Here is a 144,179-nt window from a genome sequence, read left to right on the forward strand (position 1 = left end):
GTGGTAGTGATGGAATGTAGAATAATGCTTTAATGGTTCTTTGTTTCTTTGTCACCATTTATTGTAAAATCTGCGATGTGCGTATTTTCAGAGGTGTTGTACAGCTATTCAATGCCGTCAAGACTCACCAAAAGGAAGTCGACGAGAAGCTCCGTGCCGCCGGTCAGTCTGAGACCAAGCGAGACAAAGTGTTGAAGTCTTTCAGCAAGGGCGCATTTCTGGATATGCTCAAGGATAAGAAGGTACTGCAAAAGCTTTTTTTCAGCATTCGTCACAATTGGCAGAGCATTTTTTTTCCCGTTGAGAAAACCCTGTTATTGTACCCTCAACTGTGACAAAACATGGGATGCTAGTGAATTCATGGAAAGGCTGTAAAATCTGCGATGTCATACAGCAATGTTGCTAGTATTGGTGTTTGTGGCACGAGGGGACGTTAAAGAAGTACAGCGTTTATCCGTGATTTTCATCATAAATTGCCTGTTTCCATCGAACACATGGGCACATATTCAAGAGGGTCATCTTGACCAGTCTGTTCTAGTGTGCTATACATGCACACTTCACATAATGCCGTGATCACCTTGTTGTCATGAGGTTAAAATGCTTGTTGCATGTGTCGTTTTTGCAAAAATTACCAGAAAGAACATGGTGTTGTGATCTTTCAGCTAGCATGTGAGCAATGGTTAGTACATAGATTTATCTAACCTTCATGCTTATGGCTTCTAAAGTACTTGGGATATTTTTTTATTGCACTCTGTCTTTCTAAACAGCAAAGCGCACATAGCTTTTTAAATATAGAATTGTTGCGTTTATAATACAGAGTTTTGTTCAAAGTGATGAGTTTGCATGCCCACGATGCCATTGTAAAGCAGAACAAGAGCTTTTGCCACATTCGTTTATTTGCAGGAAAAATCATCTGACAAGCAGCAGTCATGGGGAGTGCTTCGAGATGACTTCATGCTTGGTGCTGAGATGAAGGACTGGGATAAAGAAGAGGAAGAAGTCTCCTAGCTGTTGATTTCGTGAAACGGCATTTGTGACAAGTAGCAAAGGAGGCAACCGCGCACATAACACTCTGTATAAAGTCAATTCCACTTTCATGGAGTTTGTGGCATAGTTGTTTTTTCTTTTCTGTTGGAATGCTGTTCTGAAAATCTGCCAAGACTGTTTTTGACTTTTCATTTCAGCATGTCTGACTAGCAGAAACATTCAAACTCTCTTGTGCATTTCACAGTTACCCGTCTTTATCTACGTAAGTAGTTACATTTGTTTTCAAGGCATTCTTAGTGTAATGACTTGGGCCAGCGTGTGATCAATTAGAAAAGTCACTCAGTGTAACAGCACCCACAGGAAAGTTACCAGCAGCACTAAAACTAATTTGTTATACTTGCACTGAAGGACTGAAGGAACCAATGTATGCATATCGATGTTCACAGACATAAGTAATTTGTCATACTTGCACAGAAGCACTGAGGGAAAGAAATTATGGATGTCAGAGGCAACAGACATCTTAACTGTCTCACCTTCTATTATCAGTAATTGCAAATGAGCTGAAAATTTTCTATTGACGTCTGGCGTTTATGATCTGACACATATACAAGGTAGCTTGATGTTTGATTACACATATTCTGGGACAGATGACTATAAATGTGCGGTTTGTGAAAGCAAATGAGTATAATCTCTTGTTTTTGCTTGTTCAGTTGTAAAATTAAACCTACATACAAGGCAATACTTGAGAGCAGAAGAAATTCATGCACTTAGAACTGGGTGTTTTTTTGAAAGCTTACGTGTGAATCAATTATTCAACTTCTTTTCTGTAGGTACACCTCTAGTGCTTCACTTCGTGATTGGACCCGCCACAGTGGTCTAGTGGTTATGGTACTCGACTGCTGACCCGAAGGTCGCGGTATCGAATCCCGGCCTCGGCGTCAGCAATTTCGATGGAGGCAAAATTGCTTGAGGCCCGTGTACTTAGATTAGAACCCCGGGTGGTCAAAATTTCCGGATCCCTCCACTACAGCGTCCCTCATAATTATATCGTGGTTTTGAGATGTTAAAACCCAAGAATTAATTAAAATAAATTATTTCATAACTCTAATTTATATTAGGCATTTTACTGCTTTATGAGATGTGTATGATCTCATTGCATTGTTAGAAAAATGCATGCGGAATCTTCCTTGGGAGTCTTGTTAAAACATCTTCCTTGGGAGTTGTCCAAGAAATGTATAAGGATAGAGTTTCATTGCATGTTGCAGCCTTTCCTAGAACAATGTCAGGTGGCATCGGTGCGGTATCCTTCATCTTCTTTCTAGCGTTCGTCGGCATCTGAAGCGGCCCCATGGAAGACACATCCCATGACCACCTAAACACGTTTGTCATCAAATGTTCGGCAGAAATTTTGGTTGGTTGTAATAGAGAGATAATGAAATCTGTTACCATCCCTGTGCTTTTAACAAAATTTTTAGAAATTTTGCATCTGTAGTTGTATAATAGTAGACTGCACTATGAAAAATTACATGAAGCAATGTCTCTTTTATTGTAATAACAATTTTACGGTTTGATTATGAAACTAGCCTTGAGTAGCATGAGTGGTAATGCATTCTCATCTAGCTTGTGGAAATATGAAGGCATGTTGTGTGTGTGTAAAGTCATGATTCATGTTGGATGTCGGCAAGTATATTTACTAAAGTGAAACTATTAAGAAGTTAAACTGCCAAACTATTCTATGGGGGCTTTATTGTCCTGCAGAAGCTCTGGTTGCTTGGTGTTTATGGCGTACGACAGCTTTTAGTAGCGTGACGGCAGACACTACCAACCTCAGAATGGATCCAGTTAGAGAGAGTAACTAATATAATAATGTAGACAATTGGGGAGAAAATTGAGCAGCCTGAGCCCTTCAGTCGATGGTCTCACGGGTCTTATTCTGCAGATGCATTTCACAACAGTGCCTGTCTCATGCATTATGGAGTCGGTGTAACACAGTTTAAATTTACTTTCCCTCCGTTGCGCGCGGGGAAAAAAAACTGAAATCGGGTATTACGGTCGAGTAGTAGTGCCTCTCCTTTAGCGTGTGAATGAACTTACACGGACCCACCGTGCACGGACGTCACCTTTGCCTTTTTGTAAGAAATGGTCAAAATAGTGTCGTAGACCAGACACTGCCGGCGTCAGCTGCTAGGCATATACACCTTGCGCCACGAACGCGCGCTGGCTAACAGCTGTTAAGAAAAATTAAAGTGTTACAAGTAGCCGTAGGCACTACAAGTTTGAATAAGCCGCGTCTTTGAGAGGACTCGTTAGACGCCTATGCGAAGGCTTGACTCGACCTTGAGTGATTCTCTTTTGTGCTGTTGCTCTAAACCAAGTATTTTAATTAAAGAAAATAACTAAAACATCTTTGCTGAAAAACAAAAATTGAAGAAAATGTTTGGATTTTTTTGTTTCAATTCTAAGGCGCCCCTTCGCTGCAATTTGTTTTATGGTTAGTATTATACTTAGCACCGCAAATTGGACTGGAGTATCGTATGAAACGGCATTTATATTTGTACACTGTTTGTTCAGTTGTAACGCAAAAGCTTATGATATAACATACTTAAAAGATCTGTTATGTTCCATAACACAGTAGTGACTAGAGTCCCGTCTCACGTACTACAGATAAAAAGTTGTCGCTTCCCTTCCTTAACAGTGTTTTAGAAACCTGTATGGCCTGTATGTTTCGGAATTGAGGAAAAGTATTAAGCGCTGCGTTTATTCTTTTTGCTTTCTTTTTCGCAGCATTGACCACCGTCGAAGCGGAGATAATTGAACTCTTTCCCCATGCTGTTCGCGGCGTGTGACACTAGTTGAACGGGACGCAAAAGCTCGACGACCGTCCGCTTGTCATGTCGTCCCAAGATGAGAACTCCGATTCTGTGCTCGAATACATGCCTTCGTTCCCGTCGGGACCGCTGGACAGTTACCGGAAGTTGGCCTCCTTCGATTGGCGAAAGTTGAAAGTGGCCCTGGAGGGCGAAGACATTATACGTTTCAAGGTACGAAGACGCGAGATAGCGGAGAAAGCACGCGCATTTTCGCGCGACATGTGACGCGCAGCTAGTGTCGAGGTGCTACTAAGTTGTCGCAGTTGTCGCGCCTGACTGACTCGTTTGGTAAACTGTTTACTTCTTACTAGCAGTACACGTAACGCGCATAGCAAACAAGGAAAGTTGTCGCTCTGCGACGCATATTCAACGCTGCTAAAAGTGTTGCCTGTCAGTTTCCTCTTGGTTGTTGCTCGGTTGCATGTTGTTATTACGTCAGCGAGTCGCGAATGAAAGTGGCTGTCGCCTGTCGCGTCGCGAATTTAAGCGCAAAGCACCGTAATCCAGGAACATAGGTGTGTGGTTACTGGAAAGAGTACAAACCTACTTCCGACTTGGCCGCGTATTGCTCCGCATTCACGCGGTGAACTTGCGTAAAGTAAATGATCGAAGAAGAACAAGAATTGACAGCGACAGGCCGCTTCTTATCATGCCGCCATTTTTATGATTTGAGAAAAACAGTCATTAAAAAATGACTTTCGCGAAATTGGCCTTGACGTGACTATTCCTGTTCCCCGTTCCTTTAGAGCTTCAGCCTTCGGGTGCAACCATAGATGTTTATGCCGCCGTCCAGGAAATTATTATGTATTCAAAGTGATTGCACGGCCAGATTTGCTTCCTGTATCGTGACTATTCTTCGTGCACTTCAGTTTAAATTCATTCATTCATTTCCTCACGCCTGCCACGTCACATTTACCAGATTTCCAAAACATGCATGTGGAACGTAATCCATATATTCTTACTGGAAGACTTCCTTCGGCATCGTTAACCCAAGCCTTGGCAAATCCCCCAGTGTGGGTATAAGGAAAATGAACAAACAACGGAACTGTCTTATCTTGCTAGACCTCGGCAAGTGCCAACAAGCACGAAACGTGAGGCATCGGAAGCAGTGACGTCCCAGGGACCTAAGTGATTGCGCAGCCAAATTTCCTTCCCATTTCATAATTTTTCTTTGCGCATTTCTATTTAAATATAATTCATTAATTTTCTTACACCTACCACATTACATTTAACAGATTTCGAAGACATACAGGCAAAATATCATTATCTCAGTAATAAATTAGTGTCCCTTCAAATACTGCTAGAATTTTGGCCATCCCCTTCTATGGGTATCCCCGGAATATCGCGGAATCCCCTGCTATGGGTATCTTCCGCAAGAAAGAAAGAACGAAAACAAAAAACTAAACGACCTGTCTGTACTTGATTTGGGTTTTAAGAAATGGGAGATGCAATGGTATCATAACTCAGCAAGTCCTCATTCAAGGTAAGACGGGTCAACAAAGCGACGCTCACAGCGATGCGGAACGTAACACCTGTTCCGCGTTGTAGCATGTGAGCCGCTCAGCATACAACGCCATCACAGCCCATCTGCTTGCCTTCCGCTTAGACATTGTTTCACACATTGAGATGATGTGACTAACCCAACCTTGTTTTGACTTGTCAAAGTACAGCTTTGCTGGTAACATTGTGCAAGTGATTATCACATTCTTAACTTCGGACATTCTTAATTTCCGTAGGCAGTATTGTCTATGGAAATGATGATATCAATTGTGTAGATAATGCAGGATGAATATTTATGCCTATAAATGTTGCTTCATAATGAGCACATGTGTTTACACAAATTTGTACCTAGAACAACTTGGTTACGTATTAGTTAGAAAAGCGTGTGTTGAAAAACGTTAACACTTGAAAGGGCATCTGCATATTTCTTCATTTATTTATTTTATTTATTTATTTACAGTACCTACAGCGCCCGCGTGGGGCATTAGTGTAGGGGGGAGATAACAATTTCGAAATGCAGAAGGGCGACAATCCATTAACACTAAGGTGTACGTAAAAGAAATACAGATACATAATGAAGCATCCAAGGGTGACACGTAATAAACACTGACGTGTGTGGAGATACAGTAGCAAGGAAAACATATTATATATAATAAATACATACGCGCACATACACATATACATATATCCATACATATATGTACACATATACATACATATATACAAACATGTATACACACAGACAGATAAAAGCAGGCGGAGAGGGAGCAAAGCAACACTGTGTATTGAATAGTAATGCTGCGTAGCTTTTATATTGCATTAGAAATATTTTCTATTATATATGCTTGAATTTGTCGCCCACATGTTGCGTGTTTCTCCCCTGGTAATGTACATGGTACATTTCGTCATTACATAATATTTAAAAGCAAGTGTTAAGCATAATATCATAAAACGTTCCTTGGTTTAAATACTCGCTTGGTTTTTTGTTAAGAAAGTTTACTGTAAGAAACTCAAATCTGTCTAAAACCAAACCTTTGTTCAAATGCAGGCTCAGTGGTTTCCTTGAACTTTTGTTACTTTTGATTTGCTTACTTTTATGAGAGATTAACTGAAAAATTGCAATCACTTTGTTTTTCAGTTTTGTCTGAAATGAAACTAATGCAACGTGCCCTTTGCTTTCAGCGAGACTTAGAATCTGATCTTTTTTATATAGCAATAATGTTATGCACATTTATTGCACACGATGACTTACTTGCTTCAGTGAGCAGCCAATTAAGCCAGCTCAGCCACTTATCATGATGACTCATCACAACCATTAATTGCATTACAACATAGCTTATTTCATCACAGGTTGCCCATACTTTATGTGAGGCCTGAAGAAACGTTTCCTTGTTGGAATGTTGGCCTTGCAATGAAGCTTTCCTTGTGCGTGCCCTTCTCATCAATTCAAGGCTCTGCCTTCTGAAGACCCTTCATCATATTTTGACATATTTAATCTATTTCGTTATTTCTCTTCATGTTAGATGCATCTAGAGGCATTTATAGACTGATTTTTTTTTTCATCGAGAGCTGTAAAAAGGAAGAGAGGTTAATTCTATTTTGGCCAGTTTCGCTACCCTAAATGGGGGTGGAGGGTAGTGAAAGAGGGTTCCCAATGAACAACACATGCTACGCAAGGTGCCAAGTATCAACACCTGGCCACTTTCATGTATTGTAGAAGAGCTTGTGTCTTTCTTGGCTGATCAGCTGTAAGGCCAGTCTTAGAGAACCTTTGCTTGGGTAGAAAACAGATCAGTTAGTCTGCTCAAGGAATGCTGGAGAGTCTAACGTCATTTATCAAAGCTGAAACACAGGAAAATAAAGGTTATGGCTAAGTGCAAATTTGAATAAAAAAGTGCAAAAGGTTGTTTATTAGAGAAAGGCCCTTGACAGAGAGATAAGATGGAATAGTGTGCACATGCTTGATTCTAATTTGTGGGGGTCCATAACTACTGCAGTTAAACTTTGCGACTCGCGTCTTTGCACTCAGGCCAAGGTGTTCAAGACTCTGGAGAATGACCCGCTGTTTTCGCGCCAGCCTTTTGATGACATCACCTTGGAAGAGCACCGTCACCTGTGCTTCCGGCGGATGAAGCGCATCTTTGAGTACCAATTCTACTCTCAGGAGGAGTTCTTCCAGAATCCGTTCCTTTCATCTGCGTGCAATAACTGCATCGGTGCCTACGACTGGTCGCTCTCCATCAAGAAAGTCCTCTGCTTTGATGTAAGCGTGCATCTTTTTTTCTTTTCTGTTCTGTGTTTCGCATTCGATGCTTATAGTTCATGATATGAAATTAGCTTAAGGTCTGTTTTTCTATTCAGTGCCATCGGAAAGTTGTATTTTTATATCTCATGACTGATATTTTCACATGAACTCCATGAAGGGACACTAAAGAGAAAAACTATTGTTCTCGTATTAGTAAATTACTCCTTCATGATACCAAAAACACCGTGCTTGCCGCGGGAACACGCTGGGTAAGCCAGAAAATGCACAAAAATAAAATGTGGGTGGCGCCGCCATACTGAAGTTCTTGCACCAGTTGCCGTGACGTCATCAATTTTGATGGCGTCTACTAGGGCCTATGTAGTTTCTATTTGGTAAAAATGAAGTACACTGTCTTTTGAGGGAGCTAAAGACTTGACATACCAAGTTTCATGAAACTTTATTGAGCCAATGTAGCTAAAATAGAAAAAAAGACACTTTGAAATCCCTGACATCACCAATCGGAGGTTTCATCGGGAAATTTAAAAGTGATACTTTTCACATAGATTTCCTCCTGTATTAATAAACCTATGGTGGTGACATAACACCAGAGCTTCCAGAGTGTGATTTTACAGTCCAAGCTAATGTATTGTTTCACTTTAGTGTTCCTTTAAAGGGCCCCCAAACCACCTAGGGGTCGAAATTTAGTTGTGGTGTTGCAGTTGTGCGCAAGTCTACAACGAACATGTAGGCGTGAGAATTTTTTGAAATGGTGCTGTAATAGTGGAGTCACACGCATTTGATGATACAAAAAAGGTCCTCGCAGATTTCACTCTTTCTTTCGCTATGCTTCATTTGTTGGTTCGTCTCTCCTCCTGTCCGAGTGCTCCAACTCACCGTGCGAGGAAGAATAGTGGCGATTCACACATACCTGCGAGTGGACAAACCTGTATTGTAGATGACGAGCAGATGAAAATGTTGACGTCATGGCGAACACTGACGGGCTGAACACTGCCGAAAGGCCCGGAGAGGAGGAGGGATTATTTCTTGGAATTTGTGGGGCGCCTGCAGCTTGTAGCGCTGCCGTGTTTGGCATTGTTGATTATAACGGCATTCTGAACTTGATGAGCGCATTTACTTGAAATGTTAAAAAAATTAGTGGAAGTGGTTTAAGGGCCCTATAAGGGCTTTTGTACATGCGTGAATCGTGAGCTTTTGAAAAAAGAAATGACTGCAGCTACTTTGCTATAAGATGGGTTATGATTCTGCAAGGTCATTCCAGTCTCGTGTTTACTTTTTCTTTTCTTTTGCTAGATGTTCATTGGAGCTGTGAGGGGACTAGGAACAAAGAGGCACATGCGGATATTTGACGAAATATTGAAGTTCGAGGTAAGCCCTTGGAACTACTTATTGGCCCCGTTGGTTCGAGTTTAGTTCTTGTAACACTTTTGTATGGTCTTTTACCTGCTAGGCAGCTGGATGTTTTGCACTGACTGAGCTCAGCCATGGGACAAATACAAGAGCCATGCGGACAGAAGCAGTGTACGACCCAAGTACTCAGGCAAGTGACAACACCTCACGTTTTCTTTCGTTTTGGAGGCAATAAGCAGTACAGTCAAACCGTGCTCAAATGGAGGTGTATTTAAGCAAAGGCGTGTTCATTACATTTATGTGATATTCATTATAAGCATAGACATACTGCAGAGGATGAGTAACATTTCAGATTTTGTTTTTTTGTATCCACGTTTTCTACATCAAGGTGCAAGGTAATAATTACCCCGCTGATGACACTACTTTGTTGTGTTCCGTTGTTCTACAGTTGTCTTGGTCATTTTGTATAGTTCTGGCCTTTCATTCAGGATTCTGTGTTTATCTGTGACCTTGCAGTATAGTTTATAAGGGCCGAATGTTCCATACAATTGAACACTTAAAGCTTTAGTCGTCTCAAAGCATAGCTTTGGGAAGCAAAGCTTTTCATTGATTCTTTTGCTGAGTGTTCCTTTCAGCGTGTAATTCACTGTCAACATTATCTATCAACAAACATTTCATTGGGCTCATCAAGCAATGTTCTGTATATTGATGAGCTTGTAGTAGAAGGCCACAGGAAAGCCAGATGCTTTGGTTGGAGGAGCGAGCACATAGTGTATTAATGACCTGTTGAGTTGCCCGACATATAGAGAGACTCAGAGAAATAGATAAAGGCCTGAAGCCTTTGACTGACAGCATTCTCATCGAGGATGCTGACAAGGCATCCTAAAACAATAAAGGCAAATGCTGTCGCACGGTATTGTGGCATCCTATTCCTCAGACTGTTGGCATTTGTTTCATGAAAAAGTTGAGACTTTAGGATGAAATGTGCGATTGACAACCTTGCTCTCTTTTCTTGATTCTCCCCTCACTGATTTCGTTGGTAGAAAGATGCTACACTGATTGCATTGTTGTGTTGCATTGACATGCATGTGGTAACTTAATGTGGTCGGGTTCCTTTTTTCCACTTTTCTAAGTGTGCGGAAAATTACCAACTTGTGTTTTAAGAAACCTATATTGGAATGCAGTGGAATTTTTTGATGAACACTTAACAACCTTCGCACTGTTGCTACAGTCGCTGAAATTTTAGGAGCGCTGTGTGGGTAATTAAAAAATTGCATTGTGATCTCCCTCACAATCACATCTTTTATCAGAGTTCATGCACCAGGACATGCCAGAAGTACAACAAAAGATGGAGGTGAGAATGTTTGAGGTCCGTGTTAGGGTTAGGTGCGCGTTAAAGAACCCCAGGTAGTTGAAATTTCCGGAGCCCTCCACTCCATGATAATCCATCATGGTTTCATGATAATCATATCAAAACCATGATAATCATATCATGGTTCTGGGACTTTAAACCACAGATATTATTATAAGTATGACAAAGGTTTCCTAGCATTCCAAACCTTAACCTTTAGTAAAGCGATGCATGTAGTGCTTCAGAAGTGCTCTAGTCACCCACCTGGTCTTTACTACAGTGTTGCGCTGTTCTGCAATTTTTGTTCTGTACATTCGGTATGAAGTCTTAAAGGGACACTAAAGGCAAATAACAATTTACGTCGTAGTGAAATCTCAGTGTATGACATCGTCTAAAACGTCAATATTATCAACAGCAGTGCCCTACTTACCGAGAAATTAAGCTAAATCTATCACACAATGAGCGCCACGAGCGGCACATTTTGGAATTGATCCCGATGACGTGAGAGAGTTCGACTACAATTAATCACTCGTAATCAAACTAGCTGCAATAAAAAAGAACATTCCGTGCATCAAGAGACGTGATAAAATGCTGCTTGTTCGTTTCTGTTTGATTCATAGGAAAAAGAACCTCTTTGGCGTTGCCATGGGGAATGGCGCCCGTGGTTCAAAGGTTCTGTTTTCGTCGAACTGCGCTTCGCCCGGCACCCTGCTTCGCTCACGCGGTCGCATCTCAGTGGTAGTTTCGGTATCGCGTACTGCGGCATGTGTTTTGCGCGCTCGTGAAAGTCGCTCTGACAGAAAGTTCGACAAAATGCCGCATGCATGTGATGTTGCCGGATGCCCGAATGGCGCACGCCGCGCAGTAAAGGCGGGCAACGTTGAGCACGGCAGCAGTGACGTGAGAAACACCGCTTTCAGGCAGGTGATTTGGATTGCGCTAACACGATGCGGACCACTGAAACATGATTTTATTTCAAAATAAGCGCTTCCGTGGCACAAAAGTAGCACTACGAGGTTTCTGAACCGTTATTTCAACAATCAACGTCGACTTAATATTTGCCTTTAGTGTCCCTTTAACATTCAACAGACCTGCTTGGCTGCTGTTTTTTAAATAAAATAGGTATATTTGTAGCTGGCACATCATTTCTGTATGAAGTGGCGAAAAATCCTTGGAACAGGGGCTGTTGCTGGAGCCGACATTTCGACAAGCAGACTTGTCTTTGTCAAAGCAGTAAGGACACATCTGCTTGTCGAAATGTTGGCCCCAGCAACACCCCCTGTTCAAGGATTTTTTATCTCCTATCTACAGTCTTCATCTTCAAGCTGCCATCTTCCCATAAACATCTTCCTGATTTGTCTTTTCTGTATGCGGCATAAGGCATCTTCAAATAGCTCGAGATACTATTGCAATTAAAAAAAAGAAAGCCTGGACTTCTGAGTTTCATGTCTGGCCTCTTTTCTTCACGCAGGAGTTTGTCCTGAACACTCCCGACATTGAAGCCATCAAGGTCTGGTCCGGAAACATGGGCCAGACGGCTACGGATGCCATAGTATTCGCTCAGTTGCTGACAGCTGATAGGAAGAACCGGGGCCTCCACGCCTTCATTGTTCCCATCAGAAACCGCAAGACACTGCTTCCGTTCCCCGGTGTCCTCGTGGGTGACATGGGTCCCAAGCTGGGCCTCAATGGCATCGACAATGGGTGAGCGGCATTCTTTGCTAAGAGCCACGCTTTCCACAAAGTGATCCACTTCTCTGTTGCAAAGAAAACATGTCGTGTGGGAACTAGTTTCTCAAGATATTGACAGCGCGAAAAAATAAATGAGGGGACACACACATAGTGTTTGTGCCCTCGCTTCATCCATTTATTTTTTCACGCTGTCCATATCTTGTGCAGTGGAGTACCAACTAATCCAAACCTTCACGTTAACAGATTTCTGTCTTTGTCAGGAGACAAGTGACGTCAACGTGCTCCCCTTTTCCTCCCCTTGGGTGTAGGGGACGTTCTGATCTTGAGGGAGCTCCCCGGTGTTCCAGTTGTCTGTTAGATTCATTTCGACAGGTGTCCCAGGTAGCATGCAAAAAGCTTTAGAAAAAGCTGAAGCTTTCTGTTCAGAAGACAAAACAAGCTGTATGTTGTTGGCCACTTTCTCAAGTATACTTTTGTACACATTAAGTAGTCTGTAGTGACTAGCCAAACTACCTTAACATGTTAGCGATGAGTTTTATAGCCAAACTGATTCTAGTCACAAAAATCTTAATTACTGATAAAGAGCAACACGAAACGGCACATTTTGGATGTGCATAAGCATTATCGTTGACTTAGCTCAGCTGTTGTACAGCTGGCAAATGAACATGCCAGTTCCCCATTATCGCACAGATTGCACACTTTCATAAACGGTGAATAAAGTATGAATAACTTAGCACTGTTTGTGGGTCGTGTGTTGCCATGGCAATCCACCAAGGGGCCATCAATATTGATATCGAACATGGGCATCAGCAGAATATTGTTTTGGGGTTTGCAAACCCATGTTTCATTAAGGCGCTGCAGTGGGTGCAAGTTTCGCTTTTTCACCACCTTGCCGACTCCCACTATAGCAAACCCATTGATTGTGCACTAAAATGATTACATTTGCATATATATATATTTCACATAGACTGTATTGCAATTTTCCTGCATCTTTTGAATATTGACAGGCTTGCTCATCTAGGTATGTTCATGTAGGATACAGTCTCTTTGTCACAAGGTTAGCTGCATATGCTGGAGCTCATGCCTGTGATGCAATGGCACAATGTTAAGCCTCTCTAGCAGTAATCAAAGGAACTATTTGTGGCGGTAACTGAAGCAAGTATAATTTATGTCTGTGTAGGTTTCTGTCTTTTCACGACTATCGGATACCTCGAGAAAACCTGCTGAACAGGACTGCGGACGTGACACCCGAGGGGGAATACGTCACACCACTGAAGGTAGGAAGCTTGAAAGTCTGCTGCCATAAATTTTTGTTTTTGCTTAACACTATTCTCAGTGCTGAAGGGCTATCAATTATGTCTGCATGAAAAGTCTTGTGGTGTACCAAGCAGCAAATCATTAGTTTGAACTAGCAAGTAAGGTATTCAGTGTGTACAGCTTAAAACTGACAATACCAAAACAACTATACTTCGACCTTGGCGTAATCATGTGATAATAATGGTTATGTTTTGCATGGATGCACTATAGGCACTCTAAGGGAAAGAGCTTATTAACTTATAGTTGGATACATAAGTCCGGAGATGGCCTGCCCAGATGACCGGAGCACGGCAGCCAATCGCCTCCACGACAAAAGAAATAGTCCTGCTCATGACGTCAGCCTGGAGTTCGCGCTCACTGGCTTGTGTGCATCCGCCTTTGAGGAGAAAATGCCGCAGACTTCTAAAGTTATATTTGACTATAGTATTCATGTTTTATTCTCATAAATATGGTTTTAAAAAAATAACATTTCAAGGAGTGCATATATATGCAGAAAGTCTGATAGCCAGGTGATTGATTGAGAAATGTCCTCTTAATGTGTGCATTATACAAATACGAATGTACAGTATGGCATTAACACGGCATGACAGCTTTCATGTCACATGCCATTTCATATTGATGATCTTACCACCTCACAAGCATATCATCATTGAAAAGTTTACGATGTACTAGAACAGAAATTGCCACTTTTGTTTATTTTGTTATTTATTTAACTTTGGAAATCTTCCTTAACCCTTTCCGGTCTGTTGTCAGGCCCTGCAACGCAACACAGCTGCAAAGGTCTGCGGTCAGGCACTGCTGGACAGGATCTTTCGCGGTTGATTCACTTGCATGTTTTCTCACTAGTACATTATGTGCCATTTATAAAAGAGTAAGTAAACCTCTTTTACTTGAGTGTTCAGTCTTTTAGTTTCAGACCCGAACGGACGGAAGGTGGGAAAAATTGTTGGACCACAAAGGGTCAAGTCATAATCGACGCTTCTCTGAACAGTTTAGACTAGTGTGGTAATGGTATATTGAAGCACTGAGTATTTCCATCTTGCAAGATTTGGAAGCCACATAGCACGTATTCAGTTTTCCTTTTCTGACGGGTACTATTTATTCCATTGCTCGGCACCCTTGTTTTGCGATATTATGAGCAATACATGCCATTCATCTTCCATACTGATTACATGCATATGTACTGATTTTGCATGGTCAGGATCCAAAAAAGAGGTTTGGAATGACCCTGGGCTCCCTGTCTATGGGACGTGTCGCCATCGTGGGCATCTGCACCACAAACCTTATCAAGAGCATCGTTATCTCCACCCGGTACTCGGCAGTACGTCGCCAGTTTGGTCCCGAAAACCAGGAAGAGTGGCCTGTCATCGAGTACCAGCTGCAGGTACGTTCTGGTGTCGCATAGAAAATTATCAGGATCGTGAAAGCGCTCAGTTTAGCTCCCAACTGCACACATGTGCAGATGAGGAACAGAACACACAGTGTTATGTAAGGCTTTGTTTGTACACTGCTTTGTATGCCAGTGGATCCTTTAAGGGGTCATGAACTGCCCCTCGGGCCTGGTGAGAAAACAAATCCTGTGGATAGCAGACACTGCTATGACCATCTCAGCCAAATCTTGCAGTCGTGCAGCAAAGAGAGCTTACAAATGGAGCGCGAAGTTATTTTCTCAAGCGCCCTCTTTTCATACAGAGGCCTGTGCTCGCTCTCTTTGGATCCGCCGGGGCCTGCTGTTTGACATTGAGCAGCAGATGCTGTTGCCCTATACTGGACATAAATCAAGTGTGGCATTTGTATCAAATGCGCTTCTTGCCACAGGGGGCTGCCATGTGCCGGCGCAGTGCTTCATAGCCTGCTAACATTACGCAGTGAGCCACACTTGCCCACAAAAATAACAGGAGAAAGCAGTTGCGCTTCCTCACACGTGCTCAAGGTCATGACGTGCACAGATTTCACTTCTTTCCCCCATTCCTCCCTGCTTAGCTTCCAGCGCGCTTGTTGCAACAAGAAAAGAGAGAAAGCACTTAAAGTGTGCAACCAACCCATGTAGCATTGCTCGTTCTTGACGGATTCAAGAAATTTTTGCGGCAATCGATTCGTGAGGCAATAAACTTCGATACTGAGGTCATTTGATGATCACTTGAAAAAGTGGCTCAGAACCCCTTTAACCTTTTCACTGCCGGGTTTTTTTGACACCACTGCACTCTCCATGCTGGGTTTCTTTTTTTTCTGCTTGTTATGCGGAAACTTCCTGTTAGCAGTACAGTAGGATGCTGTCAAGGACATGTCAATATTTTTATAGGTGATTATCTCATAAAAATAACAGTAGCACTCTTTACAAGCAATAAATTAACAATATAATTAATTTTCAGAGATAATAAATTTTAAATAATTACCCAATATTCAATCACTGAGACGCTAGTTATCCATTTTATTTAGAATCTGAATTGATCAAGAGATCCTAAATTTCTTCTTCTGTCAGATAGCGTGCAGACGTGGCATGCTCACTCGCCATGGCTGCGCTGCTGAGACGCTGGCAAAGAGACGCGAGCCTATGCTGATTACTAGGAGGTATATTTGTTTATATGTTTTCTCCATAGAAGGCAGGACACACCCGTATTATCTCTTTTTACAAGAGGTGTCTCACAAGTGGCAGGAAGTGATTTGAAAAGGCAAAACTAGCATTCTCGGGATTGGCAGTGAAAGGGTTAAGGAGGTGTTGTGTAGGCTTACTTACCAGTTGTGCTCACTTGTTTTCTATTTCTCTCTCTCTTTCAGCAATGGCGGCTGATCCCGTTCCTCGCAGCGGCTCACGTGATGAATTACTACTCAGCCGCCCTGTATCGAGAGTTTGTTAGCTTCCACATAGCGGTCCTTTTTGGAGACAAGTCTCCCGAAGTGGTAAGTTTGGTGAACATTCGTTTTCCTTTTGTGGTAGTACAAAACTGGGCCGGTAGTAGTAGCCAGCTTGTGAATAACGTAAGGAACAATGTCTACTTAGGCTTATCTAACAACTCCATGTTGTTACGTTCTGTAGCATTTGCAGTAAGGTCACCAGTTGGTAGTCGGTGCATCTGTATCCTCTTGCCCATCTGGTCACTCATGCTGTTTGAATCGCTTCTGTGTACTCGCTATGGTGGCTTTGATGTTCTGTTGCTGAGCAAAGCTTTGCAAAATTGTATGGGGTTGTATTACAATGTATTTAGAATTAAAGGATGATTATTCCCCATTAACAGCCATTCGTTGGTTTATTTTTGACCCTGTGGCATCATTGTGAAGAGATGGAGGAAGTGCTGCTGTGGTCTGCCATGTCATCTGCAGTGTCTTACGGAATGACATTCCAGGAACTAGTTCCTTTTTGGAGGAACGGAGGAACGCCACCGTTCCGTTAAGGATTGGAGGAACTGTAACAGTAGCTCGTTATATTTTTGAAGAAACGGCAGAGGGAATGGCGTCCCTTCTGTAAACATTCCAAGGTATTGAACAGACGCACGCACGCAGAACATCATGCAGAGCAGGGCGGATGGCGCGATAAACTACCTCTCACTCGTCACCTGAGTATGCCGCATCCTGGTTTCACCGCAAGGGTGCCCGCCGGGGGCACAGCAGAGCTGCTCTAGGGCTGGGCCGGATGACAGATGAGTGCTGAGGGTTGTCACATTCCAGTTCCCAGATACACCCATAGATGGCGTAACTGCCTTGGTCGCGGACGAAGTGTTAACCGCACAGTGAAAACAAGGAAATGCGGCTCGAGCAAACAGAAACATGTGGTCTGTGTGTGGTAGACTCAAACAAAAGAGCTTGTGCTGATTGTGTTGTAAGAGTAGTAATGCGACGGGGATTGTGGTGGTAGACACTCGCCCGAGATCACGAAACATCACAGAAAATCAAAGAAAAGGACAAGAGAAACACATATTAACCGCAGCTTTGCTGCTTCTGCAGATTTCACACTGGTCGGAACTGAGGTAATCTTTTTTTCTTTTTTTCATTTTGTCTGAACCAGTCTAGACAGCAAACAAGGGCCGTTTTTGAGTCTGGACACGCCGTGCTGAATGTTTACTTGAAATTTTGAACCTCATTGTAAGCCAGATGCCAGGAAAGGTGACGCTTTTTTTTAATTTGATTTGCGACAGTTTGTTCGGCCAACTCACGAGTTGCGTTCTCCTTTTTAATGGGGGGGGGGGAGGAGGAGGAGGAGGAGGAGCTCTGTATCTGGACGGTTCTGCTACGTGTCCGCATGACCTCGTTGTTGGCATCAGGCAGGGCTCTCAAACAGGCGCCCGCGGGCTGCATGCGGCTTGCAATTAGTAATGCTTTGTTTGGGTAAGCTACTGAGACAGGACTGGTCTCAAATGTTTTTTCCTTCGTGAGGCATCCAATTTGGTCACCATGCGTGTTTAAGCATAACCGCAGAACAAAATATATATATTTCACAATAGGCGTCCAGATTGAGTCATTCTGGAAATCAGTATCGATATGGTTCTCGTATTCTCACAGCAGATCGTTTTCGGAAATTATCCATATATGGATATATGTATCTGAGTGTAATGGGAACGAGTTCTTTTCGCATTAAAGGAACTTGTAACGGGAACTCGTTTCAAATTTGGGAAGGAACGAGGAATGAGCTTCCATTCCTGTTTTAGAGGAACGTGTACAACACTGGTCATCTGCTCATTAATAATGGCATTGTGGAAATGGGATGTTTAGGTAATGTTACATGTTAATTGAATTGCTAAATTTTGCTAAACAAACAAAGTATTCATTGGTGTCTGTGTTTATACTGACTCTATTAGTAGCGAAATTTGCAGCAGGCAAACTAATCACATATGTGGTATAGAGGTTGAAATATGAAAAAAAGGAGTAGTATGCAAAAAGGCAAATAGTATGAACATGAAGACATTCACAACTTTTAAATTCTGTCATGCATCCATGTGCCATTATCACCTCGGAAGGCCTTAACGCCACTTGAAGGGAAGCATGAAAGCGACAAGCCGATAGCATTAGCGTTTTGTTGTGCACTGAGTTTGAAGCACTATTGAGTGTTCTGGTTACCACCGCGCTTATTCTGTGACTGTACTTTTCTGCATGTGAACTTGTGGTTGTGTATTCGACTCCCAAACACAGCGGCAGCATTTCAGTAAAAACTGATTGTGAGAACATTCATGGGATCATATTTATGCAAAAAAAAAATCTCACTAGTTGCCATGAATTGGAGTTGCCCATTACAGCATCTCTCATAGCTGCAAAGCTCCTTAGGGACATTGATCCCTTTCATGCCTTGCTGTTAGTGCTGAATTCCAACCAAAAATGGCCAAATTTGTTTATTGTGGACTGTTCTCACTAACTTCTTTTGATTACTTTGTACAAAAAAAACTCACTCCTCTCTTCACTGCCTACCAGAGTGTGTACTGCAATCTACTAGAGCATAGCAGAACATTGAGATCAAGCCAGCTCATTGGTGGCAATGCGAGAAAAGGTAAAGTCCTGCCAACGTGCTGGGCTTGTCCTTGGTTGTCTTTTAGCAGGAACACTTGGAAGGGGTCAAACGCTAAGAATCCGTGAATCAGTCAGTAAATCAAGCGACATTTTAATTGTTTCTTTTTTGCTTTCCGGTGCCACGCAGTCCGAACAAGGCGTGGAGTTGCACATCTTGTCATGTGCTGCCAAGTGTAAAGCCGGCTGGCTGGCCAGGGACGCAATACAGGAGAGCCGCGAGGCCTGTGGTGGCCATGGCTACCTCAAAGGTACTGTCTTATCTGCTTTGTCAATACAATTCATGCAGACATTTGGTGCCGTATTTGGCAATAGCCTCAGAATTTAATATGAACTCTACACATGAAACCGTACTTGGTACAGTCAAACCTCGTTAATACGTACCCGCTTTAAACGTACTAACGGTTAAAACGTAGTTGTGACGAATCCCCGACCGAGTCCCATAGAGCTCAATGCATTCGCTGACCGCATAAGCCGTAGTGGTTCGCCCTGTGCCTACCGGTTAGTGCGTACCCTGCGTACCGCAACAACTTTTTGTGCCATAAAATTTTACTGCGCCGCTCAACTTCCCGACGCCAGAATGTGCCGCCAAAGGTCTTCCGCCTTTTTGAGAAGTGCGCAGACCAGTCGATCCCCGATTCCGACTTCCGCGCGATTGCGTCGACGCCTTTGCGGGTAAGCATCGGGAAAGAACGAAGGCGAGGTGGCGGCCACCGACGAACGCGCCGACATGACTTATCGCCGACAACCTTATCACAATAAGTATCTTCAGCTATCTGCTTGGGCACGCGTGCGGCGCAGCGCTACTTTTTAAGCCTACTGCACGCTTTTATTAGGCGACAACCTGAACGCGCTGGGCCGCCGATCGCTGACGCTTCGTTGTGCGCGGCCATCTTCAAGGCTGAAGTTGAATTGATGGCGCAAATGCTCGGGCAGGATCGAAGAACTTCAGCCATGTACCAACTAGCCCGACAGCAAACGCTACTAAGCCGTCATCAGGCGCGCACCGCTTTGTAGAAGCGAAAGCAGATCGCTGTTGCGTAGTTAGCGTTGCGGGTCGCGGGCGCCGAGAAACCTCGCTGCATTAACGCTATCACACTAAACGCACGTGTACGATACAGCAAGCGTAGCGCGGTTGTAACCATACTGCACGCTTTTATTAGGCGACCACCCAACGCACCTCCGTCCGCTGCCAGGACCGCTAGAGCATCGCGGAGTGCGCATCGCTTGCATGAAGCTCGTCATCGCTGCGTTAACCGAACAAGCTACTCGCCGCATCTGTGCACGATCTGGAGCGAAGTGGGTACGAACAACATTCCCACGATAAATGCGCGCGTGCGGCACAGCAAGTGGCCCAGTAGTGACGGCGTGAGCCGAGTAGGCGACGCGCTGCACGCAACTAGTCGGGAGACGATCGGCTCCACGCAGCCGTACCGCGTTTCACTGGAACTGTGTCAGTTTTCGTTTAGTAGCAAATCGCGGTTAGACGCACACACATATACCGCGGAAATCAGACACTGTCCGTTCTGTCGCTATGTCGGTCACTGCGTTGACCGCGTATCCCGGACCCTGCAATAGTTTCGAAATGCTCTTCGGCGTCGCCACTACGCGTTATTGGGCGGTCGTGCGAGTGTGCCAGGATCTTTTCTTCACTTTGGCAAAAAGAAAGAAAAGGCTTTGCGGTGGGTACTTTAGGCAATATTTGCTGTGGCACTCTATTTGCTGGCGGCGATGGCGTACGCTAGGAGATGCAAATTTGTACTTGGTGTTTAATGCGTACTACCGTTTAGTGCGTAGTTATGCCGCGTTCCCGGCAGGTACGTATTAACGAGGTTTCACTGTACAGTGTAGACCACTTATAACGTAACCGCATATAGTGCAGGACCGGTTATAATGCGGTCTTTTTCGACTCCCGTTCACCCTCCCATAGAACCGCATGTATACGCATACCGCTTATTGTGCAGTCCCCCAAGATGAAATACCGTTTATAATGCGGTTGCGGGAAAATATTTCTGACAAACGTGGTAGCGAGTGCGGTTCTCAAAGGAGGTACGCCGCTGGGGAGGGAGCGACGAGGTCGTTACGAAGGGCGAGGGCACGCACAGTGAACGAACGAGGGGCGGAGGGAGGAAAAAGACCGCGGCAGCGCTGTGCGGGCTCGCCGAGTGGGGAAGGATGGTGGTTGCCTAGGCGACGGAGTAGCCTTTGCACCGGCGGCGGCAATGCTCCGCGGCCGCTTGCCGGCAGCGCGTTACGCGTGGAACGTACGATCGCGTCCTCATCAAGTGCGCTTTAAAGTAAGTTTCCTGTCGGGAAAAGCGTCGCCGTTATCACACTTGCTACAGATATCGCGTTTGCGACCTCGTCCGCAAATTGAAAAGTTTTGCGGCTTCATGACGCGAGCTTTCGCCTTTTCTGCCAGTGCGCGGACTTGAAACGAGCTTGGCGGGCTTTTGTCGCCGTTGATCTCCTGGCCGCGAACACAAACTTCGTATCACGCGCGCTGTTCTTAAGTTAGTGCTTGAGTGCGATCTTTTCGACGTCCAATCTTCATGTTGTCTTGGTCAAACTTCCCACGACAACATGCTGAACGGCACACTAGGCCTAATCAGCGTTGGTTGCTTTTCGGTAGCGGTCGCGGGCGATAAAAGTTGCGGTTTGGTGCGGAATCAACGAAACTTTTTGCGATGGCTGCACTTGAAGGGAAGAGAATCATATAGTTAATGAAAACGAGGGCATGGTTGGCACATGCAACTCTCGAATTGTGGTTCCGGATTCGATTGCAATGTCATGGACATCGCGTGCGCGCCCGTGAAATCGAACGATCGGTACCGCTCAGCACGTGAAATTTCGGTCGCGATTCGACATGGTTTTGTGTAATGCGCATACCTCGAGGTGGCCTGAAACGTAGTCGGCGAATTTCCGCGATGGCACTTTGTTTTGTTTGCTTTTTTCCCCCGTGTTCATTTCGTTGGCAATGCGGGTCTTTGGCGGTTAATTTTTGAACATTCGAAGATTTAAGTGGTTGTAAGCGCCCAAAATCGCATATGTCGATTATCGGACACGCGAGGCTACATGCTCAACACGTTTTGCGCAAGTGCAGCCTTTGAAGAAGGTTGTTTTGGTTATAGTGCGGTACCGCTTATAGTGCGGATATTCGCGACTCCGGCGACTTACGTTATAAGCGGTCTATACTGTACTTTGTGCTTTCGTGCATAAAGGGCCCTTAAACCACCCATAGGTTGAAATGTAGTTGTGGTGTTGCACTTGTGCATGAGTCTACAACGAACACGTAGGCGTGAGAATTTTTCTAGACAGTGCCGTAATTGCGGAGTTATATCCAGCACCAACATACATGCCTTGTTCCATATGATATTGATGAAGCAGTGCACAAAAGATACAATTGCACACACATAAAAATGATGCAAACACAAGTGCTGGTGTTTGCATCATTTTAATGTGTGCGTGATCGTGTCGTTCGTGTGCTGCTTCATCAGTATCATGGCTCGCCAACTAGCTCATCACTACATATTACTGTTCCCTTTGATTCCTTTCGAAATTCAGTGTCGGGTCTTGGCGAGCTGCGCAACGACAATGATGCCAACTGCACCTACGAGGGTGACAACAACGTGCTTCTGCAGCAGACGAGCAACGTGCTGCTGTCACTGGTGCAAGGACGCAAGTCGGGCCAGCCCCTGCCGGCGTCCATGGCCACCATCCAGTTTCTTAACGACATGGAGGCCATTCTGCAGGGCACCCTGGCAGCGACAACCGTTCGCGAGATGACCGACGTCAACGGTCAGTCATGATAGGCATGCACAGGGTCTTCCATTAGGAGGGGGGGGGGGCGAGTTTCACGGTCCCCCCTACCTCCCCCTTTGGTCAAGTCCGAAAGAAAAAAATGAGTTCTGCAATAGATGCAAAAATAAGAATGAAACGATGACACACTTCTCACAAAGGCCTGCAATTGATCTCCAACTTTCTGGGGTAAAGGTGCGTAGTAAACAGTTCTTTGAATGCAACATCAGGGGCCCTCAGTTGCCATTATCGTCAAAAAACATGCATAGCCATAACGCTGCGCATTAAAAAAATGCTGTGAAAGGTATGGGGCAGAATTGGCACCATTAAGAGTGGAACATGGTGTCATTAAGAGTGAAACATAATATGGACTAAAAGCCAAACAGAGTCTTTGCCTTCCTTGTACAATTCGAAAACATGCCACTGTTGCAAAAGATAATGTGGTCAACAAGTTATAAACAGAAACATCGCACACATGTTGTGTACGATGTTACATGGAAGCATCTAACAAGTAGAAGTTATTGCGGCCAGCACAGTGTGGTACTTCAGGAAACTGAACTTTGGAGCAGTTTTTATCTTGCTTGCTTTTCTCTGTTACAGTAAAATTTTGTTTCAAGAGACATGGTTACGAGGGACGCTCGGTTATAAGAGACGCTTAGAAATGAGGTGCCTTGTTAACAATAGTGTGTACTAGAGACATGGTTACAAGAGACACTCCTTTACTAATGACAACTTTTTTAGGTTCTAGAGTAAGTTCTTCACTATTCACATTCAGAAGAGATACAGCCCAGACACACTCTTGTAACTCATACGACATCATACTAACCAGTATGCTCTGGAATAGCTTTTAATTAAGGTTTTAATTTGGTGCAACAAAAGAAAGCTTGGAAACCTCATGTACATTTTTTTTTTTTGAACTTCCATTCAGATACTGTTTCAGTGTGTTGTCTGGTATTGTGACATCTTGGGCCCTTTTTCGGGACTGCTCGGTCTCGTACGCAGTGATATTGGCAGCGTACAAGTGGCTGGTGTGCTACCTGCTGAGGGTGAGTGACGAGAAATACACGACGCTGCTGTCTCAGGGAGAAGACCAGTTTTCGGCCAAGAACAACACACAAGCATTCTGCCTCCGTGAACTGGCCTTGGCGTACATTGAGGTACCACAGCACATCTCGCTGTTTGTCCACATAAGTGACTGTTACTTGGTAAAAGTAGCTTGTGTATTGGTGAGAGTAGGTTGTGTTGTTGCACCTGGATGGCCATTCTGGCATCTCTGGAGCTATACGAGTCTATCGAGCAGAGAATTCTCAAAGCCACCTGAAGTGTTGTAATTAGCGGCAATGGCATTTAGCTGTGAAGCGTGAGTGTGCATGTTCGATTCCTGGCCGCACTCACTGCATTTCGATGGGGACCTCATAATGTGATGCTTGAAATAATTCTCATGTTTGAACTACTTCTTTCGGCGCAGCGCCTCCAAAACCGCTTGAATCTCTACCAAGTCAAGCGCTTTTTTGTAATCTATGAATGCCATATAGGGGGGTTTTATGTAGAGCTGTGCGAATAGCAAAATTTTGAGTGCCAAGTGAATTCGAATATTAAAATGTGAGTGTGATTTGAATCGAATATTTTTCGAATAGTTGTCAAATATTTGTTGATTATTTTTTTAATACTTCGAAGTGAAAGTACAGAAAAAACGTTGCAGAGGATCCCTAAGCATATTCTTATGAGATAGCAACATGGCAGCATTTCTTTTTGCTAGGTTGGTGAAGCACTGGAGGGGTGGTGTTCTCTAGGTAGTTGTCTTATCAAGAATGAGGCAATGCAGAGGCTGAATTGTATTTAGTTACATGATTTGATGCAACCAATGTGATGTCAAGAACACATTTCATGCGAAAGGAAAAAACGCTATTTCCTCATCCTCTCCTCATTCAACTTCTGTGAAGGCCCAACTGATGTGTCCGACAAGGGCGCGCTCCCTTCATATCCGGAGTTCCTAACCTGCCCCGTAGACGTCAATGTATAAGAACATCTGAAATTTCGGATGCAGAAACTCTTTGGGTGTCTGATTCTTCGGACTTTTTGCACAAATTTAAGGTCTGAAACGGCATTAATTGTAGCCTCCACCTCTGCCGCGTTTATCATCTCGAAGGTTCGAACCAACGCTATCGTGAGTCAATCTGTTTGTGGCCATAGCAGAGTTTGAAAAGCAGCTTTGCCGCAAGAGTGTGATTGGGTGAAGCATATAGAAAATCTGAAGGGGCTGAATGTCTTTGAACTGAAGCTGGAAATCTGAATGTCTTTACCGATAAGCATTGCAAATGCATGGAGGTGTGATGGTGGCAGGCGGCAAACGCGCCCAACCCTTATGATAAGCATCTCAGTAGTGCATGTTGCCTAGTGCAGTGGTATGCGTATAACACGAACGCGCCGTGCCGCCGTTCATGCTGCCTCTTTGTCGAGACTACTAAATGTGCCGCACAGACGCGTTGCCTTCACAAACAAAAGCAGCTCGCCAGTGCTGCGCCCGTGTGCGATCGAGAACAGAGTGGCCATATCCTAAGTAGGTGTATCAGAACGAACGCTATCACGACAAACGCATGCGTACGGTAGAGCAAGTGCCCCGACAGTGATGACGTTAGCTTGCTTGGCGATGTGTGGCACACAACTAGGAACGATCGGCTTCACACGGCTGCAAATGCTACGTATCGGGGGAGATTCGGTGATACATGTGCACATCGTTTACGTGCGCACATGCATCGGGGAAAGCCAGACAAGTCGTCCGCTCTTCCGCCACAGTCTTTGTGTTCCACATCGTCATTTCCAAACGCTCCATGAGAGAGAGCCGTGATCTACTCCGCGGTGGTATCACCGGCACTCATCACAGGACACAAATTTGGAATTGGCAGTTGACACGTAGTTAAGTGGGATTCGTGGCAGGTACCGAATGTATTCACAAGAGCCTGGGCGTGCGCCAACATGCCTGATAAGTATTTCGGATGTGGCTGTGGCGATGTGACCGCTTGATTAGAATAAAAAAAGCATGAATTCATTTTGTCGGACTGCCCAATTTTTCGGATGGTTTTGTGGTTCCTAGAGAGTCCGAAAAAACGGACATTGATTTTATTTATGTTCCAGAAGTTGGAATACTTTAAATAGTCAAATCCTGGTGCGAATCGAATTGAATAGCAAACACTATTCGAAAAACATTTGAAATTTCGAATATTCGCGCAGCCCTAGTTTTATGTATTAGGCAGTTTTCTCAACTATTTGATCAGTATTCGCATGAAGGTGATCTATGGTCGAAACCCTTACCTGAATCCAACTTGTTCTCAAGGTTGTTTGAAGTCTAGCGTAGATGTTATCTTATTCAATGTTATCTTCATGAATATTGGAAGACGAAAGACGACCGGACCCGGCAACGCCAGCAAACCCGTTTATTCTCCAGGTACTGACCAGGCTCAACCACGAAGAGGATATGATAATATCTGGGGTTTTACGTACCAGAAGCACAATATGATAAGGAGGCATGCTGTAATGCAAGAACACTTGGGTACACTGAAGCTGCATTAATACATACGAACTTTAGACATACCAACCATTAAAACACAATTGCGACGATTCCTCAACGAAGTTTCCATGGAGCCTAATGTATTCGCTAACCGCTTACTGGCTCATCATATGCCTACTGTATAATGCGCACTTCAATTTTTGACGCACGAATGTTGATTGGGCTCTTTTAGAAAGTCATGGTGTGGCCAATTCCAAGCTGTGGCGAACCTTGAGGTTTTACATCACTTTCATTTAGGTGCATGTTGAAGAGCCAAAAGTGGTCAAAATTAATCCAGCATCCTCCACTTCGGTGTGCCTCGCAGTCGTATACTTGGGGTTTTGTCATGCTAAACTCCAGAATTGAGTTTCTTAATTTTTGCGGCTGGAGCTTCGTCTCCCACCATGGAGGCCTCCCACTACTAGGGTATCGTTTGTAGCACTAATGTAACTGCCATGCTACTTTTCACTGTAGGCTGCTAATCTGGACTAGCATACTACAGTAAAATCCTGAGCAAGTGCCCCCCTCCCTTATTCTGGAAATTTGAAATATCAGCCATTTACCAAGTGAGCGCCCCTTGCCCTCCTGCCATTTTCACTGCTTCATTCACTTGACGAGGACTAATAACGTCAGTAAATGCATGCCTATTCAATAACGCATTTCACTGGAAGCACGCGCGGCTCTTCCGCCGCCGTCTTGAATTTTGATCCGCGACCGAGCAAGGACCTCCCCCCAGATCTTGTCGAATTATCTTTCACCGTAGGGGGGGGGGGGCTCTTGCTCAGGATTTTATGTTTTATGGTACTCGAAGCATGGCCTGCCAAATATTTCCAGTACCCATTAAAGCATATATCTTTTTCTAACCGTTAGTGGTCAATAAACATGTGTAACAGCACAGTGTGTGTTGTTTCACAACACTTTTGCCAGTGACAGTAGCAAGGATTGTGTCAGCATTTTCTATCAGCGCATGCATTTTGTTTAACATATATGTTCGTTTCACTTGAACAATAACGTAGACTAGTAAAAAATTGCAGGTGAAAGCTGTGACCTGAAGATTGAATTGTTATGAAGTAATGCTTTCTGCCTTCATGAGACTGCTTTCATTTTGTTTCTTTCTGCAGCACACCATTGTGGAAAAGTTCCAGAATTTCATTGGCGACCTGAAAGACCCTCAGCTGTGTATTGTGCTGCAGCGAATTAATTCCCTCTTTGCCCTTTGGAGCCTGGAGAAACGCATAGGGGACCTGTATGGCGGTGAGCTCGAGTTTCCTGCACTGTTGCGTCGTTTTACTACAGTTGACATTCAATCATTTGACTTTTGATAGGTCCGATGGAATTGATCAGGTCATGGACCATGTTAAATTAATAGCAGTGACAAAAATCTTATCCAAATACATCGCTGTTTTTATTTTTTGCTGTACTTATGCAGTTGTAAAACATGCTCCCCAATGTAACATATCCTACTGAGTTCTTTGGGTGCTAAGTTTGCTGAAAAAAAGAGGCACCGAAATCTGTTGTGCATCTCGTTTATAATGAAAAGACTGTTGGATGCTTTCAAGTTTAGCAAAAACCAGTAAATAAATGAAGTGTTGAGTTCATCTGCACAGAATGCAAGTTTGTTATCATCTACACAAAATCAAATTCATCATCTTTCTCTGGATTATCTCTCTTCATTATCTACTTCATTATGTCTCTGATGGAGGGGGTGCCACATGCTTTTCCAAAAGGCAAGTTCATTATCATCTACACAAAACAAAATAAAAAGATTGGCAATCAGTGCAGCGACGCAAATTAAGTATTACCTCACAATTTCTTCCCTCGTAGAGAAAGAACAGATGCCTCGACAGAGTTCATGCTTTTCCTTCGTGTGTCAAGATGCCCAACTAGTATTTTTTTCTTTCTTCTCTTTTTTTATTCGTTGCACCTTTCTTTATTCTCAGGTAGTTCTTGTATCCTGTTTCACCCCATGTAACTTCTCTACTTCAGGTGGATATTGTGCAGGTGAAGCTGCCAAGAATTTGATGCGGGAAGGCATTCTGCAGCTATGCCGGGAGCTGAAAGATGACGCTGTCACGCTGGCGGATGTTATCGCTCCACCCGATGTTGCGCTCAATTCTGTTCTCGGCTGCTCGGATGGACAGGTCAGCTTCAGATAGCCATTTATTTATTTATTACAATGCCCTCAAGGCCCATTGGGCATTATAGAGGGGATGGGTAGTAGTACATACATAAAGGCACACTAGTAGCAACAAAGCATTAACACGAAAAAAATTCCTAAAAGTTGTTACCGACAGTGTGCAGCAGGCGCACTCAAAGAAAGGAAATGAAAAATAGCAAACACCAAACTTGGCATTAGTGAAGATATTGTTATTTAACTAGTGTGAACTATGTTGTCACTAATGGCACTAATGGAACATGCACTCCTGTTCAAGCTTAAAGGGGTCATGAAGCACCCCTTGGGCTGATTGAAAAAACACATCCTGCGGAAAGCTGACACGGCTATGAACTGCTCTGCCAAATATTACAGTCGTGTGCGCCGCGTAATGGCCACAAGCGGAGCGCGAAGTTGCCGTTTCCCCAGGCACCCTCTTTTCAAACAGAGGCCGGTTCTCACTCTCGTCGGTGGGCGGGGCGTCTGTCCGCTGTACGTCGCAAGAGACATAGCATGCTTATTGGCCGATAGCCGACGTAAATCGAGAGCGGCGTTCGGATCAGATGCGCTTCTTGCCGCGGGGTGCCGCCACTTGCCGGCGCCGCGCTACTCAGTACACGGTAGCCGCACTCGCGCAAGCGAATCACAGCAGGAGAGCGATCGCGTTTCATGACGCGCGCTGGCGTAACTTCTTTCCCCCATGCCATCCCTCCCTGTCTAGCTTCCAGTGCGCTCGTCGGCACGAGAAAAGAGAGAAAGCGCTGGGAGCGTGCGCCAAACCCCCGTAACTCCGCTGATTCTTGACGGATTCGAGAAATTTTTGCGGCAATCGATTCGGGAGGCAGTACACTCCGATACTGAGGCCATTAGATCATTACTTGGAAAAGTGGTTCATGACCCCTTTAATGTCTCATTTTTCTCTTGGGCCCATTGTTGGTTGGTTGGACTTGCATTTTGGAAGGAATTGCTGCCTGACATTGGTCTTCATTTTATGGTGAAGTTCTGGGGCATTAGCCAAATAGGTGATGTGATGTGGTCATTTCAGTTCTAGCCGTTTTGCTGTCCTCCATATTTAACAAAAAACTTTTTAAATGCGAAGCATTTCTTAGCGAACCTCTCGCACTTTGAGCGTTTCTATCTACGTATCTATCTATCTATCTATCTATCTATCTATCTAGCCGCCTACGTCTAGGTGCTCTCATGATCGCCTCCTTAACTTTGTGTAGACCAAAATTTGCATGGGAGGGTAAGAGGTTTTGACGAATATGATTGCCGGGTCATGACATGAATAACGTTAAAATCATGTCGCGTACGTCGTCAAACCCTTTCCACTAGACACGTGTGGCACATACCCGTTTACCATGGGCCATGGTGCACGGGTATGCGCCACAGGTGATTGGCAGTTTATATCTACCCAGGAACGGCGAGAACAGACATTGGTAACTTATATGCTAGAGCGTTAACGAAAACCAACATACGGAGCGTTGACTCAACGAATTGAAAGAATGAAAATTAGGATCCCAGCAGGAATCGAACCCAAGTATTCTGCGTGGCAATGAGGAATTCTACCACTGAGCCACGCCAGGTCTATAAACTGGTTTGGAAAAACAGCCTACGCAGGCGTAATGTCGGTGCAACGTCAACTGTGGTTGTGGTGCTGGCTATCTAATTTTACAAGAAAGCAATAAACACTACATGATACTCCTACGATGTGTACTCCTACGATACAGGCGTCATATCAGATTAACGTCTGTAGTTCCAGTGTTGGCTCCGCTTTTATAGTAGTCTAATAAACATTACGTTTTATTCCTACGATTCAGCAAGGTATATTGAAGCATTGCTCGACCCCGGAGGAATACATTAAAGTTACAAATGATATCCACATCACCGCACCGTAAAGTGCACTTCGTCCACCAGAACGACGCAGTGTCCTCTTCATTTCTTACGAGGCTGGGCGATGGCCTCATGCTGACCGAGGATGATGACAGATTGATTGACAGCCGCTTTGTAGACTAGGCTACGTAGGTCACATACGCCGAGGTAGTCTAGGAATAGGACAAATACCATCTGCTGATGTTGGTCCACGTAGCACTATCCAGGCCTACCAGCCTCGACGGCCTATACCTCACCAACGCGAAGAGTGGCTTCAGGTTCCGACATGTCGCCGGCTCTATCGACAGACAATTTTTTGACGAAATGACCGAGGCATCCACAAATTCCAACAGCTCTACTATACTACATACTTCACTAGACATGGACCCCTCGTCACCACGATCACGACCGGATCCCATAACAAGACATTTCCAGCTGCTGGTGCTCACTGATCACGGTGATGATGCCCTTGTTCAAGAACGGTCGAGAACTTCTTGCAAACACGCACACGGGATCGTGAAACGTGCGTGCGTTCTCGGGACACGTATAAGCACTACATATCAGCTTTCCGCTTCTGGTGTTGGTAATACCGACCTTGCCATTGGCAGCGTTACCCAACCGTGAACAACTGGTTATATAACACATATGCGTCTCTTCAACATATATATGTGTGCGTATAAAATGTATACAAATCTTTAGCGTCATTTTGTAACGTGTCGCTCAGTAAAAAGCGTTACGCCAGTCACCTACCCGCCGCATGCTTCGCGAACATCGACTCCCACGGTACGTGGGATCTGCCGAATTTTTTTTGTGGCTGGCTTTTTCGCAGTGTGTGTTGGCATTGCAGCAAAGCCAGCCTCAAAAAGATGTTTTGTTCAAGCATGGTTTATGGAAATTATAGCGCATTTTGAATGATCAGATGGCGAACCCACTTAGCCGGTCTTCTTTGTTGTGCAAGAACTATCTCGCCTACAGAAAATTTGTTATGAAAATTTGATAAAATTTGGTGCGTGCAGTTTGGGCTGTATCAAACTGTTGGCTGTGTTGTACAGGGTTCTCCCAGAGAATTATGAGAGGTGGACATTTGAGGATAAGTGGTAAGGGTGGGGGGAGCACACCTGCCACATGCCCCATGTATATGGGGGATGTATATAAGGCAAGTCTGAAATTTCGGACCTTGAAACTCTTTGGCATCTGACTTTCTGGACTTTCTGCTGTGTTTACAGGTCCAAACAGCATTATTAGAGAGCACAACTGATGCCATGTCAATTATCTTTCAGCCTTGAGCCAGTGCGCTCTTTTGTGTCAATCCGTTCGCAACCAAAGGGGTTCCCCAAAGTTGGCTTCGCCGCAGCGCATAGCTGTTAGGCATAGAAGCATACCAAGGCTTAGAATTAGAAGAGGTCACTGTCAAAGTGCACAATTATGCACACAAGCACCCACCGTGTCCTGTCAGTAAAACATCCTTAATACTTACCAATTTTAAAGGGACTCTAAAGGCAAATAACAACTTATGTCAGAGTGAAAGCTCAATGTATGACAGCGTATAAAACGGCAATATTATCAACACCAGTGCCCTACTTACCGAGAAATTAAGCTAAATGTATCACACGATGAGCGCCAGGAGCGGGACATTTTGGAAATGATCCCGATGACGTGAGAGAGTCCGACTACAATTAATCACTCGTAATCAAAATAGCTGCAATAAAAACAGAACCTTTCGTGCATCAAGAGATGTAATAAAATGCTGCTTGTTCTTTTCTGTTTGATTCATGGAAAAAAGAACCTCTTTGGCATTGCCATGGGGAACAGCGCGTGTGGTTAAAAGGTTCCGTTTTCGCCGAACTGCGCTTCGCCCAGCGCCCTGCTTCGCTCACGCAGTCACGTCTCAGTGGTAGTTTCGGCAATGCGTATGCCGTGTGTGTTTTGCACATTCGTGAAAGTCGCTGTGACAGAAAGTTCGACAAAATGCCGCATGCATGTGATGTTGCCGGATGCCCGAATTGTGCACGCCGCCAGTGCACGCCACCGCACAGTAAAGGCAGCCAATGTTGGGCATGGCAACAGTGACGTGAGAAAGACCGCTTTCAGGCGGGTGATTTGAAGTGCGCTAATGCGATGTGGACCAGTAAAACGTGATTTTATTTCAAAATAAGCACTTCCTTGGCCCAAAAGTAGCACTACGAGGCGTCTAGACCGCTATTTCAACAATCAGCATCGACTTAATATTTGCCTTTAGTGTCCCTTTAAACACAATAACGCTTAAAATGTAGTTGCGATGAATGCCCAACACCATCTACATAACGCCTAATGTATTCACTCAATGCGGTGCAGTGGCGTGTCGTATGCCGTGTCGGCTGTTTAGTGCATTCTGCGACCACTTTTATTTATCCAGAGGGGAATAAAAAAGCAGGCATTAGTTTTTTTGACTACTTAATGTTTTGATTTCACAATCCCTACGAAGTCTGGAAAATCCAATGTAGACTGTGCTCGGCGTAATAGAAAGTTGTCCTCGAGTGCTGCATTGTTAAAGTCCAAGAAGTGGGCAGTCAACCGGGGTGGTGGGTGGCAACACCACTGCCACCCATCGGGGGAAGAACCCTGGATATGTATACCTAGCTGCAGTGCATATTGCACTTTGCTGTACCCTGCTTCAGTGGTATTATATAAAGTATGAGCGGGAAAGCAGCAAGAACAGAAAGGATTTGACAGGACATATGCTCATCTTGCAGCTAATGTTTAATGGAAACTTTTTTATAGTACGAATTTGCCGCGCATGCAGCTATCTTAACACAAGGTGTTACCACACAGGTCTAACATGGCTAACAAACAACGTGGCTAACAATATTGGTTAATAATGTTGGACCTACCCATAAGTATGGCTGCACATGCGAAAATCAGTACTTTTGTAAAAAAATTTTCAATACAGTATAATCCACTTATAACAATGCCACATATAACAATTAGGGATGGGCGAATAGTAAATTTGAGGTTCGAAGCGAATCCGAAGCGAATAGTGGTTTGGTCGAATAATTTCGAATTGAATAGTTCGAATAGTACTCACCACATATTATTAGGAAAAATGAGCATTTTCATCATGACCCTTGCACAATATTTTCAAGAATTGGAACTAGGTATGAGTGAATGTCGCTTTTTTGGTTTGAAATGAAGTGGAAGCAACCTTGTATAGTATAAAAATTTGAATAGCAGTAGGGTGCAAATTATAAGTAATACAATATGTTACAATTTAAAAATTACTAGACTTAGCACGTATAAGCCCATACAACACGCTTTTAAACTTTAAAAAATATGTACGTTTAACCTTGAAGTGTGGCTTCGCGGCAGTGCAGATTTCTCCTGGGTGGGTGGTTTCACGGCACAGCAACCACAGGCTGCAGTGAAACCACCTTTACAGGGAGTTATGTGTGGTCAAATATATACACATACTCGTTCATTTCGAAAACTTCGAAATTTCGAATAATCTAAATTAGTATCAAAGTGAATTCGAATACTTTAATATTCGTTCGAATATTCGCCCATGCCTAATAACAATATATCACTTATAACAATCAAATTCTTCAAATTTCTCGATTTTCCCATTGCCCCCTTGTAAAAACAAGCCATATAGGACAATACAATTGTCAGCGAAGTATTAGATACAACGATAGAATTCCAGCCGTCCGGAAGGCACCTACTACAACGATTTGCCTGAAAGTTTGATTAAGTACTTTGAAAAGAATGATGTGAAAACTCATTACAAGTGGACAGGCCGTCGTGAAGAAATCTGTGAGGGGGCATTTCGTGTGGCAAGATCGCGTTGTTAATATTGCAATCACTGGAGAGAAAAGAGGGAAAGAGCTTGCTTGTTCGCAGCCGCGCAGCGCCTGGCAACGGTTTCTAACACGAGTTTCCACCTGTTTGTGCATTCGTGAATGATGACGTCGACTAAGCGCAAGGTGATATCTCTAGAGGTGAAGCAGCGAATTCATTGGGATTTCCAGCAGCACTGAAGAACTCCGACTTTTGTCAGCATGTTTAAAAAATTTTGTGGCTATTGAGGTAGCCTTTATTAAAGTGCTCAGTGTTCTTTATCATGATTTGCATGTATCGACCCGATTCGCCTCTCGCTGGTAAGTAGGCCTTGCACGCAGAAACATGTGGGTACGTTCTTTCATATTTTTTGCCGGTCCAGATATAACGATAGTTGGTTATAATGATAGAATTTTCAGGCTTTGTCAATATCGTTCTATGTGGATTGCACTGTAAATGTCAGTTGTAAGTTGAGCATCTGTCGTGTCATAGTATTAGAATATGTTGCACCAACTGGCCCAGCAGATCACGTACTTCCACCGTATTTTCTTGCTTCCAGGTGTACAAGAAGCTGTTCCAGTCATTCGTTCTTTCTCCGGGAGGCACACAACGGGCGCCCTGGTGGAAGGAGTTCCTCGACAAGCCTGTCATGGGCTCCCTCTTGGCAAAGCTCTGAGGTCGCCCGTTGCAGGTGGCAGCGCGCGTCGCGTTATGACAACTTCAGTGAATGCAGGGGATGCGCAAGGTGTACGTCACCAGATTGGGCTCGCACGCGCTTTCTGCCCTTTTGGCGAGTGGGGAAGCAGCCCCACTGAGTGCATCGCAGGTTTCGTATTATTGTGGACCCGGTTAAACACCCAGGTAAGGAAGAGTGGGTGTTGGCTGGTGGGAATATCAAGCCATTCGTTTATAGTCAAAAATATTTTTCGTAATTGATCAATCTTCGAGATTACCAGCAGAGAATGTCATGGCAATGGGCTGAGTTTTAATATTAAAGAGACACTAAAGTGAAACACCCAGTCAGTTTAGGCCGATAAGTTATTGAGTACGTCATTGTAGTTAATTTTGTCATCACGTATCTTTTATAAGAAGAGCAAATGAAGGTCAAAGTTTCGTTCTTGAATTTTGCGCCTAAACCTCAGCATTTGAATGTCGACACGATGTCATTGGTTTCAAAGTACTTTTTAAATATTTTCTCCACGTTAGTGATGTTAGTGACGCTGGAGTGCACTGAACGTTTTTTCGTGTGGCAGTTTCGTTGTGCAATAGTATATACCGTATTATGTATTATTACTCGCTCAACATAACTTAGCAACCAGTTCATTTGCAGCTGTAGGTAATGGTGCTTGCTCAGTTTTTTTTTTTGTTTTTTTTGTTATCTTACTGCTTCATTAATCTGTCAGTTCAAACATTTAGTGACAGATTTTTAAATTTTTTGTGGGAAAGGGCTTGTCCTCCTGTATAACATATTTGACTATGTAGTATATCTCAGGAATGTGAAAAGAAACTGTGCTTGTAAATGATGCGCAAAACAAGAATCACATTATGGCCTCGAAATTTGCCTGTAAGATGTAAGGAAGCCTTACCACAAGGATGATATCCTACCTCTGAAATTATAATGGGAGAATCGCTTAAGTAATGTATAAAGTTTACGTTCTGTGTAAATAGCAATGCTTCACAGAAATGAGTTGAAAAGCACATACTAACACATATTTCCATACCTGCCAACTCTCCCGAATTGTACGGGAGACTCCCGAATTTGGACCTAATCTTCCGATTGTAGGAATGTCATCTCGAATCTCCCGAGAAGTGGCCACCACAGCAGAGGCGGGTTTTTTTCTCTTTTTTAAAATCATCCGCATACGTCAGCCTTTCCTGTTGTGGCGGTGCTGCGGAAGAGCACTCGTCACCACACTTCTATTTCATTGTAACCATATCGTAGAGTACCGCTGGGTACATTCTAGGCACTGCGCATCTGGGCGAAGGCTGGCCGGCTGGCCGTGAGAAGCGCTCGCTGCCATACCGAAAGAAGGCGAGGGAAAAGGTACAGTCTCAACGGAAAAAGATTGCCAAAAGTGCACAGCGGCCGGAGCCGCGGCGCTGCACGAGCGCTCCGATAACGAGACGACGAGATTGTCGAGCACATTCCATTTTCCAAAGGAGGGGTGGCCGGCAGACTGGCAGTAAGTAAGCGGCCCCCATTGTGCTTTGCACTCTCGATATCGGTGTGCTTGGGAGAAATAGCGCCGCGTGCTGCAATCTTGCCGCTCCGGCCACCGTTCATTTCATTCGCGGCAATCGTTTCCGTTGAGCCTAGCCAGAACTTTTGCGTCTCCATCTTGGCGCCCGCATTTTGTACGCTACGCCGTCTGCCGTGGTGGTTACGTGTTTCCAGAGTTCAGTTAGAAGGTCGATGACGGCATCAAAATCAAAGTACTTGCAAGTGTTCCTGGACTCATACACAGCTGGGTTTCCGTGCTTTGTGACTTCGCGGAAAGGTGACAAGTACGGATTGTGTACCATGTGCGCCGATGAACTGCTTTGGTGCCTTCACAAGCAAAAAAGTTTGGTTGAAGCAGCTCAAAACAAACATCCTTACCCCTTTCCGATGTCAGTCTCCAGTCTCAGTAATTTCCGCTATGCAAGAAGAACCCCCCCTCCCCTCCCCGGTGCGGTCTCCCAAATTTTCATGCTGTGAGGTTGGCAGGTATGTATTTCTAGCATCACTTTCACGTGGTTTCACCAGGCGATAGCTTATTCTTTCCACAACACATGGTAATCAAGATATCATGGCTGTAGCAAGACAATATGGTATCTTATCAAGTTGTCTACGCAGCATGCACTTTCAGGTATTGTGGCCAATCACACAAAGTGTATTAGACATATCATGGTGTTGCCAGGCAACACCATGCTGAAAGCATGCTGGAAACATGAATTGAAGCATGTTTCATGTGATCACGATGTTATGCAACATGGCAGCCCTTTTGCTGTTCTAGTTGTGCTGCTATCTCTCTTTAGGTATGCAATTCACTGCTTGCTGTCATGTGTATCGCTCATATCACTGTGATCTTTTTATTTAACCCAAGGTGAATACGTTAAGTACTTTTTTATACAGCCCTTGTCGAACAGATTGTATATACTGTGTTTTAAATATGACCAGTAATGACTTCCGCTGGGAGTTCCAAGAGGAATTTCAGTAGATGTCCTAGGTATGTGCAAGTTCCCTACTGCCTGGTTATTTTAAGATATGGGTGAAGAGAATGAAGAGAATTTACATTTAGATTACATATACTTATATACGAAACACACGAGACAAAACAGCGCATTTTAGAGGGACTGACTGGAATATATGTGCCCTCCCTAATTTTTCTTTGTCATTCCATCTGCATATGCTCTATTGTTCAGAGCCCCTTTCCAAAAGTTATTACTCATGATGTGTGTGAACATTTATAGCCTTGACAAACAATAAAAGGTGATTGGAACAGCTTACAATGTCATTGTGTGAAGAATGCTTCTTTTAATGGGAGAAAGATATGGGTGAAGAAAATGAAGAGAATTTACATTTAGATTACATATACTTATATACGAAACACACAAGACAAAACAGCGCATTTTAGAGGGACTGACTGGAATATATGTGCCCTCCCTAATTTTTCTTTGTCATTCCATCTGCATATGCTCTATTGTTCAGAGCCCCTTTCCCAAAGTTATTACTCATGATGTGTGTGAACATTTATAGCCTTGACAAACAATAAAAGGTGATTGGAACAGCTTACAATGTCATTGTCTGAAGAATGCTTCTTTTAATGGGAGAAAGGAAGGGAAATTACAAACACAAGCACTGGTGTTACTAGTAGTACTCTGCTTTCATAACTGGTGGCTTTTGACATAAGTGTGGCGACGTTGAAACCAGTCTGAGGCCTAACCGGCCAGTCGTGTTTCCCTTTTTTGTTAGGCTATGCAACTCTGCCTGTACATGCTTGCGGGCTCTGACATATCAATTCCAAGCAGACAAAACAAAAACACATCGAGTGCATCATTGATGCACTCGATGTGTTGACCTACATCGAATGCATCATTGATGCACTCAATGTAGGTCAAACCAGGTGTGTGGATTTACGCATTTCTGGAAATTCACATTTTGAAAAAAAAAAAAAAGAAAACTGCTGTTAAGTGCATTCACGTCCCAGTTTTGTGCCAGCCAATTAGTCTCATACGTACAATCTACAGGAATAGCGCTTAACATCATGTAAAATCGTATTGCGTACATTGGAGCCGCTGTGCTACCTTAGATCATTTTCTCGCAGAGTGAATGTGTGATGTATTAGAACTAGAAATTGTCAGGCCTCATGGTAGAAGCATGGCAATGCCCAATGTTGGCGCAAGTCACCGTCGCGGTTAAGCCATGTAACACAGTTCGTTGAAGATTGCCAGCAAGGCATAATTCGGGCGACAAAAGTTCCTGGCGCAGACCACGCTTGTGCATGCACTCAAAAGCCTTGCACAGCTCACCATGCTTGGCATAAAGAGTTGTTAGAGCACAACGCCTACAACAAGTGGCTATCACGGAAAGGAACCTGTGTGCACAGCAACATCGACGAAATATTTTGGTCCAATAAAATTGCAAGGTACGTGCTGTTGGCTTGTACCAGTAGAGGCAGCCAGTTTGTGCAATATAATACTAATCGCTGGCACTGCTGTGCATCGTCAAATCTTTCTCTGAGAAGCAAAAATTAGCAAGTTGCATCATTACTATAAACGACATTTATAAAATTACATCGTAAAAATGGCACTAAAAGACACAAGAGTGTAGCGAATCAAATAACTTAGGACTAAACGAATCGCAGTTTTCCAGTTACTAGAAGAAAGTGCACCTCTTCGATGGGTTCATCGGCGAGTTGGGCTTGCACCGGAACGCACTGGCGAATTTCGGCAGCTGTCGCAGTGGCACGTTGCACGACTCGCCGGTGCTGTTGACGGCGCACGTCATGAGGCAGTAGGTGAGGAAAAACACCTGGTCGTCGGTGTTGTCGAGGCCTTGCAGGCGCCAGTGGACGTGCGCGTGTCCATCAACGGTAATGGTCTTGCGGTACTCAGCGAACGACGTGTTAAGTGCCGGCGCCAACGGGAACAAGGCCGAGAGTCGAACCTCCCGAGGATCGCGCCTGGGCACTGGCGGCTGCTTGTCTCCACTGGACGTGGCGTCGCTGCTAGCGTACTTAGTGTCCGCTAGAAAGTCGCAGCTTACTCGTTCCGTGTAGGCCGGCGAGTCCCACCATTGCTCTCTATCGCCCCGGTTGTTGACGCGCACGCCATGCTTGTCGAACGAGCGCACCATAGACTCGGCAATGAGCGTGCCGAAGCTGCCGTAAACCATGGCCATGGTGCCGTTCAAGTAGAGTATGGGAGGCTCCATGGCGCCCAGCGACATGTAGGCAATGTTGTAGTAGTAATTGTATCGGCTTGGCGCGCCGTCGCCGAACCCCTTGGAATAGACGTTGATGAAGTTGTCGTGACCGATGAGGAGTCGGTAGGCGGCTGCCGTCGAGATGAAGTTGTTCACGAACGACGATCCGATAGCGGGGAAGTCCTTGTACAGCCGAGCCATGTCGACTTCGGAGAAGAACAGGTCCTCGGGCACCGCGTCCAGCGTAAGCTCGTCGATTTTGGCGATCGCCTTGTGCTTGGCGGTTTCGTCGATCCATTCGGCGTCTTCCAACTGCTGCTTGATGGCTGCCTGGATGCTCTGGTATATACCTTCGAGCTCGCCGCGCACGGTGCTGGTGTAGCGCGAGTAGATGTGCTTAGCCACGACGAGCAGACCGAAGTTGCCGGCCGTGTACGCGAGGCAAGCCCGCTTCCGTATGTGGCTGCCCACTTTCGGCTCGACCGCGTACCGTAACTCGGGCTTTCCCGAGAGTAGCCACAGGGTCGACCGGACGAATACGAAAGCTAAACCTTCCATAAGCGTCTGTTTCTTTTCGTCGTATTTTTGTAGCAGCGCTTGGGTGTTCTGCAGTATCGCTTCGTCTTCCAGAATGACGGGGCTGTCGAGAGTCCACGTGAACTGTGGACTGTGCAGTCTGTTCAGGCTGCTAAGCCAGTCGTCCGCCCGTTTGGGCATCAGCAGCTCGATTTCCTTGAGCGCAAATAACTCCATGTCGCGCGTGGCTTCAGGCGCTGTTTCGAGCGTGGCACCTATGATGTCCTCTACGGTGGTTTTCAGTTCCGCGACGTATGAGGCGTTCGGTGCCTCGGACCCCAGCAAGCGGCAGTGCAGCCCGACGACTTTGGCAAACGTTTGAGGTGTCCACGTAGGATCCACCCACTTCCTGGTCAATATCCCGCGACTGATGTGCAGCGTCTGCGGCCTTTGCTTGTACGCTGGACGAGCTCGCAACGTGAAAAGGAAGTTGAGTTTCCAGTTGACGGTCATGTTCAGCAACGAGAACAGCGCGTCGACGGCCGGTTGCTCCTTCTCCGGCCAATAGAAACCGAGATGCTGCTTGAAGTCTACGAAGATTCTTACATCGGCCGGCGTCAAATCGCGTCGCTGGGCGCAGCTCTTGAAGAAGTCCAACGCCTTGGGCACCACGGCTTTGTCGCTAGGGCCCTCCATCTCTTCAATGGCAATATTGGTCATATGGTTGAAGATCCTTGCGATCATGGAACGCTCGTTACGCTTTGGCTTCCAGGAGCCGCATGTGTACCTGTAGAAGTCGTCGCAGGGATTGACGCTAGTGTCCATGGCTTCCTTGAGCTCAGTAACGTGTATACGACAATCGGCCGTGTTGCAGTACAGTGTCGTGCCGTGATGACTCGCCCACATCAGGAACGCCAGCAGAGCCCCGCAGCCGAGTAACAGCGTTGTCACGGCGATGATGATCGTCTTAGCTTTTGACCGTTGTTGCACACGCCGGGGCGTCGCGCTAGGCTAGAAAATGAAAATAGAGGAGTCTTTGTTACCATATAGGCTGTAGCAACCACAGAAACAAGAAAGTTCGGCAGGCGTTACACTCTTGTAACGCAAGAAGGCGAAATCCGTGCTGCACATCGGTAACGTATCAAGTTTAGACCTCTGCGAGAAACGTGGGAGCCGTCGTTTGTGTTTCTGTGCGGTGACGCGGCGCGAACCTGCACGATAGTTGCTTACTAGCGTGACCCTTCGTCGCTTTGGACGAAGGATGCGCTAGAGTTTACTAGAACCGTTATGCGCTTGCTCTCCCATCGCCGGTCTCCCCAATGACCTCCGCGATTAACCTTGGCGCGCGCGCTGCCGGAGGTAACCACGGAGGCCGTGTCTCCGCTCTGCTGACGCCGCCGACAACGACGTGTCGCTAGTAGTTGTAGTTTCAGGTTGCGAAGGACGCTCATTTCGGTGACCCATGAGGGAGCACGGCTCAGCATCGTTGGGGGGAAGCGAAAGGGGAAGAGACGTGGAACACAGGCGCATGACTTTCAAAGAGTGCTTATTTCGAGTCGAACAACCACGCTTTATAGGCAACACTTATTGCAGCAATCGTCGCAAGTGCGCGGACATGCAAACATCACCTATTCTTACGCAGTTAACATGTGATGTGATTCTTTATTATTATTGGTATAGGGGTATGAGAGAGGAAAAGGAGGGAAAATGGGGGAAGAGCGCTCGATAACTGTGTCTGTGTAGGACACCTCAACCAAAACACTCGTGGGGGGAGGGGGGGGGGATGAAACGCAGGTAACATAACTCCTTACAGGAAAGGTCGATTGAAGGAAAGGGTGAAATAAAATGGTGGGAAGTCTGCGCTTGTGTGCCTACGTCTGTGTGTCCTTGTCACTTTGTGCGCCTAAACAGTAAATCAGTGCCATGTATAGACTCTATCTCCACTTTTCTCCCATCTTCCCCACGCTGGCCAGTAATGTTGAAGCCATGGTTCAAATAGCAGCCCAACGCTTCTTATATGTTGCACACTGTCTCTGCAACGGCGTCCGTCAATGTTTTCTGGCGGATTTGTTAAAAAAAGGGGGGGGGGGGTGCATACCACGCGAGCCGATCAGCAGCCTTTCCTCCTCTTTGTTTACTCTCTCGCACGCACCGTCGCGTTCCACGTACTCCACTGATCTTTTGAAGTGCCACGAAACAATCTTTCAAGTTATAAGATGTTGGGGCCATATTCTAAATGGAAGCGCGCTGACAGAACCATCCATCAACTCGATTTCAATGCATGGTTGACTGCTTCGTACCTGTAGTGGCTCCGGATCCGGGAAGAGATTGAGCCACTTGCCAGTTTCCTGGGGACAAACATATAATGGCGATATAGAATCTCAAAGATCTCATCACAAGAGTACAAACTATCAGAGCTCTTATCGGCCAATGTTTCTGGCCACGGACCGTTCTTTCGTTTCACGCTGTTTGCGGTAGAAATTACATGGACACTCGAGGCACATCGATAACATCGCCCTGCGCGTCGTATATTCTGTGCGAGTGAAAGCGATCGCGGCTCAAGCGGAGATGAAACGCGCCGGGCCCTCCGTTCCGCAAATGCGCGTGGAGGGATTCTTGGGGGAGGGGGGGAGGCTGCGTCGCTCCTGTAGACGATGCTTCATCAAACGGGCATGGTCGCGCGTGCGCTATCTCGACGGATATCAGAAGACGACTCCGGAGAGGCAGGCGACCGAAGCGCGGCAGCCGATCGCCTGAGCCACTACAGAAATAGTCTCGCTCGAGCACTCGGCAATGTTCTTCGAAGGCGGGGTCACCGGCCGTCCGGCTCATGACGTCAGTCGGTAGTACACGCCCATTGGTGCAGGCTTGTGTGCATCCGCCTTTGAGGCGGAAATGCCGCGGGCTTCTAAAGTTGTTTCCGACTATAGTACGTGCTACGCGCTCACCATGGCGTCTAACGTCGCCCGTCCGGCGCGATGCCTCTTGGATAGGATTGGGCACTGCTAGCGCCGGCAGCAGACGCAACCAAAGCGACCCGACCAATAGCGGTTCCTGCCCATCACGTGACTAAGGCCTATTTCTTCTTTACATTTTTATGGATGTATAGTCTGTTACAACCTAAGAACCAGTACAAGCTCCGCCCCCCAGAACTGCGACGCGTCTGTCATTCATCTGTGCAAGAAAGTGGTGCTAGGCGGTTTCCGTTCTATCCATAAGTGCTTTTTTACTGTCAGTATAAATAATTCGCATATAATGAATTAAAAACTCGTCGCCCCTTGCTAAAATGTCAAGTTTGGCTTAGCAGTGAAGTCGAAATCTTTGCTGGAATTTGTCAAGGAGTTCGAAAGCCAGCGACACCAACATGTGACTATATTGGGAATGTCACCGTCACCACATGCACGAGAGGTTGTTGACGTCACGTAAATAGTCCATTGCGATTGGATGGGGCAGCGACGGCCATGGGCAGTGCTTTAATTTATTCTTATGTTGTAACTGATCATAAGATTCAAGATTGTCACATGATGCACCCTCGGTGTTTTTCCTTTCCCCGTGGTTCCAACTTCGTCGCGATGTTCACGAGCGCGACTTACCATTTGAGTGTTTCCGGTCTGCGTAGCCTTGCCTTCATTTTCCTCCATTTCTTTTTTGTTCGGTGTGGTCTTCGGTGTGGACCTTGATGCCTTCGTCGATGCCGACCCTTTCTAATCACAAGCAAAAAAAGAAATTATACATAGAGTATTTCGCTGGCCTACTAATAAGTTAAAGCAAACTACTGCGACCGCGAATGCGCTGACACGGTAATGTTCTTTATTACGGTAGGCTAAGCATGCAAGTCCAAGTGCTACTTAGGGCTTCATTTATTTTAGTCTCGCAACAAATAAAGAGCAGGCAGAAAAACCTGCTTTGTAGATGAAGGTCACGTCACGAAGTCTTCATTTATCTATAATAGCCTTTAGACATGACTGAAGCTTGGGCGAGTTGGTGACAGTGCACTTTGAGGCCGGCAGAGGTCGGCGCATTTTCACTTCGCCTGTATCACTTTTTCCTGTTTAAAAAAATTGGTGTTGGTTTTTTACGTGGCAACACTACGATATGATTGAGGCCATGCCGTGGAGTGACAGACTCGCAGTTAATTTCGACCACCCGGCGCTCTTTAACGCGCTGCTGCTCTTGCATTTCGGCCCCACCGAGAGGTGGCCGCCGTGGCCGGGAGCCGAACCCGCGTCCTCGGGCTTAGCAACGTTTCTCCCTCTCTCTCTCTCTCTCTCTCCTGCAGTATCTTGTCGCCGTGAACGTCAAATATTTTTCGTGTCCGTGCAGTATTCCTTGCCTGTTTGCTGCATAAAATGTCTACGCACCGTCTGCGGATCACAGTGGATCAAATCTAAAACACAATAACGACATTGGCTTTTGGGCACTTTATATAATTATGTTGAGCGTCATCCACATTGGTATTCAAGGCCTCATAGAAGCCTATGTTTATGAAATCGTTCAGAAAATTATCGTGTTTATCGTCTCTATGATTAGACGTCATATAACGAACATTTCCCTCGTGAAGTAGAATAACCATTATAATTTTACCGGCTTGAATACTAATGAGCTGTTCACCTTAGATGTGGTCGACCCTGCACACGAAATTCTGTCAGCGTGCAAAGTGTTCCAAGAGAAATAATATTTAAGCGCACAGCCATACAAGGACAGCAGGCCCGTATAGCCAGGAAATTTTTCGGGGGGTGGGGGTCCCACTTGTTGAAGGCCTTGACTATTTGAGAAGAACAACTATTTTTATTTACTTTCGGTAAAACACCCCCTCCGTCAAAATTTCGGGGGGGTGGGGGGGCTAGGGCCCGGTCCTCCCCCCTCACCCCTTCCCATGTTCCTGTGTTGCCTTCTGCCATGTTTGTAGGGGGGGCGGAGGTTTGCGGGGTGATCCGGGACAACCGGGATTGCCATAACAAAAGCCTCCGAGATTGAAAGGCATGCGGAGACCCCATCAAAGCGTTTCGCGACTTTCCCGCTAGACGAAGGGTGCATGCGGCGTGGTACCGTGAAAAAAAAAAAAAAGGCAGATTCCCAACATAGACAAGCCTCAACTCGCCCCAGCAAGAAGTTCTGAAATGCATCAATATTGCAGATGAGTTGCAAATTATCTCTTTCATGTGTAAATGTTGATCATGTCTCACCAAGACGTCCAATTAGCCGCGTTAGTGATCCACGAGACCTGCCGCACCCATTTTCCAAAAGGAAAACGTGTGGTGCTCCGTACTTACCCCTTTCGATGGAGCTGCGCTGGACACGCTTGGTGCCTTGGATCCCACGCGCTTGCGCTTTTCAAGAGCGTGTGCTGCCTTGGCAGCCATGGTGGGCGACGCTACAACTCAAGCGCAGAAGCGAAGCATCGATACACCTGCTACGATAGTCGACCTGTGCGTAGGCGGTGACGTCCGACGAGGCTCGCGAACGCGCGTCTCGTGATCCCGCGTGGTGTGTCTTCTTCCTCGTCAGCGGCACGGGCAGTTTTACATTCGATTTTGTTAGGCGTTCGTCTTTGTTAGGCGTTCCGAAGGATGCAGCCCTGAGGAAGCAATGAGGAAGCCCTGGGAAAGGTATTTGCATCGAGCGGACAAAGCACTGGACGACACATCTGCCATGTGTCAACTTCATTTTGAGCCGAAGTATGTGCTACGGTACTACGTGCATATATAATTGAAGGGAACGAAGTACGCACACCGCGTGGAAAACCTTGCCTACGAGAGGACGCTGTGCCTACAATCCCGCCTAACTTGGCGTCGTATTTGACAAAGAAGACACCACGAGAAAGACCGACCCGAAAGAGAAAGCAATCGGGAAGCGTTCAAGGCGAGAAGAAGGTACGTTCTCGTGCCATTGGCGATAGTGTTCAAGCAAGCAACTGTGCCCAATATCTGATGAATAAATGTTCATGTACTTGTACCCAGTACCTGAGGAGAGTGGCTTCCTGTTTTTCTTATCTGTGGATTTTTACAGTGTTTGCATAGGAATATTCAATGCAGAAATGGCCAAATTACAGAGCCAAGGTACTGGAGATCTGCAGAAAGAATGAGCAGCTCCAAGTTTTTAAATGCTGTGAAATGTATAACATTAAGAGCTCGTGGTAAACTCCCGAGTGTGTGTCACGGTCAGCATCGGCAGTAATTTCACACGCTCGTAAAAGGCGTGCGTGACGAAAGTAGTGCCCAAGAAATGCAAAGAATCCAGTTTACAATTGATAGCCGCAAGACGCGTAAGATTTGAAAAGTTCGCCATCGCTGCTTATCACTCGTAAGAGCAATTTATTGCATCTCAAATTTGCGCAGCATCCCTTTCATGCAGTTTAATCGCGCGTTCGCGCGAGTTACGGCGACAGAGTTTCAGAAAAGAATGTTTTCTGCAGCTTTACTCGCACGAGTACTAACGGTCTTCCGTGTGTTTCATTTAACATCAGATAACTAGCTAACAGCAGAGCTGCATACACCATGCTACAGTGTTCTAGATGGTTACCATGCCTTACGCGCGCATGTAGGCCAACGCACCTAGCTCGCGCTAGTTTTTTTTCTTTATTTTTTATTGTCTCAGCAACATCAGCATCACCGTTTACACTGCCGAAATTTGCGTACATTTCCGTCCAGTGCATATGATAACAGCGCACAAAAAAGCATGGCATCAGTTGCGCACAAACGCCTCCGTCAGGCAGTGCCCTACATTTAAGTCGCTGGTGGCGCCACCACACATGTGACATACCCGGCGTCAAGCAGGGGACCCCAGCAAGCCCACTACCCTCTTCTAGCTCACTTTAGCTGCGCTGAAAATGCGACTGCGCTGAAACTTCCTCCGTGCCCTCTGCACGAGCTGTTGTGTTTCGGTTTCGGTTCTGTATTGCACTGTACGAATGCCATGGGGCGCCGCTCTGGCATTCCTGTTTTACCCAGGCGACGTGCAAATAAAAGAGTCTGTGGAGAGTACTCGTTGAGTGCGGACGTTTCTTCTGCTTCAGCGTTTCGCGCCAAACCGCGTGTTCGGGCTGGTTGGCGTCCCCGCCGGTCGCGTTGGTCACCGCCGGTCTTCGCCTGCTGCTGCGCCGGGACTACCAGCCCGCAACACAGCACTCACGTTTCCCGACGTATTGCCAGATGGCGTCCATATCTCACGCAGCGCCTCTTCTATCGTCTTTAGACGACATTTGCAGCGAAGCACGCAGATACGCGGCCAATTTTTTTTCCCCATTCTTTAAAATCTGGAGTCTCAAACACGCGGCCCGGCCCTCGCATGACTGTCTTCGTCCCGTATATCTTTTTTTATTACAGCAGAGCTGTTATGGTCGAGGTGTGTCGTGTGTCGTATATAGAAAATTGTTATCATCATGAACTGATACGCGCTCTCTTCATCCTCTTCGCTCAGAGAACACGTGCACCAATTTGTCCGGCGTAGGGTGCAATAACTTTGGTGGGCGAGAGAACGAGTGCAGAGAGAGAGAGAGCAATTCTTGGCGTACGGATATTCGAACCCGCCTACACACGATCCGAAGGCAAGCGTCGTAACCACTCGGCCATCCAGGCACTCTAGTAGAACAGAGCCTAGTGTATAGTATAGTATGTATAGTGTACTATAGCAAGGGGGTGGGGAAGGAAATTGAGGGTGAGGAGGAGGGAAAGGAGAAGGGGAGAGAGTAGCATAGGGAGAGAGAAAGAAAAAGAAAACAAAAAAGAAAGAGAATCGATGAAGAGGCAGAAAGAAATAGAGAAGAGGGAGAAGGAAATAGAAAGAGGAGAAGGAAAAAAAGTGTAGTGCGCAAGGGGGCTGTCAGCAATTTGCAACTGATTTCACTGGCCTGCCTCTAATATTGTACTTTTTAACCCTTGGCTTAAGATAGCTGGGACACCCTGTGTATGTAGATAAAAGGAATCTAAAGAAACGCTCCTAGACGAATTTTTTTTAGAGACCACCGGCCATACTACAGACATGTCAACAGCAACTTTAGTGCCCGTCTATTGCAAGTGCAACATGTGTGGCACTTTCCACGTCAGTCTTCAAATGCACAGTCAGAATACTGCGCTTCAGACATTCAAATAGAAATTTCCGCACATGCATCAATATAAATAAGTTTCTTTCACAGGAAACCGCATCAAAAGGAACAATACGAAGCCGCCCTTTTGTCGTCCTGTTCGTCTATCTGTGTATGTGGTTGTCGGCAGTATGTCATACGCATGATAAGAGTTCAGCCCAAGTCGACCTTCATTCAGTCCGTCGACATGTTAGGAGCGCATTGGTATATTTCGAGTAGGATCACCGAAAAAGTACACAGAAGAATTCAGTGCATTGCGGTTGCAGTTTATTGCACTGGCAGAGACGAAATCGGCGAAAGCGCTAATTGTGCAACATACTATCATTAACAAATGACCACTTCTTGCTTCCGCGCCTGTTTTATCCAGTCGTTGCTAAACATGTAACGCAGGTCGTCAAAAAATAGTACGCGTGACAACTAGTCACAGATGCCAATCGCGCACAAGCATGCTACTGTAAAGGAGCGTAGGACTACGCACAGCCTTTGATTGCAGTGTCGCTGTCGCTGCACAGAGTCCGTGAAGCAGCCGGTCACATGAGGCACGACGCGTGAATTGCTAGTGCCTGCTCGAGTACGGCCCTTACATTGGCGGTCAGAAAAAAAAAAAGAAGAAAAAAGAAAACCTGCGCACACGGCGATAAATTTTGGATAAGAGCGGCGAAGTGGCTCCGCACTGAGTTAGCCGCTGGCACTGCTGCTCAGCGCCAAATCTTGCGAAGAAAAGCTGTTGAATACATACAACAGCTAAACTGAACAACCAGAAAACGATATTCTAATAAATAAAAAAAAACGCGCTGTGAAAGCAATTACAAGTGATAGAAAATAAAACTAATTTCACAGTTACTAGAAAAACGTGCACTTTTTCTGCGGGTTCATTGGTGTGTCGGGTTCGCACTGGAAGGCACTGGCGAACCTGTCCATCTGTCGCAGCGGCACGTTGCACGAGTCGCCGGCGCTGTCGACGGCGCACGTCGTGAGGCAGTAGCTCAGGAAGAAGATCTGGTCGTCGTCGAAGTCGTCAAGACCGTGCAGGCGCCGTTGGACGTACCCATCCGTGGCGATGGCCTTGCGGTGCGCGATGAACGACGTCGTCAGCGCCGGCGCCAACGGGAACAGGGCCGAGAAGCGAACCTCCCGGGGATCGCGGCTGCCGGGTGGCAGCGTAGTGGGGACACCGCCTTGACCGCCACCGGTCTTAGAGTCAGGTAACAAGTCGCAGCCGATACGCTGCGTGTAAGCCGGCGAGTCCCACCAGTGCTCCCTTTTTCCCAAGTCGTTGACGAGGACGCCTCTCTTGTCGAACGAGCGAACCAAGCACTCGGCGATTAGGGTGCCGAAGCTGCCGTACATCATGGCCATGGTGCCGTGCAGGTATAGTATCGGAGGCTCCATGGCACCAAGCGACATATAGGCGATGTTGTAGTAGTAGTTATATCGGCTCGGCGCGCCGCCGCCAAGCCGTTTGGAGTACACGCTAATGAAGCTATCGTGGCCGATGAGAAGTCGGTAGGCGGCGGCTACGTCGATGTAGTTCCTTATGAACGACGGGCCGATAATGGGGAAGTCCCGGTACAGCCGAGCCAGATTGACATCGGTGAAGAAGTTCTCCTCCGGCATCGCGTTGAGCGTCAGCTCGTCTATTTTGACGGTCGCCCTATTCTTAATGGTTTCGTCGATCCACGCGGCGTCTTGCAGCTGCTCCTTGAGCGCACCTTGGATGCTGTTGTGGAAACGCTCGAGGTCGGCACGCACGGTTGGGGTGTAGCGCGAGTAGATGTGCTTGGCCGCGACGAGAAGACCGAAGTTTGCGGTCGTGTACGAGAGGCAAGCCCGCTTCCATATGTTGCGGTTCACCTCGGGGTCGGTCCCGTATCGGATCTCGGGTTTCCCCGCGAATAGCCACAGGGTCGTCCGAACGAACACGAACGCGAAGCCTTCCAGGAGCGTCTGCTTCTTGTCCCTGTACTTCTGCTGCAGCGTGTATATGTTCTGCAGTATCGCGTCGTCTTCCAGAGCGACGGGGCTGTCTAGCGTCCACGTGAACTGGGGACTGTGCAGGATGTTCAGGTGCTTGAGCCAGTCGTCGGCCCGCTTGGGCATCAGCAGCTCGATCTCCTTGAGCTTGAACTGCGTGTCGCTCGTCGCGTCCGGCGGGACCTTGAGTGCGGCGTTTATAATGTCCTCCACTGTGTTCTTGAGTTCCTGGATGCTAGAGGAGGACGGCGCCTCGACCCCGAGTAGGCGGCAGTGCGATCTGACGGCTTCGGCGAATGTTAGTGGCGTCCACGTGGGATCCAACCACTTGGTGTTCAATATACCTCGCCTGATGTACAGCGTCTGCGGCCTCCGTTTGTAGGCGGGCAGCGCCCGGAGGTGGAAGAGGAGGTTGATGTTCCACGTGATGGTCATGTTCAGCAACGGCAGCAGGGCGTCTATGGCCACTTGCGGCTGCTCCGGCCAGAATAAGCCGAGCTGATGCTTGAACTTCATGAACACTTCGACCTCGGCCGGCATCAGGTCGCGTTCACGGATGCAGCTCCTAAAGTATTCCAGGGCCTTCGGCACCACGGCTTTGTCGCTGGAACCCTCCTCCATCTCTTTGATGGCGTTTATGGTCGATTCATCGAAGACTCGCGCCACCATGGACCTCTCTTTATCCTTCGGCTTCCAAGAGCCGCACGTGAACTTGTAAAAGTCTTCGCATGGTTTGACGCTGGTGTTCATGGCCCCCTGAAGCTCGAGAATGTGCGTTAGACAATCGGGCGTGTTGCAGAACTTTATCGTGGGTTGAGAAAAGGCCCACAGGAGAAATATCAGCAGGGATGCGCAGCCGAGAAACAGCGTTGTCGCGGCGACGATGATGATCACTTGTATTCTCTTCATTCGGATGCGGGACATGGTGCCACTCTAGAATATAATGAAGAGAAAGAGGGGGTCTTGTAGCTAATTGGCGCTCAGCTACGCGTAGGTATAGTTGAAGAATTTAAGAACAGTGTCAATTGAACGTCCCGAAACTAAGCAGTACGCTAGGTTCTATTAGGTGGAGGGGAGGGGGGGAGGGTTACTTGGGAATAATTTTGACTGCCCTAGGTTTTTAACTCGGCAAGGAAGGAGCCTATGATCTCGCATATAACTTCTGCGGCCTTTCTTTTGACGCTGGTAGGGATGTTCTAATCACAGCCCATAGACTGCGGCTCTATATTTGCCGATTGTTCATGATCGTAATGCAGTGCGCCCCAGCCGCAGCGTTGTCGAACGCGCGCGCCTTTTGCTTACGCCATCCTTAGCGTTACTGTGAGTGCGCTGCGAATGAAAACGCGAGGAGGGAGCTGCAGGTGAATGTTAATAGCGGCGTCGGCGTTGCTGAGATGAAACATGTGAGGTGACGGAAAAGGTATAAAAATTGCAACGTATCTAATTTTTTAGCTCTCTTTAGATAAATTGCGATGTGTTCAGGAACATAAAAATAAAAAAAAATGTTCGGCAGATCCCACGCCTTGTGGGAATCAGTTTCATGCGAAGCCATCAGTGAGTAGTTGCTTCTGCTACATCTTTTGTCTTTGAGCCAAACGTTACGACGCGGATCGACGTGCTTTTTCTTGAATATTGGTTTGCTGAATCATAGGAATACAAATGAAATGTTTATTAGACTTCTATAGAAGCGGAGCCAACACTGGAACCACAATTTACGTTAGCCCGGCATGACGCCTGTATCATATATATACGATAAATAGTTAATGTTTATTGTTTTGTTATAAAATTAGATAGCAGCACTGCTACCATAATGACGTTGCACCGACATTACACCGGCATATGGTCGTTTTCCGAAACACTTTCAAGACCCGCCGTAGCTCTCCGGTAGAATACCCGACTGCCACGCAGAATGCTTGGATTCGATTCCTGTGGGAATCCTGATTTTCATTCTTTCTATTCGTCGGGTCAACACTGCCGATGCCGGTTTTTCTTAACGCTCTCGCATTTAAACTGCCGATGTCTGTTCTCGCCGTTCCTGGGAAGATATAAACTGTCAATCACCTGTGGCGCATACCCGCTAACCATGGCCTGTAGTATACGGGTATGTGCCACATATGTCTGGAGGAAAGGGTTTAACGACGTACGCGACAGGATTTTCGCGTTACACATGTCGTTACCAGGCAGTCATATACGTCAACCCTCTTACCCTCGCCTGCCAATGTTGGTCTACACACCAAGCTAAGGATGCGATCACGAGAGCACCCAGACGTAGGCGGCTAGATAGATAGATACGTAGATAGAAACGCTCAAAATGCCTGAGGTTCGCTAAGAAATGCTTCGCATTTAATAAGTGTGGGGGCAGGCTGCTATACGGGACACCTTTCGAAGCCAGTGGCGTAGGCAGAAATTTGTTACGGGGGTCACGGCACGACCTTGATCTGAAGTGGTGGTCGGGCAGGCAAGTCTGCTCGAGCGTCATCTTGTGCTCAAGATTTCGAGGGGGGAGGGGCAGGAGCCCGTGCCTGGTGTGCCACCGCTTGGCGACGCTTCTGCATGAAGCACTCGTATTGTGAATAGTTAGCAGATGTATTCCAGCTCAATGAAGTCTTCACTGGATAGGTGCACGGCAGTCGCAATTTGTTATGAGGTGTTTCGTAAATACTGGCTGGCAAACCTCTTATTAAAGTTGTGTTATGCGTTTGAGACGTGGTGTCCGTTAGTAAAAAACAATGATTTCCGGGATACACCGATTTGACGATGTTCCCAAAGGTGCCGTAAACATGCCTATGTTATTATGTGTTATTATGATCCTTGGCGGTCTGAAGGGTGCACATGTTAAGAGGCACCACGATGCGAGCAATATATATATATATATATATATATATATATATATATATATATATATATATATATATATATATATATATATATATATATATATATATATATATATATATATATATATAATGTACACAGGGGCCTTGCTTACCTGCATCCCTTCCGGCGGTTCAAGTAGGAATTCGCCCCAGATCTTAGAGCTGTCCTAAAGACAAAAGTGAGAGAAATTGTCACTAACATAGTCTAAAACTTTCGCTCGCGAATTGAGAAATCGAGCATCGAGATCTCAGCAGAGCCATCAAATTTAAAAATTCGACGCATCATTTTGTATGTTACCGGTACACATCCCGAAGGCAGAGAGAAAAGCATCTGAATCTAGGTATACGATTTGAAATCGTAATTATTTAACACAAGCACGCAAAATACCGGATCTCTAAAAGAATGTCATAGCGTTGTTTTAACAGCGTATAGACGTTGAAGCGTGGAGAAACCCCGTCGGTCGTGTACAAAAACTATCATCATCATGAACTAATTAACTCGGCCGGCACGCGCTCTCGTCGTCTTCAACTTCTGCTTCGCTCCCAGAACACGTGCACCATTTTGTCCGGCGTGGTATGCGATAACTCGGATAGGTCAGAGAACAAGTACAGAGAGAGAGAGAGAGAAAGAGTGAAACTTTATTCGAGGGAAAGGGGGATCCTGGAGCTTCTATGGCTGGGGTCCTATGTCCAGGGCTCCACTGACCTTAGCTGCCGGCCGGACGTGATCCAGGAACGTTAGCTGCACTCCCTGGTTCGAGCTGGCGAGTTGTGGCTCCCGCTGCTCCTTACTAGGTATTAAGAGTTTTGCCGAGAAGATTGGCTAAATCGCTTGGAGCACCCCCACGAGATGTGGTATAGAGTCGGTCTATACCGTCGCACCACGGACACGCGGCCGGGTAAAACGTTGGCTGTATCGCGTGTAATTTAAGTATAGATGCGGGAATACGTCCGCCCGAATTTTTCGAAGGTCACCGGCCTCTTCCCCGTCGAGGGATCTGTGAGGCGTACCACATTTTTGTCGTGTGAAGCGCTGGTGAGCAAGAAGCTCCCTAGGTAGAATAGGTACGGTCAACGAAATAGAGGGATTCTCCGCTCGGTTACAAAATGCGCGAGCTAGAGCGTCCGCTCTTTCGTTGCCCTCGAGCCTTGCGTGCCCCGGGCACCAGATCAACCGATGGTGGCGAGTGAGTTTGGGTGCTAGCAGCCTCAGCGCCATAGCGGGAAGGCGGCCGGTTAAAATGAGCCGACAGGCATCCTCGGAGTCGGATAGAATAATTGACGGCTCGCCTTTACGCTCCTGAAACCTTACGGCTAAGGCTTTGGCCGTCGTCTCTGCCTTTGTGGCCGAGGTCGTGCGCACGGAGGCACTCGTCAGCAGCGTCATGTTGCCGAGAAAGAAATGAAAGACAGAGAAAGAAATAGACAGGGAGAGAAAGAGATAGAACGAAACACAAGCAAAAAAGAGATAGGAGCATACAGAGAGCAAGACAAAGAAATATTGAGAGATAAACACAAAGAAACAACGAGAAACAAGGAAGGCCGCCCAGCTGCTCTGCTCCTTCAGGCTTGGCACCGCTTGTGCGAAGCTGAACTTCACACAGAAATTATGATATGTGGCGTAGTGGGTACGTTGCTTGTGTACTTGTCCCAGAAGAGTTTATAACGGGCTCTAGAATGCCGCTATTCCAGCTTTCGCTCTGACTGTGCTGCGCTTTCCGCGCAGGCTTGGAGTTCTTTTTTTTTTTTTTTTCACTTCAAGCGTTTTTCATTTTTTTTCTTTTCTTTGTTACTGTATCGCAGCTAAACGGAGAGAGACGAAAATGTGAATATCATACTAAGCGCAGTACACCACGAGGGCATTGCATCTCGACTTCCTGCCTCCAAATTTCGTTCATTATAAGAAATTACAATGATCCTCACTAAAACAATGCAAGTTCCTTATCCTGAAGGGATAAAGACGGTGCACTGACGCAGCCATCACCCATTTGCTTGATGTAGAATGCGTACATCATCACTTCCCTTCAGGATAATTGACTTGGTTTTCTCGGAGACAATCTACGGTTTCTTTATCATGAGCAGGTGATTGGACATTATGGTGATGCATGCACACGTTGATCGCGTTATCTCGGGACGTTCTTGAAGAAAAATTATGTGCAGCTTCAACCGACAATGTCGCGAAGGCTGATCACCAAGCACCAGCATCAGAGCGCCTCTCCACTTTCGCCAACGCTCGGTGCGCCCCTCTTCCTTTCTCACCAGCACCACCTGTGCTCGAGAGAGCGCTACCATTGGTCGACTCCTTTCACCGGCGCAGCCAATCGCGCTCCTGCTCTCCTTCTCTCTACTCAGCTTCACAGACTGAACTCGCTACAATAGGCTTCCCTCTCACACACATAGCTTTATCCACACTCTCCATCTCGTCAGGTTTCACTCACGCAGCTCGCCCCAAAAATTGCGGACGACGATCAGCTGGGATTAACCTCGGCTTTAAAGGGTCTCCAAACCACCGATACGTCGAAATTCAATTGGGCTCATGATGACTGAGGGGCGCGAGAAAACGGCACACAACGAAAAGAAGTACACGGGACGACGCGCTACTAGCAACTGGAATATTTTTATTGCAGTTGTGCACGAGTAAAAAAAAAAAGAAAAACACGCAGCCGCGAGAATTTTTCGGAACGATGCCGTAGCCGCGGAGTTACACGCGTTTGATGATCCAAAAGCGGCCTTTCAACGGCTCGTCTCTCCTCCTGACTGTGTGCTGAGAGAGCGGCGAACGCGCGTACCTGCGAGCAGACAAACAGGTTCTCTTTGTTCCTGACATGACCAGACGCGAACGTTGACGTCGCGGCCAACACTGGGTATTACCGAAAGGCCCGTGGGGGAGAAGGAATTGTTTTTTTGGAATTTCTGGCGCGCCCGCAGCTCTTAGCGCTATCGCATTTGGCATTGTTCATCGTGACGGCATTCTGAACTCGATGCGCGCCTTTATTTGAAACGTTAAATACTTATCGCAGGTGGTTTAGGGGCCCTTTAAATAGCCCCGCTATTAAAAGCGTTTCTCTTCTAGAATGAACCAGTTGGAAGTTGACACCCGTCCTGTTCATTGTTTTCATTTTGTGTCTGCGTTTTGTTTGCGTCGTAAAGTTTTCTCCAAATACGAATCTTCACCAACCACCTCAAATCAAGATCCTTCACCAACTAGCTCAAATCAAGATGAATCAGTTCGTGAGGCTGACTCACCCTGGGCGCGGTTACATTTCCAGCGGCGGGAGTCTTTAGAGTTGACGTGAGTTCCCCTTTCCGCTTTCCCGTAGAACGAGTTGTCTGTCGCAGGCAAGAATATAATAAAAGAAAAGTTGAAGAAGGACGCCATGAGCTCCATTACAATGACTAATGTACGACACGCATTATTAATATCTTCGCTACCTGCGTCCACGTTCGCTGACATGACTTCACCCTGCAACACTTTTTCAGCAAGGTCAGAAAACGCTGCCGATCGGTAGTCGAGGCTCCCGAGAACACGCAAGCCAAACATAGCGCAGCACGCGGCCTCGAAATAACAATTCTTAAAATCAGCTAGAAATTGTTTTCTCTTCTTTCTACAAATGATGTCATAAACCCAAATTTCAAGTCATTGGCTGGTTTGAGCACCGTGAGCTGCATAGTTACCGTGGCCGCCGCGGGATGGCGGCACGTGCCCGCGCTCGCGATCACACTGTTAATGAGCCGCGTGTTCGAAGAAAAAAGGAAAATAAAATGCTCAATGTCATGACGTTCGCGTTACGTAACTTCTTTCCCCCGTGTCATCCCTCCCTGCTTAGCTTGCAGCGCGCTCGTCGGGACGAGAGAAGAGAGAAACCAATTACAGCGTGCGACAAATCTCTAACTCCACTCGTACTTTACGGATTCTAAGAATTTTTGCGGCGGTCGATTCGTGAGGCAATAAACTCCTTCATTGAAATTATTCGATGGTTACTTGGAAAAGTATTGCAGAGCCCCTTTAAGCATATTTAACAACAGCAATCTGCTAAGTGTCATTTAGAACTCTCTTTTGTCGCCCAGAGTGTCCTTTACCTCGAAGTGTATATATATATATATATATATATATATATATATATATATATATATATATATATATATATATATATATATATATATATATATATATATATATATATATATATATATATATATATACACACGCACACCTACGTCTTATTCTGTGTGAAAGTAAGTTTCGTCACAACTTGCACAGGCCACAGAAGCTGTGTTTAGGATACTCAGTGCAGTGAAGCCAACTGTATGTAGAATTCAACAAGCTGGTGCTTCTGAATATTTTGCGGTATCGAATCCGGAACGCAGCGGCCGCATTTTCGATGGAGGCGAAAATGTTTGAGGCCCGTGTACTTAGATTTAGGTGCACGTTAAAGAACCCAAGGTGGTCGAAATTTCCGGAGCCCTCCACTACGGCGTCCCCCATAGTCATATCGTGGTTTAGGGGCGTTAAACCCCAACAATCATTATTATTATGAATATTTTACAAATAAGTGTATTATTCTCAGTGTATTTCCGTTATTTATTCACTGTCCATATCCAATCAAGCACTATAAGAATTGGCATTTCTGGATACAATTTTTCAAAAGATACAGGATGGAAAGGGATAAATATATGTGAGCTCGAAGGAACTAAATCTAGTTGCAACGCAGAAGATTCATTAGTTAACTCACTGCAATAAGAATCTCAGGCATGATAATGCTGTATTTTATTTTCACCCCTAATTGCCTAAAAAAGTAGGCAAAATGCATGCGTACTTGGCATTACACCAGATTCGTAATGCACAACTAAACGAATGAATATTGAGTGAGAAAGAGAAGTCTTTAATGAAGAACACAAAATTCTGCTGGCGTTTAAAAGGCCCTTCCATGCCGCTCCGTATGAATATTGAGTGGTATCCTGTAGACATCTAGGTGGACCTTCACTGATTCACGAGCAGGTAGCTCCACGTTCAGGTGCCTCGTGAAACCGTACGCTGTGCCAAGAAGCTTAGTCGAACACAGTGGTGACCCGTCGTGTGCAGTGTCTTGGGAAAATGCATGCAGCAGTCGACGATAACGGTTCTGCTGTTCTGCTCGCACCAAATCAACCGAATAATCGCGAATAAATCATCATTCGGAAAATTGAAGAGATAATTTCCCCGCACAAAACACTTTTGTCAAAAAATCAAGTCCAGCCCTTGTTAAATGGGTGCCGCAAAGCTATACAGTGACCTGCGGAGAGGGGGGGGGGGGGGGCGAACCCCTCCTTAAAAAATGGAGCCCCCCCCCCCACTATCTTTAAGAAGCCCTGCGCGAATTAGAGCAACCAATATTGCGTTGCGTACTGCGTGTTTGACATTTCTCATCGAGAGCACGTTCGATGTTGCGCAGCCTCGCACACAATCGCACATACCAGCCAAACGTGGCAGATGACAGAAGGCGCTGCGATCGCATTACGGCAGCTCCCTTCGGAAAGTACCCTCGCACCATGTCCCTTCCGCGTGTACTATAGTACATAGCTCGTCACTCACTCCTGCCATGATTGTAGTAGTTGCAGCCGTTGTAGCATCTTTCGTCGACGACTTGGACTCTCTCTCTGTGAGTTCCTTTCTCGTCGGTTTTGGCTTTCCAACATTCGGTTGGTGGCCCTTGTGTTCACGAGGAAGAGAGAAAGGCAACGATATAGACTTAACTTCCTGACCTCACTTCTCGCGCTCCAAGTCTAGAAGCACATGACAAACACTATGTGCATCGTTATAGGTGACCATACATCGCTCGTTGACAAGAGACAGCAAAGAAAAGCCCATGAGACCGCTCTGTGTTTAAAACTTATTACGTATTCGCACCTGCGAAATAAATCAACGCAGTTTGTGGGCTAAACGAACAATAAGCCATGCCTACGTCGTTCTGCAAGCATGGTGACCTCCCCGGCGAATGCCTTTGGCTCCTCCGCCATCTTGTTTGGACAGCAAAGGAGCGCACTTCGATGCTGTATCCACGATGCCCTACATTTGGCAAGCTTCGTCTTCAGATGGCCGCGTTCCGCTTAGCTGTCTATATAGCCGTCCACGGGGAGAATCGAAACGCAACCGACGTGCGATACGCATAAAGAACTTGAACTCAACACAAAACAGACGTATAGTGAACAAATTTACGCATGTGTTGCCAGATTAAGATGTGAAATCGAGAGTCGGACAGAAACCCGTCTGGTCGGGAAAAGGCATGATGACAAGTAAATTAAACGCCGACCACGAATGTTCCCATAAGAGCAAGACGTTTCGGCTCCCGCACAGGAACCTTGTTCACAAATCAAATTCACGGGAGCCTTGTTCACAGATTTTGATGTCTAATAGCCTAACCATAATTATACGCAATAATGACACTTCGCGCTTATGTTTTACATTATTGACAGCCGCAACGGAGCGCACAGTCTACGGCGAGCGGAAGAAGCACAATCAATCGCACATACGCCATTGGTATACAGATCACCTCGCGAAAGAGTTTGAGCGCAACTCTGCATACCTTACTGTTCTTTACGCGAAGCCGAACAAAGCTGAAAGTGAAGCCTGGTTCACGCATAGCCGTTGGCTGGTTCAGAAACGAAGCAAACTTTCGTACGCGCCGGCGAGTTCACTATACTCGGTTACGAGCTAAGAACAAATGGGTGGTTCCGCCCAGACAACCGTGCCTATAGCCTCCATTCACCTCTCAAAGACAGGTTTCCACCTGAACTGTAAGTACTTTTCAGGGGCGTAGCCAGAAAGATTTTTCGGGGGGGGGGGGGGGGGGTTCAACCATACGCTATGTATGTTCGTGCGTGTGTTTGTATGTGTGCGTGTATATATACACATGCAAACTTAAAAAAATTCGTGTGGAGGGGGGGTTTGAACCCCCCAACCTCCCCCCCCCCCTCTTGGATACGCCCCTGGTACTACTTCTAGGCTAATGAAATACTACGCGCATTAATAGTTAAAGTTTCGTGCATGGTTACTACCTAAACTATTACGTTTGGCTTAAAATCAGCGACGCAAACGTGTGTGTGTATGGGATAGTTAACTATCTGAAACAATCGAGGAATGCTTGACGTCCCGGAAATGAGTAAGCACTGTTGGATGGAGCATTTATGCAAATAATCTGTCATTTATGCAAATTCTCTCGATCGCTGTGGGCAGGGCTGACATTTTTTTATTAGGTTGTAACCATTTATGGTGTGGCGCAACTGTGGCCGTGTGGCTAAGTTATACTGTGCTCTGCGTATTAAACCTCCCCCTGCCACAGCTTTGGAACCGTAATTTCTAAGAAGACAGCACGCATTAACGGCTTGCACCTTTAGGCGAGAGAGGGGGAGAGAGAAAGCATAGAAAGGCTGGGTCTTAACAAAGGTACTGCGCCGTGTCGCCTCAAGGCAGACAGAAATTAGGTGCCTTTTTCCTTTCCTCAATAACCACTAGAGAAGTTCCTATGGGCTAGCCATGCTCAGGGAAAAGGAACTGCGAGAGAGAGAGATAAACGAAGAGGAAAGGCAGGGAGGTTAACCAAGCTTTGGCTTAACCAAGCTGCGAAATTTCGGAAAAGTGCATGGGGCTATTCAAGAATCTGTCTGCCGATCGAGTCTATCTTGACTGCGACAACCCCTGGACTTACTCGTTTCCCTGAACTGGCGGACGAGCTTGAAGACTTCCTAGATCCTGCTGAGCGATTCCGCTTCTCCGCTGCAGCGCGGGCGGCCATAGTGATCGACAAGGGCGTTTAGAAGGCGGATGAAGAAGCGAGGCTTCTGTCGCTGCGTTGGGGTCGACGTGTGCGGTGACGGTCGATGAAGCGGCAGGCAGTTGGTTGGTTGGTTGGTTGGTTGATCCTGGAGGAATGGCACAACCCGCTCGCGAACCGTTGCCTCGCGATGTCGCGCGCTAGGTCTTCTTCGTCAGCCATCAGCGCCACCTACAATCATCGTCTTAATTGCGATGATATGTTCTGCCGCATACCGTATTTATAGTTGCGGCAGCTGCAGACAAATCCTATATCCATGTCTACGTATTTTTACTAAGATACATGCAACCTTATACAGCGACACTTGTCTCTAGTGCGGTGGGAAACCCATAATGTATACCACGCATGCAACGTGGTGGTGCCAGCATTAGTGATGCAGAACTATCGGTAAATTGGCTATCGATAGCATCGATAGTTTTTTTTTTAAACTGTCGATTAGTGTAAACAAACTATCGATACTGCTAATATCGACAAACTATCGATAGTGCACTCGGTAATACCATGGTCAATATTACTAGCGATATTACTGCCACGCGTGTTTATTGCTTTGTTTTGATGTATTCGGGTTTCACCCACGAAGATTGTTAGCAATGTTTGACACAGACCGCGCCGTAATGTTTGAGAAGCTTCACGATTGTTTGTTTGAGATCATTCTGTTAAGACTACGCGCCGGACGCGAATAGTCAAGCTTATTCGAGAGCTTACGCGAGAACCAGCGATAGCGCTGGAAGGTTCGATGACTGATGTGTAAAAGACGACGCGTTCCACCGATGATCACATTATTGGACGGCCGACGACTGTTCTTGCCGCTATCAGTGCGAAGCGTGTATCGCTTGTATTTTGAGTTTTGATTTTCTGGGCACAAGTTCGCCCATATAAAGAGCTCCGTATTTGCCAGTCTTGCTGCAGCATTCCTTACCGTCACAATCACGTGACAATACTATCGATAGTGGTGTGAATAATGATGCTGTTGCTGGCCGGCCATATTGCAAAAATATTTGCGACAGCCCATTATCGGCTTCTCTGAACTTATGAGCAATTTTTCGGCGAGAGAAATAAATTATTTCAGCGAAAATGGCGGAATATGTCGATAAATAAATTCATATCCGAAAGCAACCATGTCACACCTTACAATTAACAAACATAGTTCTTGATGGTCTTTTTAATTTTGAAATCATAAAATGCAATATAAATTCGAAGCCGCGCAGTTCCGCTGCAGCTGAACAGTTTGACTTTATGATCATGTGTCAGCAAAGCGCTCTGCTGAATAACACAAGCATGTCAACTTCGTTGCCCTTCATCCTGCTTCTCCGGCTCCACTATCTACCATGCGCGCGGGTAACCAAGTTTATGCTGCAATTTTCTGAGCCATCGCTTCTCCAAATTCCGAACTGAACACGCGGCCGAGCTTGCATCACAGCAGTGGAACCAGATATGCAACCGACTTGGCGGCAATCTACATATGAATAACTCGTGGTCCCTGCTTCGTCATATGTTAGATCCATGCTCCTCGCGCTCTGAATGTACTAAGCAAATTACGAAACTCTTGGTTGAGGTAGAGAAGCAGGGGCAAGACCTTGAAGCCGCTCTTAAAACCCCGTATTTCTCTGACCTAAAGCGAGAATCGTTACGTACCTCAGTGATGGAAGTGCTGCTCCAATTGCTCCAAACTGCTCCAAAAGAGAAATGCTGCTCCATGCTGCTCCAAACTGTAATTTTTGTTAGTAACTGCTCCGGAGCTGCTCGGAAATGGCGTTGGTAAACTGAAAACAATGAACTTTAAGCACACGATCATCTAGCGAGCCTAAACGAAACAAAACACAAGCTTTCTACTATCATTCTATACTCACGGACAACTTTTCTTGGCCATGAAGAGAAGGCTGCAGAGCCAAACTACGCGTGTGGTACCACTGAAGAGTATAGTCCCACAAGGGCGTCCGTGTTTTCTCCGTGAGAATAAATACCAACAACATTACTCTATTTCCTACGGGACACTGTTAGAAAAGAGGCGCAGCATGCACCAAGGAGATATAAAATTTATATCTGTTTTAGTTCGCGCAACGTCATTTCACGTTTTTGCACGCGTGAAAACGTCGCACCTTTTGCATGCACCTCAGAGCCAAAATAGCGTCTTCGTCTTCAGGTGAGCGCTCGTCACCCTCTAGCTTTTCCGATGACTCGCCGAAGGAGCTTCTGACGAATTTCACTAACAAATGAATGACTATGCAGACGAAGCAAATAGTATGCAATGTTATTATTCGACCATCGCCACTCGAATAATCGAACAGCCGCCACGGGAGATACGGAAGGTTCACAAACTGAAAAAAAAAATTCGAAATGCGCGCCAAACCGGACTACTTTGCAGAGCAGTACATGTTCAGTAGCTCTGCCCCCGTAGCCTTTCCTTCATTGCCAAGAAAAGCTGTCCACGAGTATAGCATGTATAGTATGCTAGCATGGAGTTTCTGTACTAGCTCCATACTAACATACTGACAATGCCACAAGTAGCGGCATTGTTGATATACCTATATCCGATTTAGCTGCATATTTGTACCTGACAGGCATACTATTTTGGTAAAATGTGTGTGAGATTAGTTCGATATTTACTTATAGGACGAGTCTGGTGTGTGACTGATCACATTTATCACTTTGTCAGCTTCGACCTCATTTTTGCCACAAGAAATGGCAAGGCTGTTTTTTCAACCTATCCGCACTTAGTTTCTGTTTTGTTTTTTCTTTTTGAAATTTTAAATTCAGGCTATTTTGGGGAAATATGAAAATAACAGATTGCTTTGCTCTATTACCGACTATAAACTGTGGTACGTGATTGTGGTTTCTTTTACAATTTGCAGCTCAGCTTTATCGGTTTTATATAATTTCTGCCACAAGTCCCCGAAAAATTAAAGTATATAGCTCATCTTACTTAGTGTTCAGTGACCATCCATCTGCTTAATTATTTGTTTTTGTGCAATTCGCAGTGATAATTGTATGTGCAATATGTTTAATAATAAGTATAAATACTTATGAGATGCCTAAATAATGATTTAAACTCCAGGAGTCGTTTGGAATATTTTGCCATCTGCTCCGAAAATGCCAATAGCTGCTCCAAACTAGCGTTTTTTCGGCTCCAGAATGTGCTCCAAAAAGCAAAATGTCGCTTCCATCACTGCTACCTATACAGGAGCTACCAGCCCAGACTTGGATGCACCGATTGCAGAGACGGAAGTGTGGGCTGCCCTAAGCAAACTTCGCACCACATCCGCTGCAGGACTTGATGGAGTTACAAACAAAACACTCCGAAATTTAGACACCCAGTCTTTTGACTCCCAATTGGCCGCTCTTACCAATTACATGAATCAACAATGGGAGCAGGGCACGCTGCCCCAGGAATGGAAATCAGCTAAGGTGACTTTCATCCCCAAAAGTAATAAACCGTTAGATCTTAAGAATATGAAACCGATCTCTCTTACCTCATGTACAAGAAAGCTGATGGAGCATGTAATGCTAAATCGCCTTAACCGCTACACGGAGAAGGAAAAACTCTTTCCCTCCACCATGTATGGCTTCCGAGCGGGACTCTCAACTCAGGATGTCATGTTACAGCTTAAGGAGGATGTGCTCAATCCAACTTTCCCACACATCACCAGAGCCATCCTCGCATTGGACCTGACCAAGGCCTTCGGTAATGTGTCTCACTTCTCCATTTTACAGTCTCTTAGCGAACTAAACGTTATCGATAGTATCGATAGTATCTAAAGCTATCGATAGTATCCATGGTACTATCGATACTTCTGCATCACTAGTTACGTTACAGTTCCACCGATCCTCAATGGAACGGTGGTGTTCCTCCGTTCCTCCAAAAAGGAACTAGTTCCTGGAACGTCGTTCCGTACAACGCTGCATTATAATGGCAATGTTAGCTTAGTTGCATTTGCGTTCCCTTTCCTGAAAACTCGGGATCTCGCTACTTTGCTATCAAGGTTGACGTGTCACACCGATAATGCGCACGCCATTCGCGACCTGAAAGCTCACGGCGTGCGGTGTTAAAGCAAGGAATTGCTTGCATGATATAATACTTCCTTCCCCAACACAAGTTTTCATATTCGCTTCTCATGCTATTACTTGTTTCAATTTAATATCTGGGATTTTACGTCCCAAAACCACGATATGATTATGAGGGACGCCGTATTGGAAGGCTTCGGAAGTTTTGACCGTCTGGTCTTCTTTAGCGTGCACTGACATCGCACAGCAAATGGGCCTCGAGCACTTCACCTCCATCGAAATGCGACCGCTGCAGCCGGGATTGAGCCCCCGAGCAGCGTAACCGCTACACCACCGCAGCGGACTTGTTTCACAAGTTTGCGAGATCATCGAGTTACAGGGTACAGACGAGACAGATTAACGTCAAAAGCTCTATACCTCGGGCTACCTCTAACTTGACCCCAAGTAGCATTTCAACACTGTGGAAAGCCTGAATGACGGGAAGAACGCAGCAGCACGTCACCAATAATCGCACATATTCGCACGCTGGCGCCTGATAACAGTTCAGCCTAAGTCGTACCTTCATTGTCTGTCGACATGTTAGGAACGCATTGGTATATTTCGAGTAGGATCACTGAAAAGTACACAGAAAAATTGAGTTCCTTGCGGTTGCAGTTTATTGCACTGGCAGAGACATCGGCGAAAGCGCTAATAGTGCGACATACTATCATTATCAAATGACCACTTCTTGCTTCCGCGTCTATTTTATCCAGTCGTTGCTAAACAACATATAACGCAGGTCGTCAAAAATAGTACGCGTGACAACTAGTCACAGATCCAAATCGCGCACAAGCATGTACTTGTAAAGGAACGCAGGATTACGCACAGCCTTTGATTGCAGTATGACGGTAGCTGCGCAAATTCCGCGAAAGGAGCCGGTCACATGAGGCACAACGCGTGAATTGCTGTAGTGCCTGCTCGAGTACGGCCCTTACATTGGCGGTCAGAAAAAAAAAGAAGAAAAAAGAAAACCTGTGCATACGGCGACATACAATAAATTTTGGATAAGAGCGGCGAAGCGCCGAAGTTGCTCCGCACCGAGTTAGCCGCTGGCACTCCTGCGCAGCGCCAAATCTTGCGAAGAAAAACAGTTGAATAAATACAACAGCTAAACTGCACCACCAGAAAACGATATTACAATAAATAAAAAAAACGCGCTGCGAAAGCAATTACAAGTCATACAAAATAAAACTAATTTCACAGTTACTAGAAAAACGTGCACTTTTTCTGCGGGTTCATTGGCGTGTCGGGTTCGCACTGGAAGGCACTGGCGAACCTGTCCATCTGTCGCAGCGGCACGTTGCACGAGTCGCCGGCGCTGTTGACGGCGCACGTCGTGAGGCAGTAGCTCAGGAAGAAGATCTGGTCGTCGTCGAAGTCGTCAAGACCGTGCAGGCGCCGTTGGACGTACCCATCCGTGGCGATGGCCTTGCGGTGCGCGAAGAACGACGTCGTCAGCGCCGGCGCCAGCGGGAACAGGGCCGAGAAGCGAACCTCCCGGGGATCGCGGCTGCCGGGTGGCAGCGTAGTGGGGACACCGCCTTGACCGCCACCGGTCTTAGAGTCAGGCAACAAGTCGCAGCCGATACGCTGCGTGTAAGCCGGCGAGTCCCACCAGTGCTCCCTTTTTCCCAAGTCGTTGACGAGGACGCCTCTCTTGTCGAATGAGCGAACCAAGCACTCGGCGATTAGGGTGCCGAAGCTGCCGTACATCATGGCCATGGTGCCGTGCAGGTAGAGTATGGGAGGCTCCATGGCACCCAGCGACATATACGCGATGTTGTAGTAGTAGTTATATCGGCTCGGCGCGCCGCCGCCAAGCCGTTTGGAATACACGCTAATGAAACTATCGTGGCCGATGAGAAGTCGGTAGGCGGTGGCTACGTCGATGTAGTTCCTTATGAACGACGGGCCGATAATGGGGAAGTCCCGGTACAGCCGAGCCAGATTGACGTCGGTGAAGAAGTTCTCCTCCGGCATCGCGTTCAGCGTCAGCTCGTCTATTTTGACGGTCGCCCTATTCTTGATGGTTTCGTCAATCCACGCGGCGTCTTGCAGCTGCTCCTTGAGCGCACCTTGGATGCTGTTGTGGAAACGCTCGAGATCGGCGCGCACGGTTGGGGTGTAGCGCGAGTAGATGTGATTGGCCGCGACGAGAAGACCGAAGTTTGCAGTCGTGTACGAGAGGCAAGCCCGCTTCCATATGTTGCGGTTCACCTCGGGGTCGGTCCCGTATCGGATCTCGGGTTTCCCCGCGAATAGCCACAGGGTCGTCCGAACGAACACGAACGCGAAGCCTTCCAGGAGCGTCTGCTTCTTGTCCCTGTACTTCTGCTGCAGCGTGTAGATGTTCTGCAGTATCGCGTCATCTTCCAGCGCGACGGGGCTGTCTAGCGTCCACGTGAACTGGGGACTGTGCAGGATGTTCAGGTGCTTGAGCCAGTCGTCGGCCCTCTTGGGCATCAGCAGCTCGATCTCCTTGAGTTTGAACTGTGTGTCGCTAGTGGCGTCCGGCGGGACCTTGAGTGCGGCGTTTATAATGTCCTCCACTGTGTTCTTGAGTTCCTGGATGCTCGAGGAGGACGGCGCCGCGACCCCGAGTACGCGGCAGTGCATTCTGACGGCTTCGGCGAATGTTAGTGGCGTCCACGTGGGATCCAACCACTTGGTGTTCAATATACCTCGCCTGATGTACAGCGTCTGCGGCCTCCGTTTGTAGGCGGGCAGCGCCCGGAGGTGGAAGAGGAGGTTGATGTTCCACGTGATGGTCATGTTCAGCAACGGCAGCAGGGCGTCTATGGCCACTTGCGGCTGCTCCGGCCAGTATAAGCCGAGCTGATGCTTGAACTCGATGAACACTTCGACCTCGGCCGGCATCAGGTCGCGTCGACGGATGCAGCTCCTAAAGTATTCCAGGGCCTTCGGCACCACGGCTTTGTCGCTGGAACCCTCCTCCATCTCTTTGATGGCGTTTATGGTCGAGTGGTCGAAGACTCGCGCCACCATGGACCTCTCTTTGTCCTCAGGCTGCCATGAGCCACACGTGAACTTGTAAAAGTCTTCGCACGGTTTGACGCTGGTGTTCATGGCCGCCTTTAGCTCGAGAACGTGCCTTAGACAATCGGGTGTGTTGCAGAACTTTATCGTGGGTTGAGAAAAGGCCCACAGGAGGAATATCAGCAGGGATGTGCAGCCGAGAAACAGCGTTGTCGCGGCGACGATGATGATCACTTGTATTCTCTTCATTCGGACGCGGGACATGGTGCCACTCTAGAATATAGTGAAGAGAAAGAGGGGGTCTTGTAGCTTATTGGCGCTCAGCTACGCGTATGTATAGTTGAAGAATTTAAGAACTGTGTCAATTGAACGTCCCGAAACTAAGCAGTACGCTAGGTTCTATTAGGTGGATGGGAGGGGGGGGGGAGGGTTACTTGGGAATAATTTTGACTGCCTTAGGTTTTTAACTCGGCAAGGAAGGAGCCCATGATCTCGCATATAACTTCTGCGGCCTTTCGAGGCGCTTTCTTTTGCCGCTGTTAGGGATGTTCTAATCACAAGACCATAGACTGCTGATTGTTTATGATCTATATTTGCCGATTGTTTATGATCGTAATGCAACGCGCCCCAGCCGCTGCGTTGTCGAACGCGCGCCTTTTGCTTACGCCATCCTTAGCGTTACTGTGAGTGCGCTGCGAATGAAAACGCGAGGAGGGAGCCAGGTGTAAATTAATATAAGGCGTCGGCGTTGCAGAGATGAAACATGTGAGGTGACGGAAAAGGTATAAAAATTGCACCATATCTAATTTTTTTAGCTCTTTTTAGATAAATTGCGATGTGTTCAGGAACGTAAAAATAAAAAACGGGGGGCAGGCTGCTACGGGACACGTCTTTACGACGACAGTCGTTTGGCACGAAGCCAGTGGCAGAAATTTGTTACGGGGGCCATGGCACGACCTTGTTCTGAAGTGGTGGTCGAGCGTGATCTTGTGCTCAAGATTTCGGGGGGTGGGGGCGGGGGGGCAGGGGCCCGTGCCTGGTGTGCCACCGCTTGGCGACGCTTCTGCATGAAGCCTCACTCGTATTGTGAATAGTTAGCAGATGTATTCCAGCTCTGTCAAGTCTTCACTGGATAGGTGCATGGCAGTCGCAATTTGTTATGAGGTGTTTCGTAAATACTGGCGGGGGCAAAACCTCTTGTTAAAGTTGTGTTATGCGTTTGCGACGTGGTGTCCGTTAGAAAAAAAACTGATTTCCGGGATACACCGATTTTACGATGTTCATGTGAATATGATCCTTTGCGCTTGGCGGTCTGAAGGGTGCATATATATATATATATATATATATATATATATATATATATATATATATATATATATATATATATATATATATATATATATATATATATATATATATGGTGTTGCATGAGAGGTGGCACTTCAAGAAAACATTTATTACGTCGACGTTTCGGTCAGAGCCTGACCTTTCTCAAGACGAAATGTTCGTGCATATTTCCGTGTTTATATGGACATCAAATGAGAGGGGAAGGAGGTGACAGAGAGAGAGAAGGAGCGGGAGTGGGAAAAGTTTGCTTAGGGCCCATCAGGAGCGAGGAGTAACACGCCGCCGCCGACAGCGGAGTGCTTCGCGGCAGAGCTTATACTTATGCGTCGGCTATTACTCATTGTTAAAATTCGTCGCTCTATTCTGTCCCGTAGGGCTGGACGCAGAGCCGTCTCAAGTAAAAACAGCCGGTGTGCGATTCAAACCGGCTGACCGGAGAAAAAGAAAAAAAAAAAGGGGGGGGGGAGGTTAAGTGGGTGTCGGTGAGCACTGTTGACGCGGCGTATTGTACTTTTGGGCCATGCCGAAAGAGTCTTGTATACCGTCTAACTTGCAGAGCCTGCTCGTTTGTCTGATAAACGACGCCCGCTTCCAAAGCGAGAACGAATACGTTGAGTGACATTAGCGACTTCCGGTCAAGGATCCACAGAAGGGAAATAAAAAAAAAAAAGTAGGGGCGAGAAGGAAGAGGGAGGGCGGGGCTTCCACTTAGATTGATCGATTGCTGCTCTTATCAAGCGCTGCACAATACAAAGCAGGGGAAGGTAAAAGACGGCACACATGAAAGGGTGAAAAACACTGCAGGTACGATCACCGAAGGCATTGGCTTACACATGCATCTTTGCTGCGTATTTTGTTGGGTTGATGTTAGTTTCATTTAAAGTACTATTTGCGCTTTAAGGCACGTAAAACAGGAAGAGCACCCGGATGTTCATTTATTCCATGTTCAACGGTGTTGAATTTGTGTATTAAGTACGCTTCGCGGGGGGGCTGTTCACGTTCTCTCTGAGAGCGGAAAGTTCCTTGGAGTAGTGTTACTTTAATGGAATCGAAACTGTGACCTTCTGACTTAATATGTTTGGAAAGGGGAAGGTTCGGTAGTGTGTTCACATGCGAGCGGTGGTTGTTGAATCTGATTCGAAAAGGTGTATCAGTTTGTCTAACGTATTGTTTAGCGCAGATTCCACACTCCAACAGGTAGACAACGTTTGGAGAGTCGCAGTTAAGGTCACCATGTATGGTGTGTGTAAAATTACCATGCGTACTTTCAGCTATCGTCGTTGTTTGCATGTGCTTGCACACCTGACATCTACTTTTCCCGCAGGGATTACAGCCAACTTGTCCTGTTCTTTTTGTTTTAGAGTGTACTACATAGTCCCTCACATTTTTCGGACGTCTGTATACCACCCGCGGCGGGACAGTGAAGAGCTTTTTGAGGCGGTCGCTTTGCTCAATGATATTGGAATGCTTTTTGAGAATTTTGTGAAGATTCGGCGCGTTACTAGTGAATGTAAAAATTAGGTTGCTTCGTTCCCCTTTACTTTCTTTGTTCTGATTGTGTAGGATTTGGTGGCGGTTCAGATTCGCTGCTTTTTGTATTGCGTCGTCGATGATTGGAGGTGGATAATGCTGCTTTATAAGGACGTTACGTCGCGTCAACAGTGCTCACCGACACCCACTTAACCCCCCCCCCCCTTTTTTTTTCTTTTTCTCCGGTCAGCCGGTTTGAATCGCACACCGGCTGTTTTTAACTTGAGACAGCTCTGCGTCCAGCCCTACGGGACAGAATAGAGCGACGAATTTTAACAATCTGTCGCGAAGCACTCCGCTGTCGGCGGCGGCGTGTTACTCCTCGCTCCTGATGGGCTCTAAGCAAACTTTTCCCCCTCCCGCTCCTTCTCTCTCTCTGTCACCTCCTTCCCCTCTCATTTGATGTCCATATAAACACGGAAATATGCACGAACATTTCGTCTTGAGAAAGGTCAGGCTCTGACCGAAACGTCGACGTAATAAATGAAGTTTTCTTGAAGTGCCACCTCTCCATACTTATAGTTATACGGCAACCAAAGGCAACCACTCCTTCAACTATATATATATATATATATATATATGTATATGTATATATATATATATATATATATATATATATATATATATATATATATATACAGGCACGTAGCCAGGATTTTTTTTTCGGGGGGGGGGGCCCAAGGCCTAATTATTCGAAAGAAAGTCTTTTCACGGCAAAAAGAAGAAAAAGTTGCCCGGGAATATAAAAGGCTGGACGAATTTCGGGGGGGGCCCGGGCCCCCCGGGCCCCCCCCCCCCCTTGCCTACGTGCCTGTATATATATATATATATATATATATATATATATATATATATATATATATATATATAATGTTCACAGGTGCCTTGCTTACCTGCATCCCTTCCGGCGGTTCAAGTAGGAAATCGCCCCAGATCTTAGAGCTGTCCTAAAGACAAAAGAGAGAGATGTCACTAATATATTCTAAAACTTTCGTTCGCGAAGGGAAAAATAGAGCATCGAGATCTCAGGAATGCCATAAGATTTTAAAATTCGACGCATTGTTTTGTATGTTACCGGTACAACCTTTTTCCCGTTTTATTTAATTGTATGGCCTCGTCAAGCGGCAATTACTGTTTAATTTTGCAGGAGCAGAAAACACCACCTTAATGTTCGCTTTTTGCGCGATTCTTTTCTAGTTATGAGATGTTCTGTGTATATAGACAGTATTTACACAGACAGTATATAGACAAAATTAAACAATATTTGCCGCTTGACGAGGCCATACAATTCAATCAACCGGGAAAAAGGTTGTCAGAAGAAGCACACAAATAGGTATATCGATTGTATTGAAAATGTTGTGAATCGGATTGTTCTCACCTGCGGTAGATTTTATATAGGTCAGGTTATATAGGAATGAGAGAGCATGGCAACGATGTAATGCGTGCACAAGATGGTTATTTAGTCGTCCACTGTAGGTCATGCACGTGCTCACCTCCTTTTGAGAAATGTAGTGTACTCAGTAAACACAGTGATCGCCTAACGCGTCAAGATGTTGAAGCGTATAAGATAGCGCAGTCGGGTGAAAACTGTGTCAGCACTCCGTCAATCGCATTATTGTCCAAGGAAATGCAGTATCTACGGATGCGTTTGTCGTAATATGTCTCGGTTGTGCTGTTCGTGGCCCATCTGCGCCATGTCCAGTGACGCAGTATTATGCGAGTGGTTATCATGTGTATTTATAGGCGATGCCTTTGTTTTTTCGCAATAAATTTGTTGATAGTTCAGCGCTGTGTGCGTCCCCTTCCTGTGTGTCCTTTGGTTTTCACGCTGTTCTTCTAATCATGTTCAACTAACAAGCCCAGCTCTCCGCACCTTTGCTTACCGAAAGGCCCGTGGAGGAGAAGGGATTGTTTCTTAGAATTCTCGCGCGCCCGCAGCTCTCAGCGCTATCGCATTTGGCATCGTTCATCGTGACGGCATTCTGAACTCGATGCGTGCCTTTACTTGAAACCTTAAAAACTTGTCGGATGTGGTTTAGGGGCCCTTTAAACAGCCCCGCTGTTAAAAGCGTTTCTGTTCTAGAATGAACCAGTTGGAAGTTGGCACCCGTCCTGTTCATTGTTTTCATTTTGTGTCTGCGTTTTTTTTTTTTTGCGTCGTAAAGTTTTCTCCAAATACGAATCTTCACCAACTAGTTCAAATCAAGATCCTGATGTATACATCAGTCCGTATGGCTGACTCACCCTTGGCGCGGTTACACTTCCAGCGGCGGAACTCTTTAGAGTTGACGCGAGTTCCCCTTTCCGCTTTCCCGTAGAACGAGTTGTCTGTTCGCAGGCAAGAATATAATAAAAGAAAAGTTGAAGAAGGACGCCATGAGCTCCATTACAATGACTAATGTACTACACGCATTATTAATATCTTCGCTACCTGTGTCCACGTTCGCGGACACGACTTCACCCTGCAACACTTTTTCAGCAAGTTAAGAAAACGCTGCCGATCGGTAGTCGAGGCTCCCGAGAACACGCGAGCCAAACATAGCGCAGCACGCGGCCTGGAATTTACAATTATCAAAATCAGCTAGAAATTGTTCTCTCTTCTTTCTACAAAGGATGTCATATACCTAAATTTCAAGCCATTGGCTGATTTGAGCATCGTGAGTTGCATAGTTTCCGTGGCCGCCGCGGGATGGCGCCACGTGCCCGCGCTCGCGATCACACTGCGCGTTATATACGTAATTTCTTTCCCCCGTGCCATCCCTCCCTGCATGGCTTGCAGCTCGCTGGACCAGACAAGAGAGAAAGCAATTACAGCGTGTGACAAATCTCTAACTCCATTCGTACTTTACGGATTCTAAAAATGTTTGCGGCGGTCAATTCGTGAGGCAATAAGTTCCTTCAATGAAATTATTTGATGGTTACTTGGAAAAGTGTTGCAGGGCCCCTTTAAGCGTATTTAACGACAGCAATCTGCTCAGTGTCATTAAAAAAAGTCACAGTTTCGCCGCAAGGGCGAAGCAATGAATGCGATAGCAAGGAACTAATGCTATACGAAGTGAGGCTCACCAATGGATACTCTCAGTTTGAACAGCGCTTCTGTTGCAAAGGCGGCCGAAGCAGCGAAGGAAAGTAGCGTGCTTCAAGTGTCGAGCTGTGACACTTGATAGTTCGCGCTCATCTTCTGTTTGTTCGTTTAGCGGCGTCCCTGAGCTCGAGTGACATTCGTACGCGCCGTAACATGAGCGCGGACATCACGGTGAAAGCGTGAAACATTCCTCTACCCCTCGCCACGAGAAAACCGCGCGAGCAGACAGCGGAAGGGCAAGCTTCTCCCATGCGCAAATATAAGAAGAAGCGAGCGAGCTCGCCGACGACTTTTAAATGCGCCCGTCGGGCTCCTAGCGCCACCTCGCTGGTAATGAAGAAACGCTTATTATCGCCTGCTGTCCTTAGTCCGTCCAGCGCTAAAGGGTGTGTATATAACGCTCGCCGTTAGCTACGTGGAGGATCTGCGTTTCGTGGCGTAGTGGATAGCGCCGCTCGCTGCGGAGCAAGAGGTCCCTGGTTCGATTCCGCGCTTCAGAAGCATTTTTCTGAATGATTTTTCTTTGGGGCCTTTATATATATATACATACTTAAACATATACGGTGCATAACGGCGGCGACGGCGACGGCAAAGTCCAGCCGAGACTGTCCATATAATTGCTATCGCAATAAAACTCACTCCTTTGTCGCCCAGAGTGTCCTTTACATACACTTCAAGAGTGAGCAGCAGAAGTCAGCATTAGAGTCTGATGTGCAAACAAAAAAAGTCACAGTTTCGCCGGAAGGCCGAAGCAATGAATGCGATAGCAAGAAACTAATGCTATATGAAGTGAGGCTCGCTAATGGATACTCAGTTTGAACAGCGCTCCTGTTGCAAAGGCGGCCGAAGCAGCGAAGGAAACTAGCGTGCTTCAAGTGTCGAGCTGTGACACTTGATAGTTCGCGCTCATCTTCTGTTTGTTCGTTTAGCGGCGTCCCTTGAACTCAAGTGGCTTTCGTACGCTCCGTAACATAAGCGCGGACATCACGGTGAAAGCGTGAAACATCCCTCTTCCCCTCAGCACAAGAAAACCGCGCGAGCAGACAGCGGAAGGGCATGGTTCTCCCTGCGCAAGTATAAGAAAAAGCGAGCGAGCTCGCCGACGACTTTTAAATGCGCCTGTCGCGCTCCTAACGCCATCTCGCTGGTAATGAAGAAACGCTTATAAGCGCAGCCGTCTCTGAGTCCGTCCAGCGGTAAAGGGTGTGTATATAACGCTCGCCGTTACCTACGTGGAGGATCTGCGTATCGTGGTGTAGTGGCTAGCGCCACTCGCTGCGGAGAAAGAGGTCCCTGGTTGGATTCCGCGCTTCGGAAGCATTTTTCTGAATTATTTTTCTTTGGGGCTTTTAAATATATATACATACTTATACATATACGGTGCATGACGGCGGCGACGACGACGGCAAAATCCAGCCGAGACTGTCCATATAATTGCTATCGCAATAAAAGGGCGGTGGGCAGATTGCGCAGCTCGCGCCTGCCTATCCCTAATTGCTTATTGTTTTGCAATAGTGCGAACAAAAGTTATACTATTGGTTTTTCGGAATAATTTTAAAAATATTTGAAGCACTGAAGCGAAACTTCGCATTTATCGGCGGTGTTTTTTGTCATATTTTCAACTAGCGGACACTCATTTTTACCCTTTGAAAATAAAATGTTTTGTCGCGATGTTTTTTTTTTTCTTTTCCATTTGTGGAACCACGTGAAATAATATTTTGCAAACTGCATCTCTTCTTCTTGCCTAGCTAACCCTTTGTTCGGTAGCGAAGAGGCTAAACAAGTAGAACGTAGCACCAAAACGAACAAGCAGTCAGCTTCCCGCGCATGTCAGGTAATGCTCGTATGTGCCACGTTTTGCGCAAGCTAGGATTACCGGCAAAAGCAGAGATCAAATAACAAGGGAATTACTAGAGGCGTATCATATGAGAAGTAACGGGTCCGCTTGTGTCAGTGACACATCTATTCTTCTCTTTCAATCTGAGTTGTCCTTTAATGAACTGCTCACGTGATGTCATGTTTGGGATAACTTTTCCACGCAACTGCGCATGTGTGGAACCTGCGCTGGCAATAAACAGTTGGTAGTTTAGCGCTCTTCTGTCTCTTTCCTCCGGCCCTTTTTCATGTTTCTAGCTTCGCGCAAGTTACGATATGTTCAGCAAACTAGAGCAACCAATATCGCGTTGTGCGCTGTGTGACAGCCTCGTACACATTCGCATATGCCAGCTAAACGTGGCAGATGATAGGAGGCGCTGCGATCGCATTACGGCAGCTCCTTTAGGAAAGGGGTCTTAAGTACCCTCGCACGATGTCCCTTCCGCGTGTACTATAGTACATAGCTCGTCACTCACCCCTGCCATGATTGTAGTAGTTGCAGCCGTTGTAGCATCTTTCATCGACGACTTCGACTCTCTCTCTGTGAGTTCCTTTCTCGTCGATCTTGGCTTTCCAGCATTCGGTTGGTGACCCTTGCGTTCACGAGGAAGAGAAAAAGCCAACGATATAGACTTAACTTCCTGACCTCACTTCTCGCGGTTCAAGCAGAGAAGCAATAAATAAATAAATAAATAAAAAGAAATATATATATATATATATAGGGAAGAAGATGGCTCTTATGGGCTCGTTTTACGTTTTTGTTTGTTAAACACAATAGTAATGAGAACTAACAGAATAGTGTCCGTTATTTATTGTCTGTAATTATTGTAATACATACTATTGTAATACATACATATTATATATATATATATATATATATATATATATATATATATATACCAGAACAAACATTATATATGCGCATCATTATAGATGACCGTACGTCGAGCGTCGCAAGAGACAGCAAGGAAAAGCCCATGAGACCGCTCTGCGTTTAAAACTTTGTACGTATTCGCACCTGGGAAATCAACGTCGTAGTTTGTGCGTTACACGCACAATAAGCCATGCCTACGTCGTCCTGTAAGCATGCTGACCTCCGCAGCGAATGGCTTTGGCTCCCCTCCGCCATCTTGTTTGGACAGCAAGTGAGCGCACTTCGATGCTGTCTCCACGATGCACCATAACGATGCCCTACATTTGGCAAGCTTCGTCTTCAGATGGCCGCGTTCCGCTTTGCTGTCCATATAGCCGTCCACGGGGAGAATCGAAACGCCTTCGTCGTGCGATACGCATAAAGAACTTGAACTCAACACAAAACAGACGTATATAGTGAACAAATTTACGCATGTGTCGAGATTAAGATGTGAAATCGAGAGTCGGATGGAAACCCGTCATGGTCGGGAAAAGACGTGAGTACAATTAAAAGAAACGCCGACCACGGATGTTAACATTGGAACAAGGCGTTCCGGCGTCCGCCGCGGGAGCCTTGTTCACAGATTTTGAAGTGTAATAGCCTAACCATAGTTATACGCAATAATAACACTTCGCGCTAATATTTTACACAGTTGTCGGCCGCAACGGAGCTCACAATTTACGTCGAGTGGAAGAAGCACAACCGGACATACGCCATTGCTATATAGATCACCATGCTAAAGAGTTTGAGCACAACTCTTCCCACCTTACTGTTCATTTGTCACGCTTCAAAATTCTCTTTCTCAGAATTAAAACCACGCAATTACATCTCTGAAATTTATGAAGAAATATAATCCACACTAACAAATCAACCACAGAATATTGTAAGCGCCGCACCAGTCTTTCACTCTCTCAACCACTAAATATCAGCAATGTAATAAAAAAATGAAAAACAAAAATGCAAGAATAATTGCAACTCTAGATGCATTCTCCGCATTTGCTTCTAAGGACACGTAATGCAAATCACATTCAAACGAACTCTACACTAACGGGGTGGGGGTGGGGGCAGTAATCAAAAGTTCATTATTTTACAGAGCACTAAATCAGAAGTTGAAACCAACTATCAACAGCCTACTCCCACAGAAAACAAGACAAGCAGGAGACTCCAAGAGTCTCCAAGAAGACAAGACTGAAGAGCTCAAGCACTTCAGAATTACAAGCAGCAGCCTCCAGTTCTAAGCTACCTCTTTCAAGGATTCAGCAGCGGAAGATTAAACTGTGTGAAACATGTTAGCAGCAAGAATACCATTGTAAACAATTAACAGTAGTCTTTTTTTTTTTTGTCCGGCTTCCTGGGGTTGGGGTCCCCTTCTCCTTCCCCGTCAAAATTTAGCTTGGCTCTGCCCTGTTCATTTTTTTTTTTTTCTAATTGGCACTGCCTGCTGTATTCTTATGGTGCGGGCTGAGGCTTTATTCTTTTCATACCTCACAATAAAGAATGTTCTTTACGCGAAGCCGAACAGAGCTGGAAGTGAGGCCTGGGTCACGCGTAGCCGTTGGCTGGTTCAGAAACGAAGCAAACGTTCGTAGCGCCTGCGCGTTCGCTATACTCGGTTACGAGCTAAGAAAAAGTTGGAGGTTCCACCCAGAGAAGCACGGCGAGCCTTCCATTCACCTCTGAAAGACAGGTTTCCGCCCGAGCTGTAAGTACTTTTCTCGGCTAAAGAAGTACTACGAACATCAACAGTTAAAAGTTCCGTGCATAGTTAGTACCTAAAATATTACGTTTGGCCTAAAATCGGCGACACAAACGTGTGTCTGTATGAGAAAGTTAACTGTATGAAACACTCGAGGAGTGCTTGACGTCCCGAAAATGAGTAAGGGCTATTGGATGGAGCATTTATGCAAATTATCTGTCACTTATGGAAATTCTGTCGATCACTGTGGGCAGGGCCGACATTTTTTATTAAGTGTTTACCAATTATAGTGTGGCGCAACTGTGGCCGTGTGGCTAAGTTACACTGTACTGTGCCTATCAAACCTCCCTCTACCACAGCTTTGGGACCGAATTACGAACGTGCATTAAGGGCTTGCTCATTTAGGCGAGAGAAGGCATAGAAAGGCAGGTTCTTAACAAGGTGTAGTTCCTGTCGGCTAGCCCGCTCAGGGAAAAGTAAAGGTGCTGCGAAAGTTCGTAAAAGTGCATAGGGCTATGCAAGAATCTGTCTGCCGAGTGTATCTTGACTGCGACATCCCCGGACTCACTCGCTTCCCTGAACTGGCGGACGAGCTTGAAGACTTCTTAGATCCTCCTGAGCGTTTCCGCTTCTCTGCTGCAGCGCGGGCGGCCATGGTGAACGACAAGGGCGTTTAGAAGGCGGCTGAAGAAGCGAGGCGTCTGTAGCTGCGCTGGGGTCGACGTGTGCGGTGACGGTCGATGAAGTGGCAGGCAGGCTCGCGAACCGTTGCCTCGCGATGTCGCGCGCTGGATCTTCTTCGTCATCCATCAGCGCCACCTGCAATTGTTGGGGCAGCTGCAGACAAATTCTATATCCATGTCTACGTATTTTCAATAAAGTACATCCAACCGTATACAGAGCCACTTGTCTCTAGTGCGGTGAGAAACCTATAATGTATACCACGCATGCAACGTGGTGGTGCCAGCATACAAAGGCATACAAAGGCAGCAAAGGTATTTGCAACTCTTTATTTATACGTGCACAGAGCTGGTCTGGCGATCTCTCCTACGTGTTCGTTTTGCAATGAGGTAGAAAAACTCGAACATTTCTTGCTGGACTGCCGACGTCCTTACTCTCTCAGAAAACGAGCTATCGAAATTGCAGTGCGGCACCTTGGTCTGGGGGTGACTTTTATTATAAGAGGAACTCTGCTTCTGAGAAACCCGTTCCCGTCCCTTGCGACTACTCGGCCATCCTAAACCATTACAGAGGACTCAGGCAAACTTACTCCCTACCACATCGAACATTAAATAAAGAAGAATCGGTCAGCTGGAGGCAAATTCAAACCGGCACGTTTCCAAATTTACACACCCTCAGTAAAATGCAACCTACTGCATACTCTTCTCACTGCCCATGGTGCCCAGCAAAAGCTATCCTGTACCACGTCACGTGGTCATGTCAGGCCATTACAACCTTACCCCTGATACAAAATCCCTCAGCGGAGCGATGGGAACAGCTGCTGGCCAGCGAGAACCCGGAAGATCAACTGAGTCAGATTGACCGCACCCGTCAAGCGGCTGCTGCAAGCGGAGCCCTGGACTGAGCCCCCCCCCCCCCCCCCCCCTCCAAGCCCAAAACCTCCGAATACCCGGAGCTTCTCCGCGGAAATTCTGTTAATAAATGTTTTCACCACCACCACCACCTTGGTCTGCCAGTTACTTCGACTGTTCTGTTGTCATTTGGGGCTTGTGTGCTGGGGCACTCGGACGGGAATATATGCAGTGCTATAGAGCAAATGTGCAAATCAAATCGTCTTATTCGACACATCAACCGCTAATAATTTTTAAATTATGTCATTATGAGATCACGGTCCTTGGTCACTCGCGAGTTTATGCAACATGGTCTAGGCTAAAACTGGTATTAATTAAAAACAACTCTTCATTCTAATTGACTCTGTAACCTGTATTAGCACTTACAAATATCAGACTATATGATCCGCCCGACTCCTGGCCGATCCCCCCGAGTGGGTAGGTGCCAATCATCCTAGGAGCATCATCATCATCATACAAAGGCAGCGCCCATCGTGCACCATGCTACACCGGGGCAGTGGGAGGCTGGGTTGTGCGGTTGGCAACTGGAGGTACGCCGGTAAGTTAAGACCGCGGGAGTGCTAGACTGAGGACCCATTCACGAGCGTTCTGCAGAACCATACTACTGGTGCAAATCAAGTTTATTGTTTCTATCTTTCTCTCTGACAGCGGTACCTGTCACTGTATTATGAAGTTTTCGCTGACTGTAGCCCGAGGTTATTTGCAATTCTTAGGTCGTCACGGACTGTATTTGTCACCGCCGCGTCTCAGAGGCGGATGCTATTGAGCCTCACGGTAATCAATACAGTAACGCCAGAATAGTTTACGCTGTCTGGTTTCGGTTTACCGATGGGTTGGAGGAACCTCGGCCGTGATGTATAAGGGTCGGCGCGGAAGAAGGAAAGTTCAGGGTGCTTCCGATCCGGTTCCTGGCCAAAGGTGTATTTCTGGCCCGCCAATGGCGTCCCGTCAGCGAGCGCGGTTAAAGATGATCGGTTATTCCTGGATGAGGCGAGAATGTCGAGGACATCATCGGGGAGGCTAAAATTAAAATCGCAGCCGCCGCTAGCCGCGTGCCGATGTATGTGCAGATATCGGGCGCGTTCTGCTATTATCGTCAGCAGAGGAAAAATGGTGGCACCGCTGTCTGTGCGGCATTTTTAGCCAATTTAAGGCGTCTCTTTTAACGCAATAGTAATTGTTGGGGTTTCACGTCCAAAAACCACGATATAATTATGAGAGACGCCGCAGTAGAGGGCTCGAAAAATTTCATCTCCTGGGGTTCTTTAACGTGCACCTAAATGTAAGCACACGGGCCTCTAGCATTTTGCTTCAATCGAAATGCGGCCGCCGGGACCGGGATTCGTTCCCGCGACCTTTGGGTCAGCAGTCATGCTCCATAACCATAAACCACCGCGGCGGCTTACACGTGATAAACGAAATCTTTGACGTGCGTGTGAGGAAGATCTTGAACTGTCAAACCTCACCATAACTTGCAGAAAAAAAAAAAAAAGAGAAAGAAACGCTATGTCGTGAGTTTTGTTAAAGGGCCCGTCACCAGGCCACATAGCAAATTTTAGTTAGACGCTGGAAGTTGTTGTGTGCCGAATGAAGATCAGTATGCCGCAAGAATTTTTCAAATCGGTTCATTACGAGCTGAGAAAAACAATAATTTGTAGCGGCGCGAAACCATGATGCGAGGAGGCGAGTTTCAAACCCTTGCCACTCGCCCCGTGTAGCCTTCGCAAGCCAAATCCCTTCCCTGCCCTCTTCACTTGACACATACGCATGAACGCATGAACACGTCATGCGCATGACGTGCCCGAGCCAGCCGGAGCACGCGAGCGGCGTTGCACGGCCGCTACCTTTTTTTTATGTAGCGGCCATGGGCTTTTTGTCGGCGTTCTCTGTGGTGTACTGCCTGTCTCTGCGGCACGAGCATGAAAATTGAGACATTTGTACGGGCACGAGAGTGGCGGTATCATGAGCCAGTGCCTCATTAACGTTTCCTTGGACGCGGTAGAATGAACGAGCATAATGAGTGCTCGAACGCGCTAGAACATTACTTTCGTTTCCAGGGCTGGCGTCTGCTCGATGCGCTAACCGCGGCGACACGAACGCATGGGAAAGGGAGGCACATTAGCCCCGCATGTCGCTGCAATTCACGAAAAAAAAAATGAAAAAGACGCACACATTCCCTTTGTGTGTCTAATTATTTCTCTCAAGTTTTATTAATCTATTCAAGCAACAAATTACACAAACTACACATGTCGTGTCAAATAATTATCGCAGCGTCACGTGCTACTGTTGGCGACGTCAGAACACAGTCGTCTACGTAGAGGAGCGACGTCACAGACTACCATCTACGTAGGGCCATTTTCTCATGTACGTCATCCCCTCATTCTCTAAAGCGCGCGCCCGCGAGAAGAAGGGCAAGCAGCGTTCACCTTGAAATTTGACCCATTTCCGCGGCGCGTAGCGTTGCAAATTTTGGCAGACGTGATCGTGAACGCCCAGTGTATGCATTGCGCTCGTTCGCTCAAAATTGTCAAACCTGGTGAGGGGCCCTTTAAGCCGATGTTTGGGTATTACAGTAATGAAAAAATTACACCATCTCTCGCTAAAGGGGACCATGAGGCGATGCGAAGCCGGAGCACTTGCACGATCGCGTTCCGTTGGCGTTCCTTGGGCATGCTACCGACCTCGCGTCGTGGAACGCGAAGAGGGACGCTACGCGCGTCGTATCTTCCATCTACTGGCCGTTAATTCTCACAGGGCGAGCGGGGAACGCGGTCGACAGGCGGGCGAGAGGGGGGCAGTGTGGGAGAGGAGAGAGAAGCGGAGGGGACGCGCATGCGCTCGAGCTCATCGCGGCGTTGCGCAGGAGAGAATTTCGGCATGTCTAGCCCGCGTTTCAGAGGAAGAGTTGAAAGGGGGAGGGGAGAGGGAGAGTGGAAGGGGAGAGGGGAAGTGGAGAGGGAGATGGGAGAGGGTGAGTGGAGAGGAGGTGTGTGGAGAGGGTATGCGCATGCGCAGTAAGGGTGGTCACGTCGCAAACCACCACCACCACCGGATTGAGCTCCGCCTTAAGATACTTCGCATCTAAAAAAAAAAGATATAACGGTCGGGCTTGGCCTGACTGTACCAACGTGGGAGCGGCCCGCGCTCCTTAGGATTTTTCAAAAAAGTTTTGCATCCATCCATCCATAACTTCCCAGGTTATCCTGGGTGATAGTATTTCATTAGTGGCTATCTGGAAAAACGTCATTCCAAATAAAACATAGTTGAGTCGTACTTTTCCAGCTCTAGACGTCAGTTGCAAGGTCTTTGTGCACGACATGTCTACTGAGATCCGCTACATTTGTTCCGAACCTGTGTTATGAAACCTTATCGGGTTGCCGCGAACTACCTTTTAAATTTAAATATTTGTATTAAGCGCACCGAAGACGTGGGCAATGGGAATGGACAGGTCAGCGCTTACCCGTCCACTTCCATTGAATAAGCGCTGTCCTGTCGATCCATTTGCATTGTGCGCGTCTTCGGTGGACTTAAAGCAAATAGTTAAACATGAACGTCTACCAACTAGCCCACAGTCGTGACTCGCCACCTTGTTGCCCTCTCAAGCACATCGACATCAGAATTCGGCTTCTATGTGTGGGCAGCCTCGCAACCGCTGGCCACAACAGATGGCATAGCAGTTAGTGTTAATTTCTTGCGCGCGCGACTGGAACGCAGGACGCGCACACAATGGCGGTTCTGTTACTAGAATGTTTGACGCGAAATGACATGTATAGATGAATTCTGCTGCGGTGGACTTTCTTTAGATTTCTGCTAAAGTTGCTAGCCTCAGAGGCCCCGAGTATGCATGCGTGGAATAGCCGAAAACTTACGTTATATCTAAACCGTCTGACAAAACTACTTTGTTAAATAGCGAACGATATACGTTGTTTTCAATGCGATCAATTGAGTTTCTTGTCTTACAAATGAGTTTCTTGTCTGTATAGGGATGACCAAACGCACAATTTACGAAACTGTACACAACGCACTCTGGACATCCTAAATACAAACGGTTGTGTGTGCAAAACACACTAGACGGTGTTCTGTACACAAAATTATCGCAACTGTCGTATGGATGTCGGGGAATTGACTCCCCTGCACCGGCGACAAAATTTCTTCATTCCAATGTTATTTAACTTATCTTAATTTATTTAAAAGTATGATTTCTCTCTCAAGTCCAAACTATCTATCGCTTAAATAAAGAGAAAAAAAAAAACAAAGAACTCACAAGCTTCTTTATGCATACCCCTAAGACTACTCGAAGGCGAAAGCCATCTTCTTTTTCTCAGTCGATCTATTAATCTTCCCCCGTACGCCTCCGAAAGCTTTCCGCATCCAGCGTAGTTTTGCACTGCATACAGGATCGGAGGTATTGGAAGCTTTCCGCATTTCACGTAGTTGTGCAGCGCCTCCGTGATCGGCGCACCTTTATCCGAGCGACGATGTCATCCGATGACGTCATGATGACGTCACAGTGTCGTCATGATGATCTAATACGATGGCCTCATCACGTGATGATGATTTTTCGAATCACTCGCGTTGACATCGGCGCTGCGGGACGCCGACGGTCAATTTTCGCGAGTGATCAGGCATCTGAGGCTTTCACCTTAAAAATAAAAGAGAACGGTGACTTCCTCCGTATATTTTCCCCTGCTTCATCGTCTTTTGGCGTCGAGTTATTGTTTCTCAAACCGTCGCATCGCCACACGTACAGACTTCCGCTGAGGAGAGCGCTTTCTGCCCCTTGGACGACTGTTCACACCAGACATTGAGACGCGAGCGGGAAGTCGAAACGCCGGCGAAGGTTTTTCACGAAATAATACCCTTCCTACCCGACGTTGCACTTGACGCTCGCCAAGGTCAGATGGGCGAGGCGCGCTTCGGTGCCTCCAGGATAACGATTATGAACACCGCTATGAACACCGCTGAGAGGCAAAGAAATTACCTTTTAAAGGTTAGCCTATACCCCACGAAATTGGTAATTTAATAATTAATTTAAAGTACAGCCGTGAGCAATATGAGAGGCAACACTGAAATTACCTTTTAAAGGTTACATTCAAGTAATTGTTGTGAACGCGAATTCCGCGTTCCCTTTTCGGCCTATAGGTGCTTTTCTTTTTTCCAGTTGTCCTTATGCAAGCGCGAACCTCCATTCTTTTTGGCATTTCTTAGCGAATTTACTTTGGGCGTTTCTATAATTAATTTAATTGTCGGCTCTCATGGCCTCCTTAACTTTTACGTCATGGGGGGGTAAGATTTCAAAACCACGAGATGATTATGAGGGACGGCGTAGTGGAGGGACAATTTATATCTACCCAGGAAGGGTGACAACAGACTTTGGTAATTTAGAGCGTTAAGGAAAACCACACAGCGTTGACCTGGAAAGGGGTCCCAGCAGGAATCGAACCCAAGCTTTAATGTATTCTACCACTGCACGCCAGGTCTGTAAAGTGGTTTGGAAAAAATACGCAGGCTAAGTACGTCATTGTGGCTGTGGTGGGCCTCTATCATTTCGCCTCCGTCAAGCAAAAGTGTATTTCTATTATTCAGCAAGCAGAACGGAGGAATACTCAACGAAAAATGATATTCACATTCGCACCAGGCTTAGGAAAGGCATTTCTTATCTCAATTGCCTCAGTGAGCGAGGACGAGCCAGTCACAGCCGCTTTCATAGGCTCGGCCACATACATTACAAGACAAACACCATACTGATTGTTGTATCACTATCCAGGCCTACCAGCCTCGACGGTCTATACCTCACCAACGCGAGGGTGGCTTCATTCCGACACCGCGCTCTTCCCTTTTCGTGTTGCTCCTGACTGTACGTTGAAGGTGCTTTTCTTTTTTCTTTTTTCACCGCTTTGTCCTTATGCTTCTAACAACGTTACCGTACAGGGTCTTCAGTCACAACCTCCATTCTTTCTTTTGTTGTTGTTGCTGCGTCTTAACTCCATGGAGAAGTTGAACGTGTGAGTCTTGATGCACGACGAATTTAAAACAATGGAATTAATCTTTTGCTCTGGCAAAGTCACAAACTCAACATACGTAGAAGCGTCGTTGAAAGCCAGGATATACATTTCAGTTGTGGGTATAGTTTTGCAAACCGATAACTTCAATACCAAAAAATATATAGTACATATACTAATTAGGCTTTTACTACTTAAAACAATTCTGTTTCTCTTTTTCTTTTTACGAGTGTACTCTCCGTGACCAAAACTAAAGGCGAACATTTTCTAATTTTTCTTGATGGCGAATAATGTTTCGGCCTTCTGGGGCTAACCTCCGAAAACGCGAGTGTTAGTGAACCATTTTAAGAGCTTTTTATTTCTTTTTTAGCATTAGCTGTAATAATAATAATAATAATAATAATAATAATAATAATAATAATATAATAATAATAATAATAATAATAATAATAATAATAATAATAATAATAATAATAATAATAATAATAATAATAATAATAATGTACCGAGTTTCACGGGCAAAACCACGATATTATTATGAGGCACGCCGTGGCGGAGGGCTACACAGATTTGGACCATCTGGTGTTCTTTAACGTGCACTGACATCGCACCGGGCCTCTAGCACTTCGCCTCCACCGAAACGTGACCGCCATGGCCGGGATCTTACCCACGACCTTCGGGTCTGCAGCCGAAGCTATAAATGTAAACGTCAACCACAGTTATCGGGACATTCCGTCTTTTCTTTTTCCTTAGCTGCGATAAAAATTACGCGATAAAAGAGGCATAATCTAACTTCATGGTACAGTGATACCGCTTGCTCAGGCGAAGTAACTTTTCGGAGGATATTCTCAACGTGTGAGGCGCGAAATGAAGATTGTTGTGAGTTCCGTTTCAGTAAGCCTTCACTTCAGCAAGACAGTCGTTTGCCGTCCCTGAGGGTGAAGTTTCGCCATGTTTAAAAAGATGGCCGAAGCGACGGAAGGTTGTTTATTTCTCTCTTCTATATATACCTTCCTATTCTGGTGAGTTCTCTATAGGCTATTTACTGCAGTCACTCTAAGTGCCCGTCTATACATAAAGAGCAGGCTGATGCAGTCCTTTCAGCGTTGTTTACATGTAGGGCGTCTGTTTTTGGTTACGCGCGATCGGTTCCGTCTTTGCCTTCCTGCAGGCCATGTACTCCACTTGTCTGAGCACGATGGTTAGAGTGAGTGAGAACTTTATTGTGGTCCAAAAGTGGCAGAAGTTGAACGCGACTGGAGGTCCCGCTAAGCACCAATGGATGGTCACATCACGCGCAGCACACTATCGATTTCCGAACTGTAGCCGCTTGAAACGACTCAAAAACACTCCAGGTCGGCGCGAACAATTGATTTCAATTTTCGTATTCCTCTTTTAAAAATGTACCTTTACATCTTTCGCTAGTATTGATTCACCCGTAGTACTGTACTTGTTTAATGCATCCAACCACCGTATTTTTTGTTCCATGTCTCTCAATAGTTTTTGTTATCGCAAATATTACATATTGCCGCTGTTTTTTGTATTAATAATTCTTGTCATCATGCGAAGACGGCCCTATTACAGTTTCTAACCACGGGACCTTTTTTTTTTGTATATACATATAATGTAATTATGACCGTTTATTGACATGAATAAACTGCCTCTGATTATGAATACAGGTGTTATACGTGCAAAAGTGATGATGTGATTATGAAACACGCTGTTGTAGGGGAACACGGAATAATTTTCACCGACTGGAGTTCCACAACCTGCATCCTATTTAAGTACACAAGTTTTCTCTGCATTTCGCCCCCATCAAAATGCGGCTCCCGTGGCCGGGAATCGAACCGGCGCCCTCCTGCTGCAGCAACGCAATGCCGTACTTGCTAAGCCAGCTCGGCGGATGGCGAAGCAGCCTTCATCTGACAGCGTTGCACTAATTGGGCAAGTGATGCCCAAGTATCAATATTACACGTAACCGTTACTCTTAAAAAAAAAGAATGAGAAAAGAAGAAGCAACAAAGATGGAGATTGATAATTTGATTGTGCTGTTGGGCGTTATGGTTCATTCTGTCCCCGTATTTCGTCTCTTTTATTGATTAATTATAAATCAACTACTACGCGAGGTCAGAGTGGCTTTGTGAGTTGACGCTGAATCGATCAAGTACAGAGATGTGGTTTCTTGGGCTTGCTGGTCACACATTTGTACATGGGAAAAAACAGAACAAAATGTGTCGTGACGAAGGTTTGAGAGTTCACGTGTCGTTGGTTTTCCGCTACTTTTCCTTTACATTGCATCGAAGCAATAAAACCTTAGTCAGCGCTCGTCATGTGTGTTCCTTCGCCTGTGCTTAGTCTCCTATTGCGCTGTTTTTCCCATTTACAAACGTACAGAGACTTTCAAAGTTCTCAACGAAAATGACGCGAATTTCAAACTTGTCCAAGCAACGGAATCGGGGCTGAACGAATGCTCTTGCAGTACACCGCACAGCAGAAAGAAGCCGTTTCCTCCGTACCGCACAAAATGGAAAGCAGATTAAAAAAGAAAAAAGAAACACGCAAAAGAAGAACGACGTGAAGAAATGTGGGCGTGCACAACGCGTCGTCTTCGCGCGCTTTCCTCTTCAGGTGGACAGAAGACGCCGCGCACAAAAGCGATCGCCTGGGGAGGCTTCCGAGAAGTTTCGCGGGAGCCTCTTTTATTTATTTATTTATTTTCCTTCCCGTGCTTGCGTTTCGCATTGTGGTAGGCGCGTGGTCTTTCGCGAAGAACCGTCGCATTCAAGCCGTTGTGGTAGCGGTGGGGTTGCAGTCGTAGTTTGCCCGCTTGAAGTTTCCGCTGTCGCCTCCGTTTTCTATGGAGACCGTGTGACGAATGATCGGGACACGTAGTTAAGGTTTCGGCGCACCGCGCACGAGCACGGGCTGCAGCAGTGTTCGAGTGAGAAGTGCCCATGCGAGACGGGACCAGGTACGCTTGGAAGTAGCCGCGCGTGCTTGCTGAGTCAGCGGAGGCGAGTCGCCGGAAAAGTGCAACGATGAAGGTGGGCTTCAGGATTTCTGTGTTGACAGTCGATTGCGCAAGTTTGAATCAGTGCTAGTAGGACTTATGGCTGTTTCATGCTAGCAGAACAGAGAAGCGCGCAACCTAGAAGACGCATGTTTACGTCATTTTCAACGTACTGTCAATAGGTTTTGCGCTTCTATGCTGTACATGATACAGTGTTCTTATAGGTCCGCCAGCTGGTCCTGGACATTCGTTATTCGTTGCTTCAGCATTTCGTTACAGCCATTATAGGTACCCGCCATGGTGCTAGCTCAGTTGTGACGTTTGCGCTGGTCGGCGCTGGAGCAGTGGTGGCAATGGCGTAGCCAGGGGGTGGCACACCGGGCCCGTGCCCCCCCCCCAAATTTTTTTCCCCATAGGATCTGTCCAGACCCCATGTCGGATCAAGAGGTGACCCCCCCTTCCCCCCTCCCGAAAAAAATTTCTGCCTACGCCAATGGGTGGTGGTGGTGGTGCTTGTGGCGTTAACAACCAGGTAGTCAAAATTAATCCAGAGCCAGGCACGTAGGCAAGGGGGGGGGGGGGGCGGGGGGCCCGGCCCCCCCCCCCCCCGAAATTCGTCCGGCCTTCTATATTCCCGGGCAACTTTTGTTTTATTTTTGCCATGGAAGTACTTTCTTTCGAACAATTAGGCCTTGGGCCCCCCCCCCCCCCCGAAAAAAAATTCTGGCTACGTGCCTGTCCAGAGCCCACATTGACTTGACATTCCCCACAACCTACTGCACCGTTTTCGGGAAGTTAAAGCCATAGTTACAGATGCCGTACAGCTGTTAGCGGTTTTGCATATCACACGTGTGAACTGTGTGCTTCGGGTCATAACGACAAGCAGAGTGTACAGTCTCTTTATTGTTTTGCTGCAGCTTTCTTTTCATTTTCTTTTTTTTTGTGTGTGTGTGTGTGTATGATCTTCAGTAAAACTTCTTTTGGGCCTAGTTGGTTCATAATCCTAGAGGTACATTTACAGCGCAAACGTAAAGACGCACCACAAAGAAAGAAACGACACACACAAGCGCTGACTATCAACTGACTTTATTAAGGCGATTGTCAATGCATTTATACCTCCAAGGCAGCCTTACTGCACATGCGCCACGCAATCAACATAAAAACAAAACTATAACAAGGTGGAAACAAAGAATCGGTGTATTACATACGCGATGAAATGAAATCAAACTCAGATGAGTGCAGAGACAGAGACGTGTCGCTTATGCAAAGATGAGCCCTTTTTCTGATATGATAGGCTTCTAATGCCAGCCGCGCATGCTCATTGTGGCTCCTGCCAAGGATCGACGTCCCTTCAAATCGTGCCTCACAATTACAGCAAGCGTTAATGTGAGCCACAAGATGGGCTCCTTTATCTGCATTCTTGTTAATCTTCTGCGCGTGTTCCCTGAGCCGCTCGTTGACGCATCTTCCAGTTTGACCGACATAGGTCTTACCACACGAGAGCGGGATGGCATAAACCACGCCGACGGTACACGGGACGTAGGTCACACCGTGTCGTATTTGGCATCCTTCTCTGCTCAAACCGCAGGAGCATAGCTTGGAAAGCTTGTTCGGGGCAGACAACGCCATAGAGCCTGCCTGCCACTTTCTTGAGCTGATCCGGTGCATATGCGGGACCACCACAGGCCTCACTTTGTCCCGAACGGCTTCCGCCCTCTTGGTGGTTTTCCTTTTCTGGATTAGCGTTTCAGCCACTGCAGTCAAAAGCGACTTGGGGAACCCTGCAGCCAAAAGTCGGCTGATCTGATTAGTGAAGCTATCTTGCAAAACTCTAAAAGGCTCAAAAAATTGCTCACAGAAACTTTATCTTAAGGTCACTTTTATCGTTTTTAATGACCAGCCATATTTGCAGCGTAATGGCATATGTATCGGTTCCTGTCTTGCTCCTATCCTTGTAGATATTTTTTTGGCAAACGTGGGATGCTCCTTAAGCAAAGGTTTTAGCACGAAGAAGATTTTAAAGGTTTTTAGGTACGTCGACGATTTTTTGGTTTTATTATCTCTAGACTCCTCCTACCAGGACTCGGTGACTAAGATTTTAGATGATTTTAACCGACACGGACGAGGTCTTGTTTTTACATTTGAGCTCCCGCGGAATGGTGTTTTACAGTTTTTAGAACTAAGGCTTGAATTTTGTGAACACCATGTGTGTTGGTCTTATCAACCACGGGCTAATAAGGACCTTTTACCTTTTAAGTCTGCTCATTCTAAAATTGTAAAAAGAGGAATTGCGATGTCTGCTATGCGAATCGGCTCTTAGAAAATCGTGCACTCACAAAATGCAAGATAGCTTCACTAATCAGATCAGCCGACTTTTGGCTGCAGGGTTCCCCAAGTCGCTTTTGACTGCAGTGGCTGAAACGCTAATCCAGAAAAGGAAAACCACCAAGAGGGCGGAAGCCGTTCGGGACAAAGTGAGGCCTGTGGTGGTCCCGCATATGCACCGGATCAGCTCAAGAAAGTGGCAGGCAGGCTCTATGGCGTTGTCTGCCCCGAACAAGCTTTCCAAGCTATGCTCCTGCGGTTTGAGCAGAGAAGGATGCCAAATACGACACGGTGTGACCTACGTCCCGTGTACCGTCGGCGTGGTTTATGCCATCCCGCTCTCGTGTGGTAAGACCTATGTCGGTCAAACTGGAAGATGCGTCAACGAGCGGCTCAGGGAACACGCGCAGAAGATTAACAAGAATGCAGATAAAGGAGCCCATCTTGTGGCTCACATTAACGCTTGCTGTAATTGTGAGGCACGATTTGAAGGGACGTCGATCCTTGGCAGGAGCCACAATGAGCATGCGCGGCTGGCATTAGAAGCCTATCATATCAGAAAAAGGGCTCATCTTTGCATAAGCGACACGTCTCTGTCTCTGCACTCATCTGAGTTTGATTTCATTTCATCGCGTATGTAATACACCGATTCTTTGTTTCCACCTTGTTATAGTTTTGTTTTTATGTTGATTGCGTGGCGCATGTGCGGTAAGGCTGCCTTGTAGGTATAAATGCATTGACAATCGCCTTAATAAAGTCAGTTGATAGTCAGCGCTTGTGTGTGTCGTTTCTTTCTTTGTGGTGCGTCTTTACGTTTGCGCTGTAAATGTACCTCTAGGTGTGTGTATGATGCAGACTTGCCCAGGGCTCATGAACCACCCCTCGGGCTTGGTGAGCAAACAAATCCCGCGGATAGCAGACACTGTTATGAACATCTCAGCCAAATAGTGCAATCGTGCGCGTCAAGGAGTGCTTAGAAGCAGAGCGCGAACTTGCCATTTCTCAGTCGCCCTCTTTTCATGCAGAGGGCTGTGATCAATTTCTTCGGAGCTGTCGCGACCAGCTACGGCCGCTCGATACATGATAACGCATTCCACGACAAAACACCACTTGAATTCATGCACAACGCAGGAGTCACAGCGCACATATAATACACACATATACATATATATATAATGCGAAAACCGATGAGCGCTCGCGTCTGTATTTCGCTGCTCGGTTTACATGTTGCTTGCTAAATGAAGCTATGCTTCTCGTCTTTAGGAATCGGCGTGACTACCTTTGCCCTTACAGAGATCTGTACCGACGGTGTACTCGTGGTCTTGTCCAGCTGCGTTGGTGCAAGTTGCCCTCGCGATGTGGTGTATAGCTTTCCGCAGTATGTTCGCAAGATGTAGTTCAATAAGGGACTCGGAGCATGCGGGAATTTTTATGAGATCGCTGCAGTACCGTCTACCGTCCAACGCCACTTGAAGCACTACCGTCGCACGTTTATGCGGGCTGTTTCACCTAGCTTGCGCCTAATATTAAAAAAGAAACGTACGCGCTACGCGTGTCATATTGGCCCAGTATTGTTCTGAGCCGTATTCAGCACGTGAGGATATGTTTCTTCGATCCCACCAAGCTGGATAATTAACAAACAATGCTTTATTAACTTTGTAATTAGCAACTCTAGTGAAAAACCTTCAGTACAAAAGTTGTAGCACTTGTCCTGAAACGTCGGAATATTTGTTCTATGTTAACTGCAAATCCGTCAAGCTGGTTAATTAATAAAGATTGCCTAATTAATAATTAAAAATAACCCCAGCGAAAAATATTCAATAGAAAAGTTGTAACGCTTGTTCGGCAACGTAGTCTCGTTTCGTGTATGCTGAGATAACTGCTCTGTTTAAGTATTTTCCAGCTGTTCTTTAGAGTGCGCGAAATTGAAAAATATACTTGATGCAAGTTAGTTGAAACACCCTGTAGGCCGAAAAACACCTCACAAATTAATTATAAAGTCGAAAACTGTAGCAACTGTCCCGATGGATGACATCTCAACAGCGGTGAAGGGGGAAGAAAGTGAGGAAAAAGGGGAAATGGCGAAATGAGAAACACTTCACTGCACGGCCATCTCAATGACAGTGCTTGCAAAAGTGAAAAGAAAGTAGCTTCTCAGCGACAGCTGGGCTTCGCAGTAGAGGCATTGTTTACAAGACGGTGCACTCTATTTTACTGGATCGTGTCTGTGCTGCATGGATGCGCCTATAAATTCGCGCTTCAATATTGCTGCGATAACACTCTAAAAATTCGGTTTCTTTCTAACGCAGGTGGTCACAGCGTCACTCTTGGCTGTAAGTGTGGCATCTTTCGCGCCACACAGTGTTGCCTGTTGGTGGCCGGGCGAGGCGCTGAAAAGGTACTTTGGAAGCAGCGACGAGACCACAGTGCCCCCAGACACAGTCACACCGTACGAGGAGAACAATGTTCTCTACAACACAACCTACGCTCCGACAGATAACATGACGACCACGCCGCAAACGCGAGAGACAACGGGTTTCTCTCTGGAACATCTCATGACGACCAGTGGTGCTGATGCACTGCGGCCTGGTACACAACCTCCTGATGGTAAAGTTTCGTGACGGTCACCGTGTTTAACAGTGAAGCCACGCCCGAGACAACGGAAATTACCGCACCGTTGACGATGAAAGGTACGCCTTTAACACATCTCTTTGATCCGGAGGAAAATTCGGTATCAGCGACGAATTCAGAGACGTCCGGCATGGCTGACTTACATGCAGAGGATCACTCTGTCGCCCAAGAAAGTGCCGTATCATCTGAGTCAACTGCGTTAATGACATCGGAAAGAACCGTGACAGATACACCTGCCCATTCAACGCCACGAACGTTTTCATCGGGAACTGCGCACGATCAAACGTCGACACTTGCTAACGAACTTAAGTTTGATGCATCCGCAAGCTCGAGCATGGTCGGTCAGCCAGTCACCGTCGCATATGTGGACGACGACACATCGGCGCTTTCAAATGAAGTAAGACCTGATTCTGCCACAAATGTGACCACTGTTGGTCAATTAACAACTGCCGCGTACGTCGTTGATCGTACGTCGATGCTTGGAGATCAAGGTACAACAAACACGGACGCTACCGGTCCACCAGCTACGGCATCGACTGATGACAATGCAACTCTTTCAACTCTGTTTTCTCTTACAACCAGTGATGCTGTGTTGATTGACTCAGGTACTGCTGAAGACGCATCAAATATGGTTGCAGACGCAGATGATAGTGTAAGATGGACAACTCTCGTGACGACCAGCCGCACTGATTCGCCGCAGTCCGGTTCCCAACCTCTTGATGGCGAAAGTTTGGTTACAGTCACAGTGGTTAACCGTGAAGCCACGCCTGAGACAACGGAAACTACCACACAGCTGACAACTATAGGATTGGCAACTACGTCATCGACACCTCCCTTTGATCTTGATGAGAATTCGGTACTAGCGTTTAATTCAGGTATGTTCGGTAACAACATGCTTGCGCCTGTTCCGGACCACGGTCCGTCAACAGTAACAACCGAAGCTGTAGATTCCGCAACGTTCTCGCAAACGTCCAGCGAAGAGCATCAGTCAACTACTGAGGACAGCATTGTCGCCACAGCGGATGACTCAGGCTACGCAACAGAAAACACCGTGCTTTCGACAACCAGTATGGCAGCCACTACCTTGCTTCACGCTCTCGTAACACGGGCAGGTCTCGAAGACACAGCCGTTGGTTCTATTTCAAATAGTACTTCGAGCTCAACCGTCGGGGTCTCCTCTGTAAGAGAACCTATGACAGATTCGACGACGATAGCTACACCTACCACACAAGCTACAGAAGCAACCAGTCAGGTGATGTCTTCAATCAAACCAACGGCCACTACTGTAACAATGAGTTCCACTGCGGCCGAGGCTACAGAAGGAACCGCTCAAGTGACGTCTTCAACTGCACCGACAGCCATTACTGTAACAATGGGTTTCATTGCGGCTGAAGCTACAGAAGAAGCCGGTCAAGGGACGTCTTCAAGTGCACCGACGCCCAGTACTGTAACAATGCGTTCCATTGCAGCCGAAGCTACGAAAGAAACCGCTCAAGTTACGCCTTCAGGTACACCGACAGCCAGTACTATATCAATGAGTTCGACTGCGGCTGAAGCTGCAGAAAAAAGCGGTCATGTTAAGTCTTCAAGTACACCGACAGCCAGTACTATACCAATCAGTTCGATTACGGCCGAAGCTGCAGAAGAAACCGGTCATGTGACGTCTTCAAGTATACCGATGACCGCTACTGTAACAATGAGTTCCACTGCGGCCGAAGCTACAGAAGAAACCGCTCAAGTGACGTCTTCAGCTGCACCGACGGCCATTACTGTAACAATGAGTTTCATTGCGGGCGAAGCAACAGAAGAAACCGGTCAAGGGACGTCTTCAAGTGCACCGATGGCCAGTACTGTAACAATGCGTTCCATTGCAGCCGAAGCTACGAAAGAAACCGGTCAAGTTACGTCTTCAAGTACACAAACAGCGAGTACTATATCAATGAGTTCGATTGCGGCCGAAGCTGCAGAAGAAAGCGGTCATGTGACGTCTTCAAGTACACCGACGACCACTACTGTAACAATGAGTTCCATTGCGGCCGAAGCTACAGAAGAAAGAGGTGATGTTACATTTTCAAGTACACCGACCGCCAGTACTATATCAATGAGTTCGATTGCGGCCGAAGCTTCAGAAGAAACAAGCCACGTGACGTCTTCAAGTACACCGACGACCACTACTGTAACAATGAGTTCCATTGCGGCCGAAGCTGCAGAAGAAAGTGGCCATGTGACGTCCTCAGTTGCACCGACGGCCACCACTGTAACAATGCGTCACAATGCTGCCGAGTCATTGGCTGGAAGCACGGCACAATTGAACAACGCTTCACCGAGCGTGGATGACATTCACCGCGAAGCCAGCTCGACCGAAGACCTTGCATCAACCGGTTACACATCGATTTCGCAGTCTACGGTGCCCGAACTTCAACACGAGGACGCTGAGCACACCACGACTGCAACTACAACCACTGCAACCAGGCGGTACAAACCAGTCTATGTACGTAGGTTTACCCCATGGCTCATTACACGGTCGTCGTCGTCAGTGGCCGTCACGAGCTCCAGCTCTCCAACGAGTTCATCTGTCCGTCCGCAGCCTGAACTGGACACAGTGAACGCGCAAGAAGCTTCCACGGTCGAATCTAGGCCTAACACTGGGAACGAGAAGCTATATCAGAATAACTTAACTCTTCGAAGCCTGCCGGTTACGTCTAAAGCTGTCACGAAGACCCCACCTTCAGACACCTTGGTGGTACCAGAAAGTTTCTTTGGAAGTCGGAACGCCTTGTTTAACCGTTTCGGTCGCCCCTACTGTCCTGGATGCGACGCCCTCCTGATAAAGCTGCCTGCTCGGTTCAGCATACCACGAGTGCCGCCTTACGTCTATGGGTGACTGACATGTGGCTTTGTTGTGAAGCGATGCGAAACTTGCCTCGTTCACGTCATAAAACGTGCAGAACCATTTACATTGTGCTTAATCCACCCTCTGGTGCAATTAACACAAGACATAAACCACCTGTTTTGTATGTTTTTGCGTTTGGTGTATTCGTTCCAGAAATAAAATTGCAAGTTCGTTTATCACAGCCAGAGTGTCGGAACGGAACGGAAACCGAAAACGAAAAACGAAAAAAACGATATTTTTGACCGGAACGAAAACGTAACCGAAACTTTATCGATTATTTCGTTCCGGAGCGAAACCAAAATTTTTTCAATCGTTTTTCGGTTCACGAGAAAACTTCGCAGTCCGGAACAACTAACCACATGCAATGTGAGCGTATCTCTGAATACAGTATTAGTGCGCGCGCGTACCTCAGGCAGGAATTCCAAAGCAAGTATACGTTCACATCGTGCGAAAAACGAAAACAGTGGCAACCAGAGATATTTATATTAACGGCTTTTGTGCGCCTGTCACGCAGGCCAAAGTGAAGAGGGCGTTGTCGGCGCTGAAGTTTGTTACAGTTGAAGCTCTTATGAGACCACAACAGCTGATTTCGGCGCCATAGTTGTCCGCCGCCGCCAGTGTCCACTATCGCGTGACATAAGAAAAAATTAAATGAGAAACAAATTTATAGGATCGGATGGGAGTTTAACCCGCGCCCTCTGCGTGGCAGTCGGGTCTTCCACCCCAGTGCCGCGCTGGTGCTTGTAACTCCTTCGGAAAAATACTCTATACAGGCGTCATGTCGGGCAGTGAATCGTGTTAATATATGTAATATAACGTGGCAGAAGTGTAAAATAACCAGTCATCACACAATGCTAATGGCGCAAAGAGTGTGTAGTTTAATGCTTGCCGCCAGTGTTGCGGAGTTGTCCCACCAGTATTGGAATGACTCCGGAATCATTCCACATTTTCGCGACCCCGGGAATGAAATGGGGACAACGCTTGAAGGAATGGAATGGGAATGGAATTACGTCTTTTTCCGAAAATAGAGCACGTTTTAATTGGTCTACGTGTTGTATTTGAAACTTTTTTTTATTATTATTAAATGGATTAAAGAAGAGGTTGGTGCCTATACATGGCTCCGGCTACTCCACTTCAACAAACATTAGTAAGTCAGAGCCTCGAAATTAACAATAAAGCAGCATTGCTAAAATGGCTTGGCTGATTACAAGCACGGTACATTTATAAGCAACGCACCTGCTACAAAACGATGCATAAGTTAGTGTACAAACAAATGCATTATCCCAGCAGATACTGAATGGAGAAACAAATTATCCCTGCGCGTTGGTTCCCTTTGATACCCATACACGAAAGTGACGAATACTCTATGCGCAGCCTGATCTTTATCTCACGAGCAGTTTAGTGCCTGACTGAAACACGTAAATAACATTTGCTACAAGGAAGGCATTGCATACCTGCGCACAGGCTAGCACAGAAAGTTCTCCTCACCCCATCCATGCTTGCGAGGCGCGCTTGACAAGCGCGAGTGCTGACGAGCAGTGCGGCCCAGTGTTCCGTATTCGATGCAAAGGCACAAGATGCCCGAGCGGTGCGCTGTTCCAACTAATACCAGCAGATCTACAGGGTTTTGTTCCCCATTAACCAAATCTTAGTTTCTCCATATTCACGACCGCTCTAGACGTGTGACAAAACTGCGTAGTCTTCTTGAATACTACTTTTGTCAGCATAAAAATACGCTATGTCGTCATTTTAGCATTAACACATTTAAGCTTAAACAATATTAAAACACCACCATTCGTTCGAACATGCTCACCATGCAAATACTATAAGTAGCGGGAGAACTGTCCCTCAGTGGGAATTAGTAGGATGGTTGTACTGCACGAGATATGCCGCCAAGCTACTATCCCTCGACCTTGGTAACGGGTTTTGCGTACTTTTGCAGTTCTTAATGCATCTGATGCAGTTCTTGTAGTTCTTAATGCATCTGATTCTTAACTCGATAAAACTATCAAGATGCCTTTCCTACGTTGAAGAATTGCAGGAATGGAATTGAACTGCCCGGCCATTCCCAGAGTCCGAATGGGCTAAGTTTTTTCATTTCGAGGAATTGAAAGGAATGGAATTGCGGCAAGTTCTAATTCCCCGGAATGGAATTGGAATGGAATGAAGGCGTCGATTCCGCAACACTACTTCCCACCCACTGCAAATTGCTCAGCCATAATTCTTCATCATCATCAGCCACAGCACAAAGTGCACATAATGTCTTACAGATGTTTAGCGGGTACCACGATTCTCCGAAGAATGACAAAAAATGGCCTAGCGGGAACTTCGTTACTTCAGAAAAATTGTGATTATTTATGGCGTAGTGTGTACATTGCATGTGTACTTGTATTAGTTGCCCCAAGAGACTCTACAACGGGCTCTACAAAGTCCGCTCTTCCAGCTTTCGCTGTGACTGCGTGTTCCGCGCAGGCCTGGCGATCTTTTTATCACATCGGAGAGTACGCTCAATGACGTGCTGCTTATGAGATCGTGCTCACTCCCTTGGCACAAAGCATTGAGCCCACTAAACAAATTCATGTTCGTCTTTTGAGAAAATAAATACTACGACTTTGAAATTAATACTGGTTTGTGCTGGTTGGTAGGAATTCGTGGTACGTACAGTTACTCCCGCTCCTCTGAACAACGTGTTTCGCCCTTGTCTCGCTTTCTAAAAAGGAGGGAAAGTAACTGCATCACAAATCCAATGTTTTTTTTTTTATGATTACCTTAACTTCAAATTTTTGCATACAAAAAAAAAAAACCGTTACGAACCGTTACGGAACATTTTTTTTTCGTTCCGGAACAGAAACGGAACGGAACTTTTTGCGGTGGAACGAAACTAAAACCGAAACGAAAAACATTTCGTTCCGACACCCTGATCACAGCTATGGCGAAGTATTAAAACAATTCAACATTCGCTGTAATACTGCAATAAACACATATGTGTAAAGCGGCTTGTTTACTATAGAGGCACAGCAATGTTTTGCGGTGCACAATTTAGTGGCAAGAACACACGATGCGGCGTTTTCTACCTGAAAATTCAACGTTTTAAAGTCTGCATTGACAACAAGTCAATATTGGGATACGTGCATTTAAATGCTGGGATATGTGCATTTCGAGAAATAACTGTTGGACATGCCTAAAGATAATCTGCCAAATAGGAAGAAGACAAAAAACGCCGGGCCTGCGCTGAAACCGCAGCACAGTCACAGCGAAAGCTGGAAGAGCGGCGTTTCTAGTGCCCGTTAAGATCTCTTGGGGGTATACAATACAAGTACATTAGAAAGGTACCCACTACGCCATAAATCACAATTTATGTGAAGTTGGGAAGCACCTACTAAGCCATTATTAATCATTCTGCGGAGAAGCGAGGCACCAGCTACAGATCTGTAAGGCATTATGTGCACTTTGTTGACGCGACGACTGATGGCGATGAAGAATTATGGCTCAGCCCTTCGTAATGGGTTGGAATCTTTAAACGGCCCACCAGTTATGTAATTTCCATTGGGTGACGCCCGGGCAGTATTTCCCTCTCCCGTCATGCTGTATAACATACGTTGACGTGGGAGAGAGACGGGCGGGGGGGGGGGGGCGAAGAACTTTACTGAGACCCCGAGGAAATGGATCATACGCTTATGGGCTTCCTTGGCAACCAATACAAGTGCACTTGCGAGGAACCCACTACGCTATAAATCAGTGTAATTTTACTGAGACCCCGACGCTTGCCCCGCATGCGGAGACGTAGCCACGCTAGCGCATATGCTCTGGGAGTGCAAGCCAACGCACACTAACCCCGATACTGCTTCGGCCAGGTGGGAGGCGGCCCTCCGCAGCTCCCTCCTGGCTGACCAGCTCTGGGCCGTCCAGCAGGCCCGCGGAGCGGCCGTCAGGCTTGATCTGACGGTCCCGACGTGGGAGTCGCCCGCTGCGCGCTGACGCGCGCCTTGCAGGACCCAAATAAAGTTTTTCAACCAACCAACCAACCCGAGGAAGTAGATCATGCGCTTATGGGCTTCCTTGGCAACCAATACAAGTGCACTTGTGAGGAACCCACTACGCTATAAATCATTGTAATTTTTGAGAAGTAGGGCAGCAGGCACTGTGTCATTTTTCGTCATTCTACGGAGAGCGTTGGTACCTGCTATACGCATGTAAGGCATTATGCGCACTTTGTTGATGCTGTGCCTGATGGATGGATGGCTGAACAACTTTATTTTAGTCCTTCGGTGCGCGCGATTAGCGTGCGACGATGAAGAATTATGGCAGAGTCCTTTGTAATGGGTTGGAAGCATTCAACAACCTACTCGTTGCGCAATTCGCATTGTGTGACGCCTGGTTACAGAATTCGCGTTGTGCGACGCTTGGTGCTTATTTTACTCTTCTACCACGCTATATTGCATATGCTAATGTGGTTCCTTCCCGACATGAAGCCTGTATAGGACCTTTTTGCGAAGCAGTTTCAAGCACCGGCATGGCTCAGAGGTTGAATACTGGGCTCCCACGCAGAGGGCCCAGGTTCGAACCTCGTTCCATCCTGGAATTTTTTTCTTATTTCGTTTTTTTTTTCTTATTTCGAGCGATACTGGTTACGGACACCGGCGGCGGCGGCGGCGGCGGCGGCGGACAACTACGGCGCCAAAAACGGCCTGTGAAATGATTTCATAACAGCTTTCGCTATAAAAAAATTGGAGCCTACCTTAATTCCTTACTCAGGTGTCTGGTAGTGGCATTCGAACGTCGTGTGCCCTGGTGTATTCCTTCGGATAACTTTGTGTTTCGGCGCGCTGCCGAAGCGGATCTCAGAGGCCACATAGAAATAAGCGTGTGGTTGAGACCTGCTCCGCCAGGTGCCGCAACGATCACAGCTGCTCACAAGGAAAACCGTCTGCTATTTCAATGCACTCGTTCAATTGCAGCATGCTCTTGCCAATCGAAGCGAATAACGTTTGGCTACTATACCTGTTGTTGGTGCCGCTGAGGCGCCTCTCACAACAGGCTGATTCAGACAGTGCTCAGTCGAGTGGGGCCCATGACACTGCAACCGAAGCCATCGCAGAAGTCCGACAAGTGGCGGAGACAAATGTTTCACAGCCGGTCCCTCTCGAAGTGTTAGCGAATGCAGGTAAGCAGGCAGCTAGCTTACAGAAAGAGCCACCCTTCGCTATACCGCTTAAATTTTTTGTGTGACAGGTCAGCCCGCTTTATAGCCTAGCAAAAAAGACCAGTTCTTCTACCGTATCGGCTGGTGGATGGATGGTATGTGCGCCCCCTTTATAACGGGGCGGTCGGTAACTTATTCCACATCAAGCTCGAAAAAAGAAACTTCGTTATTATTATCTATTAATTCGGTCTGGTGCCTTGCATATCTCAAGTGAACTTTTCAACCTATTGAAAGAAAGCTCATAAATTCACAGTCCAACTTTCTGTGCGTTACGGCAGAGTAACCTTAGTTTTCGCACGCACCTATTTTCGTCCTTTCTTCTTACTTTTACGTCATCAATCCTCTAATCGTCATTTACTTATCTCTGTGGTGGACCTGTCTACCTTTCCAGAGTTGTCCCTAAAACCCAAGGCTTCACGTAGGCCTGTGGCCAAGCATACATCCGGATAGATATATTCACATTCAATCAAACCACGCTCCTTCGTTTTCTTTGCTTTCCCACGACAGGTGCTACAGTCCTCTTCTTTACCGAATTTCGCTCTATAACCCAACCTGGGTATTTAAGGATAATCGCCGTGGCAGGATTGTACCCTGTCTAACTAGATTCAGCGGCCGCAGTGCTATAAACGAAAAAGAAAAAAAAGGAAAAAAAGTTAGACATTTTATTCAAAAGCACGAGAATTGTACGGTACTGAGACAATCTTGAAGCTGTTTAAACGCTTTCTTTTTTGTCCTATCACTGTTTTATATTTTATGAGTTATGTTTTGATCGGGGATTCAATCACGTGTTGTAAGGTAATCTACGACTTTATCGAGGGCACGATTACCCTAAACGATTTTCCTAATAATTTTCCGAAATTCTCTATTGAGTCTTTTGATTTATTGACTTTAATTTGTCTAATATCAAAATACGTTGGAGCGTTCTTTTCATTTGCAGGCTTCTCTTTCTCTCCCACCAACACTAATACTTTCAGTTTCCTATAAAAATTATTATATTTCTTTAAAAGTCTCACGAAAATTCTTATAAGTTTCTTTGGCCAATTCTCCGTGTAGAGGGTGTGAGTCACTAGTTGCGAACGAAAACGAGAAGCGCATGCGCCAGCCAGCACGAGGCAGCTGACGAGCACGCGACAGGAGCACGAGAGAACAAAACCAAGGCTGACTGTACGCCGCCTACGTTATCGACGACTCGGATATCTACACGCTGTGATCTGCACAGGTGAGATATTGCTTCGTTTGCTTCTAGAGTCCAGCCTAACTTCGCTATCCATGGGGTCGAGAGAAACAGAGAAAACTTATCCAATGTGGCCTGTCAGGTGCGTAGCCAGACATTTTTTTTTCAGGAAGCGTGCGGGGTGCGGGGTGCGGGTGCGATCTCCTTTATGCATGTTCGTGCGTGCGTTTTTGTGTGCACGTATATATAAACAAACAAAATGAAAAAAAAATTCGGCGGAGACCGAGGGGGGTGGGCGGAACCAGGGATTTGTACACATCCCCTTAACACACACCCCCAACATCCCTCAGATGAATCCCAATACGCCTGCCCCTCTCCCCCCCCCCCCCCCAAGAAAATGTTTTTTTTTTTAAATGGGAAATAGACTTTCAGAGATTCTGTATTTGCCGTATTAATGCGAGACCTGAACGTATATAGATATCAGATGATACGGGGAAAGCACGATGATTTCAATTCTGCATTTTCCGCATTCTGCTTTCAAATGTCTTCTAAATTGGTTTGCCGATTATTCGAGGCAAGAAAAACTTCAAACGAACTCAATAGTTCGGTCATTCTTATGGTGCAGCTTAATGATTGAAGTGGTCACTGACATGCCAACCATCTTCTCCTACGCAGCTCTTCACTTTCTTCTCCGTGGTCTCGCGTATACATTGCGCACCAGCTACAGTAAGAGATGCGCCGCAAGGAGGCAGCGGCGGCCGGAGGCCAGGCCGAGGGCGAGCATCACCGCCAAGCGAGCAAGCACAGCACCACGTTCGGCTTCATGAAGCTCGCCATCGGATACATGACGCCCTTCTTCCTGCTGCCCATGGTCTTCGTGTTCGGCACCCAGGCGAGTTCAAGTTGAACAGGAATGAATCATATACATTTAGTAAGCATGTGACTATGGGCCTTGCGTGTGTATACCACTGCAGCCGAGTGAATGAGTATATATAGTAACTTGCTCACGGCGACAGATTGGCGATACGTGGCGCGCGTACCGTGCAGCCCATCAAGTGCATCTACATCATGACGGTGATGATCATGCTGTGGATTTTCGAGCCGGTGCCGTACCAGATCACCTCGTTCTTCCCGCTCATCATGGGGCCCATGCTGAACCTGACCACCACCAGATACCTGGCCAAGTACTACTTCAACGTGAGCCGCTTCTTGTATGCTATGGCTGTTGTTATTAGCTGTTTTTTTTTTATCCCGACGACTTTACACCGTCTACGTGACAGCTTAAGTGCACGTGCGCGGAATGCTTGATGGCTATTGAATAATACCATCCACCTTTCTCGCCCCTAGGTGAGTTTGCGTCAACTCTGTATTGTATTTAGTTTTGCAAATGCAAGCTCGGTACCGAGGAATGCGTACTCGCGCCCACAGGAGCCGATAGCCAGTTCCATAGCCGGCCTGACGGTGGCGCTGATCGCGCAAAACTGCGGCCTCAACCGGCGCCTGTCGTACAATCTGATCCTGATCGTGGGGCCTCGCGTCAAGTGGCTCATGCTGTCCTTCATGTGCATGGTGTTCTTCCTGTCCATGTTCATCAGCAACGTGGCCGTGACGAGCATGATGATGACCGTGGTGGACACGCTAATCTACGAGATCTCGCAGAGCAAGCTGCGCAAGCGTGTCAACGAGTTGCTCCGAAAGAGAGAGAACCAGGGGGAAGGTATACTGCTGACACTTTCAACCTAACATAACTTAACCCAGCGTAACCTTACATAACCTAACCTAACAAGGCAGCAGTGCAATAGATTTAGTGGCCTCTTGTCTGACACCTATTGTTTTTCGTATGTGCCTGCGAGACTAATATATGGTGTTTTGAGTGGCGATAACTATATATTTAGTGTTTAGGAGGTACTAGAGGGAAGAAACAAGGACAAACAATGGCACACACCACAGGCGCTGATGTTGTCATCGCCTGAGTTTTGTGTATTATTATTTCTCCGTGTTTCTTTATATTTTGCCCCGCTGTTCCCAAGATCATATTAAACGTTTATACTTCTTAATGCAAGCTTTTATGCTTCCTAGATACCTCTGAGCTGAAAAAGCACGCGAGATTTACTTGTCGTAGCAACCTTCGTTTTACCATTTGCACTGGTTCACGCTGAATTCTGTAGTGAGGCATCTTGTGTGCCATGCTTGCCCCCGAGATGCGTTAACACGTGAAATGTATCCTCCTAAAAAAAGGGATACTTAATTTTTGCACTCTTTTGGTTAATTTCTGTTCTGAAGCCTCTTGTGCATCATGTGGCCTGTCACGCGAAAACGATCGAAAATGCGGGGAAGTACGGAAAATGTGTGCGCCAAAAACCATGGCTCGCTGCATAAACTGTCATTCAATAGAGGCACTTTTATTCTGCGAGCGCTCAATCATTCTTTTTCTTTCTTCTTGTTTTTTTGTCGGTGCCTGAATGCTGATTAGGAATGAGCGATTGTCCGATTTCGTGCACGCATACCGCCTGTTACTAGCTTTACGCCGCCTATTGAAACCAGGGTTTATTGTTCCTCTGTTGTGCATGTCAGTTTGTCGGGTTTGTGCCTTCGCATATTGCTAGATAAAACAAAGACGCACGCTTACTTAAATTGCTGCAACGGTTTCGTCTTTCTATTTTGATCTTTCAGAGCCTGACTACGAAGAGGTCGTCCACATTGAATCTGTGTACGTTTTGAATCGACTTTTGCTTTTACATTGAATCGTGTATTTCTCGTGGTTGCAGATTTCGCTCGCCTTCCTTGATGCGATGAGGACAAAGCGATTTAAAGTCAGCACGTGACCCACGAACGAACAGATGCAGGGAATGTTTATTGTGGCGCGTAATGCACGCGCATTACGAGGTTTCAGCAAGTTCATTATCTTATGACAAACACAAGCGGTAACGACGATAACGTAGCTATTGCGGCTTTCGCACAGACGTATTTTGTTGATAAAAACATGAAAAGACTGGAACTGTTCTAACCACAGTGAAGCTACTGCGGCTTTATTTCATATTTTGTTCGTAAAAGCATGAAAGACGATCCCTGCATTGGCGGTCGGATTTCGATGAAGGCGAAAAGCTAGAGGCCCGTGTACTGTTCGATGTCAGTGCACGTTAAAGAACACTAGATGGTCGAAATTTCCCGAGCTCTCCACTACGGCGTCTCTCATAATCATATCGTGGTTTTGGGACGTAAAAAACCTAACAATTATCATAAAGCATGAAAAGATTGGAACTGTTGTAACCACAGTTACATTTCATCTAAACAGAAGATGCACAGCGAAATGCGATGTTTGTGAGCAATACGAAAGCCAGTGATCGAATCAACTGTTTAGCTTAAATGACTGTTTTCAACATTTGTTCTGGCGATTTTCTGACGACAAATAGGCGTCACTGGCTTGTTTTGACTTGGTTGTGTTGATCGACTTTGACCTGGTTGGGCTTACGCGTGCTAGTTGTCAAAAGAAGGTCACTTTGATGCGGCTGTATCTTGCATTCGCGCTCGGAGGCACTACAAAAATGAGCGACTTGGGGAAAGCTTCAACATTTTTATATGAAGAACGATCAAAACACGCGAAAACCGTGCAACCAGGTAGCCTTTCGAATAGAAGATATCAAAGTTGACGCTTCAGATACGGTTGCCTTTGAGTGATAAGACCGGATTGGGAAGGCTGTTCTTTTGAAAGCTGCACGAGCAGGAAGGGAGCAGGGTATATGTCATGGCCGCCACGATTTAGACGTTTTATTACCTTTGCATTTTGCAGAAAGAGCAAGCAGCTGCGCAAGACTTTTCTGCTTAGCATCGGCTATTCGGCGACGCTCGGAGGCCTCTCGTTCATCACGGGAAACCGCATCAACAACGACATGTCCCATCGAATCAACAGGTGAGACGCGCCAAATAGCTTAATCTCCCTATGCGCTACTTTAAGCGCATTCGACATGGCTTTGAAAGGTTATAGATCAGGTGTCTCAAACCTGCGGCCCGCACATGACTGTCTTCGTCGCAGTTTTATTCATTTTCTTAATAAGTATGTTCACGAGCTACACAGACGTGAATGGTCTTAAGCATTTTTTTTTTCGTGAGACACCCCATGCCGTTACCTTGTGTTAAAACTTAAAACATAACCGTGGAACAAACGACTCTCCTATGCATCGTCTCGCGGACGCAGCTACCCCGTCAACTTGAACGGTATGCTAACATCTGTAATGGGGCTATATGCAAAGATGCATTACAGCAGAACCCCGCTGTTGCGTTTCCGGGTGCTGCGCTTTATTCAGAATTGGCGTCCAGATTTCAGTCACTCTGGAGGTAATTATCGATAGGTTTCTCGAGATATGACGTCACATCCCCTTCGGAAGTGAGCCATATATGAGATCGCCCCCTCATATACGCCCCTCTTAGGCATATGTAAGAGCGGTTGCCCCCTCTTACGTAGTTTAAGGTTCAATGGACTGAACTCATGCGCCATGCTTTTCTCCGATCTTTTTAAGAGAATGCGAGTGTTCGTCTTCGTGATGGTTATGCTTTTCGTGACGTCATTTCAACCACGTTTGTGTAACCATATACCCTCTTCGGCAGGGACGCTCGAGACAAACTGATGACTCCGACCACCTGGGCGCTCTACTGCTTTCCCGTGGGCATGATATCCATGCTTATGGGGTGGGTGTTCTTGTACACCGTTTACCTCAAGGAGTAGTAAGTATCCCCCACCTCGCCCTTCTACTTTAGAAAAGTTTCTGGCTACACCCCCTGCCGCAGTCGTCGTTAGGCGAATCATGCCGGGTGCAAAAAAAAAAAACACTCTTTTTAGCGTATAATGTAGCAGCGGCCCTTAGTTGCAGTGACCGATTCCAGAAGTAGGAGCCACGTAAACCAAAAGCATACAAGATAAAATGGGGGCGTTTGCGTTCTTGGTGTCGAGTAAAGCGCAATGTATTTTCGTTGCTCGGCGTGAATAAACGGCAAGATCCAAGGTGAATAAAAAAAATTAAAAAATGGAACTATTTGTTTCAGTGAGCAACAGTCGCGACTGGACATCAGAGAAGTCAGAGAAGTCGTCCGGGACAAACTTCAAAACATGCCTCGGACGTGAGTGCCAAAACTGTTTGCCCGTTCAAATGCTGTCCTAATGATACTGGTTACACGGAAGTCAACAATTCATGGCCTATGCACAGAAGATTTATTTCTTCTACGTACGCAAGAGCGTTTCTTTGTTGACTGCTTTTTTCCAAGAACTAACTTATTACGATAGTGTCGGGGCATCCGGACAATATCTGGGGCAGCGGTCAACTGCTAATGACACTTGCGTTAATGACGGTGGGAATTCTGACCCATCCTTAGATTTGTTAAATCAATCAATCAATCAATCAATCAATCAATCAATCAATCAATCAATCAATCAATCAATCAATTCAGGGAGCGGAGGGCATGGAAAAAAAAAGCTCTTGTGAGATTGACTAAGCTTCCCAGCGCATTACAGTTCAGCAGAATGCATAAACATAAACATAAGCGCGAAGAGAGCATACATTATCCTTGCACATGATCACCAAAAGAACGAGACAATTACATGCAACTTAGAGAAAATAAAAGCGAGAAAAACGAGAAAGAAAAACACACGATGTCTTATATGACACACAATTTCTTATATGACATTCTAGATATGAGCTCACGAAGGAGTCATGAAGCGCAGACCCGCAACACGAAATATCAAAACCACTTTGCGTTAAAAGATTTAATACAGTGGGTAAAGTTATTCTCAGCATCTGGGCCCCGTAATTTGTGCGTGGCGTTCTCGTTTCGAATTTTTTTAAAGGGATACACAGAAGAGTATTCGGCTAACTCTGCTATGTCTGTAAGCAGTGATATACTGTTCTCTGTATCGTATTTAAATCTAAGAACTAGGCGATAATGCACTCATCGTTAATGCACTGTGATGAGCAACGGAAGTTTGTAAGAACGTTGACCAGCCAAAAAAGAAAAAAAAAATTGGGGGACCCTTAAGCTTCGCCTTTAAGAGTTGAACGCGATAGCGAAATCCGGCCCCTAGTGCGCACTTCAACCACTAAGTGCATACTTATTAATGTGTATTGTTACACTCACACACGCACGCACGCGCGCGAATTTTACAGGCTTTCGATCTAAAGCAAGAGTCGCATGGCCTCCAAGATATACGCCGCGCGCCGGCCCTCTCGGATGCCATGCAAAGTCGAGACATATTTCTCACAATGCCTCACAGATGGCAGCACATTATCTAGCGTTTGCTGCGTTGGCTTGATATGTTTTCCTCTAGATGGACATAGTTGTCCATTTTTAGAGCTGTTTGAAAGTTCGTGTTCGTGTGTGTATTTAGCGGCGATGGCTGCATTATCCCGGCGTTTTTCGACGTAGTTTGATGGCCTCGCGAATGCGCCTACCGTATGGGCTCGTTTTCGTCGTGACACCTGCCGAACAAAATGCGCTAAGGAGACTCCTTCTACTACACGGCATTTATGTAGTGTTTTTGTCCGAACCAGCTGCAAGCAACATCGTGGCTTTGTGGTAAGACACCTGCTTGCCACGCGAACGGCCTGGGTTCGATCCTCATTGGGACCGAAAATTTTATCGTTTATTTTATTTGCTACTTTCTCGATTTTTCGCTCACGGATGATTTTTCGCTCACAACCAACGGTGCCGACGCCGACAGCGGAATTTCTGCGACACGAGCTCTCTAACGCTACCGCGTTAAAAAGACGGAACGTTAGTGAAGGAGCCCGGTCGATTAGAAATAGCTATTACGACCGCATAACTCATAATTTGAACCCTCTACTGCATTCATAACATCAGTCGTTAACGGTATAACTGCTTGTAAGAGCAGATGCTATCCAATATGAATATTAGACACGTTATTAAGCGAAAACGTCCAGGTGAATGCCAAACCACTCTGGCGAATGAAAACTACATTGTGAGCTTCGTTCATAATTCGTTGTTTTGATCATGTGTGTGCAGGCACGCCGAAGTGTTGTCGACGTTCCTCTTCTGCCTCTGCCTCTTTCTCTGGGCGACCAAGAAACCCGTGATCTTTCCCGGGTGGTCCGACATGCTTGGACTAGAAGAGTCAGTACACAAACAAACATTATTTGTTCTATAATGCCAAATGGTGGAGTTAACGCATCAGTCAGTAGGTACCCGTTATGTACTCACGTTTGTAATCGCCCTTGAAAGGTTTACCCGAACTGTTTTAGTCGTCTCAAAGATGACGTGTTTCATCGCACCCACAAATGCAGTTTTAATGAGAACTAACAGACAATAATGCCAAGGAAAGTATAGGGGTTGTTATTTGTTGTAAGTAGTAGGGTGATTCCACGTAAGATCGAACAAACGATGGCTGGTCGACCTCTCAAATTTATTTCAAAATTTTATATATTATTGCCTGATGAGTGGAAAGAAGAGATCCGCAATTTGTTTTGCCGCCAAAAATTTTTTCGAACCACAGGAAATCAATAATGACGAAGAGGTGGAGTGGAGCGCTCATCCACTCTGCTGTTTTGGCCAACTTTCGTTATGAATTGCACAAAATATATTAAAGTTAGGTAGCTGAAATTTATTTACCTAAATATATGCATGTTTTTGTTTCTGCTCAGGTATTTTTAGTTTTTATGTGTAGTGCAGATGTTTTTATAAAAAACCTCAAAAATGGCCCAATCGGCAAAATTTTCTTTACTTTGAAGGTCTTTATCTCAAAAACGCCTTGTAGCAGAGGTACAAAAATTCCGCATTACGTTCTTCACATGCTTATCTACCAAAGTGCCTAATCTTGAATTTATATAACTTTTCAGTAAAGAGATATGATCGGGCTAATTTCAAGAAAACACCGAACAATGAAAACTTCTGACGACAATTAAAAAAAAAACCCATTTTTTAAATTTCTTAAACTTTGTCCACTTATTCTCCTCCACATCAGCTTTCACAATCATTAAAAACATGTTGCATAATGTCGTTGCACTAATAGTTACGGCCCCTCCAATGAGACCCTTAGGCAAGGATGCGCAATTCCGACTTCTTGCCCAGCCAGTGTATAAAATGCAGGCAGGGTTGAATTTCTTTTTATTAAAAGGTCAGCAGGTACGTAAAAAGGTGTCGCCGTCACTGACGACGTTAATTTTGAAATTATTTCGTCACTGCAGCGGCTACGAGCGCGGAGCTACCGAATAGGCGCGCGCGCACCCGAGATGCTCGTTGTAAGAGACGGCGCAGTGAGAGCTCGTTCTCGCGTCCTCAGACCGATTGAGTTCGAAACAGCAACACCTTTCAGGTGACTTGAACGCACGTGCACTGGAGCTTCGCTATTCTATCCGCCCTCTGTTCGCATCTCAGCTAGGCGCTGATAACACGGCGGAGATGGAAGCAAGATGAAAACTCTATAAGGGAGCTATGAGCGCTCGCTTCACGCACGCTGCTGCCACAGAAACTGCGCTGCGCCAGTTGCGATCAGTGGAAAGCATGAACGTGGCGCTCCAGTGGCAAAGCAAAATATGAATTGTCAAAGGAAAGAAAAGCAAAACTATCGGTAACCGGATGCGCTTGCCTATATTAGATGTCGGCAGCAGACGGTGTGAACTGGCCGCGCGTTCGGTGCGCTGTGCACACTTCATTCGGCGCGGATAGTTCTTGTGCTTTGCTCTTACTCTACTCCTCCTGTGCGTCTCATGACGAGAAAGTATAGCTCTGAATGAGTCTATTGTGGAGATTACCTTTCGAAGCACAAGAAGCTTAAAGGAGTACTGACACGAATTTAAAAAAAAATCGGATTGTTGCTCTAAATAAAAATACTGGTGTCGAGAAACCTAAAACGACTATTGTGGTGCCTGGGAATGCATCCTATATATTTTAAGTAGCGCCACCTTAAATAGACACTTTCGGTTTCGATATCGAGGGGGTGGCTTCTCAGTGTCATTTCATAGCAGTGTGACGTCACGGAGATACAGAAATTTGTGACGTACTAGCGGGAAATCCGTCATCTGCTCGTGGTGCAATAGACAACGATGAGTAAATTGTCGTCCAGTGACCCTGACAGTGATTTCTACGACTTAGGCTGCATGCAGGACGCAGAACTCGCAAACTCGGGGGAACTGGCTTGACTCGTCGGGATAATGTCCTTGCAGTGTGGCTGGCTTGCAAATGCTCAGCGACGAAAACTTCAAAGTCAAATTAAGATATTTTATACGTGTTCTCCGACTCCAGTGTGTGGACAGCGTGGACACTGTATACCAACGAAGCAAAAAATGTCCCTTTTGCGATGTCTCAAAATCGTGTCAGTACTCCTTTAATTATTGCAAAGAAGCCAAAATTTCGCAGAGTTACCGACCTAGACATAAATGCTTTGAAGGAACGTTTAACGCCCGAAAGATCAGTGAATGTCAGTGAGACGGACTACTTGTGCTACGCGTGCTTTTGCTACCACTGCAATGAAAGATCTTCACGGAACGCACAGTTTAACGATGACATTCTTATGCCCCCTGAAAAAGAAATCGACGCAATTAACCAGATCGCTGCGACTACCGGTGCACATGCGTTCAAATCACCCGAGAGGTGTTGCTGTTTCGAACTCAATCGGTCTGAGAACGCGAAAACGAGCTCTCACTGCGCCGTCTCTTACAACGAGCATCTCGGGTGCGCGCGCGCCTGATCGGTAGCCCCGCGCTCGTGGCCGCTGCAGTGACCAAATATTTTCAAAATTAACGTCTTCAGGGCCGGCGACACCTTTTTAGGTACCTGCTGGCCTTTCAATAAAAAGAAATTCAATCCTGCCTGCATTTTATACACTTGCTGGGCAAGAAGTCGGAATTGCCCATCCTTGCCTAAGGGTCTCAATGGAGGCACCGTAACTATTAGTGCAACGACATTATGCAACATATTTTTAATGATTGTGAAAGCTGATGTGGAGGAGAATAAGTGGACAAAGTTTAAGAAATTTAAAAAATGGGTATGGGTTTTTTTTAGAAGTTTTCATTGTTCGGTGTTTTCTTGAACTTAGCCCGATCATATCTCTTTACTGAAAAGTTATATAAATTCAAGATTAGGCACTTTGGTAGATAAGCATGTGAAGAACGTAATTCGGAAGTTTTGTAGCTCTGCTACAAGGCTTTTTGAGATAAAGACCTTCAAAGTAAAGAAAATTTTGCCAATTGGGCCATTTTTGAGGTTTTTTATAAAAACATCTACACTATACATAAAAACTAAAAATACCTGAGCAGAAGCAAAAGCATGCTTATATTTAGTTAAATAAGTTTCAGCTACCTAACCTTAATATATTTTGTGCAATTCATAACGAAAGTTGGCCAAAACAGCAGAGCGGATGAGCGCTCCACTCCACCTCTTCGTCATTATTGATTTCCTGTGGTTCGAAAAAAATTTTGGCGGCAAAACAAATTGCGGATCTCTTTTCCACTCATCAGGCAATAATATATAAAATTTTGAAATAAATTTGAGAGGTCGACCAGCCATCGTTTGTTCGATCTTACGTGGAATCACCCAGTATATAAATGTGAAGAAAGTAAAGTGGACGAAAAGATAACTTGCCGCCGGCAGGGACCGAACCTGCGACCTTCGAATAACGCGTCCGATGCTCTATCCACTGAGCTATATACGGCGGCGGTCATCCTCCTGTCCACTTTATTGGGTATATATGAGCATTTAAACCTAGGAGTGTTAGTCAGCGCCGATCGCAGCCATGGCGGCGAGGGTGGAACACTCTTTTTTCTGCCTGTTGGCGTCACGTCCCACGTGATATATTTACGAGCTGGCATCTGACCAATCGTAAAAAGCTGATCTTTTACCAGCTGGCATCTGGCGAGCTCATAAAAAGATCACATGTTACGTGACGCCAACAGGGAGAAAAAAGTGTTCCACACTCGCCGCCATGGCTGCGATCGGCGCTGACTAACACTCCTAGGTTTAAATGCACATATATACCCAATAAAGTGGACGGGAGGATGACTGCCGTCTTAGCTCAGTGGTACAGCATCGGACGCGTTATTCGAAGGTCGCAGGTTCGGTCCCTGCCGGCAGCAAGTTATCTTTACGTCCACTTTACTTTCTTCACATTATATCCTACTCACAACAAATAACACCCCCTATACTTTCCTTTGCATTATTGTCTTTTAGTTCTCATTAATATTGTGTTTAACAAAGAGAAACGAGCCCTTAAAAGTAATCTTCTTTCTTCCACAAATGCAGTTGAAACTCGATTTAACGAAGTGATGACCACTGTCGAATTATTCAGTTAAATCGGGAAGTTGAGAAAGGAATTTTCGGGTAATCAGAAATCTAAAATTGTAACGTAGCGACTCCCAAAAGCTACCACGGTATTGTTTCTGCCGCTAACCAACGCCTGCGCATGTGAAAAAAACGGCGAGGGCAGCCCGAGCGCGGCCCGGACAAGGTTCCTTTGTTCCCTTTGTCAAAAACCCTCGCTTCAGCGACATTCGCTCTAACGGTCGCTCATCACTTTAAGCCTACTTTCCGACTTCAGCTGTACTTCTGTTTTGCTTCAATTTGTAGTGCGTCTTAGTTCGCCGCAACGACTAGCCCACATACCCCACAGATTTTATACATGTGACTTTTTGATGATGTGCTTATCTAAAGCGAGAGGGCCAATTTGACAAAGTATACCCTTGCCGAAGAAGAAGCCACTGAAGCAATCATGTTGCGTTTGCAGAAGCTACGTGACAGACTCGTCGGTGGGGTTCCTGATTGCTCTGATCGCATTCATGATTCCCGTGAGGAGCTTCAACTTCTCGCTCGAGCACCGCCTGATGGAGTGGAAGTTCATCCAAAAGAACATGCCGTGGGCCATCATCTTCATCATAGGCGGTGGATCTACGCTTACGGAGGTTATCCGGGTACGCACCTAAACCTTCCTAAAAGGGCCGGTATAAAAGAACCACTGAATATGCAAAGAAAGCGCGTTATTCTCTCCTGTCGTTTCGCGTATTCTCGCTACAATTCATGGTGCCAGCAGTCTGTTTACGTGACGTCATGAGGAAATAAGCTCTCCATTGGTCCATATACGAGTGACATCAGTTGTGAATTATACCTCCTACCCTGCTTTGCCATCCTGCCGCACGCCCGTTCTGTCTCGTCTCGCATGACTATCGTGCGCGATCAACTGATTTCACTTCGTTTCGTACGTTTTTCGACTGCGCAAACGTAGATAACAGCGTGCAACCGAAAAGCATGAAATCCTGATAGGCTCAACGCTTAGTGCTGACATTGTCCACGTGTTTTATGAAGAAATAAGTGGAGAGGAGGAGATAACGCTTACGGGAAGGGTAGTGAGGGCGAGAAAGAAACCGCTCCCTCGTCTTTGAACTCAGAGTGGTTTAGGGACCTTTTAACGTGATTTTGCTTAAACAGGACGTAGAGTCCGTTCTATGATCTCATGAATTGCCAAATTAACAAATATGCCGATCATAGGAGATATTACTATTGAATGTTCTTTCGAAGCAAAGGTATTGTAATTAAAACTTGCTTGCTTGGTCATGTCATGCGAGCCATTACTTCAGTGAAGAGACGATTAATGCTAGCCAAAGTGCAAGTTGATGGATGGACGGCTAGATGGTATTTCTCAGGGAACATGGAGACGCCTGGATGCGCTTAAAGAACTTGTTTTAAATAGATCTCACTCCCGGTCATACACTTATGGCCACTTCTGGGATCATACCATAAATATATGATCACTCACAAGCATACGATCGCTCATGAGCATATGACCCCACATAAGCATACGGCTACTTATAAGCATATGACACCGTAAGTATCTGACTACTCATAAGCATATCACACCATAAGTGTATGACCACTAGCGGTCAGAAACTTATGCCCCTCGCGGTCATATACTTACGATGTCATCCGGAGTCGCCAGAGACTCAGTGATACTGAACAAAAAACACAATAGCTCAGCGGCTGAGGTGCGTTGCTGCTGAGACCGAGGACTCGGGTTCGGTTCCTGGCTACGGCGGCTAAATTTAGATGGGGCGAAATGAAAGAAAACCTATGCACTTAAATTTAAGTGCCCGTACAGAACTCCAAGTGGTCAAGATTAATCCGGGGTTCCTTAGTACAGCGTGCTTCAAAATATCGTGGCTTTGGCACATGAAACTTCAGATATACTTTTTACTTTGTTGTGGAGTATAGAGGCCAAACGGCTACCAAATTCTGTTGTTACCTATACACAGAACGCTTAGCATTTGTTTCTTCTATCCCGGCGACGCGTGTGCAAACAACAGAGCAGCTCGTTGTTCAACGATGCCGTGAACGCGACGAGTACGGCGAAGCTTCATCCGGTGGCCAACCTGGTCGTTGCCGTGTTCATGAGTTCCATCATCAGCGAGTTCACCAACGCGGAAATGACCATCCACCAGATACTCGACATCGCCGAGAGAAAGGTGAGCTTGCATTACTGAGCTTCCCCGAGCACCATGTATGGGAACGTTCGTGGACGGCTGCAGTCTGAAGGAACGCTTCTCGATTTGTGAATCTCAGGTGTTGGACGTGGAATAGAAACACCGTGACGGCAGTGGAGCGCTACTACCAACTGGTGGTGTTAGCGATTGATTGACGCCAGTGTGCTATAAAGGGACAAAAATGAACGCTACAGGACACGTAAACCAGCAGTATCCTAAACAAGATAGGCTAGCTTCCCTACGCTGGCACACGCTCTACGCCTGCCTTTAACCATTTTCTTTCTTTCTTTCTTTCTTTCTTTCTTTCTTTCTTTCTTTCTTTCTTTCTTTCTTTCTTTCTTTCTTTCTTTCTTTCTTTCTTTCTTTCTTTCTTTCTTTCTTAAATCTGAGTTTACCAACACTCAGATTTAAAATAGACGTCATCATTATCACCATAACAATTAGCATAATTTATCTGAATCATTGTCAGGTATTTCCACAGGGGGAAAAGGCAAAGTCGAGTGCCCGAGTCGCACGGGCTGCTTCTACCATTATGCCACAATTCGACTAGCGCTGTCACGAAAAACTCTGGTGTTTGACAGTGAAGCAGCCTCTATAGCAAGAAGTCTTGCTATAGTTTGCTTGCGCTCGCTTGTGTGTTCGTTTCAGCGCAACATTCCAAAATAGTTTACTGCTCCTCGTGTTCCACTTCTGCTACGACGCTTAAACGCGCCCTCGGGTTGGTATTGCCATCTTTCTAACAGTATAATATAAAAGAGGCCTCGCTGTATGCTTTTACAAACAAGCGTTCACACGTTTTGTGTCACCTTTCCGTAGCGCTCTTCTCTGTGCTCAGCTCGCGCATTGGAGTATAATGTACAACACCCGTCCACGTATTACTGAGATAGCAAACATGGACACTCGAAGCGCATTTTTGCCGTCGCCGTCATGTTCCGTATAAAGTCGAAATCGATTACATCGCCCCACGTGTCATATGTTCTATGTGCGAGCGAAAGCCTTGCCGAAGCTGCAGACGGATGCGGTTCAAACAAAAATAAAACGTGCTGGCCAACTCTGTCAGGCGAAGGAGCGTGAAGAGGTGCCGGAGGGTAGAGCAGGGGGGAGAGAGGGGGGCTGCATCGCTCGGGCAGATACTGCAAACTTTGTTTAAAATAGCGTGGTCGTGCGCGTTGTCTCGACAAGCATTAGTAGACGGCTCCTATCCTTGTACGTTCAGTGCTCTCAGCGCTTACTTCGCGTTGAGGCGACAGACGGCACGAAAACCAATTCGCTCCCTGTAGCGCCCATATTCCCTTACGCCAGTGTTTTGTAGAGTTACGCGAGATAGGATCCTGAAGGAGGGAGCTGCTAGTTTTGCTTCGTACGACTGTCCAATTTGTTGCTCTCGCATTCATTGCTTCGCCCTTTCGGTGAAACTGTGACGCCCCCTTTTCTGTTGTCAACTTCGCAGCAAAAAGAAAGCCATACCAACGCGTTGTACTACATGCTACCCATGGGTCTCGCCAACAACTTCGCGTTCATCTTGCCCTCGTCAGAGGCATGGAACGCCATTGTCTTCGAGATCGGCGGCCTCTCCGTCATTGACATGGTACGAATGGCCTCCGAGCATGCTAGCAAACTATAAGCGCAGCACGTACGTTGGCGAGTTAGTTCGTAGGTGTCGATAACAAAGTGCAGCAGGACTGGATTGGAGGACAGAAATGAAATTGACACGCACACACACATAAACACACATCCGCGCGTATGCGCATCTAATTGTTGTACGCATCTAAAAGCGGGCACAGGCAGCGTCGTTTTTGTATGATTTCTTGCTGTCTCTGTCTGTTAACATGCTACACAGTCTGTACTAACAGCCAGGGTGTCGGAACGGAACGAAAACCGAAAACGAAAAACGAAAAAAACAATATTTTTGACCGGAACGAAAACGTAACCGAAACTTTATCTATCATTTCGTTCCGGAGTGAAACCGAAATTTTTTCAATCGTTTTTCGGTTCACGAGAAAACTTCGCAATCCGGGACAACTGAGCTCATGCATTGTGAGCATTGTGAGTACAGTATTAGCGCGTACCTCAGGCAGGAATTTCGAAGCAAAAAATGTGTTGAAATTGTGCGAAAAACGAAAACAGTGGCAACCAGAGATGTTTATATTAACGCAAGTGGACTTTTGCACGCCTGTCAAGCAGGCCAAAGTGGAGCATCGTCGGCGCAGAAGTTTGTTACAGCGAAAGCTGTTATGAGATCACAACAGCTGAATTTTGCACCACAGTTGTCCACCGCCGCCGGTGTCCGTGACCGCTATCGCGTGAAATAAGAAAAAATTAAATGAGAAAGAAATGTCTAGGAACACAAGCGCAATCCGTTTGTGTTCGTGTGGTTCAGTCTTCGTCCTCAAAGTGGTGCGCAAAAACGTAACAATGAATAGATACCAACTGGCCCAAGCAAGTACCCTTATAGGGAATTAGTAGGGTGGTTGTAGCGCACGAGATATGTCACCAAGCTACTATCCCTCGACTTTGGTAACGTGTTTCGCGTACTTTTGCAGTTCTTAATGGATCTGATGACATCAGCTTTATGGGGCGTTCATTCTAAACTCGATAGATCTATCAAGGTGCCTTTCCTACGTTGAGGAATTACAGGAATGGAATTGAACTGCTAGGCCATTCCAGGAGTGGGAATGGGCTAAGTTTTTCATCCCCAGTAATTGAAAGGAATGGAATTGCGGCAAGTTCTAATTCCCCGGAATGGCATCTGAATAGAATGGAGGCGCCCATGCCGCAACACTGCTTCCCACCGACTGCAATGCGCTCAACCATAATTCTTCATCATCATCAGCCACAGCACAAAGTTCACATAATGCCTTACGGATGTGTAGCGGGTACCACGGTTCTCCGAAGAATGACGAAAAATGACATAGTGGAAACTTCGCTACATCAGAAAAATTTCGATGATTTATGGCGCAGTGGGTACCTTCCATGTGTACTTGTATTAGTTGCCCCAAGAGACTCTACAACGGGCTCTACAAAGTCCGCTCTTCCAGCTTTCGCTGTGACTGTGCTGCGTGTACCGCGCAGGCCTGGCGATCTTTTTATCAGAACAGCGGTCTCGCACATCAGAGAGTACAATCACTGACGTGCTGCTTCTGAGGACGTGCTCACTCCCTTGACACAAAGCATTGAGCCCACTAAAAAAATTGTATTGGCCTTTTGAGAAAATAAATACTATGACTTTGAAATTAATACTGGTTTGTGCTACTTGGTAGGAATTCGTGGTACAATTACTTCCGCTCCTCTGAAGAGCGTGTTTTACCCTTGTCCCACTTTCTTAAAAGGAGGGCAAGTAACTACATCACAAATCCAATGTTTTTTATGAATACCTTAACTTCAAATTTTTGCATTAAAAAAACCGTTACGTACCGTTACGGAACATTTAATTTTTTGTTCCGGAACAGAAACGGAACGGAACTATTCGCGTCGGAACGAAACTAAAACCGAAACGGAAAACATTTCGTTCCGACACCCTGCTAACAGCACACCAACAGATCCAAATTCAGAATTTCAATCGGAATCATGATTTGTTGATTACAAATTGAAATGCAAAGCTGAAGATTGAGGAGGCTTCAAAGAACAAGGCGTAAGGGGGGGGGGGGGTCTTATGGCAGTTAGTGCACAAAACAATATCGTTGAGCAGCAGGATAAAAAAAAATTGTAATGCACACGCACAAACGCAGAAAATTAAACGAACAATATTACGTTATGTAAATGAACGAAAAGAGGGGAATCGATCGAGGAGGGTATTTTAAGTGTTAAAAGCAATCTTGTGAAGCCGAGGGAAGCATACCGGACATTGCTTGTAGTTCTTAAATTTAAGTGAACTAATCATGAGGTAAAGGAAAATGAAAAGTAACGAAATTCCAACCTGCCGCCTGTAGGGACCGTATACCACAACCAGGGCTGGGCAAAGATACTTTGAAATTGTATCGCGATACGATACAAGATACTCAAGCAAGAAGTATTTGAGATACAGATACAAGATACTTCCGGAATAATTGTATCCGATACGATACTTCCCAATTGTATCTTAAGATACTTCGATACATTTGCAAATTTGCTCTTATATATCGATATAATGAAGCAGGAAACGCTTATGAACAAAAATGTTTAATCGGAATTTTCTTAACTGCGACCAACTTTGTTTAATTTTGAGAAAATATCTCTTTGTGTCCCCAGATTTCTGTCCTACTGCTCAAGATATATTAGTTTCATTCCGAAACAACTCAGGTTAACATGAGAGCTCTTTATACGCTGCGCTGTCAATGGTTCTTGTTTGACACTTTTGTAACTAATGGGGGCCGCTTCTCTACTTGCCGACCAGCTAGCGGGTTGCTATCTGAATATAAGAACGTCAATAAGAAGCCTCCGCGCGTTGGCGCAAATACCGCTGTGCAGTTCTACCTTGCCCGTAAGCGTATTACCGTTTTCGCAATACCGGATCACCCGAAATGCGGCAACAACGCTGGTAGCGATAGTTTTTCGTTACGCATCATGTTTACATTGAGGGCTTAAAACTGCAATGATTTGTATATTCTACTAATCTGCTGGCGTAAAGCGTTCGTTAGCAACATATTGACTAACGTGCAATCTTTTGAAATTTCTTCTCCGAGAGAACTAGTGCCGTCGAGAATTGCCTCAGGCGTATTGTAGTGGCACAAAGCGTTGCAGAATACCACTGCTATTGTTAAGTATTGCTCCGACTATCTCGTGATTTGCAACAGCGAAAAACTTTACGGTGACTTCAAAAAAGAAAACCAATATATTTTAGTCAAATAGCAAGGCGGTTCCGTATCAATCACAGTGAATACGTTTACAGGTCGTTTCACGTAACTACAGAATCAAATATCTAAAAAAAATCACAGTTTCGCCGCATGGGCGAAGCAATGAATGCGATAGCAAGAAACTAATGCTATACTAAGTGAGGCTCGCCAATGGATACTCTCAGTTTGAACAGCGCTCCTGTTACAAAGGCGGCCGAAGCAGCGAAGGAAACTAGCGTGATTCAAGTGTCGAGCTGTGACACTTGATAGTTCGCGCTCATCTTCTGTTTGTTCGTTTAGCGGCGTCGTTTAGCGGCGCTCCGTAACATGAGCGCGGACATCACGGTTAAAGCTTGAAACATCCCTCTTGCCCTCACCACGAGAAAACCGCGCGAGCAGACAGCGGAAGGCCAAGGTTCTCCTTGCACAAATATAAGAAGCGAGCGAGCTCGCCGACGACTTTTAAATGCGCTCGTCTAAACGCTCGTCGCGCTCCTAGCGCCATCTCGCTGGTAATGAAGAAACGCTTATGAGCATCGGCCATCTCTGAGTCCGTCCAGCGGCAAAGGGTGTGTATATAACGCTGGCCGTTAGCTATGCGGAGGACCTGCGTTCCGTGGCGTAGTGGCTAGCGCCACTCGCTGCGGAGCAAGAGGTCCCTGGTTCGATTCCGCGCTTCGGAAGCATTTTTCTGAATTATTTTTCTTTGGGGCTTATATATATATATATATACATATATATATACTTATACATACACGGTGCATGACGGCGATGGGGGCGGACATTTTCCAGCCGAGACTGTCCATATAATTGCTATCGCAATAAAAGTGGTTAAAGGGACACTAAACAGCAAAACGATTTTTCTCGTATTAGTAAACTACTCTTTCACGATATCAGAAACACCATGCTTGCTGCGAGAAGACGCTTAGTAAATGAGAAATCGCGCAAAAACAAAAAGTGGGTGGCGACGCCACCTTGAAGTTTCTACACCATTCGCCGTGACGTCACATATTTTGACGGCGCCTACTAGGGCCTACGTAGTTCCTAAACGGTAAAAATGAAGTACACTGTCCTCTGAGGGAGCCATAGATTTAACATACCAAGTTTGAGGAAATTTTGTTGAGCCAATGACGCCAAAATACGATAAGTACACATTGAAATCCATGACGTCATGCATGGAGATTATAGCGCGAAATTTAAAAATGGAACTTGGAACTTCATTTTCTCCTTTATTGATACACCTATGATGGTGAAATCAACATTATAGTTCTGAAAGTACAATTTATCAATCTAAACCGATTCATTGTTTCTCTTTAGTGTCCCTTTAACCGCGAGTGAATGAAGCCAATGGAGTATGGCTTATCGTCATGTGGTGCTCCTTATAATATGTTTTATATTTCGCTTAACTGACTGATTAACTCAGGTCAATTATGATTAACTGAAGTGAAAAAATGATTTTTAATGCTCATTTACGACCAAGTGGGTGCCATCACGTCGTATGGGGCATTCCAAAACGACCTGTCCAATTTTTGGTGGCGACGTACATTCTCCGTGGTGATTTTTTTCCGATTTTAAAGGAAAGCGCACGAAATAGCAAATGAAACCACGTGACTCCGCCGCTCGTGCGCTACCCTACTTCAGCGCTTTGAAACGTGCTTCGAGCATAACAACCGGCGCGCGAACTGTCAGCATATCGAGGACGACGGCGTTTCCTTGCCCTGTGCGGGCGTCAGAAATGTTGACGCACTGTGAAATCGATGCGTAAAGCCGCGGCCGGTTATTTCGCCATGGTCCACGAGCCACTTTTTGCGCTCGAAGCGGGTTTGAGAGCTCTGCAGTACGGCAGCGCACGAGGGCAATCACATGGTCATGTTTCGCGGGCTTTCCTTAGATGTGATGCAAACGGAGGACAGAAAAAACAGCACTCATGGTGACAATCAAATTATGATCAAAATAACTGCTTGAATAATTTAGCAGGAAGAACAAAGATACAGTACACCAAGATATCTTATGTTACGTAAGTGCTTGTTCTACGGCATCTAGCATCAGCACCGGTGGAGCGACAGTATTTAGAATCTCATTTGGATATAAGTCAATCTCATCGTATGTAAGTCAAACTTACATCCATGAGATATTTTAAATCGCTGTCGTGTGAAAGCCGCGAGACGCAAAGAAACCCCATTCTTGCATTCCTCAGACTTCGTAACGAAACACCACGCAAGGGAAACTTCGATAACGACACTTTAGGAGCATCAAAACTTTCGCGAGAGGTTCGTACGCGTTAGAGTACGTAGAACAGCACAGTGTTTACGAGGAAGTGTCATGGTACCGACACGAGCAAAAAGAAAGAAGAAATTGCGAGAAAGCGAAGTTCGACTGCTCGTAGACGTTCGCGGGCTTGTTTCTGTCGAGATCGCGCGAGCGCCACCACGTGACTGTGCACCAATACGGACGCGCTGACCTCATCGCCTGCCCTCGCTGGAGAACTCTGGCAGATATATCAAAGAATGTCACTGTATAGTTTTATTTAAGTAGCTTAGTAGCAGCAGTATCCGCTTGAGAAGCGTAGTTCAGCCACCGTTAATTGTTTCGCTCGGTGTTCTTTTTATAGAAGTATCTTGTATCTTAAGATACACGATACATTACTGAATGCATCGGAAATACAGATACAGATACTCGTTTTGCGAGACGTATCGCGATACAGATACAAGATACCCAAGGAGTATCTAAGATAGTATCTAAGATACATGTATCTTCGATACTGCCCAGCACTGACCACAACATTCGCCTCACGCATTACAATCATGCGAAATCGCTCCAACAATACAAAAATAATAAAAAAAAAACACCGCCCAAGCACTATTCATCTATCACCACATTTAAGAGATGCGTGCTTCAGTTTGGCGACGTTAGCTTAAATGATAGAGAATTTTAGTGCCGGGACTCCAAAGCGGCTTGCGTACGTAAGCCCTTTGTATTCTCCATGGCTGAGGCTTGGAGTACTAAGGAGCGCAAGAGCGTGCGTACGGAAGCGGCTTGGGGCGTCCGGCGCTAAAACTCTCTATTAACACCCAAAGGATTTTGTGGGTAGCGATTCCTGCCGCGGCGGGTATCACCCCTAGCTATATGTGCTCACAAAACCTTAAGACAAGTTAGTGCAGCGTATACCTGCATTGCTTCATTATAGTTGCTGCGCGCATTCACGGACCGCCACATGTTTTTCACCTCCTAGCCATATAACGCTTAGCTGTAAAAAATCAGCCTAATATCCCAATGTGCGCATTGTCCGTGCAGACACCTCGCATCCAACTGACCTATTTCTCTCACACACTTGTGACCCTCGCAGATCATCCCAGGCATTTTCATGAAGGCTGTGGCACTGGCGCTCAGCATGCTCTCCTTCTTCACGACGGGCACGGTGCTGTTCCAGATAACCGAGCAGGCCGACAATATGTCGTCCTTCAACGCGGCCTCGTTGATGAGGAGCCGCTTCAGGGCACCCGTGGCTCCCTACAGAGGGTTGCACGAGTGGCCCTTCTGAGACTCTATGGCCGCCGGTCTCAGTATAGATCGACTTTTGCGTTATTCGCAGTAAATGGTGTATTCGCCAAAAAACCGTTGGTTTCTTTTGACCGCATCTACGTGGCGGGCTTCCGTTTTGCGTCACTGTGAATGAGGTGGTTTGCGTGCTTTCTTCCTTTCTTTCTTTGTTTTTTGCTACCTCCTAGCTTTTATTCACGCCGGGAATAGGACCGTCGTCCGCGTGCTTAGCAGCGTACCGCTTCATTTGCTTCAGACAACAACGACGGTCGTGTGTTCTATCAATGCAGCAGTGTAATGTGACAACGTGAAATGACAAGCGCCCTCCATAAAAGAACACTGTCATATCAAAAACAGCTGATTACCGACAAGTCCACGATCGAGATAGCATCAATTATTGGAAGACTGCGCACACAAATACTCGTGTGACCGGCGCACATTCGAGGGTCGCATTTCTAAAAATTAACCTATACGTAAACCAACTCGCCCGTGCACACCACACCTTCTCTTAAAACTGCGAAGTGGATCTACTGAACGGTACTCGTGCTGGTCGAGCAGAGAAACCAATTCTTGTGCGAACGCTTTGAGGTCACCTATGCGCATTAACCATTGGAACATACTTCGCCTTAAGCTTGCTAATTGGTTGTCTTAATGTTTTCAATGCAGCTGTTTGGCCGGCGTCAAATTCGTTTCGAGCAATGCACTTTGCTGCATTATGCTGCGCTTAGCTCTTTCGACGAGAAGGGCACCATACGCGCCGTACGCTATGCGCACCTGGTGACGTGCTGTTCACTTGCTTGATTACGGCCACTGTCATGATGCGCCAGCTACGATAACAGTTCTCCGATTTTTGGTTTAGAAGCTAATGTTCCATTGAAATAACATTCAATTCTCAACGTTGTTTGTGATATGAAATAAGGTATACGAAGAAGTTCACGCAACCTTCGATTCGATTTTTGAAGACCATTTTTACTAAACGTTCGTGTTCGACTGGATTCGATAAAGCCCTTCCTTGTAAGTGACCGTGCGCTCTGAAGAGTCGGCTTATGGCTAGGAGGTTAAAAAATTTTTGTACTGAAAGCTCTCGCAAAGAAATACCAGCGAAAGTGAAGCCAGCGTTTGTGCACCCCCCCCCCCCCTTCAAATTCGGAAACGCTCTTTTCATGTGGTGCCCGCTTAGAGTTCGAGTGGTCTTGCTCAGTTCGCGTAAATGCTACGTTAACTACAAAAATAAGACTTATTCCCGACAAAAGTAACGCATAGAGATGAGCATTGACGACTTAATCCCCAATCAAATTTGCCCAGAACTTCTTTAGGAAACCAGTAGTTCAGACGCACGTTGAGCAGAGTTTTTCCTGTAAATTTTGTCATAATGAGCTCGTACGCTGTGGGGAAAAAAAAAAAAAAAAAACGCTACAAGCTAGGAAGACGCAAACACCCACCACCACACAACACATTAAATAAAAAACAGGTAGTTGCGTAGCGGCAGCTGCAGACACACTTATCCAAGCCCAGTTATCTTTCGTATCTGTTACCCTGATCTCTGTTTGACAGACAAATGTAAGATGTGCGATGCAAGGGGCAACACTGGGCCACATACTATGGGAGTGCTGGAGCTTAGACGACAAAGCACACAGAAACCACGAGTAGGTAGTATCGAACCGCAGGGCGCGCTGGGAGGAGGCTCTGCTCAGCTCCGCATTAGAACAACAACTGCGGGCCGTCCAGCAAGCCGAGGAAGCCGCCCGAGTCGGGCTCGCGGCCGATGCCTAGGCCGGGGCCGAGGCCCACGCTGAATCAACTTCGCTGGACTTTATAAAGTCCTTTCGTCATCATCATCCCTTCGCCGAACGCTAACTTTTATCACGCCGAAACTAACATGGCGGCTGCGGCCGCCTTCTTGACATGGCTTTTCTCTCAAAGCATGATTTCCACTCCAGCAATCCACCTTTTTCGTTTTCCTGTGCTGCCCCCTGCTGTTTTGGAAGCATTGTGGGAGGGGTCGAGACAACCGGTATTGCCAGAAGCAAAGCCTCCGAGATGAAGAGACGTTTTCAGACTTTTCCGCTAGGGGAAGTGCGCATGCGCCGCGTCGTCGTGAAAAAAGGCGGATTAGTTTCATACCTCCTTCGCCTCTGGTACATTCTACCTGTGGTGTGCTTGGTACCTGGTGTCTTTTATTCGATGCATCGGGTACTGGGCCAACTGCTCTGCGCGTATTTGCTTTCCATATGCTTCGTCAGCCTCGGTCGTTCATTGCGATGTACGCGCTATCGTCTTAATTAAAAGCTTGCGTGTGCAGCACCTGCTGTGGCTCCTTACAGCAACAAATGCTACAAAGGAGCTCGTTTTGTCCTAGCGTTTGTTCCCTTTGAACGCATAAAACCTGTGTCGTTTAGTACGCTAGAAGGCAAAACTCTCAAGAAAAACGTACTGTAGTTGTTTTTATTATATCCTTCCTGCCGTGTGAGAAGTACTCCGTGTTAGTAGCGTCCTATGATGAAATAAACTTTTTCTGAACACGAGGGATTGCGCGCGTTGCGCGGGCTCGTTTCTTCACGGGACAGCTCATTGCTCTCCTATAGTAGTGCATATAGTACGCTAAGGCGTTCACAATATGTCCTAAACACATCAACGCAAGAGTGCCGGCAAAAAAGACTAAAACATAACGAGTACCATCTGTGGTAGCACATAGAAAAGCTTGGCGGTGCTCCAGCACATGTGTGTATGTGTGTGGAAGAGGAGTGGGGGCGGGGGGGGGGGAGGCGAGGAGGCGTTATAGCGTGAACATGCGGTGCGAAAAGGATTGCGGTAGTGATGTGGACCGCGTTCCTGCGTATTTCATTTGATAAGGCGAGCGCCTTAGATGCCTCACGAAACACGGAAAGTGACCGTCGGCTTCGGCGGCGTGAGCACGAACGCTACAAAAGGCATCACGGATGACGTCGTCGCGACATCACTAATCTTCAAATTTTGTGATGTCACATAATGTGGCGCCACATCATAAATCATGACGTCACATTGCCGCTTGGTCAAAGTTAGGCCGATCTCACAGAAAGTGCACCACCACGTGAGGTGCCGAAAGCTTCAGGCGGGGGAGGGGGGGGGGGGGTAGGATCAATCATACTGTCCGTGGTCGTGACGTTGACGAAGGCAGCACTCGGCGTGTTCAAGACGAAACTTTTTATTTGGGCAAACGTGTGCCCGGGAAATCAAAGGGTCAAAGTACAAGCAATCCAAGCTGTACGCTGATAGCGGCGAGAACAGCGTCGGCCGTCGAGTGGTCTGCCAAGCAGTAAAGCGCGTTGTCATTTATACATGTTTATTCTTGAAGTCGAGCAAAGGGATAAGTGCATCATTAGTATATACAAAAAGGGGTCCCGTAGTTACAAACTGAAATGGAACCTCCTGTTCATCATAACGTGGTGAATATTACAAGCAGAATGGCAATACGATGACTTAATAATGAAAAAAGTTAATCGGTTGTAAGCAAGGAACTAACCTAAAAAGCAGGTAGCGTTATCAAAAAGCATTGAACAAGTAAACGAATGTGGTCTAGTCTATAAGTAAGAAGGAAAAGGTAGAGGACATTTTCAAAAAAAAAAACAGTAATGCAGTATACAAGATAACAAAACACAAACAAATAAGCCATATGCAATAAGGAAACAAGGTAAATCATATAAAAAGGATACAAAGACGTGGGAAAAGAAATATAGACGAAACGAAAACCTAGCGATAAAAAAAAACATCTACAGCAGTGCAGAACCAGAGTTAGACGAATCCAATAGAAAGTCCTTGTGTTTGGATCGAAACTTTACGAGCATTTAATAATTTTAAAGGGGATGCTATAGTGAATTCCAAAAAGCAAGGGCTGAGAAATGTAACAACTGCTTGCCGTAATTGGTGCGAACGATGGGTAAAATGAACTTAATGTTGCTTGCAAATCTAGTATTCTTAGTATTAACGAGGGATGTCTTTCGTATTATGGATACAAGAATATTATTCTGTAGCGCCCCATAATAAAAAATGGCGACATTATATTTATTAAGATCGGACACACTTAAAATATTATGAAAACGCAATAATTGATTGGCGTTAGCACAACGTGATGAAAACGTTAATAGAAGAACAGCTCGGTTTTGAATGGCTGTGCCATCGAAGATTTCAGTGTTATCGCTGGTGGCTGCGTAAGTTTCAGAATAAACCCTAATGTTCGCGCTGTGCGCGTTATCTTATCGGAAGGTTCTAAAATAGTCAGGAAGGTTCTCAGTCATTCGGGTGTGGTTTGAACAAGGCGGTAATTACGCGTGTAATGGGCTGGTGACACAAACACACACGCGAAAAAAAAAGAAAAATAGAAAGAAAGGAGCGCGTGTGGCAATACACTCGACTATCAGGAAAAAGAGGATGGATTTCGCCTTCGCATCGTGTGAGGCGATTGCACAAGGAACCGTGTGACTTGTTCTGTTAACCTTCGTTTGTGTCCATTTTTTATGGTTGTGTTTACCGTGTACACTCGTGTAACGGCTGCACCCGTGTCAAAGCCCGACCCAGAACGTTGTTGAAAAATTCTCCCCAAAAATATATCTAAAAATTACCCTTGCATTAGCTGCACCCTTGATTTTTGAGAACGTTAGCTGCGTTATCCGTTTTGTGCCGAGAGAATTCAGAAGCTTTTTTCTTTATTTTTTCCGAAACAACCGACCGGGGTGGTCGGAACTTAGAAATTGATGAAGTATGTGTGCAACGATGGTGCTTCAAAGAAGGTGCACCCAGAAAAAGAAATACGCTGGAGTGCTCTTTCCGAGGCAAACACAGCATGCTATCGAACATACTGCTCTACGTAAGAAACACGCGGAGTGACGGCTACACTATTTCAAAAGAGATGCTGCGCGTCAAAGCGCTTGATATCTCAGGAGAGAAATGCATGCCGGTTAGAGCGTTTAAAGGCGCCATGAGACGGTCACACAACAATATGAGGTCTTCAGCGAAAAGTAGAAGTAGGGTGTCTATTACGCCGATACATATATGAAAAATGGACTGTAGAGAATAATGCCGTGTAAAGTAAGTCCTAGAAGTCGCCAGATATAAACCCCGCCCACCGCCGGCGACCGCCATTTTACCATGGCGTGTATGACGTCATGTTCTGCGTGGAGCGGAGACGTCGTCTCCTGCCAAAGTTTCAGCCGCTGCTAATCGTTCAATTTCGATGTCAACCTGGAGAAAGCTGAAATAGCTCGATTGCACGTACAGCTGACTACGGAAGCAGGAATGCAGACTCGCGCTACTCTCGCAGAGCAAGCAGTTTGTTACGTCACGGCTCGCGAGCGCCAGTGTTGCCCTACTCTCATGCCGTTCGCGTGTTTATAAAGGTATTCAATTAAAAATTAAGCGCTCGACCAAATGCGCTAAAGTTTCACCAGCTAGTTTGCTTGTTTACGGGCCCTTTAAAGCCAGCAATGGATGGCTCCGGCGCTTCATGAAGTGAAAGAAACCTCTCCACCGTCGCACTAAGAGGTGCCAACAGCTATCTCGAAGCGTGTGGGAAAAATGCGTTTGTTTATTTCTTTTTTACAGCGAAAGCGGTTATGAGATCATTTCACCGGCCGTTTTTGGCGCCGTAGTTGTCCGCCGCCGCCGCCGCCGCCGCCGGTGTCCGTAACCAGTATCGCTCGAAATAAGAAAAAAAACTAAATAAGAAAAAAATTCCAGGATGGAACGAGGTTCGAACCTGGGTCCTCTGCGTGGGAGCCCAGTATTCAACCTCTGAGCCATACCGGTGCTTGAAACTGCTTTGCTAAAAGGTCCTATACAGGCTTCATGTCGGGAAGGAACCACATTAGTATATGCAATATAGCGTGGTAGAAGAGTAAAATAAGCAACAAGCGTAGCACAACTCGAATTCTGTAACCAGGCGTCACACAATGCGAATTGCGCAACGAGGAGGTTGTTGAATGCTTCCAACCCATTACAAATGACCCTGCCATAATTCTTCATCATCAGGCACAGCATCAACAAAGTGCGCATAATGCCTTACATGGGTTTAGCAGGTACCAACGCTCTCCGTAGAATGACAAAAAATGGCAGAGTACCTGCTGGCCTACTTCTCAAAAATTACAATTATTTATAGCGTAGTGGGTTCCTCGCAAGTGCACTTGGATTGGTTGCCAAGGAAGCCATAAGCGCATGATACACTTCCTCTCGGTCTCAGTAAAATTACAATGATTTATAGCGTAGTGGGTTTCTCTCAAGGGCACTTGTATTGGTTGTCAAGGAAGCCCATAAGCGTATGATCCATTTCCTCGGGGTCTCAGTAAAGTTCTTCGCTGCCCCCCCCCCCCCGCCCCCTCGTCTCTTTCCCACGTCAACGTATGGTATACAGCATGACGGGAGAGGGAAATAGCGACCGGGCGTCACCCAATGCAAATTACCTAACTGGTGGGCCGTTTAAAGATTCCAACCCATTACAAAGGGCTGAGCCATAATTCTTCATCGTCATCAGTCGTCGCGTGAACAAAGTGCACATAATGCCTTACAGACGTGTAGCTGGTGCCTCGCTTCTCCGCAGAATGACGAATAATGGCTTAGTAGGTGTTTCCAAACTTCACAAAAATTGTGATTTATGGCGTAGTGTTTACCTTTCTAGTGTACTTGTATTGTAGCCCCAAGAGAGCTTAACGGGCTCTAGAAACGCCGCTCTTCCAGCTTTCGCTGTGACTGTGCTGCGGTTTTAGCGCAGGCCTGGCGTTTTTTTTTTCTTTTTTCGCTTCTCCCGATATACGCGAGTACTGCAGTTAAAGAAAGGCAAGTACCGCCGGAAATATATACGAAAAATAAAAGTTGTCTTTTTCTCCGTGTAATGGCCGCACCCGCGATGTTTACTCCAAATCTCGGGAAAAAGAAAAAAACACCTGCGGCCATTACACGAGTATATACGGTAGCTTGCTATTTATATAATTCTCTTATCTTTCGCCATCAGTTACAATATTTTATCTTGCATTTGTTGTACCTCAATCTTGTATAAAATATTCATCCTTTCGCAATGAACTTAGTTGAAGGTTAGTGCTTGCCTCTGCCTGCTGTCGCCTTTATGACTTATTTTTCGTGCTATAACCATCAAGTGCATGCCACGTATAGATAGGATGCTTTCTAATTTCGAACCCACGTCATTATAAAATCCTCTGCACCCTTTTTTTTTCTGGTTGCCATCCCTTGGCACCCAACTTAATTACCGCTGTAATCAATGTCCCGTTGTACGATTTCAGGCTATTGTTATATTTAGAACACAGGAAAACGATGCAACCGATGCATGAACATCATAATTTTTAATTAATGCCCCCACGCGGCCGTCCTCGTCTTCTTTTATATGCAGCATTTCTCGGGTTGATAAAAAAAATCAATCGCTTGCGTAGCGCATAGTCCCTTAGCTTCAACGGAGTGAGCGCTCTTTGTGATTTTGCGATAGACACAAGTTTAGCGAACTGTTTATAATTGTCATCATTGCTCCCTTTCGTGGTATTGTCTTATAAATGAACATATCTCATAGTCGTGATATATGTTAAGTGCATAGAAAACTTCCTGTACGGACTCTATTCGCGGTAATCTATATGTGGCCACTCTCACGGAGAAAGAAGTATTTGAGGAGGAGAATCTCTCGGCCGCGGCAGCGCGCGAGGGCGGCGCGATAGCGTCACGGCGGAATGCGGTTACGCCGAAGCACGACAGATGACGCTTTCGGCCTGTTGCCATCTTTTACATGCTCTTCTATGGGTGCGACGCATAAAAATCGTGATAGCGCCTCATACATTATAAAATTTCTAAGATTTCTGTCTGTAACATCAATAGGTAGATATGACAGATACTTTAGCTGCAGTTACTAATCGATATTGCCGGAATTATAGGCCGTACAGCGCTTGAAACGAACTGCTAGTAGGGGCCCCTGAGCAGACGACGTCTGCCACCGCATGCACACGCCCCTCGCTCCTCGCTCGCATGTTCTGCGCGCGCATGCGTAGGTGGCCTTGGGAGGGAAAGTTCCCTTGGCGATTTGCTGTTTTTTTTTTCTCTCTTTAGCGCTCTCAGTGGCTTCCGCGCGTTGCGCCGGCGGAGCCGACTCCTCGATGTTTGCGCGCGCTTTTCACGCCGCGAAAAAGGAGAGTGCATTGCAGATTTCCACCAGTGCTACTTCAGGATGGGGCGGAAATGTGTCGTGCCGAACTGCAGCAGTGGGTACGCGTCCTGCAAGGAGAAGGTAATTACCTTCAAAGTTCCTAGAGACCCAATGAGGTTGGAAGCGTGGGCTCGCGCGATACCAAGAAATGACCGACAGCTGACGCCTCGTGACTACGTTTGCGAGAAGCACTTCTCGGACAGTGACACAGACAGGCGGCGCTATTATGGAGAACTTGGTGGCGAAGTTCTCCTTGACAAACCGAAACGGCCAGTGTTGTTTCGAGACGCCGTGCCCTCAATCTTTCCGCGCGCTGTCCCAGATACTTGTCTGCTGTTCTCAAAAAAAAAAAAAAAAGACAATGTGAAATTTCAACCACCTAGGGTTTTGTAACGTGCACCTAAATGTAAGCACACGGGCCTTTAGCGTTTCGCCTCCATCTAAATGCGGCCGCCGCAACAACCTAAATCTGAATTGATGGCATATAGGGTAAGTCCCATCATTCGTTGAAATAAATTATACCTAACTCATTGAGTTGACGTTATCAAAAATTATAGATTTCACGTTGTATAAAATATATCACGGTGGTAATTTTCCTGTATGTGACGCCATTTTTCTCGTTAATTTACCGCAAAAACTTGGAGTGCGCTTGAGCTTCGCCTTTGAGTAGAACGCGATAGCGTAATCGGGCCCTGTGCGCATCGCCTTCTCAATTGCTAGCCTCGCCGACACCGACGCCGACACCGGTATTTCTGCGAAACGGGCTCGTTAACGCTGTCGCGTTAAAACACATCCATTTGGGCGTGAACGGCGAATCGGTGACGAATGGCCTTGAACCGACGAGGTTCGTCGGAGAGCGCGGTGAGAGGGACGCGCGCATTTTTCCTTCTCCGCTGGCGGACTCTCACGACAGAGGGCGCGGGAGCGCTGTGCCCGATTTCGTGACTTTATTAGGGCGCCCGAGCGAGCGCAGTTTCGCCTCCTCAAGGATTCTTGCTCCGTGGGCCACTCTGTATGTACTGGACTATGCACTTAGACTCTGCTCAGTATTCATACGCCACATGTCGTATATGTACGTAGTGCTTCTCATTATTTTTCTCTTTTCCTCTTCTTTTATTCGTTCTAGTTTTGCTTATTTTTGTGTGTTTCCTCAATGCTACTATCATGTTGATGGGATAGCGGGCTCTAACGTAGTCTACCTTCCCATGTTTCTTTTTTTTTTGTTTTTGTACATGCATATTAAAAAAGAAAGTTTTTCTGACTCGTCCGTGTTCTTTCATATACAAAAGCTATCTACCTGTACCACAGGCTTACTGATGCAAGCGCCACTCCACCAACGACATTCTCACCTCGACGCCTTCCACGAACCTTACACGGCTTCGTGCACAAGCGTATCCGGTGACTGTATACCATTCCAAAGGCGTCGCGCGGCAGTCGCGAATTATAGCCGAACTCGAAGTCCCGGCCCACCGTGCCGCTTAATGGGATTGGGACCGATGCCGATCTGTGTAGGGCTCGAGGTATGGGGCCGCGGTACCGACTTATCTGCGGCGCGCCGCGGCAGGTTTCCAAATATTCGCGCCGCGCCCGGCTCGGCAGCGCGGCGCATGCCTTCGACCGAGTCTCCCTGGCTCCGGTTTCTGCAATGGCCCGATGGCACGCGAAGATTGGCTCCCGTAGTAGTTCGGCGACGGCATTCCGTTCGTTCCCGCCTGCGTTGGCGCTTGCTGAGAAATACTGTCCGCCGTATCTACAACGTCGATGAATGCGGATGGTTAAGTGAGGTTTAACGACTTAATGCCCGACTTTTCTTCAACAAATCTGTATATGACTAGGAGGTGGGAAAACCCACAAAATCTTTGTCTTCTTACTATTCTTTAAGCTAAGGTCACCAAACGCAAAGCTTGAATCACGTATCTCTTACATGTGGCGATAGAGAAGTCAAAAGCTGCAGCGGAAGACACTTCCATGGACCTGAGATCGTGATAAACAACAAAGCTCCACGTTTAAGGTTCGATGGTTAAACATCTGTACGAAGTGCTTAGGAGGTAATTTGTTCCTTGTCACGACGCGCTTAAAGGACACCACTGCAGCACACATATCTCGGTTTGCCATGGTGCATTACACCTGCGGTTGGCACTGTTCCTGGGCTCCAGATCGTATGGATACGATGAGTCCACAGTCCGATGGGGTTCTTGTTCGGTGTTCAAGTAGAAGGGAAAATGCCGTGGGTCCTTTAGAGGTCTCTTGGCAAAGGCACGCACCGATATTTCTAATGGTATAGAGGTGCCCACACTTTCTTCGTGGCTCTGCGCCGCGCTTTCTTATTGGTTGGTGAAATAAGCGCCTTTCCTAACTTCGTGCCGCTGTCGGTCTCTTGAACCCCTTTTTGAGCTGAGAAAAACGCCATTAGTAACTGGCAACGAGGCTAGCGCATGTCTGTATATACCGAGGCAACGAGGATATATAGGGCATATCTATATAAGAATTAGAAAGACACCACGATTTGATCCGAATACAGGGTTTGTCCGTAAAGTAGTGAGACTGGTAGAAAGAATTTATTGATCCGATCGGTACATATTAAGTTCTTCAAAATTGTTTCCTTGGGGTTGGGCACACCGAGTAAAACCCAATTCCCACTCTGCAAACACTCCCTGAAAGTCAGCTGCCGTGACCTCTTTCATATGCTCTGTGACAGCCCGTTGAATGGCGGGAACACCGTCGAAACAGTGATCTTTTTGGCGTCTATTGAGCTTGGGGAACAGGAAGAACTCTTTGGGGCTCATATCAGGGCTCTATTAGGGCTGGATCAGCCCTGATGTGAGTCCTGAAGACTTTTTCCTCTATGTAAATCAGACCGATCAATTCTTCGTGCCATACAATATCTCAATACTTTACGGACAGACACTGTACGTCACCCACTTAGCTTTGTCGCTTTTGTAGGTACACTAGCTTCGCGTCATTGGAGGTGCTTTCTGTCCTCCACGCGCCTGCGGCGCATGCGTCATCGACGGCTGGACAGCATCACGACGCTGACGCTAAGAGCGACGGCGCGAATGCTTCTCGAGCGCCAGTATGATTCCTATCGCAATAAACTGTCCCACGCGGCCGCGTTTTGTTTTATACATAGCCCAAGATGCAGACGTTCTTGCGTTCATTTAAGATTACTTAATATGTACATGTACGACGTTTACACCGACTTCAAAATAATAATAATAATAATAATAATAATAATAATAATAATAATAATAATAATAATAATAATAATAATAATAATAATAATAATAATAATAACGTTTAAAGTTTTACATTCGCCTCGGTGGTTCAGTGGTTGCGGTGCTCCGCTGTTGACCCGAAGGTCACGGGTTCGATCCTGGCCGTGGCGGTCGCATTTCGATCGGGGCGAAATGCTTGAGCCCTGCGTACTGTGCGATGTCAGTGCACATTAAACAACACCAGATGGTCGAAACTTCCGGAACCCTCAACTACGGCGTGCTTCGCAATCATATCATGATTTTGGCACGTAAAACCCTGGATGTATCATTACTTAAATCGCTACACTGTAGAGGAAATGGGGTCGGCACAGAAAAAAATATTCCACGCAAATTATAGTAGATTAATTAGTGTGCCGTATCATTCGTTGTGTGGGCAAACTTAACGTTAATAATAAGGTGATACGTGCACCGAGAGCGTTTTTGCATTGAACCCCCATTATAATGTGCCCTTCACTATCGGCAATGGAACCTGCGAGCTCATGCTCAGCGGCAGGACGCCATCGTTGGGACGCCAAAAAACTCCCATCAATCAATCAAAGGGTTGTCACCTGTACAACCTTTTCGTAATGTGTTCGGGCAACCGCTTCTCTTATTTTCTTTTTTCTTTTCCTTTTTTTTTTGCTTTTTCTCAGTAGTTCTCGTTCCAACCTGTGGGAAGATGTCGCAATCAACGATCGTAAAACATCGCTGCGCTTGTAACCCTAAAAATACGACGACATTTGGTCCCACGCTCTATCAGCCACGACAAACGTGACGGTCAGCTTTTCGACACGGCTCTTTACTTGGCTGCCTTGGAGATTCACTTTCGGGGTGACGCGACCTTTTCATTTCGCGCACACCGTATCCTCGTAATACTTGGTTCGCGTTTCAGTTGACAAAAAAAAAAAAAAAGAATATAAAGTCGATCATATAGCGCCCGTTTACTGTCGGAGGTTTATACAGTCTATAATTTCTGTATAATTCACGAGGTGCAGCGTATGCGATTTCATGACGTATTATACTTTGTCGAGGGGATCGGTAATAATCGGTCATATGCAAATAAACGCACAAGTATGTGGATGATGGATGAGGGCACGCAGGGCCAAGTGTTTCGCAACACCTGGAGGGTGAGTGTGCGAGAGAGAGTAGGAGCCGTTGTAGAAACGCACATTATATATTTCCACGCCCGCTTCTTGTTTTATTTTGATGTATTCGGGTTTGACCCGCAAGGACGGTTAGCAACGCTCGACGCAGACCGCGCCGCAGCGTTTGAGAAGCTTCGCGATTGTAGTAGATCACTTTGTTAAGGTTGCGCGCAGAACGCGAATAGTCAAGATTATTCCAGAGCTTGCGCGACCACCAGTGATAAGGCTGGAAAGTTCGATGCGTGATGTATAAAAGACGGCGCGTCCCAGCCATGATCAGTTTTTCATCGACGGCCGACGCTCTGTTCGCCGCTATCAATGTACAGTGTGTATTGCTGTAGATTGACTTTCCGTTTCCCGGTCACAAGTTCGGCCAAATAAGGAGTTTCATCTTGGACACGCCGACTGCTGCCTTCGTCGACGTCACGACCACGTGACAATATCAAGGGTGTAGTTGGTGGTGTTCCTTAGCCTATACAATCCCCCTTCCCCTTACCCTCTCCCTCTCCCCTTACCTATTGTGGCATTAATAATAATAATACATAATTGTTGTAGCTTTACGTACCAAAAGCACGCTATGATTATAAGGGAGGCCGTAGTGGAGGACCCCGGAAATTTCGACCATCTGGTGTTCTTTAACGCGCGCCTAAATCTAAGTACAGCGGGCCTTCAGCATTTCGCCTCCATCGAAATGCGGCCGCCGAGATTCGATTCCGCGATCTTTGGATCAGCATGCTCCATGACCGCTAGACCACCGGGGCGGTACGTGTACCGTGGCAGCTTGGCAGGCAAGATGTCACGCTACTATACGGCCGAGGACGCATATTGGATTCCCGGTCATGGCGGCCGCGATTCATTCGGGGCGAAATTCAAGAACACCCGTGAACTGAGATTTAGGTTAATGTTAGGGAGCCCCGGATGGTCGAAATTAATGCGGAGTCGCCCCGCTACGCCGCGCCACATAATCGTGACGTAGTTTCGGCATGGAATTGAAACACCGGAATACGGCAGGCATTCGAAATTAACAAAAATAAAAGCGAGTTTTCTCCCCGAAGCAACAAATTCAAGCAAAATAACGTGGTGAGGAACCGGTGCCACTGGAAGGTATAAAAAGCTTAAATCCATTTATAAAATGGGAAAAGATGGGGTTTTAATATGGAAACCTATCTCCAGCGTGGTTTGTCATAGCCAACTTCACGACGTGCTCCTGTGCCATCATAAGAGCGCAGACGACGGTACACGAAAAAAAAATAAATGTAGAGATGAGATGAAAAAAGAATGGAAGAGACTATTCCACGTTATAAGCTTCGAGTACTGGTAGTGCCCACTACGCGTCCGTAAGGTGCAACGCGCGCGTGCGCGCAGCTGCAAACTTTGTAACGATGGGCAGCTTTAAACCATCGACTCGGTCCGCAATTCACATGACTTGACGCATGGTGTGTTTCTACAATTCTGCCGCGCAATATTGCCAATATTGCATGCATTAAGGGGACTCCTCCCACTACGTGATGTTCTTATGGCGTTTTTTTTTTTTTTTTACGCTGCAGTTTCCAGCACTGGCGTGGCTCCGTGGTAGAACACCTGCTTGCCACGCAGGAGACCTGGGTTCGATTCTCACTCCAGCCGATCATATTTCGTTTATTTATTTGCATCTATCTCGATTTTTCGGTCACGAACAAGATGAGGATTTTTCGCTCACAACCAACGACGCCGACACCGGAATTTCTGCGGACCGAGCTCTATAACGCTATCGCATTAAAAGGGACCGATGAGATTTGATGGAATTATAACTTCGAGGATGGGAAGGGTAGGCTGTAATTTCTTAGAAGGGTTTAGGAGAGATAGAGGGGGAGAGAAATGTCATTAGTTATTTAACATTGTTGCGCCGATTGTTCACCCATCGTCGCGCTCGTGCGCCAAGCCGGTGCGCGAAGCTCGCGACGGGTGGTAGGTGCATACTCGAAGCCCGCGTCATGCACAGCTGCGTCGATCAGATTTAGCAGGCAAACAACACAAGCAACGGGCCAGCCTTCGCAGCAGCACCGACGGGTGCCCATCAGGCAGCGAGGGAAGGAGAACATAAGGGGTGACGAGGAAGAAGGGGGTTGGTAGCGACGTTGCTGCCCGATGAAGAGGACAGATTCGCCGCCCTCGGGGTGGTGCTGGCGCTGATGGTGGTGGTGGCGGCGCGCGGCTAGGACCCGAGACGGACGGCTCGGCGAGTTTGGGACACCGCGTGCTCGCTCGGGACTCTATTTTGAAAGCGCGCCTGCGTCGAAGAACGGGCGAAAATAACCAAAACGACGACGACGAAGACGGTGTAAAACCCGCGGGGGAGGCGTAACCTCCGAAGGGGCGAGGGTGCCGGGGACGACGACGGCACAAAGGGTGTAAGTGCATGCTGCGGCGTCGTGGCTGCAGATCGCGACAATGGCGCGAGCTGCTGGCACTCGATTTGGTGGGCGTGTCGCAACTCCTGCTGCGCGAGAGTTCGCTGACGGAGCGCGTGCACGAGTGATGCTGAGAGAAGACTTCCCCTGAGGTTCTTGAGAGTTTTAATAGTAGTTGGTGGAGCGTTACGTCCCAAAACCACGATATGATTATGAGAGACGTCGTAATGGAGGGCTCCGGGAATTTCGACCACCTGGGGTTCTTTAACGCGCACTTAAATATAAGCACACGGACCTCTAGCATCTTGTCTCCATCGCAATGGGGCCGCCGTGGCCGGGATTCGATCCCGCGACGTTCGGTTCAGCAGTAGTGATGCGGAACTATCGGTAAATTGACTATCGATCGCATCGATAGTTTTTTTGAAGCTATCGATAGTGCTACTGTCGACAAACTATCGATAGAGCTATCGGTAGTACCATAGTTAATATTACTAGCGATATTACTGTCACGCGTGTTTATTGATTGGTTTTGATGTATTCGCGTTTCGCCCACAAAGACTGTTAGCAACGTTTGACGCAGACCGCGCCGTAATGTTTGAGAAGCTTCGCGATTTTTTGAGATCATTCTGTTAAGATTACGCGCCGGACGCGAATAGTCAAGTTTATTCGAGAGCAAGTTACGCGAGCACAAGCGATAACGCTGGAAGGGTCTATGACTGATGTATAAAAGACGACGTGTTCCACCGATGATCAGATTACTCGACGGCCGACGACTGTTCTTGACGCTATCAGTGCGACGCGTGTATCGCTTGTATTTTGAGTTTTGATTTTCTGGGCACAAGTTCGCCCAAATAAAGAGCTCTGTATTTCCCCGTCTTGCTGCAGCATTCATCACTGTCACAGCCACGTGACAATATTATCGGTAGTGATGTTAATAATTATGCTGTTTTTGGCCGGCCATTTTGCCAAAATATTTGCGATCGCCTACTATCAGCTTTGCTTAATTTATGAGCAATTTTCGGCTAGGGAAATAAACTATTTTTGCAGTGAAAATGGCGGAATATGTCCATCAATAAATTCATATCCAAAAGCAACCAGCAACACCTCACAATTAACAAACTTAATTGTCGATATTTTTTTATTTTAAAATAATAAAATCCAATATCACTTTGCAGCCGCGCAGTTAGACCTCATGTAATGGCTTCCTTTCCGCTACAGCTGAACAGTTTGACTTTATGAACATGTGTCAGCAAAGCACTCTGGTGAAGAACACAAGCATGTCAACTTTCTTGCCCTTCAGCCTGCTTCTCCGGCTCCACTGTGTGCCACGCGCGCGGGGAACCAAGTTTATGCTGCAATGAGTTGGCGCTATGGATTTTATACTATCGCAATTACTATCGATAGAGATATCCATAGTATTTTTTACCATCGATAGTTCGATAGTGACTCAGCTACCAGTAGTATCGATAGTACCATCGAGAGTTCCGCATCACTAGTCAGCAGTCGAGCACTATAACTCCACCGCGGCAGGTTCTTCGGAGCTTTCAACAGTGCTGTATTGGGGAAGTTGCGTGGCGAATAATGTAGAAAACAGAAAACTGGGAAATTAGAAAGTAGAAGTCTTGAGAGACGGTATGTGAAAAAGGCGAACGGGTGACGTCATCTTTCCGCAGGAATAAAGAGGCGCGGAAGCGGAAAGCACCGGCCGATAACGGGTGAAACCGCTGCCAGATTTCGCGTGGATCGCTGTCTGTGTGTTTCTTGAAGGATGCGGAATTAGCGGAAATGTATTTCCGTTATAGGTTGATGACTTGGGCTTTTTACCTTCCCTCCTGTCATCCCGTGCTTGGCTCCACATTCATTACAACAAAAAAGTCACAGTTTCGTCGCAAGGCCGAAGCAATGAATGCGATAGCAAGAAATTAATTCTATACGAAGTCAGGCTCGCCAATGGATACTCTCAGTTTGAACAGCGCTCCTGTTGCAAAGGCGGCCGAAGCAGCGAAGGAAACTAGCGTGCTTCAAGTGTCGAGCTGTGATACTTGATAGTTCGCGCTCATCTTCTGTTTGCTCGTTTAGCGGCGTCCCTTGAGCTCGAGTGGCTTTCGTACGCTCCGTAACATGAGCGCGGACATCACGGTGAAAGCGTGAAACATCCCTCTTCCCCTTAGCGCAAGAAAACCGGGCGAGCAGACAGCGGAAGGGCAAGTTCTCCCTGCGCAAGTATGAGAAGAAGCGAGCGAGCTCGCCGACGACTTTTAAATGCGCCTGTCGCGCTCCTAACGCCATCTCGCTGGTAATGAAGAAACGCTTATAAGCGCAGCCGCCTCTGAGTCCGTCCAGCGGTAAAGTGTGTGTATATAACGCTCGCCGTTACCTACGTGGAGGATCTGCGTTTCGTGGCGTAGTGGCTAGCGCCACTCGCTGCGGAGATAGAGGTCCCTGGTTCGATTCCGCGCTTCGGAAGCATTTTTCTGAATTATTTTTCTTTGGGGCTTTTGTATATATATACATACTTATACATATACGGTGCATGACGGCGGCGACGGCGACGGCGACGGCAAAATCCAGCCGAGACTGTCCATATAATTGCTATCGCAATAAAAGAAGCGTTAACAGATGCGGATTACGTCCAGTGAGAGAAATGATGGAGAAATACCGAGACTGACGTAATCACGCCAGGCAGCCATCCCAAGACATCACTGTTTTTTCAAGCACTTTGCTTATCGTCTACTGCTTTATGCAGGGCAAACGATCGGTGTGGTTGCGATCCAGGGCTGGGCAAAGATACTTTGAAATTGTATCGCGATACGATACAAGATACTCAGGCAAAAAGTATTGGAGATACAGATACAAGATACTGCCGCACTAATTGTATCCGATACGATACTTGGCAATTGTATCTTAAGATACTTCGATACATTCTCAAATTTGTTATTATAGATCCATACAATGTAGCAGCAAACGCCTATACACAAAGATGTCTCCTTGAAAATTTCTGAACTGTGACCTATTTAGTTTCACTTGCATGAAATGTCTGTTAGTATCTCAAAAGTTTTGCCCTTCTTGCTCAAAGTACATTAGTTTCCTTCCAAAACAACTTATTGGGGCTTGTTTTAGCTTGTTCACAGGACAACTCTTTATACACTTCGCTGACAGCGGTTCTTGCACGTCATTTTTGGAATTGATGGGAGTCGCTGCTCAACTTGCCGACCAGCTAGCGGGTTGCCATGTAATCACAACAACGTCAATAAGAAGCCTTCGCACGACGGCGCAAATACCGGTGTGGACTTTTACCTTGTCCGTAAAAGACAGTTTGCACAATACCGTACAGGTGTACAGCAGCAACAACGCTAATAGTGACTTTTTTTCTTCCTGGGGGGGGGGGGGGGGGGGGGGGGAGTGGCGCGGGGAACGCATGGTGTATACGGGGCTTGCGACCGTTCGCTAGCGGCCCGGCCGGCGCACATGACCGTCTCCGTTCCATTTGCTTTTGTTTTCTAAATAAGTATGTTAGTGAGCTACACAGACATGACTGGTCTCAAGCATTTCTTTCGTGAGGAACACGTGGTCACCATGTGCTGCAACATAACCGTGGAACAAAAACTCTATATTTCAATCCGCGTCCAGATTTCACTCGTTATGTACATCCGTATCGTTGTTTCTGGAATCCGGACTCAAAATCCCCTTCAGAAATGACCTATATATGAGATATGTCAAAGGCCTCCTTTCAAACGGCAACGTCATTTTGTTCAAACTCTCTCCGACCCCACCATGTTCACTGTCCCCGGGCCTTTGGAGCTAAATTTCGCGACTGCGGTCCGCCGGCTATAAGCTGAGTTTGAGACCCCTGTTGTATATGTAGATGACGTAAACCTGCAATGAATTTCCATATTCTACTTAGCTGCTGGCGTAAGGGATTCTTTGTTGATATACTCACTAACGTGCAATTCTTTAGCAATTTTTCTTGAACGAGAGAACATGTGCAACACAGAAATGTCTCAGACGTATTGCGTAGCTGCACGAAGCATCGCAGGACACCGCTGCTATTCGCGCTATTGCCGCCTATTACCGGAAAACAAATGTAAGTAAAATAGAGAGGTGGTTGTTTATCAAACATTCACCTTGAATGAGTACAGGAACACGATACAGACGGCGCCCTTAACAGCTATATGATCACGAAGTATCGTCAACTTACCTGTTGAGACCAGGCCCGTAGCCAAAAATTTTTTCGGGAGGGGGGGGGGGGTCACTTGCTGAAAACCTTGACTATTTGAGAAAAACACCTATTTTCATTATTTATTTTTGTTATAACCACCTACTTCACCAAACTTTCGGGGGGGAGGGGGGGTGGCCCGGGCCAATCCCCCCTCCCCCCGCAACCAAGCCCTTAGCCGCCCCGCCCCCCCGGCTAAGG

At 46.3% G+C, this 144,179-nt stretch overlaps 6 protein-coding genes across 6 annotated transcripts in view; 3 read left to right on the forward strand and 3 right to left on the reverse strand.

Moving 5' to 3' along the window:
* Window positions 1–1,101, forward strand: part of LOC119389704 (RRP15-like protein) — a 5,895-nt gene extending 4,794 nt beyond the window's left edge. Inside the window, exons 4-5 of the mRNA XM_037657070.2 lie at window positions 92–242; window positions 904–1,101. Of these exons, the coding sequence (XP_037512998.2) occupies window positions 92–242; window positions 904–1,008 (256 nt within the window). The 3' untranslated portion in view covers window positions 1,009–1,101. The remainder of the gene's footprint in view (window positions 1–91; window positions 243–903) is intronic.
* A 2,574-nt stretch (window positions 1,102–3,675) lies between these two features.
* Window positions 3,676–37,780, forward strand: LOC119389701 (peroxisomal acyl-coenzyme A oxidase 3). Its single transcript, XM_037657066.2, has 14 exons — window positions 3,676–4,028; window positions 7,387–7,620; window positions 8,914–8,988; window positions 9,071–9,160; window positions 11,793–12,025; window positions 13,194–13,290; window positions 14,532–14,714; window positions 16,109–16,231; window positions 18,954–19,074; window positions 22,388–22,621; window positions 23,624–23,778; window positions 27,290–27,422; window positions 28,155–28,309; window positions 34,562–37,780. The coding sequence occupies exons 1-14, from the start codon at window positions 3,879–3,881 to the stop codon at window positions 34,676–34,678; spliced, it is 2,100 nt and encodes a 699-aa protein (XP_037512994.1). The 5' UTR covers window positions 3,676–3,878; the 3' UTR covers window positions 34,679–37,780.
* Window positions 37,781–38,860: 1,080 nt separating this feature from the next.
* LOC119391110 (neprilysin-1) lies at window positions 38,861–45,288 on the reverse strand. The gene is made up of 4 exons (XM_037658785.1): window positions 45,199–45,288; window positions 43,519–43,629; window positions 42,226–42,273; window positions 38,861–40,936 (listed from the first exon to the last, which is right to left on the reverse strand). Exons 1-4 carry the CDS (start codon window positions 45,286–45,288, stop codon window positions 38,861–38,863), a joined length of 2,325 nt encoding a protein of 774 aa, XP_037514713.1.
* A 3,563-nt stretch (window positions 45,289–48,851) lies between these two features.
* On the reverse strand, window positions 48,852–54,245 carry LOC119391111 (neprilysin-1). Its single transcript, XM_037658786.1, has 3 exons — window positions 54,171–54,245; window positions 52,972–53,025; window positions 48,852–50,915 (listed from the first exon to the last, which is right to left on the reverse strand). The coding sequence occupies exons 1-3, from the start codon at window positions 54,243–54,245 to the stop codon at window positions 48,852–48,854; spliced, it is 2,193 nt and encodes a 730-aa protein (XP_037514714.1).
* An 11,671-nt stretch (window positions 54,246–65,916) lies between these two features.
* LOC119391112 (neprilysin-1) lies at window positions 65,917–67,971 on the reverse strand. Its single transcript, XM_037658787.1, has one exon. It carries the CDS (start codon window positions 67,969–67,971, stop codon window positions 65,917–65,919), a length of 2,055 nt encoding a protein of 684 aa, XP_037514715.1.
* A 36,062-nt stretch (window positions 67,972–104,033) lies between these two features.
* Window positions 104,034–124,866, forward strand: LOC119391113 (solute carrier family 13 member 1). Its single transcript, XM_037658789.2, has 11 exons — window positions 104,034–104,180; window positions 104,412–104,700; window positions 105,657–105,693; window positions 106,774–106,893; window positions 107,589–107,705; window positions 108,024–108,098; window positions 109,995–110,102; window positions 114,706–114,889; window positions 116,276–116,434; window positions 117,903–118,040; window positions 124,610–124,866. Exons 1-11 carry the CDS (start codon window positions 104,052–104,054, stop codon window positions 124,802–124,804), a joined length of 1,551 nt encoding a protein of 516 aa, XP_037514717.2. The 5' UTR covers window positions 104,034–104,051; the 3' UTR covers window positions 124,805–124,866.
* Window positions 124,867–144,179: the final 19,313 nt, after the last annotated feature.

Source organism: Rhipicephalus sanguineus, chromosome 4 (genome assembly GCF_013339695.2).
Source record: "Rhipicephalus sanguineus isolate Rsan-2018 chromosome 4, BIME_Rsan_1.4, whole genome shotgun sequence".
Lineage (NCBI taxonomy): Eukaryota > Metazoa > Arthropoda > Arachnida > Ixodida > Ixodidae > Rhipicephalus > Rhipicephalus sanguineus.

Excerpts from the sequence above, each read along its gene's own strand:
- LOC119389701 (XM_037657066.2), top strand. The coding sequence starts at position 3,879 with ATGTCGTCCCAAGATGAGAACTCCGATTCTGTGCTCGAATACATGCCT. Across the intron at positions 4,029-7,386 it reads AAGACATTATACGTTTCAAG|GCCAAGGTGTTCAAGACTCT; the intron begins GTACGAAGACGC and ends CTTTGCACTCAG. Across the intron at positions 22,622-23,623 it reads CGAGATGACCGACGTCAACG|TGATATTGGCAGCGTACAAG; the intron begins GTCAGTCATGAT and ends TCTCGTACGCAG.
- LOC119391110 (XM_037658785.1), bottom strand. The coding sequence starts at position 45,288 with ATGGCTGCCAAGGCAGCACACGCTCTTGAAAAGCGCAAGCGCGTGGGA. Across the intron at positions 43,630-45,198 it reads GCGCAGCTCCATCGAAAGGG|AAAGGGTCGGCATCGACGAA; the intron begins GTAAGTACGGAG and ends GCTTGTGATTAG. Across the intron at positions 42,274-43,518 it reads AGACCGGAAACACTCAAATG|GAAACTGGCAAGTGGCTCAA; the intron begins GTAAGTCGCGCT and ends GTTTGTCCCCAG.
- LOC119391111 (XM_037658786.1), bottom strand. The coding sequence starts at position 54,245 with ATGACGCTGCTGACGAGTGCCTCCGTGCGCACGACCTCGGCCACAAAG. Across the intron at positions 53,026-54,170 it reads CGACGGCCAAAGCCTTAGCC|GACAGCTCTAAGATCTGGGG; the intron begins GTAAGGTTTCAG and ends TTTTGTCTTTAG. Across the intron at positions 50,916-52,971 it reads AACCGCCGGAAGGGATGCAG|AGTGGCACCATGTCCCGCAT; the intron begins GTAAGCAAGGCC and ends ATTATATTCTAG.
- LOC119391112 (XM_037658787.1), bottom strand. The coding sequence starts at position 67,971 with ATGTCCCGCGTCCGAATGAAGAGAATACAAGTGATCATCATCGTCGCC.
- LOC119391113 (XM_037658789.2), top strand. The coding sequence starts at position 104,052 with ATGACGGTGATGATCATGCTGTGGATTTTCGAGCCGGTGCCGTACCAG. Across the intron at positions 110,103-114,705 it reads GACATGCTTGGACTAGAAGA|AAGCTACGTGACAGACTCGT; the intron begins GTCAGTACACAA and ends TTGCGTTTGCAG. Across the intron at positions 116,435-117,902 it reads TCGACATCGCCGAGAGAAAG|CAAAAAGAAAGCCATACCAA; the intron begins GTGAGCTTGCAT and ends TCAACTTCGCAG.